This window comes from Brachyistius frenatus, unplaced genomic scaffold (assembly GCF_029030835.1).
Source record: "Brachyistius frenatus isolate BFR_SWC_R1_liver_20210118 unplaced genomic scaffold, ASM2903083v1 Contig_76, whole genome shotgun sequence".
Classification (NCBI taxonomy): Eukaryota; Metazoa; Chordata; class Actinopteri; family Embiotocidae; genus Brachyistius; species Brachyistius frenatus.
Genome location: NW_027210675.1, coordinates 1,289,987 through 1,434,165, shown reverse-complemented (window position 1 = coordinate 1,434,165; position 144,179 = coordinate 1,289,987). Strand labels below are relative to the sequence as shown.

At 42.4% G+C, this 144,179-nt stretch overlaps 5 protein-coding genes across 9 annotated transcripts; 2 read left to right on the top strand and 3 right to left on the bottom strand.

The window, feature by feature from the left end:
* Nucleotides 1–14,007: 14,007 nt before the first annotated feature.
* Nucleotides 14,008–53,840, top strand: tmem121ab (transmembrane protein 121Ab). Of its 2 annotated transcripts, none has more exons than XM_069708594.1 (2): nt 14,008–14,337; nt 51,081–53,840. In XM_069708594.1, the coding sequence occupies exon 2, from the start codon at nt 51,927–51,929 to the stop codon at nt 52,869–52,871; it is 945 nt and encodes a 314-aa protein (XP_069564695.1). In that variant the 5' UTR covers nt 14,008–14,337; nt 51,081–51,926; the 3' UTR covers nt 52,872–53,840. The 2 variants fall into 2 exon arrangements, with proteins under 2 accessions (XP_069564695.1, XP_069564696.1); XM_069708595.1 differs by lacking the exon at nt 14,008–14,337 and adding an exon at nt 25,128–25,202.
* An 11,944-nt stretch (nt 53,841–65,784) lies between these two features.
* slc24a4b (solute carrier family 24 member 4b) lies at nt 65,785–104,343 on the bottom strand. Of its 2 annotated transcripts, none has more exons than XM_069708589.1 (17): nt 103,328–104,343; nt 96,673–96,780; nt 85,352–85,428; nt 82,584–82,658; nt 82,399–82,483; nt 82,108–82,211; nt 81,687–81,761; nt 81,553–81,578; nt 80,557–80,610; nt 78,275–78,366; nt 74,228–74,397; nt 73,829–73,964; nt 72,348–72,514; nt 71,538–71,652; nt 70,740–70,852; nt 70,523–70,588; nt 65,785–69,253 (listed from the first exon to the last, which is right to left on the bottom strand). In XM_069708589.1, exons 1-17 carry the CDS (start codon nt 103,488–103,490, stop codon nt 69,104–69,106), a joined length of 1,776 nt encoding a protein of 591 aa, XP_069564690.1. In that variant the 5' UTR covers nt 103,491–104,343; the 3' UTR covers nt 65,785–69,103. The 2 variants fall into 2 exon arrangements, with proteins under 2 accessions (XP_069564690.1, XP_069564689.1); XM_069708588.1 differs by having other exon boundaries at nt 73,829–73,970; nt 103,328–103,490.
* On the bottom strand, nt 103,735–123,536 carry cpsf2 (cleavage and polyadenylation specific factor 2). Of its 3 annotated transcripts, none has more exons than XM_069708571.1 (17): nt 123,388–123,536; nt 122,960–123,119; nt 122,403–122,562; nt 122,193–122,298; nt 121,962–122,091; nt 121,759–121,874; nt 121,404–121,591; nt 120,861–121,151; nt 120,587–120,687; nt 120,053–120,256; nt 119,794–119,946; nt 119,260–119,482; nt 118,689–119,003; nt 117,635–117,769; nt 110,455–110,548; nt 109,698–109,896; nt 103,735–103,824 (listed from the first exon to the last, which is right to left on the bottom strand). In XM_069708571.1, the coding sequence occupies exons 2-16, from the start codon at nt 123,106–123,108 to the stop codon at nt 109,709–109,711; spliced, it is 2,553 nt and encodes an 850-aa protein (XP_069564672.1). In that variant the 5' UTR covers nt 123,109–123,119; nt 123,388–123,536; the 3' UTR covers nt 103,735–103,824; nt 109,698–109,708. The 3 variants fall into 3 exon arrangements, with proteins under 3 accessions (XP_069564672.1, XP_069564673.1, XP_069564674.1); XM_069708572.1 differs by lacking the exon at nt 103,735–103,824 and adding an exon at nt 107,258–107,707; XM_069708573.1 differs by lacking the exons at nt 103,735–103,824; nt 109,698–109,896; nt 110,455–110,548 and adding an exon at nt 115,989–116,308.
* A 252-nt stretch (nt 123,537–123,788) lies between these two features.
* Nucleotides 123,789–124,948, top strand: LOC138626726 (NADH dehydrogenase [ubiquinone] 1 beta subcomplex subunit 1). The gene is made up of 3 exons (XM_069708598.1): nt 123,789–123,941; nt 124,355–124,499; nt 124,768–124,948. The coding sequence occupies exons 2-3, from the start codon at nt 124,360–124,362 to the stop codon at nt 124,802–124,804; spliced, it is 177 nt and encodes a 58-aa protein (XP_069564699.1). The 5' UTR covers nt 123,789–123,941; nt 124,355–124,359; the 3' UTR covers nt 124,805–124,948.
* Nucleotides 124,949–125,016: 68 nt separating this feature from the next.
* Nucleotides 125,017–131,922, bottom strand: riox1 (ribosomal oxygenase 1). The gene is made up of 14 exons (XM_069708587.1): nt 131,714–131,922; nt 131,135–131,625; nt 130,341–130,440; nt 129,178–129,291; nt 128,707–128,813; nt 128,507–128,614; nt 128,150–128,184; nt 127,816–127,994; nt 126,745–126,849; nt 126,497–126,638; nt 126,286–126,406; nt 126,062–126,161; nt 125,883–125,969; nt 125,017–125,635 (listed from the first exon to the last, which is right to left on the bottom strand). Exons 1-14 carry the CDS (start codon nt 131,798–131,800, stop codon nt 125,576–125,578), a joined length of 1,836 nt encoding a protein of 611 aa, XP_069564688.1. The 5' UTR covers nt 131,801–131,922; the 3' UTR covers nt 125,017–125,575.
* Nucleotides 131,923–144,179: the final 12,257 nt, after the last annotated feature.

Genomic DNA, 144,179 nt, shown 5'->3' with positions numbered 1-144,179 from the left:
GAAACATTACATCAAATGGATGCTAATGGTGCTGTCTGTCTTTTTCTGTAAATGGACTGTTGACATTAGAACAGTTATGATGCTAATATGCAAGTTTGATGTCTACAGGTTGTTGTATTGTGCCCATGTTCAAGGACATTACACCATCTCTGGATTTGCTAATGGAGGAAAAGTAAATATTTGTTTGAGTTAAACTTTTGCTCTTTAACACTAATCTCCAATGTTGACCAAAAAGTGGCAAACTCTGAAAACTTTGGACCAAAAATGGAGGGAGTGCTCCAGTTAGCAGTCTCCCTCGATTCTAACCGTTATTTTCAGAGCAAGAGGAAATGTCAAAAAAGCTTGATGTTCATACTATGCATGAAACAAGCAGATACGGTTACCACCGCAAAAACTGTCAAATTCAACCATGAAGAGAAAGTTTACCTTTAAACATGCTCCAAAGAATTACAATTAGTTTTAACAAAAGTCGAAGGCTGAAACCTGTTTTTACAATACTCGTTATCGATTGAGCTCAACAACGTTCTTGTGAACAAATAAAAGAAAACCTTTTTAAATGCAACTTCACCAAGCAGCAACTCTAATGAACAGCTATTTTCTTCAGCAGCAGCAGCAGAGGGTGATTTCAGCAAATTAATGGTTACACGCTGCCTTCATACCGCCTCAACCTTCATCAGATTCCAATGACAGGATTGTGAAAGACCCAAACAGGATTATACAAACAAACAGTAGAGGTGTGATGAGGTGTCAGAGCTAAAAGAAATAATTGTCAACATGTGTCAGTTGCCTACCAGTAATTATGCTGCAGTGGGCGTGTGTGTCTATAAATGCATATAGATTAGATTCAGGCATGTGTTTGCACACGCACGCATTTGGTGTTTTATTGATGTGTATGTCTGTTTTTGAGAGCAGTTGGGGGCATCCGTGCATGTGGGGGACTGTGTACGCCTCCGAGCATATGTGTGTGTGAGACGGTAATAAATGTGGTAAGAGGGAGGTGGCAGAGGAGAGTGATGGATCGTCTGTGTGCTGCAGGCTGGGTCTCCAGGGAGGGACACTGCTACATCCTACCGGGGAGGGACAACTTAGAGTAATTGGGTCACTGGAACTGGGAGGAGATTTTCCACCCATCCATGCTCTTAAGTGAACGAGTGGCACAAAAGGTAAGGAGAAAGGAGAAGGGAGTGAGGATAAGCAGCGAGGTAGGAAGAGTGATAAATAATGAGAATGTGGTCTGTGTGAAAGAGGCAGGCAGAGGAAAGCAGAAAAAAAAAATTGATGCTGAGAAAAATAAATGGGAGCAATAAAAAAAAAAAAAAAAAAAAAAAAACAGGGAGCAGAAGTACAGTTGGCAAAAAAAAAAATTAAAAAAAAATAAGCTGCTATTTTGTTTTTGATACCTACTAGAAAAGCTCCAGTGATTACAGACAGCAATGGCTTCGAAGTTTGTTTTTTCCAGCTCAGGAGTGTGAGGAGATTTCAAGCCTGCATGGCCTCCCATCAGGATGTATGCAATATGCAAAAACTGGCTCAGCTAACACGCATGTTTATCCTCTACTTCTGTTCTTCTTCCAGTGGAGCCCTGTGGTAAAATCAGATCAAACTCTTCTTTAATGAACACAAAGAGGTGCAAAAGACCCGTCTGGGAATCTTCGGGCCGCTCATGGGTTCTGAAAGGAAGACTGAAGAGCAAGAGAAGAGAGAGGCAGAGATGGCAGGAGGTAGACGGAGAGAGAAATGTGGGCGTCCTCTGCTTCTTTGGCAAGAATGAAAGGTCAGAGATTGAGTATTGTGTAAATCTATCACTACAACGCCGGAAGGCTAACACACAAGTGCTGGCTGCCTCTGCTGTTTCTGGTCTCGTCTCCCACTCTAACCTCACCGGGGCAACGATCTTCTTTTTTAGGTTGTTGAAGATTTACTGCATATGTAAATTCCTCGTTTTGTTGAATTTGCATCTTTTGTGTGTTTTATCTACAGCTGCTTCTGCCTCCTCCCACAGTCCACGAAACACGCAGGTCGGGTGAATCCAAAACCCTAAATTGCCCATAGGTGTGGATATGTTTTCTGCTATTTGGCTGCCTTGGTGCAGGGTTGAACAAGCTACAGTCCTCTATGACGCAGACGAATAATTATAAAAGCAAAAGATTGGATTAGATGTAGGGTCGAACATATAGAGCAGACAGACAGACAAGACTGGATTTTTAAGGCCAATAGAAAAATACCACGAGCACAAACAAACTTTTTTTTTTTTTAAAGAAAATAATGGTGACCGTAAAATGTACTCAGAGGCACATTTTACACCTGAATAAAAAAAAAAAATCAATCTCAAGACTCTCTCAGTTTCTAAATGACCCAAAACAAATTTCAACTTTGGAGCATCAATTTCTTAGTCAACATACAACAACAATACAACTTCATGTCGCCCCAGATTTTTTTTTTTCAATCTTTTTTTTTCAATCTTCTTTTTAAATGCTCTCGTGGGCATTTTTTTTTTTTTAACCACTTGTAGAACAACAAAAATCGGACAGTAAGGTGGTGAAATTTAAGTAATTCATAGCACTCATATTATTTTATATTGGTAACATTGATGACAATATAGATAACGGGTACTTGATTACACACCCAGCAGACACAGAGCAACATTGGTAATCTTATGGAGTCGTGTTTCTAGCCTCGAAGTTAAATATTCACCCTTTTTAGCTCTGTTTTTGGTCGCCAACAGTTTTTGAGGAAAATATCTCACTTTCCTTTGTAATTGCTTCATCAGCGTGCTGCTTACTTTCTCTGCTGAAAGTAGGTAGAATACAGCTGTTTTCGCAGAGCTTTCTTTGTTTCTTTTCTAGTATCCTTTTCTGCTGCACTGGGAGTGAAGCATTTTACGTTTCCAGCTGGCACATCATGTAACAATAGGAGCCGCCTTGGGTAAACAGACAAACAATCCAGCACCGCCTACAGAAACTCCAACCTTATCAACAGAAAAAGAAAAAAGACAAGTGTGGTCACACTGACAAGTGGGATCTGCAAAGAGCAGAAGAAAAAATAACATCACTGCAGCAAAGACAGAACCAAATGGTAAAGAACAATCCAACCTGGTAACGGGCTAAAGCGTGTAATACAACATATAATGTTACGTACGTTACTTAGCTGCGTTTCATTACCTGAAACACGTTTTGCTTTGAAGTTACGTTACTTAAAAGAAATCCACGTTAAGTTTTGCTTTCTTAGTACCGACTGAATTGAGAGACACATTTTACACCTGCATAAAAAAAATAAACTTGTAAAGGCTTTCTGGTGGACAAACAATGAAACTGCGATACCGTTTCTAAATTACTTTAGATATATTGTAACACTCTTGGTGCTGCAGTTTCTCAGTCAACATACACAAAAGTTTTATGTCAATAAGCTCATGCAAAATATTAATTTAGACTAATATATTGGCCCAGAATTTTGCTTGGTGCACGGTGGATATACAGTATAATTTTAGTACACAAAACTCCATTTAAATTTTTTTTTTTAATTTCAGACATTATTCCACTGTTCCCCACAAGACTTACTGTGATAACCAGGGGAAAAAAAAGGAGGGACAGGGGAGACGTGACATAAAGGTCAAAACCCTGATTCAAACCGGTGTTGAAGCAAACATGACAAGTAATCCCCATCCACAGAAACTCACTCAATCTTTTACTGGTACACTGATGTTCTGTATGTCCCTCTTGTTCATTTTTGTATCTTATCTTAGTCTCCTGCCCTTCACCTCTTCTTCCTCCTTCATCAAGTCCTTATATCTTCCCTCCCGTTCTTATTGTCTTCTAATTATCTCATTGCTTCATCCTCCTGCATCACAATCCATCATCTGTTCAACCAACCCTCCAAACTCACCCACTTTTTAAAGAGTGTCACTGCTTTTGCAAGTCGGCAAACAGACTTTCATTACATTTTTTTTTTTTTAATCTTATCCAGTTATTAAATGTGCATAATGAGCTAAAAAAAAAAAATTGAGACGCAAAAACATATTGCTCCGATGATCTGTTGTGGTTTAAACATGAACGTAAATGAATTTTAAACCACAAATTAGATTGAAATACACCATAAAGCAGGTTTCCTACTTTAATTGAGCTGAGAACTGGGATTTCTAAACATTTCATTATTTCAAATGGGCCTTATTACCACGGTGTCTTTAAAATGAGACTTTATTGCAAGAACAAGCTTTTCTATACATGGTGTTAATGTTACTTTAGGTGTCATAGGCGACTAACATATGTGATATTTAGTTGTGTTGCAGCTATGAAACAATAAGATTTATGATCTGCCAAGCAAATCTGAGTTGCAGAGTCAAGAGAATGAATTAACTCATGACTTCTGGTAATTAATTGTCTTTGTCTCTAAAATCAAAACTGGCTAACAAACTTAAAAAGCCCTGAGTTGAAAAAAATGTACAAATGACGGGAGAAATGCAATAAATTATACATTTATTAAGTTGTAATTAAACCAGAAAAGCCAATTAGTCTTTGTTGATTTGCGTCCCTTAATTTATGAGTCTGAAAGATCAGAAAATGAAGTTTTAATTCTCGGAAGCATCAGAAGTGGATGCCATTTTAAATGTAATTTCCCACAGGAAGTATTTATTATTTAAGAAAATACTGTAATGCTTGTCTTAGTTATTCATTTTCAACTTTTAGACAAGAATATAAATAATAAACTTTCACTTCACTTCAACAGAGCTCCAGGGAGGGACGCAGTGATGCAAATGAAAACTGACCTGTCACCTGAGAATCAATAGATTTAAAGGAATAGCTTACTTTAAAATAATTTTCTGTCATTATCCACTCACCTCTCTCTCTCTGTCTCTCTCTCTCTCTCTCTCCCCCAAGTATAATTTGAGTGTCCTGCAACAAAGTGATTGCACTGTGAATTCAAAAGGCCACTATTTACCTCAGTCTCTCCTATATTTGACTTGCTGATAATAACTGAGTCGAAGCCACTTTTCAGCAGCAAGTGTAGCTTTTCTTCAAAATGCTCAGCTTATGCTGCTCAACCTCTTTGGGGAAATTAGATGGCCCTTTTATGCTATTTTGAAATTGAAACTCGCATTCATTTCAGCTGTTGAAGAAAGGCCTGAGATGAAACTAAGACGCTGCGTGTATGCTTTTTGCCCACACTACGAGCATCACTCGGGAACAGCAATGTCAAATATGTGAACCACTTTTTTCCAGACTGAAATAGCTCATCTACTGCTGGATCAACAGATTGATATTCATGCTGCGGCACCACAGAGTTGACATTTTTTGCTTTCAAAAACATGTTTCAACAAGTACTGCATAAATGTTTATATGCTATAAGTTTCACCAAGCAAGCAGCAAGTTATAGTGACATTTCCGTCAGGCTTTAGCTCAAAGCCCCACTGATCCTAAGTACAGCTGCACAGCAGAGGAATTTAAATTTTCAGACGGAGCCATTCAAATGTCTGCAGTCTTGTGGGTCACCTGTTGTGAACTGGAAACCAATTTGGGGGTTCAGCACTGTGCTCAAGAGCCCTTCGGCAGTCACAGCTGAGGCCATATAAATTACATCCAGATCCAAGTTATTAATCAGCCCTTCTACCTGCAGGCGAACCTGCTACCTGAAAGTGTCAGTCTAAAGAAACAGCATCAATCCAAGTGAAATGAAAGGCTGGGGGAAAAGCTAATTAGTATTAGTAATGGTTAGGGCAGCGTGTGATTGAGCCCTCTTTCTTCAGATTTCATCACTGCGCAGGTATCAGGGTCTGCTCAGAAAATGACAGTCATGTGAAGCCTCCGCCCGCCGTCTGCTGGCCTTAGCTGGCTGCACCTCCGATCAAACAGGTTGTCTGGGACTGTGTGTGAAGCTCCAGAGAATATGAAGTGAAGCAGTCCTGCTGGAGAGAGGAACTAAATCCTCCAGACAGTTCTCAGTGTGGTGCCATAACATTAATGTGTGGTTTTGTTTCTGCTGTAACAACATCCCCAGTCTCTGAAAAGCTCTTATTGGTGTCAATATATGTATTTGAAGCCACATCCTGAGTGAATTCAGCGTTCTCTCCAGTAAAGGCTGAGCGGTAAACTAATCTGCTGAAGTTCACTATATAATGCGTATTTATGTCGATTTTACTGGGCTTTACATTAAAAGTTTGCTATTTCAGTGTTTACTGGAGTAGACACTCGCAGAAAAAAGGCAAAATGATGTGAAACTCAATCAAAAAAATCAACTTGGGCTAAATTAGATTGAATGCCAGGTGCAGTCTTTAGTTAGCAAAAAAAAAAAAAAAAAGGTCTTTTTGAAGTATTGAAATCAATCCGCAAGATGTTAAATGATCTGTGCCCAAACTGCAGGTGCATTGCTGAATAGCAAAACGGATTATTTAGTACATCAAAGTAAAAAGTTTCAGCTCCCAGCTATACAAAATATGGATAAAGGGCAATTACAACGAGAATAAATTGTAACAAATTAAAACCAACCGACAGAGATAAGAGAGGATAAAATACTACATTGCATATATTACAGTATGTACTGTAGCTGTGTTTGCAGTAGTGATTGAGTTCATTCAAAATCGTAAAGGATGAGTGTGGCGATATTCTATAACACTTTTTATCAAAATAAAAGTCTATATGTTACCCATATTCCCAGTTTCCCATTACTCATAATATACTTATACCTATATCATTACTCATGATATAGGTTTGGAAGCCAACGGTTTTCCTAGCTGCAAATAACACGTAGTTGACGTGCCTCAAAACATTTCTGGAGCGGTTTTAATGAGTTTAATAGGAACCAATAGACTTCGGGCTGAATATTGAGAGATGGGCAGATGCATTTAGTGTTATCCTTCACGTTGTTATCCTCTTCCTGTGTTTATTACCAGTTTAGAGCTTAAATTTACTTACATGAAATCTTAAGAGGATCTGACACTTCAGTGAAAAACGAAAAAGTGGGCGCTCGTGAGACTTTTGTGCTGGAACGGCGACAAAAAAATGATACTGAGCCAAACGCCCTCCTTTCAATCAGACCCCACAGTCCTGCTCCTCACCCCTCCATCAACATCTATCGACACCCATTCAGTCAGCTGCTGCCCTCTCTCTCTCTCGCTCTCTCTCTCCTCGGCAAGTTGTTTCAGAACATGCTGATCCAAGAGCAGGTAATGAACCACAGACGAACAATTGGTCACTATGGTGATCAAGCTGAGGGAGGTGAAAAGTCTCCCTTTTTCTGACAACGTGTCCCCCTGATTGACCTGTGGCTGGTCTGTTATAATCTCTGAAAGCTTTGGCTCACCTCATGGCTCACCTGGCAGAGCAATATGCTTTCCCTTTCACTCTCTCCTCTACTAATCCCTCTCTCTTTCCACCTGCATTCACTTGTTCTAATCTCTCTCCCGCAAACCCCCCCCCCAAACCCACCCCCACACCACCCCACCCCCCCTTCCTCACTCTCATCCCACACGTCTTTTCAATTCATCCCTGCAATTCAATTTCATTTGCTATATTAGCACTGGACAAGAAATGCTTATCTTGCCAAAACATGTATATAAGAAATAAATGGGAAAAAAAGAAAAAAGAAAAACATAAAACAACAGGCCATAAATATGAATAAGGATTAAAGTTGGTAAGCTGTCAAATATACTCGCAGTCAAAGTTAGTTTTGCAACAAAGGATTCATATTCATGAAGCCATATGTGCCACGAGAGCTAAATATTATTCCCTTGGTTGTAATAAATAATGTTACTTTTTATATTCTGCTTTATCAAATACACAATCAATATGCAAATACATTTTTTTTAGCGAGCTAATTCGGCCAAAACACTCAACATGCTGATCTAAGTCTAGTTTTATCTTGGAACAGACCTCCTGTCTCTCTACACAGAGTGCCAGGCAGGCTTTTAATGCACTTCACCACCTCCGCTCACTTAACAGTGCGCCGACACACACGCACACACACACACAAGCACACAAGAATGCACACAATATGCTTCAAAGCCCTCTAGCTGGCTTCCAAATGCCTGCCTAATAAATACAAACACAAATGCACTCACACACACATAATGACATGCAGCCACTTCCTCGCGTATTTCACTGAAATTCTCCCACGTTTACACATTCATTGACTATAAACAAGCCAAGGATACATGTGTCAGACTGCGCGTTTGCTCCAATCCAGCTCATTGTTAACCCACTGTACTGCATGGAGTACAAAGCTTTATGCTCCGCATGTAATTTCCCTCACTGTTACTGCTTCTGTGCTTCACCCGGGCTCTTTATCGTCCCTCATACTCTCTTTACCCCGTGGCCAAATCGCACCACCTGTGCACTCGGGTCCGGTCCCGCTGTACGCCCAGTGTGTTCCTGCCCTTGTCCCTCCCGGCCCTGCCTGGCCTGACGGCGCTGCGGATGGGAGGCAACAGAGAGAGGAGATATACAAGTGTGAGCTTTGAAATGGTAAGAAGATCTGTTTATAGTGAAGCGCAGATGAAAGTGAGGTGCGAGGAGATGCACAAGGCCGGGGGAGGGGTGGGGGGGGGGGGCAGGATGAGGAATATATATGGAAGGGAGGATAAGAGGGGCTTGTTCCGGCACCTCACCTAACCTCCTGCCACCGGTACCTGGAAGGATTTACTCCTTCCCTGCTTGTCTTCTTGTTCTCATCTCTTGTACTTGATCGCTCCTTTGATACCGCTGAAGGATTAAAAAAAACAACAACAACAACTTGGAAACAGGTTCAGGTATGGGTGAAAATGAGATGTACAAAAAGCAGGGACACCCAAACTCAAATGTCCACGGTCAGCACAAATCCACTCCCCGTGTTGTATACCTACATTAATATGTGAAACAGTGTGTACTCATGTGCATTATGTATCTGTGAGAAGCAAAAAAAAAAAAAATCAGGGCACTGTATAGCCTCCTTCTCTTCACTTACACTGCATTGCTACATTCTGTTACACTGCACTGCCCAATCGCCCCAACGGGATCATTAAAGTTTCATTTTCATGAACCTGATTAGGTACCCTCCATCACATGGGCTGTGTGGAGGGATCATTCCGCAGCTGTGTTTGGATGTACATATTGATTTTGAATGAGCCAAAAGTAAAAAAAATAAATAAAAAAAAATTATTAAAAAAAAAGAAGTTTCGGTCAAAGCCAAAAAGTATCAGTACACTTTAAAAGGTTTAAAGGGGGATTTTAAAGTTTCTTTGCTTTGCGTTTGGGCTTTTTTTTTTTTAATTAATATTTTATTTGACTCAACTCTGAGATGTGTATGTATAAAGCATATTTCATGTGAGAAAGTATTTAAAGCGAACTGAATTTAAACTACTTAAAACTGTTAAGAAACTGAGGGAAAAAAAAAAAAAAAAAAAAAAAAAAAACTCACCTGGGCCAGACAGCTGGGCCGGCACTGTGACATCAAAGCACAGCTCAGAGCAAACACAGGAGGGAGGCTGGGGGGGGGGGGGGAATAATAACTTCACTAGAAAGAAAAAAAAAAGCCTGAAAGCGAGAAAAAGCAAGTTGTGTGTGGAGAACACATGAATAATGGATATCTGGTAGAAGTCATGCAGATGAGAACAAATAGTAGACTCCCATTAGGAGTGGCATTAAAGCAGACAATATGACACGCATTACTGAAGAGGAGTTTTGCAGATACGCTGGCTTGCACACATACACGCGCATTAATGTGCACCATACACAGGAAGCATCTCCTGATGTGTTTGACAGTAATGAGGGAGAGGCAGAGTGCTGGATTTGAGGAGGAGAGCCTGCAAGCAACAGACAGGCAAGCAGAGCATTTCAAATCACCCCTTATGTGGGACAAAATCATTATGTCACCACCGTCTAATCAGGCAGCCACAAACTGAAATTGGTCTTTTGGCAAAACAAGGGTTAGTGGCAGATGGGTAGAGGCTGGAGCTGTGGAACTAGCTGCTGGCCACACAAACACAGGGGCTGAAACTCTAACCTCATTTACACCCGTTTCTGTTCGGCTCCTGGGGGCTCAACCCAAGTTCTGAGCCCGAGTATATTTAGGCCAGGCCGGGGGAGACTGTGGCGCCGACGCCTCTGGTCACCGGAGGGTCGCTTGCAGCTGTCACAGTGTGCACATCAAGCGTTAAAAATGCACATTAGCTGCAGAACTCAAGAATCCTGAAAACAGTGTAAGAAGAAGGGGGTGTGGGGGAGGGGAGCCTACAGCTTCTGTAGAGTATTTTGGTGCAGACAGAATTCCAGGCAAAGAAAACAACCTGAGGGGAAAGGCCTATGCTAGAAGGAGGCTCTTATTTTGTCCTTCTACTGAAGCTGTCATAATTATGTCCCCGCCGTGGCCATGAAGTTAACAATTCTTCAAAAACTAAAATACTTTCCTCCTTTCTTTCTCGATGTGAATTGGGTTGGGGGGGGGGGGGGGGGGGGGTGATGAGTCACAACAAATATTGGCTTTTCAGAAAAAGACATCTGCTCCGTAAATACACGCATTATTAAGAGACTTGTCTTCTCGAGTTCTCTAGAGTGTGATGAAGCGAACTGACCTTGGTTTCAAGAAAACTGCACAGTTAGCAGATTTTACCATCATTTCAAAAGAAGCCCACAGTAAGCAGAATATTTGAATTCAGCTCTGTTTCAATAAGTTAATGGCATATTTGTGTGTTACTTTATTGACAAAAGGTCAAATTTAGTAGCAAAATAAATGGGAAACTGAAATCAATGGAAGATTTGTGAACCAAATTTCTGTCTTAAAAAAGGAAAGAAATGTGGAATTATGGTAAAAACAAAATTGATTTTGAAGTGTAAAAATACATTTCAAGAGCTCTGACGATTCCTAAGAGTTTAGATTATTGAAATTAAGATGTTTAAGACAGGCTACTTTATACCATAGTTAGTTACAAACTGTTATGTACAGGTGGAAAGAGCACTTAGATAAATGACTCAACTCGTGTTTTTTTTTGGGACACATTACGTGTTGTTTTCTGTTGTTTGGCAGATAAACACCAACACTGCAGCCACTAATACGTTCCATGAAGACATAGTCAACCTTCTACTGAAATACAAGACTCTTTATTTTCATTTAGTCCAGTCATGCAACCCTGTTTGATGATTGATGCAAGACACTGCGGCTCAGACACAGACAACGCGCAAACCATTTATAATAAATGATGTAACACAATAGAGGAAAACTCGATGACAAGCACCTGTTTTCTTCTTGAAGCTGTTTACACAGAATATAATTATCCCATACAAATCATTATAAATTATGGATTGTTTTCAACCAAAGCTATTGAGGAAGAAGCACATTGCTGTCACTGCTTTAACTCTATTGAGGCAGTCTGAAATTACCTACAGCTCTGAGCTTCAGCTTCCTGGTCCATTTATATTTTGGTCCTGGCCCTGAGTTTAGGCATCAGCATGCTGGCACAGATGTTGTAATCTTAATCCTGTTGCAGCGAGTGTGAAACTGAGGTGTTACAAAGTCTAAAGCTGATGTCATTTTACCCGTTATTTACCCGTTATTTACCCGTCTTCGGAAAGACCTTCCAGATAATGTTTAAGACAGTTCAAAAGAGATGTATTTGTATTGTATACGGCCATAATAAGTGTGTATCTGTCCATGGCGCCTGCCTTATACTGACGAAGAACCCAGAGAGAAGTTCCCTAATAGGATCTTCCAGTATGGGATGTGATTTTCGGAAGGGATTTACATACCAGAAGGCATTGAAGGTGTGTGAATACGCACATGGATTTTTAAAGTCAAATTTGCACTGCGATACAACTGCAGCTTTCTTTAATTGAATGCTCAATAAAAAAAATTAACAAAAAACAGACATTTGTATCAAATAGTTGTTTCTGAGGTGATTAAGATTCTGGTGGAGTCTCACAGATAGCTACAGTGGACTGTAAGCGCCTCACCCCCGTATGATGAAAGCACACATCATGCAGTCAACTTCCCCTCCTCGGCAGCCAGAGGACAATCTTTCCCACACCCCAAAAACATGAGGAAAAACCGTTACGTAACGTTGGAGCTGGAACCCGACATCTGACAGAGAAGAAGTGGGGAATCCTCAATATTTAACACCTTTCATCCCGCATTCACTTTGACTCAGACCAAGGAATAACCTTCTGATCTCCCCCATCAAAGCTCACTCAGCCAGTCACCTCACATCTCCCCTCTATAGCCGAGTCTAATCGGCGCTGATTGGCTTATGAAAACCCTAATCATTGAAAATTACTTTTAATGCGGTGCCGGTATGTGTGGGTTTCTGAACAACTTTAAAATGACGAGCAAGTGCAGGGGGAGGGAGGGAGGGGGCGAGGGAGGGGGAGGGGCGTTTCTGTGCCTACTTGATTTGAAGGAGCTGTGCGCAGTCACTCTATATGGATGTGGTTTTGAAAGCTAATGAGACAAAGCCGACTCCTCTCCTGTACGGAGAGGGGGACAGCCAAATCCCCGATGGGAAAAAAAAAAAAAAAACACCACAATATCCCTGTGATAAGCCCACGGGGACAGAGCCAGCCTGTAGACCGTGTGCAACACTTCAGCCACGACTTTCTTCGTGTTGGAATCTTTCACATGTGTGCAATACCCGTGCACTGAATTACACTGTATCTGTTAGCTGAGATGGAGCTAGTGACCTTATATGTTTTTTTGTTTTTTTTTACAGTTTTACCATATAATCCTACTCTAACATTTCCATAGGACAGCCGCTTATAATGCATCCAAAGCACTCGGTGAATCAATGACCTTATCGTGCATGATAGAACTTTACTTCATGCAGTATGCATAGTGTTTCTCCTGTCTCGTGCCAGTAGGTCACAATTTTTCCCATCCACTGAAATATGGCAGCATCTATTGGGGGGTTCAGGACTCAACTAGAAATGCATGGTTCCCAGAAAGTGCATCTTAATAACTTTCGTAACCTCCTGACTTTTCCTCTAGCACCATCATGAGGTTGACCATTACGGTCTTGAGTGGAATTCTTCGACAACTACTGGACGGATAAAATGTATTCACTTCCTCTGACTTTTCATCTTGCGTCAGGCCAAACGTTATTCAGCAGAATACGCTGCATTTTGCATGTACTGCTGAATAACTGTGATAGTTTTGCGCAGCTTGCCTTGCACGCCATCATGTAAAATAGATCATATTCTTGTGTCTTACGCGTTGACTCTGATCCTCAGCAGTGGGTTTTAGCATGCATTATACTACATTCAGTAAGATACAGTGATTTCCTGACTATAAACTACCATTGACTATATTTTATTGGTGCTCTCAAATGGACTGAGTGAGTTTATTGTGACCGATTCTACATAGGGATCGGAAATTCCTGTACTAGTGCTGTCCAGGTCCTACTTGAATGGCACCCGACCAAATTAAGTATCAGATTAGTTCTTTTCTTTTTAGAATAATCCCTCCTTCAGCGTTGCTGTCGTATGCCATAGAAATATTCTCGAGGAAAACTGTTGCTCTGTTAAGAGACAGAAAGAAATGACACAAGAAATGATGGGGCAGGAGGGGCCAAAACAGATGGCTGTTCCCTGTACATAAATAAATTGACCATAAATTAAATTCATATCTCCCTGGTGTGTGTATGTTTGTGTGTGTTTGAAGAGAGCTTAAAAGCAGAGGAGGATTTATTTATTTATTTTTTATTTTTGCACAGTTTCGATGAATTAAATCAAATTGAATGTTTCTTTGTCACGTCGCAACCAATGAGGCTAATGCCAAATGATTTCTGTTTAAGTATTGCCAGTCATTTGCTCATGTCTGTTGTAGCATATAGAAGCAGAGAGGCCACTGGTTTTCTTCATGTCACTGCAACATATTTAAATTGAACAGTGATTGATAGAGCGAGAAGAATAGGGGAGAGAGAGGCAGGGAGGGAGGCAGAGAGAGGGAGAGAGAGAGAGAGAGAGAGAGAGAGAGAGAGAGAGAGAGAGAGAGAGTTAAGCCCATCCGGAGGAAGACGCAACTAGCCAAGAAGCCTCAGCACTCACACTTGCCAAAGCGGTTCCATTTAGCCAGCGGGCGACACTTTCAATATACACCGTTTCGACGTGAATTGACGTGTTCTGAATACGTTTTTTTTTTTTTTTTATAGCCACAGTCGCCGCCGACTCTCGCGCTGTCTCCGATGTGTTGGGCACGCGACTGGCAATGGGATTTTCTTTAACGTAACTTAGCGGCGGCGGCGGCAGCAGTTGTTGGAGCGGCGTCTTTCGGCGCCTCCTCGCAGCGGATTTACAAAGCCTCTCCGGAGCCCGCAATGATATTCAGCACCCCGGACAGAGACTAGGCATTTCAGCACCCTGGTCAGCGACTCGCCGTCCACCGGAGGTAAGCCGGCGGAGTTGAACGGAAGCTTTTTGACCGTTTTATCCTAATGGATAGGAAGGAGCAGCCAGAGAAGGAAAAAATAGACCAAATCACTCTTCTTCCTCAAGATGTTGAACGCGCTACGACTTTGCCTCAGCGCTGCTTCACAGAGAGCCAGGGCAGAGGCACACGCTAGACATTACAGATGAGGGGGGGGGGGGGAGATTGTCTAGGTTGGGGTGAATTCACAGTAGTTTCCAAGCGAGTAAGTTTAAAAGGTTAACGGTGGCAATGTCGGTCAGTTCTGCCACTTACAGCTCTTGTTCTTGGTAAACGAGTGGATTTTTGGCGCTCGATCCCTGGTGTTATGTGGCAAAAAAAAAAAAAAAAGACGGCAAAAGTAACACTGGCGTGAACAGTTATTGTGCTCATGATCGTTGTCGCCACGCCGCGAGAAACAGCGAGCTTCCGTTTTGCTCCCGTCAGTTTTATTTAAGGCAGCTGTTTATTTATTTTTTTTGAAGAGTCAGCGCGTGCCCAGGCGGCGGCAGCGGCTCGTGCCTCCGGTATGCATGCGCGGAATAAATAAATAAATAAAAAATCAACCCATCCGTGTGCTGAGGCCCCCACCACCATCAGCAGCCAACAGCACAGACACCGAGGCTCCGTTCACACCACCCCCACGGCACGTGGCCGTATATAATCGGACACGACCCCCCCCCCCCCCCGCGCGCTCTCGCCCCACCGATATTTCAGAATGACCATCTGATAATGGGCACGAGACAGGGCGCTCCTCCCATTCAGTCTGCACATTTACTTTATTTGACATTTTCTCTTTTTGAGTGGGCAGCCAGTGGTTTCGGTTTCTTGGACCGTTTGTGAGTTTTCTTGGCACCTGCCGTGTATTTAGCCAACAGAGTCCAAAGGTGAATCTTTCAGGTTTAATTATTATAAAGCTGGAAACAATTTGGACGCTTTGAGTGGCGTTAGAGATGCATTTAGGGGGATTATATCTTTTCAGTCAGTCAGAGAGGTGAGTTCATTGATGAATCAGGAAAATGACTAGGCAACTATTTCAATTTTTCAGACAAATGAGCAAGATTTCCACCTTATTAGCTGTGATTTGACTGCTTCTTGTGTTTTATTGTACGTGACAGTAAATCAATCAACTAAAGTAGCTTTAGGGACTAAAAATAGGAGCGGGCGGGGGGTTTGTGGCAGTTTTCTGATATTTCATAGACCAAACATTCGAATAATCAAGAAAATAATCAGCATGTTAATCAGAGATGTAAATAATCATTAGTTGGAGCCATATTGTACGTGCCAAGTGTTCGCAAATACTGTCACGTTCTTGGATTTGTTTACTTTGCACTCCCAGCAGCCCTTTTAGCCGTTGCTGGAATTAAACATGTGACCTTTTGGTTTCCAGACTGCTGCTTGAAATTGATGTGGCCACCCAGCTTCTTCTCCCTGAAAGCACTACTTGAGCTGTCTGCTGCAGCTCTTGTGCACACGGAAATTAATTCTCAGAATGTAAAGGAAGAAAAATGACCCGCGTTAGGCCCTGCTTTGAATAAGAGGTGACCCCCGCACTTTTTTGCCTGCGGCACTCTAACAGGCTCTGATAGCCCTACACACACACACACACACACACACACACAATCCTGACTGTGTAAACCCTCAGTGATGTAAGCCCCCGTTTTTAAAGCCTTGATTTTAATGATGTTCATTAGGATTTTGATTACGCCGAATGTGTGATAACTCTCAGCACTGTGTTAAGCGTGTCTGATATGTCGACTCTGGCTGTGAGTGACAAGAATTAAGTGGGAGGAAGCAAGAAAAGTGTGAATCATAGTGGAGATGTTGCCATAAGGCTCCACTCTAGTGTCCTTGGAAGAAAGAAAGCACATATTGATATGTCAGTTTTGCCTCCAGGTAATTCAGGTCTGGGCGCTACGGTATAGAAATTGCTGCGCTATATCATTGTGATGATGAACTAAATGCAAATTAATCTTTCATGCTCAATTTATTATCCAACAAACAGACCGTGAATTTGAATTTGAATAGTGGTCCCACAGAGGGCCAGGCCTCACAATGGCCTGTTGCCTTTTGTAAACTGCCTTTGTCTTGCTAGAAATGAAACCGCCGGGGTTGGAGGGCACACGGCGCTCAGCTCGGAGCATTTATCTCGGGGCGTTTCTTACTACCATGAAAGCATCTTAACAGTGATTTGCCAACCGGAGGGCTCACTGTTGACGGGCGCGCTGTCTCAAACTGTGCCTCATTGAGAAACGCCGCACGGCGCGCAGCGTTGGGATCAGCAGTTACGGGCCCGCATTGGTATCCAGGACACAGCAAAGCTGATGGACTTTGCTTTCGATTTTTTTGCACTGCACACGTTGCAGACCGAGTTGCTTTACATGCTCATTGCACAGTGGAACCATGTTCCTGCATGCCTGCAATTCCATTTACGGGTCTCTTAAAATTCAGGCACCCCGCTAGAAACGCAATTAAATTCAATATCGCTATAAATACATGACGGGCTGGTCTGAAAGCCAGAGAGCAGGCAGAGGCGGTGAATGGCCACTCACCCTCCTCACTCAGCATCCTCCCCCCCACCTCCTCCCAATCATCCAAAACCCCTCAGCCCGCTGCATTGTGAATTGTGGTCAATTTAAATGATCAACAGAAGACAGTCTCGGGAGGAAACGGATGTCCCAGAGAATATTAGGCCACGTTGAGCCGCACCAATAAAAAAATAAAAAAAATCTGTGCGTCTGTGATAGTCAGTGTGATCATTCTCTCCCCTGTGCGTTTCCACAGCGCCCTTTGGCACAGACAGGAAAAATGAGAGTGCTCTGTCTTGGCTGTGCTAGGCTCTACTGGGCAAAGTTGTGGCATGCGACGCTAAGCTGCGTGGTTCTGCGCTGCACTGCGCTGCGCTCTGCTCCATGTCATTAGCTGAAACACAGCCGCAGTTGCATCTGATGCAGTAAGCACTCAGCTCATCTCATCGGTTCTCAGCCACTGGTTTTCCACTCCAGAATCGCTGCGCTTCGGAGGGCTATAATCTCACCGACATAATGGCATCCAGTCCAATCAATAGGCAAATGGCACGTTGAATCAATAGCTACCATACTGTACAATAACGTGGCCTGGGAGTGGCGGAAGGGAAAGCAGCCCGCAGTCATCACGTGTTTAACCCTGGAAACTCTTTGAAAATATACTCCTTAATTATGGATCAAAAATACCAACCTTGTTAACAAGCCATGTATTATGGATTGCTCCATGATCTATGCTAATGTAGGCACAGCAGTTGAAAGAAAAAAAAAAAAAAAAAAAAAAACTGGCACTACTTTCCATGCTTCCTTGCCTCACTCTCTAATCACCACACACACACACACACACACACACACACACACACACACACACACAGAGAGAGAGAGAGAGAGAGAGAGAGAGAGAGAGAGAGAGAGAGAGAGAGAGAGGGGGAAGAGAGAGAGCACCAAAGTAAAGCCAAAACCCAGTTCTCAAAGTTTGTATACTTAACAGAGTAAAACCTCTGAGTAAATCCCCATGAATGGTTTGCTCTTCCTGCACTTTCAGGACAACTTCTGCTTGAGATACTTTTACATCAACCAGTGTTTTTTTTTTTAGGTTTTTCTTTTAAATGAGGCAAGGAAGTAGTGTTCACACATTTAATTAACGGTTTGTTGGCTTTCCCAGAGGAGCCGAAAATTCATTGGGTTTTTAAGCGGTAATCAAGCCTAGCTTCAAGACCTCAAAGATAAAAGAGACATTTCGTACAGTATGTAACAAGGCAGTGGCAAAAACATTCATGCAGTTTTATCTGAGAGGAAAGTGAAAAAAAGTGAAATTAAATTAAGTTAAATTATACAGCTGTTTGAAATATTTGTGTGCAGCGTCCTCAGAGATAATACTATGCACACAGAAAAGAGCCCAATGGTTTGGGCAAGAATACAAATGGCAAAGGTAACTAGGTAAGGTCGCAGCTCGAGCTCAGCAAACCCCCGGTATTCAAAGAGGGAAGCATGCAATTGCCCTGAATGGAAGATTAGAAGTTTATCTTTTTGTCTGTACGACACTTTAACGCGGCACGACCCAATCCATGATTAGATCTAGCGTTAAAAAAAAAAATCACTGCCACCTTAAATGGCACTTTCTCTGTTGGAGGGCAATCTGGCAATCCGCTCAGCATCTCATAAAGCAGCTACGTTGGATGTCTATAAATCAAAGACTTCAAATGTGAGAGTGCAACGGGAGGAGAAAACAAATGATGAGGATTCTGACCAATCCCCACAGGTTTGACTAAAACACGTCCGTCTTATGGTTTCATAAAAATACTGCGCCATCTGCATGGTGGTTAAAGATTTTTTTTTTAATTTTTTTTTCTTATCTTCGTTTTGACCGTGGCTATTTTCTTGCCACTGGCTCAATTCATTTGCTTCAGTGGAGGATTGTTGATAAGAAAGAAAAAAAAAGAAGTGACTTGTAGCAGGAGAAGAATGCAAAGCTCCTTCTCGTCTCGTGTCCGTGCGGGAATGTTTGGCATGCCGTTACGACACGTCACCGTGTATCCAGCTGCTGTTGCTCTTCCACACACGCGAGCACCCCTATGTATTTACAGCCGCCCATTAACCCGGCCCACACTCTTCAACGGCGCACACACACACAGATACACACAAATACACTGAAAAGCCACGCTTTAAACAGAGCGTGGTTGTGCGGGTATATAGCGGTGAAATATTGGAGCCATTGCAACCCTCCAGGCATGCAGTTATCAGGGATACAGAACTGATGGGAAATCAATCAGCTCAAGTGGAGTGGCCTGGCCTGTGGTGAGGAGAGTCTTGTCTTTTCCGGATGCGAGCCTCGATGTCTGCAGCGCGCCGTTCTAACCGCTGGACCAAAACATACACTAACTCTACATTGCATGTACAGCGCACGTACACGCATATTTCTCTCGCTCTTTTTGATAAAAAAAAAAAAAACGTCCTTAGTCGTATCTTTACAGGTTGATTTCATTTTCATCTTGCGGTTTACCAATCCATCCGTCCAGCACTATAGGGAGAGGCAGTAGCACTTGGTCACGGTCCAGGAAAGATTGTGGTTTGGGTTCCTAATGTTTAAAGGCATATGTGGTTGTGTAAATAATTATTGCCCTCGGAAGCTAAGGTGGAAGTAGTAATGTTGTTTACTGCTGCGAAGCCCCAGGAGATCAGGGTGGATGTCGGGGTGTACAAAGTGTCTGATGTTGGGAACAGAAACTGCAGTTTGCATCCCGCTTCCTATTGCCAGTTAATGTTGCTATATTTTACAAGCAGAGGTCAACAGAGCAGGGCCTGTGAAATGTTTTGATGATTTGAATTTTATATATTTGATTTACTCTGTTGATGTTTCAATTTCTGTGTTTGTAAATTCCATTTTTGCAGCCTTAGGATTAAAAGTCTGCTTCACAGGAAAAGAAGTAGTGGGCAGAGCCTTAATTCCGCAGAGACCAATGTGGTATGTCCTGAAAGATGATATTTGTATTGTGTACATTAGTGAAAAAGCATCATCTTTCAGGACCTCAAGGGCTCCAAAAGTTCTAAAAAAAAATTAATTTAAATTTAAAAAAACAGTAGTCAAAATGTATTGGGTCTAATTACCGATATAGTTAACTGTCCTTTAAAACATCCATCATTCTGCAAAACTTTAGATTACATTCAGTGACATCATTTCCCCCCCCCCCCTTTTTTTTTTTTTTTAAAGTGCTTACTTCTATCTATAGTATCTATAGGTCTTTTTTCTAAACTGCCCTACCCTCTTGTTTACTCAGCATATTATAAGGGCAGCGATGCAGTGGGAAAGCACACAGATCCGTTACATCTCGATGTCAACCTCATATCTAATTCATGCTCTTGTTGTTGCTCTGCAGCTGCATGCGTGCTCTCTGAGGTGCGCCGGCCAAAGAAAATCAAAAATCCCGTACAAAAATGAACAGAAGAAGGTAATGTACTGTAGCCGGAGGCTCTGGGGGATTTAAGTGTCCATAAACATGAATATCCCATATTATCCCACGGAGACCGTTTCCTTTATAATGAATTTAAGTCGAAGCGTAAACCCGTTTTCACACTTTTCATGCGGAGTTCTCGCTGCCTTCATCTTGAGAGGTGGTCGGGACAGGAAGTCTGTTGTCTGTGTGCGTGTTCCATTTACCGAAGCTCTTATAGGAAATGGCTCAAAACAAGCGGGCTTAAACGCCTGCATTCCAATAAGGACCCATAATAATCTGTCAACATGCGAGTTCAGCTGTGTACATTTGTGCACATAGATCCTGAACGACCTGCTATTATTACTATTATATTATTATTATTGCTCTTATCTAATACTGTTAAACAGCAAAAAAAAATAAAAGTATACCAATGTTTTCGCACGTGTTCCCTTCTCATTTCCATCCTCTCTTGTCATTAAGAGTGTACATCTGTCCAGATGGTGTGTGTATATTTGTGCACGAGTGTAGGAGTGTGTATTCGCTGCATGAGTGTATTTCTTCTCCTTTGCGAGCATATGTGAACATGTGTGGGGGAATTGACTTGAGCATGTGTTTGGACAGAATGTTGGCTCATATTTGTTTGTGCTTGCGCGTGTGTGCGTCAGTCAGTCTTGCACTGTGACACTGGGTGTTTGTGCATTTGTGTGCGAACAGGGAGCACCCTACCAGTGGCGGCGAGGTGTCAAATGAAAATTTAACAGTTTCTGAGTCTGAGAACCACGACTCACTTTGTGCAGCTTTTAGCATTAATTTAACATTACTGAAGGCGAGGGAACTCATCTGAGCGTCTTTAAAAAAAAAAAAAAAAGGAAGACACGTTCTGGGTTTTTCCACTTCTTTGCCTCCGGAGTTGTGAAGTTGCACGAGTGAAAGCTACAGATGGGGGATAAATTGAAAGAAGAAGCGGAATGAGAAACAACAGATGCTTCCGTACGGGCGACGTGGGGTCACTGAATAGCTTGATGAGGAGTGAATCGGCTGGGATTTTAAGTTTTGTTATGACACTTTCTTAGATTTTGAAAGCAACAAAACTGCAGCCACATGAGGAAGAACCTGCACGTTAGCTCAGGCGGCCAACTTGATTCACACGACTTCTTCCTCTCACGGCAGCGTATATCTAATGCATTTCATTTCGGAAGAATCCTTTCATTTGCCGGTGTATTACACACTAAAAGGCAAATCAGTCTCAGATGTTTGCTGGTCTAAAGGAATGGAAACGGCAACCCTTCGGGCCACAGCCCTGCTCCTCAACTTCCAGGCCACGGCTGCCCCCTCGGCGGTGTACTTAATCTGTCAGTGATCAGCTCACTCTTTGCGGCCGGCCTGCTGCCACGCTGCTCCCCTGAAACCTCTGCTGTCACCGGCTGCCGCCCGTCGCTGTCGTCACGTCTGTTCGTACGGCATTTAAAAAGCCCCTTCACCACCCGGTAGGGTGCTGCAACATTAACTGATAATCTATTCTATGGGACTCGGCTCACCGAAATGGTTTTCATTGGACGGCTACACGGCTGCAGGAGATCTCGACACAACTGATCACTGATGGGAGATTTTACAAGGCCTAGCTATTTCTCTCTTTTTAAAAGAGGGAATATGTTTTTGATCTTCATCCGCCAGTAGATTTCCAATGACTGTTACGAACTATGTTAAAGCGCATTATGCTGGAACAACAGCTCGCTAATGTAGTTTATGTTGGTTTTTTAGTTGAATTCGGCTCTTATTTGTCACCTCAATTAGTAGTTTATGACATTTTCCACTCTCCCTTCTGTTCTGCTGTGCTGCTTAGCATGTGAGTGACAGCTAGGTTCAGATCGAGGTCCCAGGGTGACGAGCACGCTTGGCCTTTTGGTGGCCCCGTCTGTACGCTGCCATGCGGGTTAAGAAGCATGACAAACTGAGATCATCTGGAAGATAAGCTGATCTGAAAATCAGCCAGACTCAGCTTGCAGTGGTCATCAAGCGCATGGATACGATTGTCTATTTTTGTATTATGTAAAATGTCATTGGTTGTGTAGATGTCATCAAGTGGGAATGTGTGCAACTGTGTGTGTGTGTGTGTGTGTGTGTGTGTGTGTGTGTGTGTGTGTGTGTGTGTGTGTGTGTGTGTGTGTGTGTGTGTGTGTGTGTGTGTGTGTGTGTGTGTGTGTGTGTGTGTCAGCAATTATGTGTCACCATGTCCCTGTCTGGGTAACTATAGGCTGCTCACTCATTATGGTGTGGTTCAACGTGAATAATGCGCCATACAAGCACATATGTGACAAATTTCACCCAGCTGGAGGATATAAAAAAAATATCCTCATAATAGCTGCAGCATATTTTGCTGAAAGTGTCCTGTTGTGTTTTTCTATTTGCTACTGGATAAAAACAGCTGGACTGCAGGTCATTGTATAGAGTAGATAATAAAGGGAACACCTCTGCATCGTCCTCTAAGCCTGATTATTGCAGCAAGTTTCAAGCGTTTTCTTTAGAAAACACTGTTTGGACAACCTTTGTCAGAGCCCGGGGGGGGGGGGGGGGGGGGGCTCTGTGCAGGTGTGATTGTGTATAATTACAGTTTGTGTGTTTTCTTGTAATTAAGTCGGGCTCACGGAGTCAGCACCCGGGCCAGTTTAGACTCCATGTTCAGTGCTCCAAAACAGAGGATCTCATGATTTAATTACCACGCAAACATACACACACGTGCACACACACACACACACACACACACACACACACACACACACACACACACACACACACACACACACACACACACACACACACACACAGAGCACTAGACCAACAGTCCATGTCTTATACTCTCTTGTATTCCACTCTCGTTTATCACTCGCCGGACTTTGCCAGCACTCCGCAATTCACTGACTTTGTGAGGTGCAGAAGGCCGGACCACCGTGGCAGGGAATTAACCCTGCTGTATGGGGCCACCTGACCCGTCTGTCGGACATTATTGCCTGCGTGTTGTACGTTTCGGCCCGGTGAGCGCGGTAACTATTGTGTATATCGTCATCGATACAGATCCAGCTTTGACGAGGGGAAAAGACGGCCTCGCTCAGCCGGGCTGAAGCCGGGACCGGTGGACTGATTAGTCCGTGGCGGCTGCTGGTGGTTGTTGCTCGGGGGATAAACTCTGCTTCGTATGACTGTGGCTCTGAAAGGCAGAACCAGCTGCTGCTGCTGCTGCTGTGTCACTGCCCCTGGACTTGGAAAGGGGACTCTGGAGATACAGCACCCCCACCCCCTCCCAATCTTCTCCCCCTTCTGCTGTTAGTCCTTCCCTCTATCTCTCCTCACTTCACCTCACTCTCTCCCTCCTTTCTTTCTCAGCACCAACAGGCAGTAGATAATGCAAGGACACACACACACACACACACACACACACACACACACACACACACACACACACACACACACACACACACACACACACACACACAGCAGTGATGTACTCTGACGTGTACCGTTTCTGTTTCTGTGTGTGGGCTCGAACACAAAAGACGAGTCCTTCTTATCTTTGCCTGTTGTCTTATTGCCCGAGTTTGTGCTTGGAACCACACGTGCATGTGTACGGCTGTGCACTCATAAAAGTAGAAGAGAATTTGTCTACATACAAATGTGCTGAAGAGCTTGTGGGTTTCTCTTGTTCGTGATGAAGGTTTTATTTGTATTTTTTTTTTACCTGCCTGTCTCTCAACTCAGCACGGTACTAATAGGCATTCTGCGAGCCACTCTGCTCCGCAATTAGCCGAAAACTATGGGGAAAAACATCGATAAACAAAGATGAAACAATTCAAGCCTTGCCCGTCGCAAAGCCCTCAATCGAAGTCAAACGCTGTTATCGTACCAGCAATGCGTTTCGGCAGGTGGAAGTCCACTCTGCCAAACAGACACGGCTGTGCCCTTGAAACGCATCACACAAAAGCACATGCAAGAGGCTGTTTGTTCAAACACTTTATTAAAAGCCCATATAGGCCATTTATGTGGGTGTTGTTCCTGGAATTAGAGCTAAAGCTGTGGTGGATGCTTCATCCTTGTCCACACAGTGCTCTGGCAGCGTGTACCAGAGGCTACTGCCCATAGTTTCATGTCAGAGCCAGATGCAGGGACTGCAGCCACCACTGTGGCTGAAAAGCTCCATCAATGAACAAACACGCTAATCTATCCTGAGCTGGCCACAGAGTAAAAGAGGTGGCTTAAGGAAGCAAAAAAAAACCCAACAACAACAAAAAACATGAATTGTTCGCTTTTTCTTTTCTCATCGGCTTTCTATCGCTTCCTCATCTCCTATTGCCTAGATTTCTCTAATTTCAGGCTACTTCTTTCTTGAAAATGTGTACACTTAATGAAACCCGACCAGTCTACTCCCTGAAGCCTGCTGCCTTTGAACATTATTCTTAGCCTCTGCAGATCAATATCAACCACATTCCCTGTTCGCAATCGCTAAAACTTTGTTGTAATTAATTTTTTTTTTTGTCACCTCAAACACTCAGTTGTGTGATGAAATTGGCAGCATTTGGGTTTTCCAATAGGACAAACAATATCTCTTGTATCTCTCACATAGCTCTTAATCTCTCGCCAATAACTGAAGCGTGACTGTAATGAAATGCTCCCATTCCCAATCACAGCAGTCACTCACAGTGATGCAAGTTGTTGGAAATCTAAAGTGCAGGCAAGGAAATGGATGAAGGGGCCCCGAGTTGCATCACAGCGGCAGACAGACAGCGTATTGTATTGGTCAAACAAGCCCTCTGCTGACACTCTGTTTACATCACAGCTGGTCAACAGGAGTCAAGAAGGGGAATCGGAGGCGGACTGGAGCCTTGCGTCACTGCACTCGGTGAGTTTTACAAGGTCTCCGTCAATATCCGTGACAAGCTACAAGTGACATTTCTTCACCCACGACTGCGCTGAGGAACCCGTGGGTCTGTACACTGAAGCTCAATGGTTTGAGCGTAACACTAACAATTCCCACTGGGTCGATACAGGAGTATGTATTTACACAGTGATCAAATATTAAAGTAAAAAAAAAAAAAAAAAAAGTAAGAAAGTGCAGGTAGAGGAGAAAATGCTCCACTCAGGATGGGGTGGTGGGAAGAATATATATATATATATATATATATATAAAAGCTGGAAACACCTTAAAATAAACAAACTAGAAACCTAGAGGAATTCTGCAAATGAATAAACATCCATCATAAAGAACTTTGCTTATACAACATGATGCAAATGGTGCAGACAAACGATTCTAAAAGATCTATATGCACTGTAGAACTAAAATGATTAGTCTCTTAATCCATTAGTCAATCAACAGAATAAAATTCGGCAAGTATTTTAATTATTAGTTAATCTCTTAAGTGATTGTTTGCAAACAGCTGTTTGCAGCTCTTAATTGTGCGGATTAGCTTCTTAGTGTGCGTCTTATTTGACAACTGGTACACTGTAATAGCTGCTTGTTTTATCCTAATGTCAGCAACATGAAGACATCTCAACATCAGATTACACAAAAATTAAAACAACTGTTGCAGCCATATAAAAGCTAAAAACAAATGTGGGTCACTGGTCAAATTGTAAAATACTGTGGGGAATTGTTTGATTGATTTTAAATTATGTTAAATTATTGTTTAGTTGTTCAAAGTAGAATCCAAAATGTATTCTTAATGAATAATATCTCTATTTAGACTGTCATTATTGGATATGTCTGTGGCTTTGCAGGATCATGCAGCTGTTAGTTAACCACAATCTGACTAAATGCTTCTGTTGTTGTTTTGTTTTGTTTTTTATTGTCGGTGCATTAATTGGTAAAAATGTAAGCTATTTGGAGAGGAAAATAATGTACCTTTAAAATCAGATTAGCAGTAATATGGATGCCACATATAGGCAGATGAGGGCAGCTCAGGAACTTTAGAGGTCTTGAGGAAGTGTAAAAGGTTTATGACTTCAACTGTGTCCGAAATCACTATATAGTGCACCACATTTACTCGATACAATTTGGAGAGTGTACAATGCATTCACTATAAAGTTCCCTCAAATATTCCACAACAGAGCAATAGAAATTGTAAGCAGTGAATGAGGTAATGAGAGGGTGATTTTAAATGAGGCTGTAGGTTGTTATCCTGATGTGTCCTCAACGCTTTTCCGAACCCGGTGACATCAAACAGATGCTACATGCATCTAGAGCCTGTTTGATCAACCCAAGCGTGCTACAATCGCAATACATAAAAAAAAAAAAGGTTGTTGAAATGATTGGCAGAGCATCTTTGTTCATTTCATGTGAACATTTCTCCATCCCTGCTCCTTTTCAGGCTCAGAGTTTGTGTGAAAACTGCAGTTTACCGAATATCTTGTGTGTTTAACTGAACGTAAACAGAAACGAACATAAGAATGAAATGAGATTCTGTTATGTTGAAGGCGAGTTTACTCATGTATCCTCGGAGCTCTCTGTGTATTAAAAACTAGTTTGTGCTGAAAGTCATACCATTCTTCATTGCCGAGCAGACTTACATGATTCATGATTATTGCCCAACAACAGGCCTGCGTTCTGGTTCCTGCTCTCCTTCCAGCTACTGTGGAGAGTTGTGCTTTCAGCCTGATCAATGTGTGTTCTTAGCAACTCCATCTCTTTCTAATTAAGATATTTCACTGTGTTCTCCTAAAGGATTTCACAGAAAGGTCAAGCTGACTATTTGCCCATTTAGGTCTCCCAGCCTTCACTAAGGTCTTGTTTACCATGATGGCTGATCCGGGCCCGGTTGTTTTCCACGTGACCAAAATGTCAGCGACTGATGACATTAGGGGTTTTGGGAAGTGCGAGATGTTGGCTCGTACCTCGCTCAACCCGCTCCAACTCCATCAGACTCACTTACTGGCATAATCACCTCATGTTTCATCAGAGCTTTCCGATGGGACAAATGATTGCTATAAAACACAAGGAAACAAATTAACCACCGGTGTCAAGATTTTAATGGTTCCAATTAGTCAACACTTTGGGGAAAGTGTATTATTAAGAATAATTGCATGCCATTTCAAATCTGCAAATTCTACACACTTTGTGGCAGTCAAAACTAATCTCTCCAACAGCTTTTACAAGTGTCTCAGGCCAAACATTACTGTAACTAGTGTTGATTAACATGATCTGAGAGCAGGGTATTCAGTCAGACTTACTTCCCCACCCTAAACCCACGAACACAAATTTCCACATGCCAATAACAACACAGAGGCTTCTCCTGCTCTCTTGCTGAAAAAGATAGAAGCCAAATATTCAGACAAACAGTTTTTTTTTTCAGATTTGTTTGCAATTCTCTTCTTCTTGCCTACTAGTGAACCAACTCATTGGAAAGAAGCCAAGTGAAAAGCAAATATTTCAAGACTTTAACTTTTTATCGCTTTAGGTTTTCTATAACTTTCTATCACAACTGGGATTTATGATTTGAGTGCACATCTGCCAGTCGCCCCTGACTGATTTGTTCACAGATTACATCCTTTGGAACATTATTCTTTTGGCAGCGACTCACTTCTCTGCAATGGTCTGAATCCAGACAGAGACAGTATCCAATCAGTTACCTTTCCTAGGCTTTCCAGAGGTTGTGGAGCCAGCCAGAGCAGCTTCTGTTTTCTATTATTGTACAGATAAAAACAATTCCTTGCTTTGCTTAAAGTATTCTTCACTGCGAGTGAAACAGCACTTTGCATTTCAATGCCAGCAGCTCTGAGAGGCTGCGTTCCTCCTTATAAAGAGACGCACACCAAAAGTACTGGTACGGTAGTACGGTGAAATTCCGAGCTGATGAATGGGCCAGATAAAAAGATCACCAGAAGTTTACAAATCCATGAATGTCTGCGCTAATTTCAATAGTAAACCATGTATTATGGAGACGTTTTAGGCTGAGCCACTTTTGCCCATCAGCTGGTGTCGCGAGAGAAAAACTCGTGGGATTACTAAAACCATTCAAGGGCCCAAGGCATCTTGTAGATGTACATTTTACCCTGCTGTTGGAGTTAAATAAAAAAAAGTCAGGGAGCTACACGAGATGCATTGCCTGGAGACCAAAAATGTGAACAATTTCACTCTAAGTCGTCCATCAGTTACCGAGATGTATCAGTGAGATTCACAAATGTTGGTCTCAAAATGGAGCGAAGGAAAGTCAGGGGATTCACAGGGATTCACTTGGTAGCATCAGTGTCTGTGGCAAAATTTCATGGAAATCCATTCAATCACGTTTCAATATTTCAGTGGAAACACGACGTTGGCCTCCCCACAGCCGCTGGTTGTCCTTGCATTGTATTAAAGTGGTACATCATTAACTGGAATTACCGAGTCAAGCTGTAGTTTACATCCATGTCTGTCCAGACTCATTTATAGTGAAGACTGAGTAATTTTGGCCAATAAATCTGAGTCCGATAGAACGCGTAGTTGTAGCCATGACAACACACAATGCTTCAAATGTGGATATTACGGCACAGAAGCTTCAAATTCTAAAACATGGATTTTTTTCCAAGATTAGTGTCACTAATTCAGTGTCCAACCAAATGTGAAATACGGTCACAATCTTCCCTTCTGTTCCTGAGTGATTTCAAAAAAATGTCATAACATTAAGATGACCTTTAAACTTTTGGATATGAAAGGTCATCACTTCATTATTGTATCCTATAATTAACGTATGAATTCTTGCCTGGTGGTCACAAACGTGTTTTGTGAGGTCACAGTGACCTTCAACCAACCAACATCTAATCAGTTCATCCTCCAGTCGAAGTAAATGTTTGGGACGAATCTGTAGAAATTCCCTCAAGGTCTTCCTGATGATGTTCATGTTGATCATGTTCACATAAATGAGCGTTTGTACGTGCGGACGGGCGAACACCCGAGAACATAATGCCTCCAGTCACTGCTGTCGCCGGCGTGGAGGTACGAGGTGAGAAAAAAGTGGTTGTAACCTTAACAAAACAAAACACAAACCCGTACAAGAACCAATTATAAGAAAAGACAGAGGAAAGACGGAAACAAATTGAAATGATAACCTAAAGACATTAACGAAATAAGCAGCTGGAGTTAAATAACAACAAACACGCAACAGGGAGAAAAAAATAATAGGCTCACAGCTAATGGGAGTAAGGCAAATACAATAAATGTATTCTCTTTGCAGAAATCCTATTAAAACCTGTATGTCTCTCAGGACCTGACTGCGTGTCATTGCTTGAATCTGCCAATTTAGACATGCTGTATTCTTTGGCAAATCACTGCAACACATTCCTAAGACATGCTGGACCTGTGTTAGCAGTATATGAAGAATAATAGCCGCTGTTTACTGCAGATATTACACACCGCAGGCCCATTAGGCAAATGGCATCCGAATAAATGTCTGTGCTTCACAGAGTCAGCTGACCTTGGAGGTCTGGAAATGGCTGGAAATGGCTGGACTGCTGAGACTCCGACTGAGGCTTCCGATTGATTGTCACGGAATACGTTGGCCCACCCCGGGTCTTAAGGCTAAACCCTGGCTAACACCTTCACCTTGTGTGCCCCTAACCGGCAATCGCTCCTGCATTCCCCCCCCCACCCCCAGACTCCCCACCCCCCCTGGCTGATCCAGCTCTACAAAGCAGGCAGCGGAGGGGCAGATGAAGGCTGCGTCTCCTCTGCCTCAGCATGTACTCTGCTCGTACTGATGAACAACTTGCAGTGTCACAGAGGGATCTTAGCGGGGGTGATGTGTTGCTCTTACTCCCTCATCCTGCCCCCCTCTCCCCCTCCCCCCGAAGCCCTCGCACCATCCCAACCCTCTCCGGCCCCACCTGCCTCTGCCTCCTCAGCTAAAATGCTTTGAGGGAACATAGGAAGGGCAAAGCAGACAGAGAGTAAGAGTGTGTGTGTGTGTGTGTGTGTGTGTGTGTGTGTGTGTGTGTGTGTGTGTGTGTGTGTGTGTGTGTGTGTGTGTGTGTGTGTGTGTGTGTGTGTGTGTGTGTGTGTGTGTGTGTGTGTGTGTGCATAAGGTGAATGTGAGCTCTGCGCGAGAACTTTTTTGTCTCAGAGCGCTGCCGTGTTTGCGTGAGACAGTGAGACATGGTATGTTAGATTTAAGTGACACCGTAGAAGAGCAGCTGCAGAGTAAGAGACTTAAAAGCGCGCCGCCGCCGCTGAAGGTGTGCGGCTGTGCGTGAACGATAGAACGCTCGTGTCGCTCATCGTCTTTCTGCTCACGGCTGCGGTTAATTATTCACCGGGGTTGTGCTGCAGAGATGAACTGAGGGGCTCTGGGATAAAGGCAATGGAGGAGGAAGATGAAATTATAAAATCCTAATGACGGAACTCTGGCTGAATGGTAATTTCTTAAATTGATTTTGAAGAGGTGCCCAGACAGAACTGGCATGGAGAGACATTGAGATGGGGAGAGGGAGAGGATCTCTCTCTCTCTCTCTCTGGACATGTTCCAGCCCTCTTCACCTCTCACCTAATCTGCCTTTTTATCCCACACTTAAGCTTCATTGTCACACATCCGCCCTTTTGTCTCAATCTCTTCTACTTAACCTCGACTTCTCACCTCGCCCTACACGCGTTTTCTGTCCACATATCGCTACAATGTGATTATCTTCTTCACTATTATCTCATCTCACTCCACAATCATACATGTGCAAGTCTCAGTCCTTTTCGGGGTGAACTTCGGTCGGGTTATTTGGGCTGAAAATGTAATCTGAACCAGCTATGAAAAATGAGCAGTTTAAAAGGAAATGCAAGTTAATATCTGATGGCCGGTAGATTAAAACCAATAACACATTTTCTAGTTGTACTATAAATAGCAGAAGTCACATTGTGTGCTGTATTTAAAGTATTACACCATATTTTATTAGACTAATCAATACCCATTACAAAAAAAAATATACAGGGAGGTACATGACATCGCACGTTACTGATCAATACCAGCTGGACTGTAAATAGTTATAATTATGTTAGCACCACAAAAATGATTGCACGAGATGAAAGCACCGTATTTACTGACACAAGTACACATATTACAAGCACCATCAACCAGATAAATAGTGAATCATCTCGGGTAGTACAATTATTTTCATTCTTTTGAAAAGTGAGATATACAGGTTGATATGTCTCTGGATCAATAAACTGTTGTTTGCCAAGAAAAAGCTCCAAAATGCAACCCTCCCAAAAATCCCTGGTTGTCACTTCTACATTTCTGTTTGTTCACGGATTTTTCAAACTGGTAAATCAAGCTGGTCGGCTTATTTGAACACTGTTCCCTGCTGCCTCCAGTCTTTGTGGCAAGCTGAGCACATCGCAGCTCCAGATCATATTCACATTGCAGACATGACTTCGATATGAATTTACTCATCTTATTCTCTAAAAGAACTGAAATATGAATATGGACAAATCAGCATGCGATTTCTTTTAAAAGACTTAATTGCTTTTGTATCGGAAAAATCCCACGTTGCACTGCTGCTGCTTCTTTAAAAACTCACAAGCCAGCGTCGTGAATGTTGTCTGTGAAGCGTTGCTACAATACGAGCAAGTTCGCAAACAAAAACATGTCAGGTTGTAAAACATTGTGACTGACAACGTGTTTTCAGTATAAAGTGAACAACAACAAACTCTCTCAAGTTGAAATCTGTGAACAGATCTGGGTGTCCGTCTTTGAGCTGCGCCGATAAGCCTGAAGGGATTTTCTCCTTTTGTCTGTTTGCATTCTGTCTCTTGGCCGTTTAGAACTTTATAATGATCTTCTCATTTAAATGCAAAATGTTATTGTTATTTTTAACTTTCGTCCTGTCAGTGCCTTCAGTACCACAGACAGCAAGTACCGCCACATTTTCAGCATTTTGGTACCAACTTGGTACCAAAGTGTTACTGTTATTGCTATAAACTGTTACATCACTTCTGTATGGCGCAGTGTCATAGCTCACCAAAGCCAACACCTTTAGCACGGTTGAATACACTCCGCATACTTCAATCTGTTGAGAATATTTAATAACCAAATGCCATCAACTAGATTTGAAATCCTTCTGAATGGGCTTCGATACTTATCTGTGAATTAAGTTAGATTTAATAGCCGAGGATACAAACAATATTGGCATTTTCTTTTTAAGTTTAACTATACTGTATATACTCCGCTTTTATCATTTTATCCTTGGACTTGGCAGGAGCCTCAAGAGTAGACTCATGGTCTTATGACAAAAAAACAAAAAAAAATCATTTAAAGAAGCAAGCTGAAAGATGTGAGAGAGGAAGGCAAAATGCACACTATTCTCCTCGCACTCAAAAGCTGCTGTTGAGCTGCCATTGAGCAAAGCACTTAACCTCCAACAGCTCCAGCCGAGTATCTCGGCGGATCTGTCTGGATGGATCAGCGAATGCTACGTTTACTTGAATTAAAAAGACATTTTCACATCCTTCCTCTTTAGTACACACATACACAGTTTTCCCACCACCTGTGCAGCACAGTGTATTCACACTTCAGCACGCGAGCAGTGACATGCGAACACGCACGCCTCTCTGATGCTCCCTCTCCTTCTGCCAGCTCCCTTCAGCATTTCTCCCCTTCTCCTTCCTGTCTCTATTCTCCCTCGTCCTCGGTGACACCCCGCCGTCCTGACCGGGCCCGTTACCCTGTTATCCGTGCGGCGGGCCGCAGAGCAGAGCGAACGGCACGGTGATTGACAGAGATAAGGCCTCTAATTAAGGCAGTGATTGGGAGCTCTGGAGGGGGCTTAGCTTCCTGGCAGGCAGAGACAGAGGAGACAGAGACGTATCCAGGGCACCCAACCCCTCTGCAATTAGACACACATCTGCTATCAGCGATCAGCTCACTGTCCCCGGAACGGGGGAGACGTTCTGCAGCACGTCGCCTGTCAATGTCATTCATTGTCCCTTTTCCTTCCCTCGTACAACCCGCTGCCACCCCGGCCGATGGATTGGGGAGATACTGATAGTGCCATGCAGACACAAACACGCACACACACACACACACACACACACACACACACACACACACACACACGGTGCAAGAGTACGCAATGAATATTCATACAGAGATTGCATGCAGCAGGACGGAGAGAGCCAGAGAGGCAAATACACACCTACGCATATACTGTAATGTTTATAGTGCGCACACACACACACACACTCAGTCACGGATGAATACGCTGCAGTTACGACGTCCAAATGCGTCTTGTGTTAGGAATTGTAAATCGTGCGTACATAAATTTGTACACACTGAAGATGTGTTTAAATGAGGTGAAAGTATACAAAGGAGAGCGGTCGCACACGGCTCTGCTGTGCATACACACTTTAGGCAAACCATTAGCGCGCGCGTGCCCGTCTCGGTACACTTATTGCAAGGCTTTGAATTTACAGGGTGAGAGTGCGATCAGCCCGCGGAGGTTTTTACAGCCCGGGTGAAAATGTCACATCATCTCGGCAGCGAGGTTTATGACTCTAATCTGGGTGGCTGACACTGGCGCAGCCCCCCACTAGCATGTTGCAAATGGAATAATAGTACATGATGACACACGAGGGTATGCATCACAGGAGCTCTCTGCAGCTGGAGTGTGTTGTCGGATCGAGACAATTTATGAGCCGATATGTCTGCAGCCTAATTTCAAATATGAGGGAGCCGTCATTTGAATAATCTACGCCAAGAGAGCGGAAGGCTAAGGGATATTTAACATGATGAATAAGCCCGAGTCGTACAACTTGTGCCATCTGTTAAAGTCTTAAATCTAGACTCCTTGCCAGGCGGAGCGGGGTGAGACTGTGGCTGGAGCGAGCTCATGTCAGTCCAAGGTTTTCAGACAGAGAGAGGCCAGACAGCTGAAGTGAAGAAACTTCAGGGGGCCGGTTACACATCGTCTCCAACTAAAGAGATTTCTCAACAGGGACATCGGATGAAAAGGCAAATTAGTCGAGGACTATGCGTAATCCATGTCTGTGAAACTGGCCACGAGTGTTTTCTCTCCAGGGAGCCTGGTCTTCATTATAGCCCTGCTCTTCAATATCACAGCCCCGTCTCTGCCAGGAGACCAGTGGCTGGTTAACATGCGCTGTTAAGCACGCTGCTTGGCTCCTCCACCTCCTCTCTGCATTACTGCTTTAAGTCATTATAAACGACTGCGTGTTGTGTAGCTTCAATTCCGATTCCTCTTGCTCTCCGTCTCTTGCTACGTAAACATAAGCAGCATTGAAAAGACGACCTTGAGCGAGGCATGTAGGTAGGTAGGTAGGTAGGTATGTATTTACTTTATTAATCCCCGAGGGGAAATTTTTTGTGACCCGAACGCTCAACATAATGGGGAGCAAGAGAAGATTGTTGTGCTCGGTCAGGGGTGAGGAGGTTGAGAGCCGCAGCCCCTCAGCGCAGGTCAAACCGGCTGCGGGAAATAAGAACGAAATCAGGGCAACGGAGACGTGGAGAAAGTGAGCAGAGTGGGAAGGAGGGGAGAAATCTGTGAGCTCGCTCAAGGAGAGAAATGGGAGAATTGGAGCATGTCCCCCTCGTGGATACTCGGCATCTATGACCAGACTACAGACCCAAAAAAAAAAAAAAAAAAAAAAGACAGGGAGAAACAGACACAGGTATAGGTGCATTCGTAATGCCCGTGTTTGTCACTCACATTGATTTTTGTTTCTAAGTGCAGCTTTAGAGGCACCTGTCTTCAGCTTTTTAGGCAAAATTGCTTCTCTGCTGCTAACTCTCCAACTCCCTGCTGTCTTTGTCCCTGCGAGGAGAATAAATAACTTCAACACAGATCTGGAACAACCATCTGGAAACATTCGACTGGCTTACAATTAACTCCTTTTAAACTTGTCTATGCCTGCTTGAGTTATCATAAAGAGCCCAAACATTTTTCCATCTTTTTGAAAAGGCTAAACCATACACAAGGATTTAGTTTTTGCCTACAGTGAAGGTAAATGTGTTTTCAATTGAGCAATTTTGCAGTACATTGGATTAAATGACATGTTCGCTTCATGTCCCATTGCCAACATTATTCTAATTATCACTCTTCTGCAAAATTTGCATAGCCCCTACAGTAAGTTAAGGTTAGGACAGATTGTTCTTATGGCAAATAAACTATGGCTAATATATGGTTATAATAAGATATTTATGGTTCATAAACATTAATTTCAGGTCTCTGATAGGACCAAAATTCCAGTTCTTTTGACCGCCGTGAACTCCACAACTTCAGTTTTCCATCTCGCTCCATTACAGCCGTCATAAGTGCTGCAATGGCAACGAATGCAGTCATAAATGATGACGTGCAGAATCTCCTAATCTACATAATTCATGAGAACCCATCACGAGGGATGCTGGGCTGGTGTATACACTACTGCACTAGCCCGTAAAATATGAGCAGCCATTCATGGGTTTACTAATTTAAAACAATGTTGATTTTGTTAGCAACAACAACAAAGTCATGAGTGTTTGAGCAATGATGACAATTTCTCATGGATACTGGAGATTGAATGTCAACTAAATCTTTGAAAATGACTCCTTTTTAATTTTTATAAAAAATTGGTGATGGTCTCAACACTGTTATCACAATGTTTTATATCAAGCTATATATACAGCTGAATCAGAAAGCTTGTGTACGGGATGTTTGAAGTTGTAATTTTTCAATAGACGAGATAATACGAACCAATAGATCACCAGCTACTCGGTAGATCAAAGGATTTCTCTGAGGAAAAGGGTTGGACCCTTGTTCTAGATAGTGTATGGAAATAAAACTGTCAAAATGCATGTACATATATGCAAAATATTTTGTGTGCGTGTGCTGACCCCATTAACTACATGACAGTGAAATATGTATTGTGTCACATTTGTCCTGCAAAAATCCCCTTTAATAGAAGCTTTAGCACTTACAGTACTCCAGTTTGAATGTGCCTTAAAAAAATGAAGACAGCATCTCTGGGAATGTCTCATTATTACAGCAGGGGAGTTCTTGCATGTTCTGCTGCTACCGAGCTGCTTTGGTGTTGCCCTCTTTTGGCTCCTACTCCTCTTGTTTTGTCAAACTGCATTTTATGTTTCCATCCTTTGGTGTTGTGATAATTTAAAGCGTTGCTTGTGATATGGCGAGGCCCTGGAGTCTCGTGGAATCTGCGACTGCGAGGCAGAGTGAAGGCTGAGTATTTATGAATGGCCTTTAACAGCAGGGGAGAGATGAACTGCTGGATTTTCCTTGCTCTCGTTTCTTCACTCGCTCTGTTCCCCCCCCCTCTTTCTCCCACCCCGAGTCAGTGTGCGCCATCCCATTGTATGTGACATTCAGCCTCAGTGTGAAAATCAGCAGATGGGTCATTTTGTTTGTATGCTTCGTGTGGATGTGTGAGGGTGCGAGTTTCCGTCTGTGTATGAGGAAAAAGAGAGTGGGTGAGAAAGCGCTAAGGAGCAGGGAATAATTTATGACCGCTGTATCCTATAATTAGCAAAACCTAAAATGCGTGTCCATGTAGGAGGCCATTAAATAGGGCTTTGCTCTGTCATAGGACATTACAAACCTCAAAATGAAGTAAAGAAGAAGGCAACAGTGTTTCCACCGAGTCCCTCTCCGAGCTGAAATAAATAGGATCGCTAAAATAGGAGCCCACGGCCTGAATGATTTTGAACCCAGTTTGCCGAGACCAAACCGCCAATAACTTTTTGATGAATTGCTAATTCTCATTACTTTTTGGCTTTTAAGCTGTTAATAAAGGCAACAGCAAAGCCCAAAGGCAGAATCAATTTGGACAAACGGCGCATATTCTGAAGACAAGACAGCAATTTGCTGTTTTTTTTTTTATTCTTCCCTTATACAGTCTGCTGCCTATGAAGGTGCAGGCGAGCCTTGGGGGTGTGTGTGTGTGTGTGTGTGTGTGTGTGTGTGTGTGTGTGTGTGTGTGTGTGTGTGTGTGTGTGTGTGTGTGTGTGTGTGTGTGTGTGTGTGTGTGTGTGTGTGTGTGTGTGTCACATCAGAATAGGACTTCCACAGATGGAGACAGTTCTCATTTGAAAAGGCTGACAGCAGTTTGCTGATTGATCAGATTGACTTTTCAGCTCACAACAACCCCCCAGCTTCATCCGAGACCTTGAGTGAGGATGGGACATTATTTTTTTCCTCACTGTTCTAATCAATTCAAGATGCAGTTTTCCCAATATAAGTCGAGCAGCATTAGATATACCAATTTAGACAAAACCTTTTTCATTTGCGTAGCTCTTTTGTTTTGCTGTACAGTAGATGTGTAAACGTAATTATACATTTTCTTTATCGGGAATGGCAAGAGAAAAAAACAGTAAATGCTGCATGTGAGAAAATATATATTTTTTTTTTTTTAAATAAAGTATTCCAAAAGGTCAAATTAGGTTAGACATTAATCTATGTCATCTATCTTTAATGACATTCAACTGATTAAGTATAAATAGAATACTGACAATTTTTTAATTACCACCTTCCCCAATTTGTTTCACAGCGAGCAGTAATCAGTAAGGGGCAATACTGCCGCCTACTATCAACACAGATAACGTGACAGGGTTATTATTTTGATAAAAAATTTTCACAGATATCACAATAATATTGTTATTGTGAATTATTTTGGCCACAATAAAAGTGCAGTGAAATTCTGATGTTGTGACTGCCCTTTTGTACACCATTATACAATTTTATCTCACTGAATATTGTATAATGACTTATTATCATATTGTTGTTTTTGAGCCAGAGCACAGCCACAATCCCTTTCATATTCATCGTCAGAAGGTGACCGGGCCTTTGCCAGTTGAGCCCTCGCTTCGTGCACTTTCCTTTTTGATATGCTGAAGGCTGCTGAATTCAGCAACGCAACCTTATAAATCACTCATAAACTCGCGCACAATAAAACTTTTAGGCTTCTATTAAACGTGTTTATACAAATTCCGCTCTTTATTCGAGCCGAATTGTTTGCCGTCACATAATTAATACATCAGATGTTAATTGCTCATCTTAATGGCTCCTCCGCATTCCTGATTGTTTATAAATGAATGTGTGGCATTGTTTGAAACACATGACCCAACAGAGGTTTATTAGTGTGCCCCATCTGTTTGGGGGGGCTCCGTAGGGGTGTTTGCATCAGACAACCTGATGTTCATGTCACTCTTTGATGCCTGTCTTTAGATCTCGCTAATTGATAGGAAGATGCCTGCATTATGTACAACAGAATATGCCATTATCTTTAGGTGGATGCTTGTTGTATTTGACAAAGATCATTGTGTAGAAAGGGCTTTGTGGTGCACTAGTTCTTGCACTGTGCAAATTGTTAAATGATAAACTTGCACCAATAATTGATATTAATGGTGCAAGTAATCAATTTTAATGATTCCATAAAGTGACCCCTACTCACAGTAATCGATTCTAGATTGGGCCTTATTATTTTCAGAGCACATAATAAAACACCTGAGCCCTAATTGTTACTGAATGTACAGTAAATTGTATAATGGAGGACTGTATTGACTCACTGGCTTTCAGGCCCCCGATCACAGATCACTATCTAGTAGCACCGCCGCCTTCAGCTGTTATTGTGTTATCTTGCACAAATGGTGCCAGCAGTAATAGTATCACAAATTTAGATCCTGCCAAATTCTGCAGTCACCTTATCACTTGTTGGCTATATTGCCATGGGTCCCCATGTTGCACGAAGTCCTGCTGGCTGATGGCAGTTTGTGCATGTATTGTATGCATTGCATGCGGGCATGTGATAGCTTGTGTACGCACTGGATGTGTCTTAAAAGCCGATGCCGTTTTTGTCCTTGGCAAATTTCCTTCAGGGCCGTAAATCTTAGCTTCTGTTGAAAATCAACCGTACGTGGTAAAAGTGTAATTTGGGCCTCCCGAACAGCTGTAACACAATTATCAGATGTCAATCAGATGTCGATCAAGAGCTGTTTTTTTATGTCCCTACACAGTGAGCCAACATAAGTGAAAACACAGTGTGGGTGGGCGATGGGTTGGACTTCAAGCCTTTTTTTATACAGTATTATACATCATGTTTGCACGTGTGTTTGTGTCCATACATTTACAGCATAGTATGTTATCGCAAATCATAATCCGGGAATCTTTTACTAAAATGCGTGCAGATTGGCTCATGTTCACTCCTCCCAAGAGGTAAATGGGAGCAGTGATATCAATTCCAACCCTGTGGTGTGACTGAGGAGACTGGTAGATACGTTGGCACAGAGGATGGAGGTGTATGGAAGCTTCAACTAAAGAAGAGAAAGTCTACATGTTGTGTTTCTTAGCTGGCTCCTCAGCCACTGGTAGGCCTACATTTAAGAATCACCTGGGTTTTATTCAGAGTTGGTGTGTGAACCCAACTGCTTCACTGTGAAGATGGGATGACTGGTTGTCACGTAGTCAGTAGAATTCCTTTAAACTGTCAGATTGTTGCTTTTAAACCATCTCCATGCACGTTAAATACCAACCCGGTATCACGCCAAAGCGTCTGATGCACCCGGCAGTCCACTACAGGAGGCTCGCCTTGTTATGAAAAGTAACAAATTCACAATTTGGTTCAGTTTAGGCACCAAAACTACGTGGTTCATGTAGATCATAGTTTGGGTTAAAGAAAGTCATTTTACGGATGTTAATTACGTCACGTAAATATAATACGTTATGTAAATAACTTATTTACGTTACTTAAAATAAATCTTTGTTGACTTTTGCTTTCTCACAGATTGGAAAACACATCTCTGAGGTGAAAGTCCAGTGTTGGCTCCATCACACCACCTCTGACCTCCTCCGGAATTTATCGTCACATGACCACCTCCCTCAACGGTCATACAAGCGTGTATTATTCACGCCTAGGCGAGGCAAAACGTGACCCTGGCACGGTACAATCTAGTGCACTTGGCATGATACCATGATGTAAATACAGAAGATGCAACATGTGGTTCTATATAGTTTGGATGCTGTTTATAGGCACCTTTGACAGTTTAGTAGTCTGAGTAATAGAAAGGAACAAATTACTTTTTGTCTAATAGTAATTACAAAGTTGCTATACATGTGTTGTTTTTTTTAGCTGGTCTGTTAGCCACTCTTGAGTTTACATTCGGGCATCACAGTTTTGTTCACAGTTGGAGGAAGTGTAAATCTGGTGTCTCCACTGGGGACAGGGCTTTTGGCGTGTTTTGTGCAATCGCTGGGGAGTAAACAGTCATCACTGTTTGATTGCGTTTTCAAATAATTTGCCCACACTGTTGTAAGAATAAGAAATAAACTGGAGGTATGTTTGAAAGCTGAACAGCTCCTGCTTCACAGTTGCAATACACAGCCAAATTATCCCATCAGCATCGACTGCCCATCAAACATCGAACACTGCTGAGAAGATTCATAACAACATGCCAAAAGCTACAATTGCGTGTTCACAATGACACAGCTAATAATTGCTGGTGAAACGGGGGGTGGGGAGGGCTCATAAGGAGATGAAGGCATGCAGAATATGAAAGACATTCAGCTGACAGCCACAGTGAAATAATCACAGTTGGAAAAGTAATTTGATCGAGTTCCAATGAGAAAATATAAATTGTGTGGCTCCTGTCATTTAGAGATGCATGGGCACCTCCTAATGTTCGAGTCATACCCAAACACATCTCAGCAGAAGCAGCTGTTAAAAAAAACAAAAATCAACGCTTCTCAGTGTGTCGCACGGTGAACAACTGTCTAATCCTGAGTGAAATATTGTTTTCCATTTCATTATCATACAAAGCAGGCGTTGCCTTTCAGCCCGTGAGACACATTTGAAGTTTTGCAACAGTTTGTCAAATACCCAAATTCACTTGCAATACAGAGCTTCATGAGCAGAATCTGACAAAGATCCTCTTTTCGCTGCCAGACAACTTTAATTCAGGTAAATGAGCTTGTATTGAGTTTTAAAAATCCATCATTATCATAATGGGGAACGTTTCACACACCATCAACAGATTTCCTTCACTTGCTCCATGGAAAATAAGTTTTAAAGGCTGAATGCAAGATTAAATGACTTGTTGAAAGGGACATCGTTCTGCTTCTCTCTGCCCATTTTCCACATTCTCATCATAAATCCGTGGCTGCTGATATTTAAATGTTTCCTCTGTAAAACTATCCGATTTAACTGCGAGCTCATTAGCAGCACTTCAAATCCTCCCTGCATCACATTCTGTTTTTGCTTTTTATTCAATCACGTAGGACAGCAATCCTTCCTCTTTTACCTTTTTGCTCCATCTCGTCTTCTTACTCTGCCCCCCCCCCTCCCTCTACCCCACCCCACCCAAGTAACTTTTCCCTCTGGAGGACAGTGTGTGAAGGTGACTGGTCTTGCCCTCTTGCCTGCCAGCGCACATCTGGCTTATGCAAAGTAGTGGCAACAGCACGGTGAGTGGGTGTTTTAATTGAGACAGAAAACAAAGCTTTAAAAGAGCTTTAGTGGTTAAACACTATACCTGATAAAGCTCTCGGGAATCTTCCTTTCTACATTTCAGCTGCTATTTGCCGCATAAAGCCAATACAGAAATGTTAAATATTGAATAGGACCTCTGAGGTTTTGATGTCTTCGGGAAGTCATTTTACCCTCAAGTAGGATGAAAGCAAACAGAGAGGAAGCATGATTGGAATGAGGTATGGGTGCCACCTCCCTTAGGGGGGCCAGATTAGAAATAGCAACAGTGAACAGAGAAGGAATCACAAGCCATGGCAAAAAAGGAAGCTTAGGAGAGGGGGGGCGGGACGCATTATTGACACAAAGATTAAATAGATCTCCCTGTAAAACCGCTGGATGAAAATCCCTTCTTTACCTGGTTGATCACACACCCAAATTATCATTAGAGAAATGAAAGAGAGCTGGTATCACATGGGCCAATCAATATGCTTGTTAAAACTCTTGCATGGGTACATGGGAGAATTAAAAGCTAGAGGAGAGTGTAATGGCGTGTTACCATGGAACAACTTCAGTGCCATGCCAGAGATGTTTGTCTCTGTGTGTGTCGCTGTGTTTGTGTGCGCCGAGATGAGGGGAAATGGTAATCACTGCAGCATTTTATGCAGTTTTGTGGCCCTCGATAAAAAAAATTAAAGGGGAGTCCAACGATCACTTAAAAAGGGACAATCCAATTACCAGTGCGAGGGGTAGTTAAAGTATGTGCTTGAAGGTGGTTTTTTTTTAACATAAGGGATTAAAAAGACGCTAAACTTAATTATTCAGGAATTGCTAATTGTTATTGCTTGGGTTTTGGATCCAAAAACAAAGGCAGGGACAAAGCAGCTGGGATTTATGTATGGCCGTGCTTCACTGACTGCCATTTGGGAGTTTTAAAAAAAGTGAGAAAACGAAGGGTTATTTCTTGGGGATGAGGTAACATTTCTTTGATTGAAACAGACAGCACCATTAGAGGCAAAAGCACATTTGGGTATTAAAGTGTATTTTGCAAGTCACCTGAAATACCCCAAACCACAGGTGTTAACAGCAATTATTCTTAAATTCAGCGGTATTTTCCTTCACGAGGTCAGGTTTGCACCGATGGCAACAAGCCAATGTTTGTTTTCACTGCATGAAATTCATCTTGTTCGCTTAAAACAATGGCGAAAGGGCTCTTCATTGGCAGAACATCGCACATTTTATCTTTGAAGCTGCATTAATCAAAAGTCTTAAAATAACAATGGAAAATGACTTTGTATAATGAGTTTTATGGTTAAGAAACTTTACTTTGTTTAATCAATTTTTAACTTTGACGCAGAAAAATGTACCCAGTGTGCTATAGAGAGACAGAGTAAAACCAGAAATTCTTAAGCTCTGTTCTAGAACAGAAATTCAAATCCAAATCACATTTATATTTTTCGGAAAACAAATTTTTAAAAATGAAGCACCAAAATTTTTAATTTGCTCAACAGGATGTATTGCGGGAAAAAGTATGTAATTAGTTTGACAGACTGAGGCCAGTTGAGTTAAAAAGTTAGAAACAAGTGAGAAGAGAGTGGATGGAACTCAATCAAAATTTAATGGGGAGAAGGATATTGACATTTTGACGACGTGTTGATTAACATTAACGACTAAAAGTCGCTCCACTTTGAACTCTGTGTGTAGATCCGTATGCCTGTCTTGGAACGGTGTTTACTTCTGTATTTCAAAATGCTCTTTGACACTGGCTTTGGGTTTTGGTACAACTTGTCTTTGGTTTAGTGCACACAGTACAGGTCTCGCACTACAGTGCATCACAGTATGCATCGCTATGTCAGTTCGTTAGAAAATGGGGTTTTGATGAGATTGAAGGTGATGCCTCCTAGATTTATAAATAATCATAGTAGTATTGCTCAGGGCTAATCGGATATAGTTTTACGAAATTACGTACATTTATAAAATATAAAGGGTAGACCCCGGGATACACTTTTTCTGAGACACAGATGAAAGAAGCTTCCGAATGAGAAATTGCGGTTGAAACACGAGTTCAAACATCGAATTAAAGAGGCTAATTGAATACTCATGACTTTCTGAAGATGCCTGGCTCCGTCAGCTTCAGTTTTCCACGCTTTGATGATAGTCTGGAAACACTTTTGGCATTAACGTTTGAACTGCTACTCTAAGGGGAGCACCAATTCATTGACTAGTGTTGGTGGCAAAGTGCGATGACATTTAAGTCACGTGTCTTTTTTCTAAATGTAGTTTTAATAATGGTAGAGTTTTTTTTTGACACACGTGTTGCTCAATGCCGACTGGTTAAAGTCCGTTGCAATAGTTCCAATATTAACGACTACTAACGCTGACCCATTATCTAGTGTGGCTGGATCAATGTGTTCATGCAGTGAATTCAGGTCTGTTAACACCAGGCTAGCTGTGAACAGTGCATCAGTCTTTTGCAAGCTGCATGTGATTAAGAAACAGAACAAGTACTTCAACAACTGGTTCAACTTTTCACTTAAACAGCGTCTGTCCTGGGCAGTGCTTTAAGAGAGTGTCTTGTCTCATGTGTATATGTTGGGTAACTACTAATCTTTGCGTCCCATGTCAGCGACTAAATGCCGGGTGGGGTGTCAGAGGGCTGCTCTTCCCTTTGATGATGAGTCACTATGGCATGGTGCCTTTGATCCTCTCCCCAGCTTTGTGAATAAAGAATACACTTTGATTGATGCTGCGCGCATTATGGCCGTTTGAAAGTTGGCAGTGGAGAAAAAGACGCGTCTGTCATGTTGAAAAGCCCCTTGTCTCTGCTGCTGAGGGCCAAGTTAGAGGGAAGCACTTTTTGAGCTGCTTTCAACATTTAACCCTATGCAATGCCTATTGCGGGAGCCGAGCCTGCACAGCAGCTATCCATCCTTTGTCATGTGTCGCGCGTTTGATCAACACCCACGGCTGTTTTAAAAGAACAGACAGCCCAAATACAGATTGGGTTAGTTACAGTTATGGGTTGAAATCAACCCTTAGCGCTCATCACTCACACACACAACGTGACATGGCAAAGTAGTGTGAGGATCAGCCTTAATCAACCATAATGGGTGATAAAATGAGCTTAGCCAAAACACAGCCGCCTTCTTAGTTTGAGATCCTCTTCAGTATTCGAACCCAGTCCAACCGTATAAGCAGTAACAAGCATATTATACAGGGACAAGAAGAAAACAACAGAATGGGAATCTAAGAGAAGCCAGGAACATAAAGTCTGTGTATTGTTTTATGACTAATTGATGTGTGCGCCTTTGAATTGCACAAAGCAAGTAGAAAGGACTAAACCTGCCAAAAATGACAACACAATGCAAAATATACGTGAGAATTTCCGTTCACCCCCACGGCATTAGATACAGTAGAAATACCTTTGAATAATGCGGTGCAGACGAGGCGAAGCCCCGTGAGGACAGCTCAGTCTGGAGCTTCTAATACGTGAAGGAAATGTATCGAGCTCCTCCGAGATGTCACGTACATTCGTCAGTGCAACTGAGGAAATCAAATCAGACCTCTTTCAATGCAGCCAGGTTTGTTATTGGTCCCAGTGGGGGACATGAGACACGTTTTTAGCATGTATTCAGGGATCCGGGGATAGAGGACTACGCCATGTTAAAGTCAGTACGGGACATACGTGATCAGCGTGCGGTTACAGAACGTTATCGGGCCGTGAAAGTTGGGATAGAGACGCGACCCGCCGATTGCGATCCTGTCAGCGACCTTCTGGGCAAGAAAAAGCTGGAAGTCTCCAAGCTTTCGTACACTGTGCATGTGTGTTTAGTTTCTGTGTGTACAAGCATTTGTTCAACTAAGCTGTGCTGAGCTGTACTGTGTGTACTGAGGAAATTCAAAGCAATCTGCCATCTCTCCCAAAACTAGCCAAGCGCCGACTGTAACACAAAGGACGACGCAGAACACCTGCTGAGATGATGGAGGTGGCTGGCAGCCAAGACGACATATGGGTCTCATTCAGGCCCTAATGAAGACAACCTGACATAAATATCGGACAAAACGGCACGCTCTGGAGACCGGCGCCGTCCCACTGCAGTGTTGCTGACATTGACGCAAACATTTGATCATCCTCGGGGTTTTGAGGCGGGAGAAAGGAGAGGGAAAGCGTGGAGAGGAAACAGAGTTGAGGATGTAATACGATGCATTTCATGCATAAAAAAAAAACGGCTTCCCAAAAGCGTACAAATCTCAGTTTTCTTTGAAGCCTACAGGTAACCGGGCATACCATTTACAGTTGCAGGATGAAATGATTTCGCTGCTGTAAACAAGGGCCAACTCGCAACCTTCACAAGGTGTATGAAGTGTCAGAACAGCTCAGTGTTAAAAGAAAAGCTTCTCGGGGCTTGAAAGACTTTACTATCTTTAAGCTCAGAGCCTGCGTCAAAAAAAAAAGACAAAAATCACTCAAACGAGAACACAGGTAATTAAGTTAAGTAAGTGCTTCAGAGACTGTTTTTCATGCTCGCGTTCAAATGCAACACCTGGAAATGGCTCCATTTAAATACGGTTTTGATTTGATGGGGGGGTTTTTTCCACACAGTAGAAAGCGAACGCATCCTGTGCCAAAGCACTGTTCTTCCTGCTGTACTGACTGTCTTGTTCTTTGGCACAAACTGATCTTCTACAGCGTTTTAGTTTTTTTAGATTCAGAAAAACACCAAGAAAAGTAGCACTAATGCCACTTGCTGCCCCAAACTTTGTGCTTGTTGTGATCCATGTGGGAGCCTGCGGCGAGTCAGGGGGCCTAACTGTTAAAATAACTGCCTGACAAGGAAGCTCCGACTGTTTAGAGAGATAATGGCCTGGACCACAGACACAATTATAGCCTCCCTCTGTGAAGAAATGCTGTCCTGCCAGTTCACAGCCCTCCATGTTGCCTATTTATAGTCCACCATAATTAATACGCAGTAATTGAAGCCTGTTCGGAGAGCAGAAACATACACAGTGCTATATACACCACGGCCCCCCTGGCTCTGACAGAGAGAAAGAAAAAAAAAAAAAAGCCAAGCAAAGATGTGAAATCATAGTTGTCACAGCTGTCAAATCTCATATCAATGGACATTTCTTTCTGTTCTTTTTTTTTCTTTTTTTCTTTTTTTTCCGAATTCTGCATTAACACCCTGGGCTTATCTTCTGCCTTGAGTTATGCATTATAAATGCTGAACAGAATATGCAAAACAGAGCAGTGCACTTCTGTCATCATTTCACACAGACAAAGGCACTTTTCTACAGAATGTGACAGAGAGGATTAAAAATGATCTAATATTGTCAGAGTTCATCAGCTTCCTGTTTCGTGGGGGTGCACGGTCTCGCACCGAATCACGCCGATGACATCTCCAGATCTGCGTTTCGCAGCCGAAGTCACAATTCCTCAGGAGGTTCAAACCATCCAATTTAGCGCTCTCATATTATCAGGCCGGCTGTAATCCGCTCATTAGGGAAACAATCTCAAAGTCTTTTTTGATAACTAATGGCATTTAAATGATGATGTGATGTACTGTATATGTGTGAGCAGTCTTCCTTATAGCTCCTTAATGACCCGCAGCATTCTGCTAATCAGTCAATTAATCACCATTTTATGAATTTAATCTCTTACTTAGTCCGTATTCTACATAATGGCTTTTAAACAGTCACATCCATGTTTGGATTACAAGTGATGCTCTTTCTGGTGCCGTGCTCTTCGACTGGGCTTCCACCGACAGCCTTTGATTTGAGATTTTATTAGATAACGTTATTTTTCATCTTCGGCACACAATAGGGCACGTGCCGATGACGGCATAAAATGCATCTATTCAAATTCTTGCGAGGACCTATTAGAGTGGAATTCTTCCGTATATCCTTTATGTACGGTTCATGTTTTTCAAGGATTGCATTTTCTGATGAAAAATAAAATGCTCTGGATCAAAGTCAAAAAGCTCAATAGCGCATTTTTGCCTTAGTGATTCCACACAGCGGGTCTGAAAGCAGAGTCATGTTTATTTATAATGCACTTAAATCTCTCTTAAGCTCCGTTAGTGAAGAAGTGAAATAGAAGTCTCCGAATTTTAAAAGTAAATTTAGTGGGGGAACAATTTGTAATGCATGGCTGAATTGTTTTATTTCTCAGGGAAGCAAATCAATATCACAAAAAGGTTTGCAATTGTTATGCTAAAATGTTCAGAAATCGGTGAGGTCAGAAATTTGACAGTTTTTATTAGAAACACTGTTGATGGCATTTCTTGTTTGGTTAATACCACTTTCTATTTAGGGCACTCTGTAAAGAGGCAAGTTGTAGAGAAGGGTTAGTAACTAATGGATCTATAAACAATTTTATTGTCATTTATACTGTTATCGATCAATTGAAAGCCAACAACGTTTGGGTTGCCAGATTTGGGGAAACTTCCTCTAAATGGTTTGACCACTTATTTCTAGAAAAGAGCTGCAACCAATCCAGACAAAAATGCATTTATCAACAACATACACGCACACATCAACTCTGATACATTTTGCAGAATTATTAACTATTATTAACTACTTGCATATAGATGGCGCTACACAAGAACGTACTCGCGTTTGTAACTGCAGATTTAATAGCTTAACAATTAGTGAGAAACCTAATGAGTTTTTAATCCACGGATTAATAACATCGATGATTTATTAAACATTAATAGTCATTGTTAGTCGAATCTTTGCCAATGGATATAACAAATTTGTGTTGGATGTTTAGATGTGTTAGCAGCAGGAACAGTATAGTTAGTCAGTCTGACCACTACTTTCAACCAGACAGTAACAATCGATGGTTCACAATAACATTTTGTACAGATAAAGAATCCTACTGACTCTAGTGATGCCTTAACTTTGTATGCAGCAAATTTACATCTTTGGAATAAACTCTGTCAGTTCAAATCAACTCTTTTAGCTTGTATGCGAGACCATCGAATTCACTCTCAAGCAGAGTGGAAGGAACTCTTTTCTTGGAGTTAATTTTTAACACTTTTCAGGAGTTGAACCTTGAACTCTTCGGTAGTTAAAACTCGACTCCCATGAAGAGTAAATTCTACTTTAACCTTGAGTTGTTTGAACGTGAACTCTTTCACAATGTTAACGGTCAACACTTAAAAGTGTGAATTGTTTGACCTTCATGGAGTTAAAGTGTCATCACACTATAAAGGTTTCAGGTAAGACTGACTACGAGATAACAACATATTCGTAACTAATATATATGCATTTATATGCAGTGTGCAACAATTAATGCTGGATGAAAACTCACCAATGTATTAGTGCCACTGTGATTGGAAGATATGTAGCGTTCCTATCTTGTACATTTATGGTTTACAATGATAGCCCCATTTTATTTATCATTATGTCTTCATTGAAATATTAATAAACAGCATGTTTTAACAAAACTATATTTTTGCCCATCACTTTGATTTAATTTGGTCGCTTTTTTCTCAAAAGTTAGGAAGAAATAACTAAGGCATGCTGGGAAATGCTAATACAGCAACAAAGCTGTGCCGTAAACACCGGGAGTCGTGTTGAATCGTGCTCCTCAACACTCAGCGAATGAACCCCAAAGTATTACCCCACCAGAGAGTAACACTGAACACAAGCTGGAGAAAATAAACTCCCAAAATCAAACTCTTTGTTGAACTCCAGGATATTTCACTCCAGAAATTTGCCATGTAGTATTTCAACACGCTAAACTAATACGGTGAACATGTGCACGTGTCTGCTACGTATCAGCATGTTTCAGTTGTTACGAGCATTATTTAAGCGCACTGAGGTTAGCTGCGACTCGTGTTAACTTTTCCGATTTTCATCATATTGAGATACGTTGATAAACACTGGAATAGGCTGCAGAAAACCAACTGGTTTGCCATGCATAGAGTTAGAGGGAGAATATTACATATTATATGAAGCTTCTATCTGGGTCAGTACGTTAAAATGATCCTAACTGCATTCATTCTGGAATGGGAGGCTATTTTGGGATGTCTACACCCACAGAAGTTTTCAATGTGACTCGCTTCAGCCAAACAACTCTGTTTGTCGGACCAGTGCCAGCGCTGTCTGACTGATACAGTCATATCTTGATGTGAAACGTACCTCAGCTGACAGAAACACTAATGTAATTTATACGTGTTCTGCCTGAAGGATCCAGTGACATGAGGAGCAGACAGAAATGAGCAGAGTGACAGATAAATTCTCGTTTCTGCTGAATGTGAAGCTCACCAAACCTGAACCGAGGGAGACGTTTCTGCTCAATTAACACATTTCACTTTCTTATACCCGGCCTCTTCATGCTAATATTTAGACATGCTGCGTTATTTATGGATGAGGCCAGTGCACAGCGTGGGCTCCCTCCTGGCGAGTTAAGCGCTTGGCATCTGTACACTATTTTTTTCCCTTTCCAGATGCCCTCGCAGCCTCCCCAAAACCCAACATGTCACACGCTTCGACACACACATCAGCTCGAAGACTAAACGGGTCAAAACAGAAACACCTTGAAATATCATTCAGCCAAAATAGAGTGTAACTGGAAACAGTAAATGGAGCTTGAAACGACGGTGAAATGAAATATGGACGAGGTTATCATTATCAATATCGGTCTGACACCTTTTAGACATCGAGCATGCATGAAGGAGACACATGACAGCTGAAATGTGAGTTGTTGGTTTTTTTTCACCATGACAGTGTAATACCTTGGTAAAAAAAAAAAAAAAAAATCCTACTGCACACAAACCGCAATCATAATTTCCTTGTTTCAGCTTGGAAACTACAGACTGACTTAAAAATATGTGCAGGAAATGAACCCTTTGCCATCGTTTATCCCATTTACTCTCGCCCGAGAAGGAAATGTAAAGCCAAGTAATGTGGAAAAAGAAAAAGAGGCAGAGCAGTTATCTACCGTGCGAGACTTAAAAATGAGTCTGTACAAGTTTTTGTAATAAATCCTCTAATAATTTAACTCTCAAAATTAAACTACTGGGTATTAAATATGCTGAATATATTAACAGTGCCATGGGAGTATATTAAGCCATACATCCAGATGTCATGTGACACATGACAGACAACGGCGAGGTAAAAACATCCCGAAGCGGTCTTACGTGTGCAATATGTTCTGTCCCATCAATAGTGAAACAGGCTATATTTGAGCCAAGCTGACACATTACTTGGCTCCTCATATGTGGAGGGCCATTGGCAATGAAACTGTGTTATATGGCCCAGTAGTGCTGACAGGTTTTTTTTTCTCCTTCTCCCTCTCCCTCTTCCTCTCCTCCGCCCTCCCCCTCTTCTCCTCTTTATTTCTCCCTCCTCTAGGCTGTGGAGAGGCCGCCACGTGGCGAGAGGAGAGGGGGGGGAAAAGATGGATCTTCAGCCCAGCGTAAGAGCCTCCCCCCGGGGAAGCCGGCGTCAGACGCAAGGCCTCACGGGCCGTTGACCTGCTGTCTCTGTGATTTATGGCGGCTGGGGGCCTCTGGCCACTGCAGACTCCTCTCCTCCATTTCCCTTCACACACACTGCAGGACTGCGAGGAGCCACACACACTGCACCACCATCTACAGGGCTATCCAAAGAGGGATTCCTCGCACATGCCGAGCTGCAGCACACGCGGGCATACGTCCACCGCTTGCTACACCGTGTCGTACAAATACAAACACCTCCATAAACATTCCTACGCCGGAGCACCGTGTCCCATCTTGCCATCACATGTCCTTTAGACCAAGTCTGCTCTCTGAGTATTCTGCGTCCGACCGTGTGGATTACGATCCGTCATGGTGTGTCAGCCGTAGAGCCCTCGGTGTAGCTGCTGCTCAGGGGCGGAGCTGGATCAATGGAAGTGCGCTGAGTAACGAGGTGATGCCCCTGTTTTCACATGGTCTGAGCGCAATCAGCAGCCAGGATCTCTCAGCTGACCCCACACAAGGCTCTGCTTCTACACTGCAATAATCCTCCACAGACCACAAAGTGCAGTGACATATTGTATTATTTCAATATTAGACACGCAGCAGGTGCTCTCACGCATACGAAATCTCTCAGAGCACCTTAAATCTCCTTCACTCTCCAACGTTGCAGGTTTAGGGTGTAAACGGCACCTTCTGGACTATTTTATTTTTACTTCTCAAAGCTGTGGCCTGAGAGTGAGAGCCAACAGGTGCCCTCGCCATGGTGTTGCCGCCCCCCGACAAACGCCACGTGTGCCTGACCACCATCGTCATCATGACCAGCATGGCCTTCATGGACGCCTACCTGGTGGAGCAGAACCAGGGTCCCAGGAAGATTGGTGTGTGTATTATAGTGCTGGTAGGGGATGTATGCTTCCTCATAGTGCTGCGGTACGTGGCGGTGTGGGTCGGCGCCGAGGTGCGCACCGCCCGACGGGGATACGCCATGATCCTGTGGTTTCTGTACATCTTTGTCCTGGAGATCAAACTCTACTTTGTCTTTCAGAATTGCAAGGCTGACAGGAAAAGTCTGGAGACAGTGGCACGAAAGGCTTTGACTTTACTGTTGTCTGTGTGTGTGCCAGGTTTATACCTGGTCCTAGTGGCCCTGGATAGTATGGAATATGTGAGAACTTTCCGGAAGAAGGAGGACATGAGGAGTCGTCTGTTCTGGGTGGCTCTGGACCTGCTGGACCTGCTGGATATCCAAGCCAACCTGTGGGAGCCGCAGCGGACAGGCCTGCCCATCTGGGCCGAGGGCCTGATGTTCTTCTACTGCTACATCCTGCTGCTTATCCTGCCCTGCGTGTCACTCAGTGAAATCAGCATGCAGGGGGAGCACATGTCCCCCCAGAAGATGATGCTGTACCCAGTCCTCAGCCTGGTCACCATAAACGTGGTCACCATCCTCATACGGGGTGTAAACATGGTGTTGTTTCAGGACAGCCGTGTTTCCACCATCTTCGTCGGCAAGAACGTGGTGGCCATCGCCACCAAGGCGTCCACCTTCCTGGAGTACCGCCGGCAGGTGAAGGAGTTCCCCCACCCGCAGAACGCGATGGCGCTGGAGCTGCAGCAGAACTCCGTCAGCCACACGCAGCCGCTGCCCAACGCCACCAGTTTGCCGCACGAACCTTCGCCGGCGCAAGACGTCATCGACACATGACCGCCAGCGCTGCACTGAGCTCCATCAGGCGCCGACCGGAAGCTCCAGGAGTGGGAGGATAGAGGATAGAGAAATCGGCTGCATGACAGGATGATATTCTGCTCTTGTCAGGCCCACATGAACTGCTGTGAAACCATAAAAGAGATTTTTAGCATCACCTGCCTGTCAGAATATACTGTAAACCCACACTTGACTTGAGTGCAGCGGGCAGACTTTAGAGTCCAAACAAAGGTTTTTATCGTGCTGTTGTGTTTTTAATTGTTTCATATGTTTTAAAAGTTCAAACTTTATTAAGAGACAATCGCCACACTGCGCAGCCTGGTGACATCATGTGTGAAATGGACAGCTGGATCCCCCTCAGTGAGTATCTTGTATTTTTTAAAAGGTCACTTTTTTGACAGTGCATCTGTGGCATTTCCTTTGAATTCCAGCACCAAAGGACAAAGCACTCAGTGTGAGGCACTGATGGAGAGGAGGAGCGGAGTGTGACGGGGGTCGGTCATGAGGGGCTATCTGTGTTGTGCGACAGCGAGGTTGGCGGCTCCCACGTTCGGTTCTGCTGAGGAAGGAGCTCTGTGGAAGCCGCTGCCTCGGTCAGTGCGACGCTTTATGACCACAGGTCTGATTAAAGCACTGGCGCACAGCACTATACCGTCCACCGCAGGCATCCACGAGTGTGTTTTACTATGTGTGTGTGTGTGTGTGTGTGTGTGTGTGTGTGTGTGTGTGTGTGTGTGTGTGTGTGTGTGTGTGTGTGTGTGTGTGTGTGTCACACAAATCTATAGAGTATGTATTCCTGAATGCGTGGGCGTTCGCCACAGAGGGTTTATGTTATTTCAAGTTGTTTTGGAACAGATGCGAGTGGCTGACGGCTGCAACTGATACAAACTACGTCGGAGTCCGAAATAAAACAAAGTCGAAGGGGGAGAGACACTTTTTTGTTTCCTGTACTGTACATTCCTCTAAAACTAGCTGAAGCCTGAAGTCAGAGAACGCAGCGATCCGAGTCCCGACAACACCTCACTAAAGAATTGACAATATAAAATACAGAAAAATACAATAACATAGAAAAAGAGAAATTCCAGATGTTATTCAGTTTATTATTATTATTATTATCATTATTATTACAATAATTATTATCATTATTATGTACATTCTTTACATGTTGGAGGCCAATGGTGTTTTAATAAAAGTCTAAATGAAAGAATAATAATGAGAGCATGGTTTCTTTCTCCATACGGTTGATTTTTATTAAATTAATATTTTTTTATTTATAGTCCCACACCTGTCATTGATTACACCCCTTCAAAGTAATCTTCAGTCCTCAAAATGAGATATTTAGAAGTTATTTTCCCACAATACTTCCTCTAATGCCCGGCAGGTGAATATGCAAACAGCTCCCACCTCGGCTCTGCCTGCAGCTTCAGAATATGGAAAGCTCTGTAAATTGAAGGAAACAGTTTCTTAGGTTTGTGATGTGTGAAACCATGACTGCCTGCATCCGTTTGTTAGACTTTCACTGGGGTTCCCAGGCAGTAAAGCTCAGCCAAGGTGTTGCCTTCTTGTTATACACATCTTGTGTTATATAAAAACTACAACAAGGACACATTAACGAGGTTAAAAAAGTTGACTTTCACCGGAGGGGACTTTTAAATTCGGGAGTATTTAGTGCTCTTGTTGGACTTGAAAGCAACGGCAACAGAACTGCATAGCCATTTCTGTTCCGTTTTGTTTTGCGCGAAAGAATCCACAGAGCACATAAATATTGAGACTGAGCAGCCTTTTCCTGAAATCCTGGAGCATTCATTTTCTATCCCCGAGGCTACCGCACATTTGGGGAAAGCCAGCGAGGAACTTATCTCTAAAAATGTGATAAAAATGTATCAACCTTCTCTCAGTTTCTCTCCTTTCCTCCCAGTTCTCATTGTCACACTTGCCACTTGCTTTGTTGTTCCATTAACAGTAATCTTTTTCCCGTACTGACCCGGTATCAGTTATCAGACAGAACTTGCTCGCGTCTCCGCAGAGGACTGCATTAACGGACGCGAGAGTAGTGGAGGGAGGTGGGGAGGACGGCCGCAGGACGACAGTCACCTCGCGGTCACCAGGTTAACTGAGGTTAACTGCTGATCTCAGCTCAGAAGAGACACTCAGACCCTGAACGGTCCGACTCGGTAACCGTCAGCGGCACAGTGACACAGACCGAGTGATCACAGGAGGAGCGACATTTTACTTTACGGAAGCAGAATTCAGGACATCTTGTTAAAATCACACCGTTTCATACGTGGTACAAAATAGTGCTTTGTGGGGCTGTTACCGCAAATCACCTTTAAACCTCTGAACCGCGAGGAGTTTCTGGGTGGGTTTTTGGGGGGGAGGTTTTTTGCTCCCGTCACATTTTCACTGTCTATGGGCTAATTTTTCACTGCACCAGCAGGTCCTGCACCTTTATGGAAACAGCACAGTCATTCCTGGAAGTAGGGAGAACTCAACAACTTCTTTTGTGCAGAAAAACACACATGCTATACAAATAAAACTATTTACATTTTTACAACCTTGAGAAACCTCCTGTCTTATCTCCTCTCTGGAGGAAATTTTGCAGAATTTTTGTCACATGAGTGTTGTTGGCCTCACCCGAGTCATTTTTATTTTTTTATTTTTTTTTTAATCCTTACAGAATGCTAATCTTGCAAACATACATTTTTTTGAAAAATTTTGATTTATTTTGATGAAATATCAGTCTTAAGCTTGAATTTGGTTATTTTTCCTGACAGAAGTATTCAGTTAACATCAGTAGTTTAAGGGCAACTGGAAACACAAAAACCCAAAGCAAATTAGCATTTTTATCGTTACTGGCGAGAATAAATGGTGTAATTTTGTTGATTTTTTTTTTTTTTTAAGAAAACATGCCTTTCATGCCTGCAGTCGGGCAGCGGGGATCAGAGGGTTAAACCACTGGAGCTAAACCAAACTGGCCCGACTGCAAAGAACAAAACAAAGAATCACTGTTGGCATTTAAGCCATTAATTAAAGTTGTCGGTGGTTGCCATCAGTGAATAAAACTACAGTTTGAGGAAAGATGCGAGTTGGTTTTCCTTCTGCGTTGCTAAATAGTCTCAGCAAAACAAAGACAGTCATTCCAACAAATTATGCACACCATTTTTTTTACAAGTCAGGGGAAATTGTGCTTGCTTTGCAAATTGCTACATGTTGTGCTATATTTGCTTTCTTACAGTTGAGGACGTGTTGATTTTTGGGTATACAACTACACAGAAAAGCAGTTTCACAACAGCAAAAAAAAACTAAAAAAATACACAGAAGCGCTGAATTCATTTCCTGTGCTCACTATATTGTTGCTGTAAGCTCATCACACAGCCAATCGTTGAACTGAGTGAACAGGATCTGTTTGGGGCTTACGGTATCTGTACAAACTGCCAGTCTCCTCTCCTGGAATCTCCTCTATAGAAACATATTGATTGTTCTTGGTGGTGGAGTATTAAATATTTCTGAGGCAAATCCAGCTCATTCTGGCTGTCGGTTTTCAGTTCAGCTCCTGTCTTACAGCAACACACTACCATTAAGTCTAATAAAAGAAATGTATAAATTATGTTTGACATAGTGTAGCATTGCTGTTATTTGGAGGGCATTTCCTAACGTTGAATTGTTCACCGTGTTCATAATTCTACATCCAAAATAGTTCATATGAGAATTCTGATTCATTACAACTTGCATCTTAATTTCATCATTTTGGCCATGATTTCAGCAGAAATGACATTAAACTCGAGTTAATTGCTGAGATCTGTGAACATGCTATAAACACATCAGAGCGGAAAAAACAAACAAACAACAACAACAAAAACACACCCATGTGGTCAGAGATAAAAACAGCTTTTAAACAAACCCCGGGACAGCCATACGTATGTGGAAGAGAAAACAGACGGTTTTCACTCCAGGACTGTACGTACAACTCAATTATTTCTATTGGAAAGCAGAAGTCACAGCAGAACACACACATTTTCAGCCATGTTTTGCAGCAAAAAGCTTACCTTAACTGAACTTTGATCCTCAACATGTCCACCTCCACAATCAAATCCGGCTGGACTTGGAGCTGACAGGCGGTTGAGGTTTTGACAGCAGTAAATTCTCTGCAGAGTAGAACGGAGGAAAAGTTAATTTTGTGCACGTCAGGGTGGAACAATCCTCCTGGAACCAGAGAACCTCAATCACAGCGAGTTGGAGAGAACCAAATCAGAAAACTGTTAATGTGATTGTTTACATTTTGTTGACGTGACGCCAGCGTCTGCAGTTGCTCTGTGGAAGTGTGTGTTGCATTTTATTCTGTGCGTGCGCGCACTGTGGTAAACATTCCTCACAGTTTACAAACCTTCCTGGTTCAACTTCCTGCCCTCACCGAAGCGTTGGCTACTCACAGTCTCCCTGTGCAACGAGGGATCATCATGGCATCATTGGATGATATGCTGTCGGGCACCAGGGTGTAATTAGTTCCTGTTAATCTGGGGGGGGGGGGGTTTCCACAGCGCCTAAATGCACTGCTTGGCATTACACCGGTTACTGTCAATCACCTGTCACCCACAGGAAGACATACTGTATCCCTCTGCCTCGATGTATAATCCTTCAAAATCTTGTCACTTTACACGTTTTATTGTCACATCCAGGTCTCCATATTTAGAGCCTCCTTGTTAGCAGGGACAGCAGTTAATCTAGCCCTGACACCCGTTCAACATAAACAAGTAGATTAGGGGGGGGGGAAAAAAATCTAATTACACACCTCATGCACTGCAAAATGATTTGTTATATGTAAATGGGCGATAACTCCGAAATGTGGAGTTGTTGGTTTTTTTTTATTCTAACAGATTCCAAGATGGAGGATTGTGAGGTGGCACAACCTCAGAGACTTTTAATGCATGTTGGCCCGGTTGGCTCTCTGCTGCAACCCACATTATTAAATCTCTCTCATGCCATCCAAACAGGAGACTCAGCAAAATATGTTTGCTTTTTCAAAGAATGGAAATTAAGACAAGTCCTATAATAAAGTAAAAATGTCCCTCTGTATGAATACGAGCTACAGAACCAGATCTTATATTATAAATGTGAATATTTCTGTGACCAAATCTTCGCTGTGGTCGGGCTCACAGCTCATTGTCAGGCTTACAGCATAATGCCGGTATTGTCTGAATAAATCTTGTCAGCGCAAGTGGTTGAAGGGGGAAAAAAGTAAATGGCAAACTTGAGAATAGAATAAATTACCTGTGGCTGCTTCTGCAACAGACCACCTTTCCGAGACCCTCCGAGCAGGAGACTCATCCATAAATCACCACGCCTGCACATCAGGGAATGTAATTGTGCCGTCTCCATATGTAATAAGTGGGTAAAAGTGCTTTTTCCTCACTCTGCATGTGATTTACTGTGTAACCATGACTTCCCAAAGCACTTAGTCTGCGTTCATTTAAATCAGAAGTAATATGAGTATCCAGTATTACAGACTCTCTCTCTCTCTGTCTCTCCTGACCACCTTTGTATTTGCTGACTTGCAGAGGTTTGTCCACTCGGTTTCCTCACCGATTACTCTCTCCGTGTTTCGCACTTGTTAGTAAATGTCTCTGCTCTCGGGCAGTAATCACGTCGGTGGCTACACAGCCAAATGTGCACAGTAATCTATATGGAAATCGCTCACTGACTCTATCATACAAGTGCAGAGCTTTTCTTTGACCACTGGAGAGAGTGACCTTCACTCCTGCAGAATAAAACTTTGCGCCACTAAATAGATATTGGATGATGGCATTTCTCCGGCATTTACCAAGTGTTGGCATATTCACATCTCTCTGCAGCAGCTTCTAGAGTTCCACTCATCAAGTCACATTTCCTGCATGTCTTTAGTTTTATTGTAGAATTTACCTTCACCATATATAAATTAATTTACATTTCGGATGAGTAACAAGTACAAGATTTTGGCAATTTGTATAACTTCCCCTGTCCTCCAGCTAAGCACAGGTCTAATTAGCAAAAGTAATTAGAAACACCCTTGTGGCTGTGCAGGTCTGTAACTGTCGAGGAATAGTTACTGAATTTCCCAAGAAACCACGCGAGTTGTCTTGACATACAAATTGAGCAAACAAGGTGCATCATGTTAAGTATTCAGATTTAGAAATGACCATGAAGTTGAACAAACGGCTCTCAAAATGTACTGCAGGACGGTTTTGTGTTTGTTTTAGCCGTGTGTATCTAATAAGCAATGGAGTGCAGATTACAAGAGTCAATTTATTTACTCTGCGATTAAAACAAAAATCTACTGCGGGTATAAATGTAAGAGACAAAACCCCAAAGAGTCCTACATTTATTAACATTTTAATTATTCACTGTTGTCTGTGATCGTTTAATCCGAGTTTAACCTGTCACTGTATTGTGATTTTAAATCTGGGCCAGGTCTCATGTGGTTTTGACATTTAAAAAAAAAAAAAAAAAAGGGAGAAACGTCCCTTTGCTGCAGTTTAACCAGTTCAATAAAGTTTTCACAAAATCAAAATTGCATTACTGACAAGAGTTGAAGCTTTATCTGAAATGTCTGACAGACTTTCACAGCATTAAGAGTTGGCAAAAAAAAAGGAGGAGGAATAAGTCTGTAAATCTGGTTTCCCTTAACTTGCCTTTACTTCAAGCGTCCTCTTTGCCAGCAATGTTGACAGGAAATGCCAGAAAAGACGTCCAGGGGTTCACCTCGGTGGTAACACCGAGTGAGGTTATCTAGCCAGCGTTGCTTTGCATTGAAGGTAAATAAAGACGGTTCACATCGTCAACGTGTAGTTACTGTTTTTACTTACTTTGCTTCCCTCTGTTTTGCGGGGCATATTTTCAGGCACTGCTAATATCAACAAGCGACCGGCAGCTGTTGCTTATCTAACTTTACTGACGTTGAAGTCACTTTAAATAGAGGAATTCCGGAGCTCGTAGTAATTTATACATTTATGAAGCTCTTCCTGTTTTCCTGACGTGAGCTGAGGTCGTTTATTTAAACCGCTGTTCGCGCCGTTATCGAAGCTCGCGCGGGAGATCTATTTATACAACTGCAAAGCAGGAAGGAACCAAACGGCCTCAAAAGGGAGGGGGGGTCTGCGCGTACCAGTCAGTCTTATATGTGAATGTATTCCAGCAGAGAAGCGCCTTTGGTGTCTATATTTAAGTATTTAAGCTATTTAAAACACTACTTGTGAGGATAGGGTTTCGTAATTTCTGTAGCCAACCATTCTTAAAAATAGGAGTAAGCTTTGTACCCCTGTGTTAAATGGGCATGACGCCTGTACTTAATATATAGCCCGTCTAATTTCTGTAAACAGTCATATTTAACTATTACAATTCTCAAGTCACTTTGGAGGAGTATTTCACAGCTAAAGAACCAGATATTTTCCCTACGGGTTCATGGAAACCAAAATAAAATTCAAAGTAGAGTGACTATTGGGCTGCTTGACATCCGTGAAGTGGCCAGAAATGCAACTCTAAAGGAGTGACAATTTAGCTCAAAGACTGCTCAAGATGTTTGCTTTCCCATCTTCACATGAATAATGTGTTGTAAGTGGAATCAGAAGCAAACAATCCAGTCAGATCAAATACTGCTGTAGAAGTGGGGCATTTCGCCAAGAACAGATGGTGTAGCTCTAGATGCACAGATGTGTCACATGTATAGGAAAACAATAACAACACAATGTGAAAGATATGAAAGTGAACCAACACAAAAAAAATGAAAGAAAAAAATTATAAAAACCACACAATTGAAAATATTATAATGTTTGCTACACAAATTTACTCTAATAGCTACCACCAACTTTAATCCAATTATTGGTGCTGAAACCAATTAATTGCAGTCGTACACACACATAAAATACTGAAAATATCAGTGATTTATTGTTTAATTCTTTACAGAGTTTGACAAAATGCAATATGCCAACAAAGAAGGTAGCATCTGACACTGAATTATGGCTGTGGTTTCTACTGAAAACCAAGTGATGTATCTGAGTCAGCTGTACTGGTTTAATTTAAAATTAGATTGCATTATATTTGTGAATGTATATTACAGGCTACAAATGCAAACCTTGGACTCTGTCCAACACTAATGTGTCCCTGGCATGATGGATGTCTGTGGAATACCCACACAAAAGTCCACAACACTCAGTGATCTACAGCATACTACACATGGTGACTCTAAACTTGATTAAAAGGGCCCAACGCATGACTCACCATTGGTTGATTTTTCCAGATGGTCTTATCAGAACTACTAGTCTTTATTGCTCACTGCTAGCTTCACCGGGGCTGACTACTTAATATTCATACACAGATAAGAAGGTATTGTGTTACTGTACAGCATGTGCAGAATGGATTAATCGCTGAGCCACAATGCAAAGGGGAATTGACTGTGGGAGCTGTCATAAACAGATAAACATAAATGAAAACAGAGTGTGCATTGTGGTTCAAAGTCCTGCGGTTTGTTGGGAAAAGAGCTGACGGTCCTCAGAGCTTACGGCTTGATTTCCTTTGCTATCTTAAAAGTGTTTTCATTATCGGCTGGTTTGCAACAACAAAAAAGTCTCAAAACAGCAGTGACCACAGGTTACAGCTCTGATAATGTCACTGTCCTCATCATTATTCAGATTATTTTAATTCCGTCTAGTTATAAAGTTTGCAGACGGTTTAAATACCAGGAAAAGGTCACATGGTGGTAATGGAGTACCACAGCAATGTAAGGGAGTGTTAGCTTAGAGATTTTAAATGGTCTCATCCAATGGATTTTTGGTGTTGCGACTGTTGAACAGGAAGACGGGTGAGTCGATGATTAAAACAGAGTAACTGAATGACTGTGGCAAGAAAACCAATAAGACGGAACAACATGACAAGACCAGTGTCGAAAGTACAGATCAGAAAATTGCCTTTGAATTCAAACCTGAATGTACACAAATTATTCAAAATAAACTGTACAACATACAACTTAATGCCCCATTGAGAACCTTAACATGCTGGCACCACCACTGCTGCATGGACATACAGGGTTACTGGTCGTCACCAGCTTGACAAGCGGAGGGCTGTCAAGTCTGGACTACTGCAACGTGAGTCCATAATGGACGCACATTATGGAAAATCCAAAGTACTTTCTGTCAACAGTTTTTATTAGGACCATTTTTTTTTTGTGTTAAAACTTGTTGACTGTGAAAAATGTTCACGGTAAAGTCTGTGGATTATCTTAACCGGGATGTTGTTGGGAAGAGATGGTACTGTTGAATTTTATAAAAAAAATAAAAAATCATTGCTGCAAGAACCACAAACTCCCTTTCTTCATTATATTCAGGCAGAAATGTCAGAGATGAAACATTAAAACCTGACAAAATTAAGCCAAAACTATCTGCATGGCTATAGATACCTGGGAAAGTGCTTGTTTTGTCATTTGAGTGTGCAAACCCTTTAAGCAAAAAAAAAAATACAAGGTCAAAGTTCATCTGCTAATGTCACTATGCTGCTGAGGAATCCAGTAATTAAAGGAGACCAACAACACCTCGTGCTCAGCAGCACAGGATGCCCTCATGGTTTGCAGCGAGCAGCAGTAACCCAGTTTGTTCGCCATCCATCACTGCAGCACAGCAATTTACCCAAACAGCAAAGTGGTGTCAAAAACACTGGCAAGGCACAAACAAGGAAAGTAAATGTCCCCAAACTATAACTGTGGAGGCGGTGAGTGAAGAGATAAACAACTTTTCAAAGCAGGATTACAGTGCCGTATATGTCAAGGCCAGCACGCGTGGGCCTTGTCTCTAAATGTGGCACAACAAATGGTGGAGGGGAGCTAAGCCGGCGCTCACGAGAGACATGCAGTAGCTGCCCAAACGGGCTTGTTAGGGGGCATAGAGGAAACTCATCAGTGCACAAGATCACGGCTGACAGAGAAGCTTGTTAACTGCGGCACGCTAGCCAAGAGGGTGGCTCATTAGGGAGAAGCACCAGTAGCCTACACGGGCCATGCTGGTCTCACCAGATGGCTGCCTGTCTGGCTGATGAAGGACATGGACATCTATCATTAACAAATTCTGTGCAGTATGTGTCTTTGTGCATTAAATCATATAGAAAGAATTCATTCCAGTCATGGTTTGACTTTGTCACGCTTTGATATTTGAAACTTTATATCACTGAGTGCCAGAGTCTTATTCACAGGGGGAAAGGAGCTCCATTTTCAGTTCATCCTGAGCTGTAACAAAGTTTGGTGATGACACCGAGACATGAATCCTGCTGCAACATTGCCCCCTGCTGGCGCTGCTGGCTGGAACACCAGATTAATGGATGCAAGATGCAATCAAAACAGGAATTTTCCTATCACTCCCCACTCAATGGACTCTTCACATGTCGCCAGCCGTCACTATGAATAACAAATTGTTTGCAATCACCCTGTCTCGATAAGTGCAGTGTTCTTCAGCTTGATTATCCCACAAGACAAGTTTCCAGTAAGGACCAATAAATCATTACTCATCATTCACTCAAGGAGAAATACAGGCTGTTAGAGCCACGTCTAAACGATAAGTGGAACTCATTCATTTAGATATTCTTTGCAGGAATGCTTCAACCAAATAGCAGATGATTTATTTGCTAACTAATCTCACATATATGCCACAATTAAAAGTATTGTTGCATGGTATTACTTTGGGTGTTGACTGAGTGGGAATTTATCTGCTGCTGATGTGATTGGAAGATGCTGGAACTTAATTAAAAATCTGTGAATTCTGTTATGAAAAAGCTTATGAGAGTAAAAAAAAAAAAAAAAAAAAACGGAGGATGCAACCAAGCCAGAAAATATTAAAGAAATTTAAGGGTTGATAAACTACTGTGCCTAAAAAGAGCTGGTGCAACAACGTAGCCATGAGGAGTACATCACATTCATTAACTTTACCTTCAGGGTAATTTCACCCAGAAAGATTCATTACATATCTTAAACTGCTTAAATCAAAACTCTGAAAGTGGCACTGATTCCTCTGGCTTTTGGTTGAAGGAAAAAAACTTGCCTGAGTCAGCAAGTCTAAGCTCATCCTCCAGTCTTGTCACTTACAGTTAATTAAATCTTACATTAAGAAACTATAATTAATTATAGGAAAAATAATGTTTCTCGACAAGAAATAGCTGAAGCTGTACTGCATTTAGATTAAGTTGTTCTATATTCTTTCAGGGAATAAAATGTCAAAAATTAGCACTAATTCAAACATACTGTGTATAGAAATCAGTGAAAAAATACATTTTCCTAACTCTTAACTTTGGAATAAATATCAGTTTAAGAATGTAAAAATATTCCATTTGTGTCCTGCAGTCAAAATCCCATTAAAGTAAAAGCACAGAAGTAAAACTAAAACATAAAAAATACTCGCTCTGCAGAATAGTACCCCTTTCAAGTTGCTATACTATTTGACATATATTATCATGTATGATCATTTCTGAATATAAGGAGCATTTGAATATTGCATATGATCAGGACGGAGCAAGTTTGGACCAGTAGACACTGTTTGCTGTTGAATAGTGTGGCCGACTTCATACAGTATGTTTGAAATGTAAATTCTTAATCTTACACTGAAACATGCAAGCTACTGCCTTTGAGAGAAAGAGGCAGAAGTACAACACCGCATAATTACTCCATTATTAGTAAAAGTACTGTATTTAAAGGTCCAACTTTAAAGTACAGACATATAATTAGCAGAAAGTGTTTCAAAAATATAACTACTCATTTTGCAGAAAAGTGGCCCCTGTGACATGACACCAAATTATTACTATTATCATTGCTGCCATAGGCTGCTAGAGGAGCTCCCATGATGCACTGAGCTCCTCTCCTCTCTCTCACTCTCTATGCATCTATATGCCACCATTGTGTCCCCCATTACTTTCTCTTCACTCTTCTGTAGTTTGTGCTTTTTCTGCAGGTATCTCTGACTCCAGAGCTGCATGTTTCTGCTCTGTGATTACTGGCCCCATAAACTTGCCCAGTGTTTATTGTTTATTTCTCTATGCTGTTCTTTTCTCTCTCTGCTCTCCCCTCTTCCCAACCGGTGGAGGCAGACAGCCGCCCCCCTTCGAGCCTGGTTCCGTCTGAGCTTTCTCCCTGTTAAAAGGGAGCTTTTCATTCCAACTAACTGTTGCTCATGTGGGAGTTGTTGAAATCCTCCGTATAATAATGTAAACATCTGTTGTTAGGACCTCACCATGTTAAATGCCCCGAGATAACTTGTGCTGTGATTTTGCAATATATAAATAAATTTGAATACTGATGCGTCAATCTGTAAACAGCTTGAACTGTCGAGATGTAGCTCGTTTTATGTGCTTTAGATTGTATTTGAGTTCACTGGTTCCCATTCTCATTCAAGGTGAATATGAAAGGTTACAAGATCCTTATTGATGTAGCAAATAAATGTAAAAGTTCTGTTACATAAATTTGTTCCAATGTTGGGGGATAATTATTCCTCTCAGCCTCCATCCATCCATTATCTATACCCCCTTTATCCTGAACAGGGGGAGGGGGGCTGCAGCCTATCCCAGCTCACTTTGGGCGAAGGCAGGGTTCACCCAGGACAGGTCGCCAGTCCATCACAGGACCCTCTTTCAGCCTGATATATGACAAAGGGCTCCAACTGCACTCAGTTTTCCTCTGAGGGTCCTGAGAAAATGGAAACAAATACATCAAAAACGTACTTAGGTACTAGTGTTGCATTACTTTTCACCACATACTGGTGGATAAAAAGGGGCAAAATGTATTTTTTTTTTAACCATTTCAAAACCTCGAGAGTTCATGCTGTGAGAAACAAACAGCACAAGCAAGTTACATGTACAAGTGGCTTTTAATTTATGTATTCCACAAACAATCCAAGAACTTCTGAGACCAATGTACAGGAATTATTTTGCCATTTTATTTTTTTTTCTTCACATTATTGCTTTACAGTAAAATGCATTGGTTGGATATGTCCAGTATAGCAAGACAATACATTCATATAAGTTATACAGATGTCCTCAGTAATGTTTTATAGTAACTAACTTTACATTAAATATATTTTTTTAATCATTTATTAATCTTGACAAACAACTCCCACGTCACATTGAGCTCACAGTGCATCAGGTCGCATTCAATCAAGAAATACATACCAATCCTCTCGTGTTAAATTGCCATTTCTAAATGTCCTAAAGTGTGCGCGCTTTTTTTGTACACAGGATTTCCATACAATCTGGATTTATGCAGAGCTACAACAAGTATGGCATTTTTTTTTCCTCTTCCAAAAAAGTGACTTGGTAACAAAGATGCGAGTCAGACAAACCGGTGAGAACGTACGCTGTGCGTCGAGACTACAGGACAAGAGGAGCGGCGTTTAAACCCCTGCTGTGGTGTTTCCACTTGAACCGGGACATGACCACACAGAGTGAACAACAAAAAAAATGTACACAAAAAAAAAAATCTTAACGCTGCACATTCTGAATCAACTCAAGGACAACACATACGGGCCTTCCTCACAATAAAGCATTAAAAAAAAAAAAAAAAAAAGGGTAAAAAAAAAAAAGACGCAATACAAGTTCCACGTAAAGTATTGATGGGGAGGGAGGGGTGTTGTACAAGGAGGTGTGTGGGGGCGGGGGGGGGATTCAGCAGGGGGTGTGGAGACATCGGTAGGCTCCGTGTGGTCACCTCCACCCAATAAACACAGCCGTTTAAAAACCCCGTTCGAGTAGCAGCTTAAGGGGGGTCCGACTTTTTTGAAATTCCTTGAAGTCTGCTCTCATCCAGGTTTTCTTTTAGGGGAAAATGACAAAGTCCCAGAGGGCAGCGGAGGAAAGCCATCCCTTCATCCATCCTGCGTTTCGGCCTGCTGCCCTCCTGCTCCTTCAGCTAGGGTTGGTTGGAGAGTTAATGCCCTTGTGCAAGAGTAGAGAAAGACCAAAAAATAAATAATTTTTTTTTTTAAAAAAGGAGTGTGTGCAGGAGGAGGAATCAGACTTCCCTCAAAGCCACTGCACCGGACACGCCCATCCTTTGCGCCCAGTTCCTCAGTTGCCAGGAAACACATCTGTGAGCTCACACATCAAAAGTACCACTAGACAAACTGACGTCACTACTCCACGGGATCCCCCGTCTTTATATGGCAACCTTGCAGGGGCCGTCCGTCACAGGAATTCTTTACATTGAGATTGCATATACAAGTGCCTGCTGCCGACAGAGTGGCAGAGGAATATTTTTCCAACACTTCAACATTCCCCCCCACACACTTTGTTTTAGTCTCCGCCCCTCACTTGTGGACTCCTCGCAGGCATTTTTGCATGATGTCAAAACGTCTCGATTGCAGTGTAGCTCCTAGCTGCCGATTTTTTTTTTTTTTTTTTTGTAAAGTGGGCGGGGCTGTAATCCGTGGACACGCCCAGAAGCCCTCAGCCTTTTCCTGTGCTATGGAGGAGCTGCGTTTTAATTGTCCCAGCATGCACTGCAGACAGAGGCGGGGGTGTGCTCGTGAAGTTAACAAGGTTCCAGTCCGTTTGAGAGTCCAGAGCCCGGCGTGAGAAAACATAGCGTGGGCCCGCACTGAGCACACGCACATGCACACAATGTTCTCTTGCACACACGCACGCACACACACAGTCGCACGGACACATATACACTGAAAATACACATTCACAGAAGGAAGCACTAGTTGATTCAGAATGAGAGGACGGCTGTTAAAGTGCAATATCTACATGTAACTAAAAAAACCAAGAGACCATCACCATCTCCACCTCCGGGAGTTGTCCATCTCCGAGTTTCCCTGATAACCGACGGCTGTGGTTGCCACCCCTGCTCTGGGTAGAGGGGCTGCAGCAGCCCCTAGTGGCCAGAGGGTGTAACAGCAGACAGTGTTTCAAACCGTCTGGTTTCTTTGCATTTGTTTGAACAACTACCTTCGTGCAGCTGCTGTCTCAAAATGACAAGTCACCTGATGATAAGACCAGATGCATCCAACAGATGTGGAGCTATTTTTTTTTTTTTTTTTTTCTGAAATTGTGCAGAGGGAAAAGTGGAACGACACCATCGCTGAATGACAATAACGCCGGAGCGGAGTCGCCGCCACCAGCCAGACGCCCCTCCGAATGGTCAAATCTCCTTGCAGCTCAAAACAAGAAAAGCATTCCCATGTGCAATTTGTTTCAGTGAAAAACAGGCAATGTCCGATATTTGCAACAAGCTCTCCTCCATATTTCACACTACACAAAACCTTGTTCTGAAAAAAGAAATACAAAAAAAAGTGTTTACAAATTTACATTGTGCAGTGCTGCATATGCATAACACCCTCACAGTCAACTGATCTGGACTGCGATACATCTTGACACCGAGTGTCCTGACAAAAAGGTCTTTTTTTTTTCTCTTTTTTTTTTAAGAAAGCAAAGCAGATTTGATCAAGCAGATGAGGATTAGGAGGAGCATGGGTGGGGGGGAGGGGGGCGGAGGGGGAGAGGGGGCACTAACAGTATCTGCTCCCTGATGCCAAAGGCCATGCCAGGAGAGTCAGGTCCAAGCTGGAGGAGGGGAGCTGCCAAGGACAAGACTAGACCCTCCTCCAGGCGGGGGGAGGGGGAGGAGCGTATTGTTTCTTTGGGTGCTGGGGGAACTTGGGAAATATTTTTAGGAATGACGTCAAGGAGAGTTATCACCATTGTGAGAGTTTTGATTAGAAGCAGGGTTTGTTGCAGGATTGTTCTTCTTGACAGACTCTGGTTTGGTTTTCGTGGAAAAGGCTTTGGAAAACGGTGTGTGGAAATCTACAATGCCAACAGTGAAAACACACCAACAATCAACAGGGGCACTTATGATTCTGGAGGTCCCCGACATCTAAAGGCATGCTAGATGGGTAGAAAGTTAGCAGGCGCACAGAGGAACTAAAGACTTTACTGCAGTAACAGGCAATGCTCCAGATAATGGGCATTAAGGAGTGGCACTGTGTGACGAGGGGGACAAACCAGAGACAATGGAGTTCACTCTTACAGCGTGCTGCCTAGGAAGGAAATTAAGATTCATTATTTGGGATTACAAAGAAGTGAGTGCAAGGGAGGAGAAAAACAGTCTGCAGGTAGGTCCAGTATTGTAGAAGACAAAAAATAAAATAAAAAAAAATAAAAAAATTAATAAAAATAAAATGAGGGGTTGCCATGGGAGCGTTGAGATTTTGGTATTGGAGCCATGCTGCTGTGCTCTAGTCATCAAAGCACATCGGCAGGTTGACAAAAGTGAAGACGTTGTACTCGATCATGATGGAGAAGCAGAGGAAAATGGCGTACAGGATCAAGACGTAGATGCCCAGCTTCACGTCCAGCCGCCACTTGTTCAGGTGGATCCCCAGCACCTGCACACAGACCCGAACACATTTAAAAGGGTGCGGTGCGTTTATGTCTGAACTCTGCGCTTGAGATTGGAGCTTTCGAGAGAACAACAATGATGCAGAAGCCATTTTTGTTTGTTCTGTAACTACGAGGCGTCTCAATTTAACTTGGATGATGATCATTATGCATCCATTATCATCAGAAACGGGGACAGAGAGGTGCGACGCGAGGACGTTGAGAAGAAACTGCTTCCAATCAAGTAACACGGCAGCAAGATGGTCTTCACTTTAGGTTCATCTTGATATGCTTGTTGAAAAGTTATTGTAAATACTGCTGTTTTGATGCCCGTATCCAACTTCTACTTTTTGTTATCAGTGTAATGCACCCACACTTGCATTCACTGATGTTTTGTGGCTATTACGATCAAATCATGGAATCGCATTAAAAGATGTCCATTAGGCTTAAATCAACTGAAAGCCATGACAAAGTATGTTCTTTTTTTATTTCAATCATTTTTTTTTGTCAAAAATAATATCTCTACAAAATGTAGTTTTAATAAATGTATGTGCTTTTAAATTAAAAAGAAAATCACATTTGCCTTAAAAGGCATACAAACAACTCTAAAGCTACAATTCAAATGAAATGTTAATGTGAAATGTTGAATTGAAACAACTGATAAAACAAACTAAAAAAAAACCACTCAAATTGAAGGCTTATTCACATTTAGAGTTTTATATTATTATATTTAGTGAACACTGTGCAGCCGCGCCTCACCATCTCTGATCAGCGGTTAACAATAGCAGCGTTTCAACTTTACTGTTAAAGAAGTTAGAGCTGTATTTTCTGGCATAAGTATTTTCCTGCAGACGAGCTCAGAGGGACACATTTACCTGACTGAAAAAGCATTTTGTACGGATCACATTCTGTTTGTTTACCCTGCCTGTGTGACACCCACGTTTAGTTGACATCTAATTTATAAAAGATGTTTCCAACTTTTTGACTTAATAATTATTGTTTATTTACTCTATGAAGGGTCTCGCATTGCTGTTTGTTTTTGGAAGCAGCAGGACGCTTTTTCACTGGAAAGATCAACATTGTTTACAATGCCGAATTTTAACATTTTAATGAATTAATTACATAACCCGGTTGAGTCACTATTGCATAACCGGGATGAGCATAGCCGAGCAGTGCTGCTGTATATTACTGTAAAAAACATGTACTGTGCACCACAGCAGGACACCAGCTTCTCTTTCTGGAAGCAGTCAGCATGTGGACATCCATTGCTTGCTCACCGTGAGGGCCACGGAGCCCAGCAGAAGCACCACGGAGTACACCAGCCCCCGACTGTTAATCATCACCTGAAAAACACGTGACCGGGAGATCAGCAACTCTTCAATCCCATTAATCAATACCCCACAGGAGGCGTCGCTGGATTTTGCTCGTTTCATGCAGTCAGATGTTCGATAATACAGAAACAATGGAGGTCTGAGTTGTTAAGTAGTCCCTCACCACTGATCCGTAGCTGACACAGATGGTCTGTATCGCCCAGGGAACCCCGAGTCCCACCAGAATATCAAACACGTTACTGCCGATCGTGTTGGACACGGCCATGTCTCCCAAACCTGCAACGCAACAAATCAACGTATTAAAAAAAAACTTTCAGCAACATTTTTCTTCCAGACTTTCAGGTCATATAAACCACTTCATTTCCAACTATTTTGCTGCTCTGCACCTTCTGATATCCACTATGGCCCGAACCCCATTCAGCTGGGAGGGTGGTGACGCAGGCCTCCACTGCGATATCTATAAACAGCTCGGCACTATTTTCTCTTCTTCCTGTGACCTGGAGCTCTTTGTACTCGCACAATTTGTTTCCAAGAGGGCAACCGAGACATCTTTGAATGTCTTTGTCTTTCTAAGTGCAAAACTTAGCATACCTGAATTCATGCCTGTGAGCATATCATGTTTTCTATCTGTAGGTTTTATTGATTATAGCTAATGTCAACTCATTTTGCATGTAAACAGATTAAAATTCATAACTTAATACCTCAAATAACATTAGATGTTCTTCCATATATCAATTTAAAAAAGAAAAAAAAGAAAACGATTCCAGCAACTTCACCTCAAACTACATGTTTATTCTAATGATTTATGCAACCAACTATCAGGAAGAGCCTAAATTTAGAATAATCTAAAGAATAAAAGGGTTGACTTGTGATATAAAAAGTGTAACATGTCACCACAACATCCCCGTCTGGGTCAACACTGAATCCTAAATCTGAAAATGTTCCAGAAGGAAAATAATACCTTGCCGAGCCACAATGAGACTCGCTATGCAGTCGGGGACGCTGGTTCCTGCCGCCAGGAAAGTGATACCCATAATCACATCAGGGATTCCCAGAGTGTAGCCAACTATAGTCACCTGGAAGTATACAGAGAGTGTCAGCGTTGTACAATAGCACAGACTGTGTGTCATCATTTATTCTCTTTCAATGTTCCTTTAAAAGACTTTTTTATTTTTTTATTTTGCAGAACAGAAGAATCTTTAGGGTCTACTTTTAAATTATTCCTTACACATCTTTCGACACTTATTTCTTGTAAATCATGTTGCCAGTGGCAACCACTACTGGCAGAGCTTTATAACAGTTAAACATTGTTAGCGACGTAACCCATTCAAATATAACCAGAATCTCTCTTCTGCTCCCAAAAAGTCACTGCAGCGTCGTCTGTAGTCTCCATTCATTACAGCGGTTTGATTAATTTTTCTCCTTTTAGTCGCTTTTTCCAACCAAGCTAGCTACAACACAAACTGTCGGAGGCGTCCTTGTTAGTGTACCAGATCAGTTCTATAAAACACCCTGCTGAAACTCTTATTTCTCATTATATTCTGATGCCTTTCACTGAAAGTTTTTTTTTACTTTCAGCTACTTCCAGAAAAAGTCTCTAAAGAGGTCTTCAATCTTATATTTAAGGTGTTTGCATTGCTGGATTTGCATCTACACGCAGTGGAGCGAAGAAGTGGTCACTTCGGTAAGGGTACCAATGCAGCAATGTAAAAAATACTGCATTACAGGTATGACAAAGTAACAAGTACATGCATACGAACATTACACTCACCATCCAGACCATGAAGTAGGAGAAGACGGCGATCCAGACAGTGGACAGGATGAAGGTGCCCATGAAGTATTTCTCCCAGCGCGGCTTGGCACAGTTTGGCACGGTCAGGAACAGCAGGAGGAGCAGCGGCCACGACAGCAGCCACTTCAACTTGCTGCCGATACCTCCTGCAATAAACGCACACAGAAAGAAGAGATTGGCATCTTCAGTCTTTCGTGGAGGAAAAAAAAAAAGTTGAATTACTCGTGTGAATTTCTTTATGGCCTTTTCAAACGTCACGTTAAATCATATTTGACGGGGGGGGGGGGGGGAATCATCATCAAACAACAGTAGTTTGCTTAATTTCCTTGTTTTGGTTTAGACCTCATGTCTCATTGAGTGTCGTCACTTATCCAGTTTCCAGTCATTGATTTTTGTGGAGAATCTACGGTTTCAGCTTCTGGATCGTTACCGCAGACATCTTGACCTACTTTAGTGCACAGATGACATTTTACCTTGTTTTTGCTTGACCAGCATTGTATTTTATCTGTGTTCTGCCCTCATCTGCAAATTTCTTGTGGTACACAAAGGCCCCCGTTGCAATGTAACAGGTTGTTCCGTCAGTGAAATGCATGAAAAATCTTTGTTTTCTCTACACTCTCAACATGAGGAGTCTGCAACTGTGTATTATATCCTTTTTTTTTTCCCTGCCGATTGTCTTTTTCCAGCACAGTTAATACCGTTTTGTTAAAATGAGACAAAATAATAAAGCGTTCACAGAAGATACAGTAACTCTGTCCAAACCACGGCTCCATTTGCATTCATTCCCTCTTTGGCTGTAGTCAGACGGATAAACACGTTGCCCCATCTGTCGTTTATCACAAACTCTGAAAGCTTTTTTATTTATTTTTTAAAAAATATTTTGCTAAAGCTTTTATACTGACAGCGCGCTCTTCCCGTTTTGCTGGGTTTGAGTGGGCAGACTGTACACGCAGCACCTTAAACACCAAAAACGTCACCCTGCCGTGTCATTTTATAACCTAATATAACGCAACAACACTTCCACCCACTCGGATGAATCGGTCGGTTTTCATGATACATCTGAATAATCCGATTCAGAGTCTTTTCACATCAGCAGCCGCTGACTGATAAAAAGGGCAGCCTCGCTCCGAGCTGTCAAAGACGATGATCATTAGTTGGTCTGTGAGAAGCCACTGACTAATTTCAGCGAGGACATCAATAACTACCGAAGCAGAAAGAGATTCTCAAGCAGATCGAGCAGAGCTGTCCAACGAAAGAAAAAAAAAAAAAAAAACCTCCTTTGAGCACTAATAACACCTCCAGCTCTTAAAATCAGTACCTACAGGAGGATGTATGGCAGACTTTGAAATACGACTGACATGGCAGGATGGGATCTTTTTTTTTTTTTTACCTCCTGAAGTATCCGTCCGTGTTTGACAAAATTGCACACATTCATCGAGGAAATACATGAAATCACGTACTCGGAACATGAAACGGCGAGATCGTCTCGTTTTCCTCCACCTCGGTGGGTTTGTCCTCGGGCACGTTTCCATTCTCGATTTCAACCTTCCCGTCGATCACTTGCGTCTCCACGCCGTTGGCAGCTTGCACCAACTTCTGGCGCTTTCAGAAAAAAGAAACTAAGTCAAAGAGCATATGAGCAGACAAGCTGCTGCTTTTTTATTTATTTATTTTTTTACTGGATTTTTTTATTTATTTTCTGCAGTCATAAAAGAACACATATGTAAAGTGTCTGAGTGAGATCCAGAAACCCTGCAGGGCTTAAAAAAACACTTCTTGGAAAGTAAACAGCTGAAAATTGCTAACACGCAGCAGTCGCAGCTGAACTGAATTACTGGAGAAACAACGGGCCGCTGTACCTCTGTAATGATGAGGCGACTGGCCATGCGCAGGCGGGTCTTGGGTCCAAAATGGCTGGTGACCATGACGCGGAGGCCAGCCTCTGGAAACCTGTACTTAGAAGGGCTGGCGTTTATGATCTCGTCCACCATCACCACCGAGCCGCGGCTGTAAGCCTTGGTCGGCTTGACTTAAGGGACGGAGGGACACATCACAGAGATGAATACCACACAAGAAAAAAAACTTGCAAATTCAATTACCCATCAATCGCCCCCCCCTTCCCCCCTCCCAGCAGAGCATCACAAAGTGCAAACTTAAACTTTACAAAGACCAAAGTGTGACTTTTTAAAAGGGGGAAGGCACTAAGAGCTGTGGACTGCACCATAAACATCTGCAGTATCATTTTGTAGTCTGTAGTGCTCCGGTCTCGCTTCATGAATATTAATGAACGCTAAAGAGACATTTTATCATCGTGTCAGAGTGAAAGCTGCACCCGGTAACATTTTTTTTTTTTTTTTTTTTTTTTTACAGCACCATACACCACTACCTAAAAATCACAACATGGGCTGGATGTGGACAGTTAAATGTCCCCACAAATCAAAGTCCGAGCGCTAAAACGTCAGCGAAAACATCGGCGCGAAGGTCTCGACAAGAGACACAGATGTTTTTCCCCCTCGTGCTCTGAAAACCCATTCCTCCTTTCACCCCACTCCATCTCCTCCTATGTGACCTGAATTCATGCCGCTGCCTCAGTGTCGCTCGTCATCTCCGAGACGAGGGAAGTGATTCTTGGTTGCTTTGTTTTGATCGAGGAGACGCAGGCGTCGTCTTTCCAGGAAACAGAACTGTAAAGGCATCGTTATGTGCAGGTTTGGCGCAATTTTAAATCACAGTGTCTCAAAACGGTGTGTTCAGTCACATTTAGTCTGCAGCGGATGGAAAGACCAAGAAAATGATCCTGTTAAAACTATCAAGTTTGGTCATTTTAAAATGTTCCAGATCTTCAAAGTCAATTCAGTTTTCCTTCATCTGACAGGATCGTGCTTGGCTCTGCAAAACTTTCTCCATACACGGCATCAAAGATTAACCTGGGAAGTCATGCTAAGACTCCATCAAACTGCATGTAGCTCAGGTACGTGCACACATAGATTTTCCCTTCAAATTTTTTATTTTATTTTTACAGGTACATCCAAGTCTTCTTTCTTGCCTTTTGCTGGCACATAACTGTGTTTCATGGCTTTGTTAAAAAAATTTAAAAAAAACACCTGTAAACTCCTGGAATAATGTAAAGCCACTGTACGAGTGTGTACTCCGTCACCGCAAACTACAAACAAACCTATCGTATACATTTCTCCGCAGCACTACTAGTAATCACCTTCTTCCGCATGGGTATATTTAGGCCACTTCAACCATCATCTAGTTTTAATGAGGTAAATAAACAGTCCCTCTGCTCCTTCCTCTATTAGACTTCATGCTTTCTTCCAAGTTACTTGCTGGGAGAAGCCGAATAGTCGTGGAGGAAAGGAGGAATGGAAAAAAAAAAAAAAAACCTTTGACTCCCCTCATCACTTTGGTAAAAAAGAACCCCACACACACCAGCTGGGCTGGCTAAAGCGATGTTGAGCACAGTTCACATGATTTCTGGGTACTGAACTTCAAATAGCTTTCCCAAATTGCCTGGTGCAGCTTTGAAGTTTGCCTACCAGTTGTGAATATTTATAGGGGGGGAAAAAAACCACCAAGATTGATATAAAATCTGTGACACGGAGGACGTAACCTCAGGTACCTTTGAGCTCATGATCTAAAAGTGTAACGTGGGCGGCTGACGCCTTAAACAAATGTCCACCTCAGACACATCTTACAATGCTTTATTGGCAACCTCCACATTTGCTCTTTGCCAACAATTAGCTATATGATGTGGCGTATGGGGAATAAAAAAAAAGTTCGACAGTGCACTTATTAGTTTAACTCGGTTGTAATTTGACTCATTATGCATGCAAGAATGCACATAAATTAACTGTGTAAATAGAGTTGGCATCAACATTTCCTCTTGTGAAATTCATTACCACTTCAGGAGTGAGTGGGTCTACGCCCCAGAGACTGGCAGAGGAAAAGGAGTGTGCAAGCAGAAAGAATTGGCACACCGCAGCACAACACTGTTGACAATAAGCAAGAATAGGTTTAGTAAGGCTAAACAGACAGGCATGTTAACACTAATGCAGTCAAAGTGGGAAGAGTTAAATAAAGTCAAAGGTCACCGATTAGAAACTTTTTGGAAGGTCAAAAGGCAAAAGGAGAGGAAGATCTGTGGCTTTGAGGAAACCTCATCCAAACATGACATTAAAGATGTTATTTAAAAGTCCAAGACAACAAAGTCCCTTGACGTTAAACTGAATTTCCGAAAAGATTAAAGAATATCTCCATTATGCCGCTCCCGTTTTAAAAAAACGCAGCATTTCATTTTATGCCCCGTCGGCTCATAAGCTTCAGTGGCTTATCACCCGCAGACAGACTTAGAAAATGAATGGAGGAGCACAGTGTAAGTTGTAAAATTACCATGTTAAAAAAATAAAACTATGAAGGAGAAACCGTACAAACGGTCTCTTCTGGAGGTGCAGTTCAATGTGATCAAAGGACTGATGTTTTCTTGATCTTCGTGCTTCCGTAGAATTACATTAAAATGAATGGTTTGACATTTTGGGACATGTTTTCATCTCCTTTCGATACCACTCTCATGACTCTAAATACAGAGCTGCAGGTAGCAGCCAGTTAGCTTAGCACAGAGGTTCCCAATTTTTTTTTATCCACTAGGTACCAAATCAAATATCCCAAGAACCACTCCCTAATGCAGATACCGTTTTGTCATCAAAATAAAATTGGTCTAAGAAAGGCTAAATAACAACAACAACAGGCTGCAGTTTCAAAATCAAAGAACACATTTATTAGTGTGAGCTCTCACAATACTCACTCAAAAACAGCAGGAGGAGGCGCATGGAGAGATGTGAGCAGCTTTCTGCTCTCTGTCCCTGACCCGTCAGGTCCAGTGTTGTCACAGGGCTCTCGACTGACTTTTTCAAAGGTTACAAGGTCCAAAAAAATATTCTGCTTTTTAAAATCAAAGGCCGACGAGTCAGAATCCAACTGTGTGAAGCTCACATCAGCGTTATGACATGTCGGATGTTGACGTGACATCACGCAGCGTAGCTGAGCACATTCTGTCACGAGTACAAAGTATGTAATAACTCTTCTCTGAAAATAGTAAAACAATGTTGCCATTTGTTTTTTTTCTCACTTCGATAGCTGAAATTATTAATTTGTTCATGTAAATTTAACTGTTTATGGTTGAATATATTTTTTTATTTGGATATGTAAACGAAGCCATCAATTGAGTCAACGTAAAATATTTAATGTAATCAATTACTTAATTATTTCTTCTTTGGCTTGCTCCAACATTGTATTTTTTCCAATATGATAAAATGAAATAATCATTGTGGGGATTTTGGCTCTGGTTAGAGGGCAACTGTAGGCCTTTCAGCGAGGCTCACCAGGCGTACAGTCAGTGTTACAGGCACCATAGTTTGGAACTCGTATACTGCAGCATAAGAAACAATGTTACCTTTGTGGAGCAATTTCCAGTCTGGATGCTAAACTAAACCAAGCAGCTGCTGCCTGAAGACATGTCAGAGTGGCATCGATCTCCTCATCGAATTGTCTACAAGGAAGCAAATATGTTTTAGAAATGTTGAAAGAATTTTTTTTTTATTTTTTTTAGGTAATTCTTGATCAGAATACAGAATCAGCTGAAGCAGTTAGTTAGTTCAGCAGAGGGGAGCAAAGATTAAAGCCACAGACTCGAACAGGAGGAAATAGCCACAGTCTTCCAGAGAATCAAACTCAAATCACCCATTTCCATTTTAGGGCCCGGGTTTTATTTTTAATATCAGATAGATCATTAGTTTCCTGGCAGAGAGTAGTTATGGGTTCCCAGCCTGTCTGATTAACCTTACCTCCTGGTAGTAAAGGCGATGACGGGTCGTCATCCCAAGCATAGTAATGACTTGTATTACCGTCCTCCATCTCACTGCTGGCTGCAGCGTTACCGTTGGCCACGTTTTTTTTGGATTTCCCCATGAAAAAATTCTGCATGCTGGAGTTGAATCTGGTAAACAGATGGAACATAATCCCTAAATTAGAGATACTGAAATAGTTCAGCTTAGAGTCCAAAAAGGGGAAAAACAAACAAGATAGGACATTCAGTGTCAAGATTCATATTTACAAAGATGGTTTACTGGCATTAGATGAAAGGCTCCTAGTTGTTTGATACATAGCATGTATTAACTAGCCAGAATAAACTGTTTATTCTTATTTCTTCTACAGAATTTACAGTTACAGTGGCCCACTTTCTTAAATAATAATAGTAATAAAAAACCAAAACAGCATCAACATTACAGTATACACAAATTGGCTGACATATGCTGTTCTTCATTGGAGTAGAAAGGGAAGAGAAAGTCCCACAAGTTCCCAGAAGAAAATCACATGGCTTTCATCAGCAACACGGACCTTCAGAAAGACCTTTGGAGTGCCATTACATAAAAATGGATCACAAATACACCCGCGCTGCCTTTGAACATAATGTGTGCAGAGAAAACACTGGCAGCATTACAAGATCTACCTTATCCCCTCGACACCTTCAGAAACATTCAAACTAAAACAAAAAAAATTCTCTGATTATAGGATACTGTTTGCAAGACAGGATTCAATTACATTTTTTTGCAAAGTTATTTTTCATCTGAAGGCAGAATCTTTAAACAAAACATGTATTTTGTAGATTGTGGAGCCAAAGAACAACAAAAGGTAGTGGAAAATGACCAGACAAAACAAAAATGTAGCTGGATTACAGTCATAAATAGTACTCTTAGTTAAACACAATATTTATCATTTAAAAAATGTCCCCTAAATGAACCTTCAATGGTTGTCTAAAGAAAGAAAATACTGCTATCTGGAGTCAAAGACGAGGAGCTAAACACACCTAGCTTTAGCAACCGAGCACATTATAATCCTCCAAATAACAGGTGCTGCTATTGTGTGGCGTCATTGTATGAACGTTTTAAGTGACAATTTGGGCTGTCGAGGGTAAGCCAATAAAGCTAGCCATCTAATGCCGCAGAAGTTTTTGGTTTAGTTTGACATTATCACCAAAGAGACATTAAATTGCAGACATTTACTAAATGTCAAACGTGACGGAGTCAGAGTTTGAACTGCGGTGCTGGACACAGACGAGACGGCTTGAAGATGGAGATAATCTTGTGCAGATTGCATTTTGTCTGTTTTGGGACCCCATAGTAAAACCCTCCGTTTTTAATCTATCTAAAAACAAATGCTCATGACTTGAGTATTAAAGTGTGCACTTATTACGATTATTGTTAAATTTCAATTTATTTGGCAGCATGTCTGCTACTTGTTATTTGCCGAGAGAAAACTGTATCGCAGCAGAGTCCAGGAAGGTCACCTCGGAGCACTGATCGCGCTGCTATATAAAACCCACTCTACTCCATTTTGACTGGAACGGCCCAAAATGGTCAGCGGATATTTTGGGCAAAGGGAGACATATGACAGCATATCCTACAGTAAGCACTTCTTTCCTCCAAATGAGAAAGGAGAGGAGTGATCCGGTTAAGCCTGTGCTCTTAGCCACTGCAGAGGGAGAAAGATTAAACTCTTATGGCAGGGAGAGAGCAGGCTGCTGCTGAGTGTAACACAGATTACCAGCTGGACAGAGACAGCAGCACAGGACAGTGTGGTTGTTATTATTCAGTTTGGACTGTAAAGACACAAATATGGCCTAATGGAGTCTGTTTGCGCTGAATGCCGACAGACAGACGATAAACAGTCTGATCTTTTGATAAATAAAATACTAAAATGTACTTTGATGAAGTAAAACGCATCTGAAATAAGGATTAGAAGTTAATTATGTGTAGAAACCGAACCACTGAAATGCCACACATAATACCTAGAAGATGCCAAAGAGACTCACGTGGGGAACAGTGAAACTGCATCAGAGTTGTGTGAAATCATTTTTTTAAAATTGCACTCTGCTTTTAGCTTAATTCAGGACTGGAGCAAGTTTTCTACCAGAAGGCTCCCTGGTTGAATCTGCTGCTAACATCTGGGCAGGGAACATGAAAGGGACACTCCCCTCCAGCTGGAAACCCACTGTTCTCTTGTGTACTCGTCAGCTCGCAGGTGTTAGAGTGAAAGGGTGTAAAAGCAGAGTGCGTTAACATTCAACCTGCCTGATGACACAAGAAGCATTTATAAAAAAATAAAAAAATATATATGCAGAACTCACTTCATGACCAGGATGTAGCCCGCATACATGACGACCAGCACCAAACTCTCCCACCTGACAGGAAGAAACATACAAGATGAGGGATAAAATGGCAACTTCAGGTCCACACACACACTTATAAAGTAAAAATACAACAACATCCAGGATCTATTATTGTTTCTCAAAGTCTCATCAGCCTGCTACAAATATTCAGGAGAATTGATAAAAGAAGTTACATATGCAAGCAGGAATCATCATCACAGCTTTTGAGCATGGATATTTCTTCTTTAAAAAGCGAGACTTGGCCTGCGTCAGCACTCACACACTTCCATTAGTACACTTAATTTCGTAGTGTGTGAATTTTGACAAATTGCACACGGCTGTTGTGTACTTGCTGGAAAAAAAAAAACAACCACAACATCTAAAGCGTCGCCCGCAGAAATATCAGTCGGCTTTGTTTGGTTATTTAACTAAAGAAAAGTGAACATATCTTCATGCCATATTTTGTGCGCAGAAAAAAAAAAAAAAAAAAAACATATCGAAGGGTTCAATACAACAACAGTATGCTTAAAAAAAAGAAAGTGTGGCGACGTGTACAACTTGTATTTGTTCAGTGTGGCCTTCAACGCAAAATCTGCAGCTTCCTCAGCCAGCAGTTGTTTGTACCCCACCAGGCTACTAACAGTGCACTCGATGTCATACTTATCAGTGTGAATGCACTTGTGCACTCAAAGTAGTCCAAGTTTGCAGATTTAGACACAGCCAAAAACTTTTGCTGTAAAGTGACCATTGATAAATAACCACAGGATTCAAGTTATATGGTAAATCATGCAACAATAGCACAGTAGAAGTGCCAGTCAGACAGTCACTTGCAGCACTGTCTTTAATTTGCTAAAACTCAGACAATGATGTGTTTTTGTTATTTACAAATTTAGATTTCCAGTCCTGAGAAAAAAAAATGTGCAGTTTTCTGTAAAATATGAACACATCGACAGTGTAACTGAATGAGTAACTTACCAAACTATCTTTTCATCATAGATGAACTGAAATTTAACAAACAGTTTTTAGATTAGAAATTAAAAAAAAAAAGACATTCAAAGATGACAAAATTCACAGCTGGTGTTCATCAATTAATGCATGTGGTAACTTACTGCAATCAAAGCCAAAACCGACAGGATGTAGTAGAAGGAGTCCCTGAAAACAGCCCACCAGGTCAGGATCACCACCTGAGAATTTACATGTTAAAGAGATGCATTTTGTAATCTGTGTGTATCCGAGTTCGGGTTAATACATAGTCGAAGGTACTCGATATATAAATGGTAGTGACTTTTAACGAGCTTAAGAAACACAGTTGTGTGATCCGTTTACAGATCCACAGTTTAGTTCTCCATGTTCACTAAAACCAGTTCAACTTTTGAGAAAACTAACCGCAGCAGATGGTTTTGTTTCCCCCTCAGCAAAATAAATAAATAAATAAAAACTTCTGCCACACGTGCTGCTCTGCAGTCTATAAATGAACAGAATGATGCAGAAGTCATTCTCTCCCTCCCTCCCTCCCACTCACTCACACACCTGTCCAGCAAAGATCCCACAGACGCCAATGATGCATAGGACGTTGAAGACCGCCGAGCCAACGATGGTCCCCACCCCCACATCACCATGGGTGATGAAGACACCTGCACACGAAGAGGGAGCCAGTCAGAATAAGCTGTGACACTGACCATCTGGGAATGTCTGAGCATATACACGTACACTCTGTGTGTGTGTGTGTGTGTGTGTGTGTGTGTGTGTGTGTGTGTGTGTGTGTGTGTGTGTGTGTGTGTGTGTGTGTGTGTGTGTGTGTGTGTGTGTGTGTGTGTGTACCAATGACAGATGCAAAAAGCTCTGGCGCAGAACTGCCAGCTGCCATGAAGGTGGCTCCTGCAACGTCTTCACTCAGATCAAGTTTCTGCAGACATGAAGCAAAGACGGTTGGTTTACGCAGACAAACCAACAGTGGGTTTTTTTTTTCATCTCGGACAGATGAAAAGACTACAACTCCCCAGTACCTCACAGATCTTCTCCAGCGACGTCACAAAGTATTCGTCACATGTTATGGCGAGGGCCAGAAACATGTAGAGTGTCTACAGAAAGAATCAGAGTTACATTTGATGAGTGTATGTGTGACATGGACAAAAAAACAAAAATATGAGCATACATAGATACATCTGTAATCAGCAGAAATTAGCCGAGTGAATTTATAAGCTTTGCCAGAGCAAAAATATTCTCAGTCTGAAGGACGGGTGAAGGAGAAAGTCAACACACAGCACAGCACCCAATTAAAACTAAACATGCATTAAATTCAAATGGAAATTCAGGGACGAGTCATTTCCCCTCACGATGTGAAAAATCAACGGGGTCTGCATAATCCCGCCGCCGCGGTGAGACGGGAGTGCGGGAGGCAGGCTATTTCAGCAGCTGAGGCCAGATCTATAAATTATAGATCAGGCGTGACATAATCGGGGCCCAGTAGCTCTGGCAGGCATGCTCTGCTCTATGCTATCCACAGGGGGCAGTGTAGGACTGCAGTGGGAACAGACCCTTCACACATTTCATCCTCCTCTCAGCAGTGAAACCAGGACAGTATTAAGTCATATTTCACAGTGGAACATAAAGCTGAGGACAGCTAAAGAGGTGGAGGTGTAGTTAACTGGATTGTATTTGGTCAGATTTGAAGTAAGACTCTTGGCCGTGAACATATGTGCATGCGCCACTATGGAGAACTCTCTCAGCCTTACAACAGGACTCCCACTCCAAGTCAAATGTCAAATTCCCTGACTTTCACTGCTGAAATTTCATGACCTACAATGAACAGGAAAAACAGGCTGCCATTGAGCCGAGCAGAAAAGAAAGAGCCAGCGACATTTCTGTGAATAACGGGCCGGCACATGCTCCTCCAGGTTGCGCAGATATCGGAAGAAATTGAATACACATGTTTAAATACTGGTTGCAGAGGCAAAGAATTTATCTGACAATAAAAGGTAATTACCTCGCAACTTAACGAGCTACATCTTGGATTTCTGTCAGTGACCGCTAATGCTACCAAACATACACATTGACAATAACGTTATAGCCACATACACGCAATACATCACATTTTGATAAATGGCAACTAACATATTCTGACTCGGCATAAAAATGATCAAATTCCCTGACTTTACCCGTCTAAACAAAAAAGAAAAAAAAAAAAGAGTTTTTAAATGCCCTTATCTGTGGGAACCCTGTTACAAGGATAAAGACATGATACGGGTTTTAAATGTGTGTGGTCCAGCTCTCGTTAAAGCTGAGGAAACATTATAATATGATCTGCCACTTTATGCAGCAGGTATCCTCCATCATTGTACTGAGGAGTGCTTCACCAGCTTCTTTACACCTCCGCCCAAACTGGCTCTCGTTCATCATCACCTGTGAACTTGTTGGGACCATCAACGTTGAAAAGACACCGCAGGGGTCAACTAGAACTGGTGACAATGAGGTCACGCCACACGGTAAGCGTTTCATGAGCTTAACCTAGTAATGCGACCAAACACGTTCAACTTTGATTTCTTTTAAAGTCATGAGCTGAGCTGAGAAAAGGGAAATTTTCTAAAGGCAGTTAAATTCAGCATGAAGAGCTCATTCTTTAAAATGAACAATGCTGAATGACTCTTTGAAAGACACGGGTGGCTTGTGACATAAAGACAAAAGCCACCCGTGGATTTCCGAGAGTTATTAAGTATTGTTCATTTTAATGAATGAAAGTCTTCATGCTGGATTTAACTGGCTTTAAAAAGTTCCCTTTTCAGGAGAGCTCAACATGACTGAATGCAGGAAATAATAGTCTCTAATATGAAGAAGCAGCTCAAAGAAATGTATTCTTATGACTCATGCTAACAATTTAAACTGGGACTGGAAATACCGTACCACCATGTTTATGAGGTTTTCTACACCCACTGCTGAGCAGAAGAGCTCCTTTGGGACAGTTTTATGAAACAGAACCACAGAAGGAGACTTGTTTCTTAGTTATATCATGTCAAGCCAGTAAGCCCTTTTTGTTTCCCATGTTACAAGCCCCATTAAATGATTGTTTCCAGTAGATGTTTACATTATAAAGAGATATTTTTGAAGAAGTCGTAACTTTACTGCAAGACAATCAGCTCAAATAATGATCTTTCAGTGCAACTTATCTTGGTCTACTTTGGTATTTTTATTCAGTTTTGATTTACTTGTATTCCTTTCACTTGCAGTTGTACTGTATTATAGTATCTGTCTGCATGTATTGATTTGTGTTCTCACTCCTCTGCACAAGTTGAGAAAAGACATTGGAAATGGGCACAATGTATTGTGAGGGATGGATCATCCTGGTGTCAGTGTGCACTGCAGCAGAGCAAAAATATATGCTATCGACTCAAGTTACATTTTATTACATTACATTGTTTTATAATAGAAAAATAATTGTATTTTGTTGTCCTCGTCGTTATTCTCCCATATACTGTCCTGAATAAATCCATTTTCAACCGTGACTCTACTTTGAATTTATAAATGGTTGCATGTTGACTTTAATCATTTGAGTAATTTCATGTGTCAGAAAAAAAAACTACCAACACCACAGTTCATTTTTCCAGCTGTTAAAGCCTGGAATGTCCTTATAGTATTGTAAAAATATTCCAAATTCACCTGAAACAAACAGGGCATGTCTAAATATTGAATACAGACTGAGATCATTTGTGATGCAGGTGCAGCTTGTTTAAAAAAAAAAAGAAAAGAAAAAAAAAAAAAAAAAAAACAGTCCTCTTACCGCCACAATGTGCAGCGCAACGGCTCCACTCTTTCGTTCAGCGTTGGTGAAAACGTCAGTGGGGAACTCGCGTATTGCTGAGGAGGAGAGGAAATGTCATGGTCACCACACATCAGCAGCATGACTGCGAGGTGCAGCTCCCCGCCCCACCCCGACGGGACCGCGTGACTTCATGATGGGCATCGGTCTCGGAGGCACGGGCTTGCGGTGCCCTGTTGGTTCAGTGGGCTTTCACCGAATTACTTTGCTTGTGTTATTCCTTCACCGCCGTCTCTTTCTACTAGATTATCCAACACAGTGAAAATGTCTTGTATACTTAAACACTGGGGCATCACAGGCAAAGAGGGTCAAATGCAAATTCAATAGCAGCCTGTGATCATCATCCAAATAAAGCCAGAAACACAACAATCAAAAGGTTTATGGATTTTCAGAGGAACCGAAAGAGTTCAAACACTGTTTGAAGTACTCTGCAGTGTGTCACACCACTGAGCAACCAGTGACTTCATACCTATTTAAAGAAAGAAAAAAAAAAAAAAAAAAGACCATCACATCTCCTCAAAACTGATGTAGAAAGCTTGGGCTATATTAAGAGCCTGGAGTCATACAGAATTAAAGCAAGCAGGCAGAAAAGACTCCCATGCTGAGGACTCATCATCCATCATCCAGAGCTCCAGCTGGAGCACAGTGTGATCATGGTACCACCATACGGCCCGCATCTCTGGGAGGACGGCCACTCCGCAGTGCACCTGGCTGGATACAGAAGCAGCCCGTCTCCCTGACAAGATTCAGCATCTGCGGAGAGCGGCCTCTGTCCAACTTGAGCTCCAGGCTCCCATCTCACCCGCCCTTGTAACAAGCCTGCAACATTATAAGCGTATTACTTACACAAGCCACAGCTATCTCCGAGCTACAGTTAGACTCGTACACTATCCAACTGAAATAGCAACAAAAGACTCAGCCACGCCAACAGCTGATACACAGCACCTCTTTGATCTAAATGCAAACGTGCTCACAGCGACGATGCCAACATGCGGACGTTCAGTTATATCTTACCCTGTTTAAGTTTAGCGTCTCAGCACGCTAACATTTGCTAATGAACGCTGATAACATATACAGAGATATGGTGGCGTTGAAAAAAAAAAAAGATTGCATAGCAGAGTCTCCAATAATTTCCCCCAAACCACAAATGTCTGTACAAAACTTTGGAGCAGTTGCTTCTGTTGATGTTATGATATTTCACTGGATAAGTAAAAACTCAGTATAGCTGGTGGCACCAGACCAGAGGTTGCCAAATCTTTCAGACCACGTACTATGTACAACTTCCTACCGCGGAGAGATTTTTTTTTTTTTTCAAAAGTTAAATTCCTTTGTTTAACCATGTAGTAGCCTCAGAAAGACTAAATAATATTAGAAGGCTGTTGGTTGAACATCAAAAAACATTGACATCTCTTTCTAGAAAAGGCTCCATTTGGGCGCTCAACTCCGACTCCCTTCAGCATTTAAAGGTCCGTCTCATCGGTCAGGTCCAACTTGGCTCTCATCTCGTAGTCATTTAAAAATGCCACTCAAGACCCAGTGTCCAACTAATGTTGGCGTCATGTGACCCAACGTGGCTCAGAACAAGCAGATATTATTTTTAAACGATTGAAGCGATTACCAATATCCTTTTAAATAATTACAATGTGATTTGTAAATGTAATAACTCCTGTCTGTAATAAAATGAGGATTTTTTTTTTGGACTTCGGTCAGTTGGAGTGTATTTTCTTTTTAGGTCTTTCAACAAGGCTGTTGCGCTCCACCAGGGGGAGCCTTATGTACCACAGTTTGAGAATCACTACTCTACAGGAAGGACAAGTGATCATACAAGGTCATGAGGATGTATCCCCTGGGGGCCGGAAATGAGTGTACGAAATGCCGAGTGGGCGACTAAATAACTGACCAACCTCACCATCACTGCAGTCATGACACTAGTATAGAAAGTAAAACAGTAAATAGGACTACTGTGCTGCAGTACTTTTTCAAAAATGAATCTGATGTCAGATCAAAATGTTATAGTCGGAGGCTGCAGAACAATTCTGTTTACAACAGAAAACAAAGACAAGATTCGGGCCCTTTGCCACATATGGAGTCGTGAAGTGGAACAGTGTTCACCTGAGACTTCTCACTGCATCCGTCCCAACCTCACCGATGTCTGCTTTTATAATACTTGCTGGCATTCACGCATGACTGAGCTGGCGCAGCGCTCCAGACCCTGTACATGCAAATCAAACACGCCACAGGATGCAGTCCAAGACCACTTCATCAACCGCATGCCTCCTGGCTTACAGCACATGAATGGAAGTGTGATATATATTCATCATCAGGTGTCATCTAGCACATAAATGTTTGTTACAACATGGAGGAGCTACGGCACAAAATAAACTACGACGCTCTCTGGCGATGGGACACAAATTAATCAGACCTTAATTGGTACGATTTTTAATGCCTCGTGTAATATTGCACCTCCCGACACAGCAAATGCACCCGATTGGATTAGGGGACAGAATGGTAACAAGTTGATTATGTGACCTTAATGTGTAATGAGAAAGTGAAGAACACCTGACTGACATTGAGATCGTACAGCAACACCGACTGTGGCAGGCGGCTTTAGTTCATTTCGTTTCAGACGAATGTGCCGACGTTTATGTGCCGAATGAAACGTTTCGGAAAGCCGACGGCCTCAAGCAGAGGCGCAATCAATTACAGGATTTGTGAGCTGTGCCCGCAGAGGTGACTGAAAACAAACTGATGCCAATACAGAAGTCTAAAGTCCCACTGATACCTCATGGCCAAACAGCCCCACAAAACGTATCACTCTCTCTCCAGAAGGTTAAACGTTAAAAAAAAACAAAAAAAACATAAGAAACATGGAAAAAGTATTAGGTGCGAGTTCCCTGCCGTCCGATCCTTTCACCCCCTGCCTCCATGTTCTCTTAACTGCCCTGCAGGTCTTCAATTAATCAATAATTAAATGCCATATCCATCCAAGCTCTTTCGTTACATGGCCCGTCATTTGCCACCATGTGAAAAATCAGCTCTGGCTGAGAGAGAACAGTAAAAATAGGTGATCACAAAAGGTGTTTAAAGGGCGCCAGCAGAGCGATGACGGGTAGGCTGAGGTCACCTCGCCGTCCCTGTAAACATCCAGTCAGACAGCGTCTGCAGGGTTCGTCTGCGTCTCCTCACAGCAGCGGTCAAACCGGACATGAACATGCTTCCACAGCCAATTCCCACACAAGGACGGGACGGGACAGGACGTGCACACGGGAGTGCGACGACAGGCAGATTGCTCAAGTGATGCATCTCAAATGAGGTTCATAAATAGAAAGCTAAATAATATCTACTTCGGCTGAATCGTTTGCACAGAAACGGAAGAAATAAATTAGAAGTGCCAGTGTTATGATGCAGTGCACATGTAAACTGAAGAAATAAATAGCTCATAATATATTTATTTTCAAATCATTGTAATAACTTCAGGTAAAGCATACGATATTAGCAGGTAACAGCTTTATGCATTTAAATTGTTTTCATCAACTAATCTGCCACTTATACGTTTGATTAGTTATTTGGTCTGTAAAAATGTTCAAAAAATACAGAATTGAGCATCTTGAATTGTTTGTTTTGCCCATGTAATACTACAAATAATCAAAGTACACCATTACATAAGTCAAAGAAAGATCACCACAATAGTCGGTGTTTTTTCTAATATAGACTTCATTGTTGTGTGCGTGTCATTTTTAACTTAAACATCCGATTATTTGCAGGCTTTATTTTTCATGCAATACGACACCGAGACCGACGCTCTACAAATATGTGAATATCTGGCATATTGAACCAAAAGATATTTCCCACTTTGTTTTCCAGAATTTCTGAATCTTCCGGTAAATATTTGAAAGACAAATTCTGCCAAGCGAGCCGCTTTCAGAATGAAATCTTTTCTGCTGAATAAAAATATTCTGTGATTGGACATACGGGAGGGAACAGCTAAAACTTGTATCTGTCCTGCTGTTCTCGTGTTTGCATGGGAGTACCATCTTTCTTTTTTGAAGGCAGTGCAGGAGGTTTGAACGAGGGACGTGTGGACTGGCACTGCAGGCAGAAAGCAACAACAACAACAAAAACAAACACAAAAATTTAAAAATCTAAAAAAAAAAAATTAAAAAAGCCCTCTTCAGAATCTAAGCTACAAATCTATAAATAAACCCTGTTGGACACCTGACGGTACTGCTTATGCAAGAAATTACTGGCAACACTTTTGTTCATCTGTCTCCACAGCCCTCTACTCCTCATCTTATCAACCCCAGAAGTCATTTTAAGTCCACAGAGAGTCGTCATGAGAAGTGTTGGGAGGATTTCATGAGGTGCGTTGCTGCCACAGTCTACATTAATACTTTGGAGGCCATTATTGACTAAACTGGGGTTATTAAGGGACAGAAAAAAGAAAAAGAAAACATAAGATAGCTATCTTATACCCATCAATGAAAATTCAGGGGGTCAATATATCACTTGTTTCATAAACTAAGAATACAGCGGATGATGTAGTCATGTAACATTTTCTCTACTAGCAGTCGTTTCCACATTTACAACAAGTATAAAAACTCTCATGAAAGTAGCCAATCGTACAATCAAAGTTCAGCATGATGACCTCTGTTCTCTCGTGCCGCTTCACACATCTATATTTTTTTTTTCAAAACCTAGAATAATTTTTATTTTGTAAAGAAGAAAAAAAAATGCTGAACAATCAGCAGCTTAATAAAATTGATTCCATGAAAAAGTATGGTTAATTGTTTTGCTTTGCTTCCTTTAGTTATTCATTAGCTGAAATAACTCGGCAATGTTATAATTTGCTGATGTGCTAATATTTTGAGACATTTAGAAAAAGGCGTTTTAGTCTTTTTCTGATTAAAGGAGAGGTTTTAAGTAAACTCTGGCGAGGACCTCGCTTTATTGCAAATGTTAAACATTTCAAATTCCTGCTTTTATTCCACACACTGTAAACAAAGGGTACACTGTTAGATTTTAACCTGATAAAATTCTAAAATACTTAGTGTTAATACACAGGGAACTCTACAGTTGTAAATCTCACTTAATATACAAAAATCCTCTCAGATAACCTTAATTTACTGATGGATTTAAGCCACACGAGGCCGGCCATTCTTTACATTTCTGCAATTGTTATTCCACAATCTGGTAATATTCCAGATATCATGGTGCCGTTACACAACGGAGCTCAGCATCGTGTACCTTCTGTTGTCCTAGAGAGAGGATGACTGGCAGGATCGTGCACACAACAGGCCAGTCTTAACCCAACACTCCTGCCGCGGTGGCCTGGGCAAAAACCTTTAATATAGATATTCCGACTGAGATGGAGCCATGGAAATGTCTGCGTTCATCAACCCATCTAGTCTACAACTGATAAACCTGACTAGATCAAGCCGATGGGGGAAAAAAACCACAATGCTATCAAACATTATACAACCGAATAGAAATATGACGCGAGCAAAATGTTTTGGCTGAGTGCCTGGTGCTACCTTCTGTCGCAGCCCGCGCACCGACCCGCAGACCAGCCAGGACATTAACCGAATACAATTGACACTCTACTACAGCAGTCAAGAGACTCTTCAGAGAAGAATGATTCCTCTGGGTCATTATTAGCCCATTAGATAATTAGCTTGCTCCAGCTGACATCAGTGAGCAGCAGCATGATGCGACTGCGACCGGCAGCCGCTCTTGTAAACATGACGACAACATCACGAGTCGACTTGCGGGGAATTTCTCAGTCACACAGATTGATGATCGTCCTCTCGTTAAGCGAGTGCCATCACATGGTCATCTAAACACTTAAAACACATGCAATTTCAACTGCATGAACTCACTTGCATATCTATTACACTTGTGCTTCAAGCATGACTTCCTATCAACCTTTATGTGACTGTGTGTGAGCAGTCAGGCTGTTGGTGGACCAGAAGACTCCCGATTCAATAACCTAAAGGGGACACCGCTGTGAAACGTATGCATTCAGCTGTGTACACGAGAAATACATAAACATCTCCCTCAGGGTAGCTCCGACGTGACAGAGAACAGAGCTACTTTTCTGCCGTGACCATGAGCTATGAAACCTGGCGAAATGTCATTTCCGACCTCAGTTTGAATAAAAAATTAAAAAAAAGCACTACGCTCTGGCCAAAAGCAGGACATTTATTCGCAACAAAAAAGGCAGCAAATCTGAAGCCGAACAGAAGAAAGAGGTCAGGCATGTTTGGAAGTGCGCGGCACAGGAAAAGAGCTCGGTGCAGGTGCTCGTGCCTGCGCGCCTCTCTGTGCTGCATTGTTCCATCGTTGGCATGCAAGCGAGAAGCAAAGCGAGGTCAGTTTCCATTATGCAGAGCAGCATAATCCCTGCTTGTGTAATTCCCTTTTAAAAAGCCTCCTTCTGGTGTTTCCCTCGAGTTGAAGAACCTGTATTCCAACGTGGACGGGCTGCTACCCGCTGGCAGCTTCACCCGCCATCTTGCCGCCAAATTTCCAGCATGAACCCCCCCCCAGCCTCACTTCCCCCAAAATAAACCTCAGATCCTGCCTTTTGTTTTGCCAACAGCAGAACTCACTCTACGAACAAATATTTACGCCAAATCAACACTGGCCCAAAGAGGAAGTGACATCACCCTGCCAGAGCTGCAGAGTCACCCTCGTACTTCCTCCTCATCCACACCACTTCTCATGCCCAACATGAAGCATATGCGCCCCCTTGCCGTGAACACATTCGTGCCATCTCTAAAACAACTATAATCAAATCGCATCTGATTAATTCGGAGTACAATCCAAGCCGTTCGAAACCCTTCGCTTTGTTGTTCACGTCTACCTTTTGTGCTGCCGCCTGGCTTCTACCGGTACAATTAGGCCACTGAAGTGGGAGTTTTCCACACAAGATATGTTTATTAAAGGCAAATGATTCCTCCTACAGGACATTAGCTACAGTGCTCTGCGCCCTCTCCTAATTTCGAATGCTCTACAGCTGGCATCAGATGCACATGGGGAGGGGAGACATGAGAAAGAGTATAATCTAATATTCTGCATGCCTCCCCCCGCTAAACCTTAAACCATTTCTCTGCAAAAGACTCATCTCTGATCATGTTCCTGACACAGCCTGGAAGAGATCATAAAGCATTTGAATCCCTTGCTAATAACAGCTGTTGTGTTTGTTACAGAGTTTCTGTAAGTTTCCCAATTTAAGTGAGAAATAAGAGTGCATTTGTTTCAATCGTCATGGGACTGTTACAGGGAAGTACATCTCAGGGGGCGGTGTGACTCAAGGTCTGCATGTGACGGTTAACTAAAGTGTATCCAGAGCTTGCAACAGCCACTTGGAGTGTAATTTAGTCCCTTGTAGATTGGACGCTTGCAATGCAATCAGGCAAGAAGCACAGAAAGCAGGTTGGACGGCACCTTGTGTTTTCCAGGAGTTATTACTGAATGGCCAATAAAAGAGGCACTTATGATGAATGGCTGCCTTGTAGCAGCACAAGTCGCAGGGCAAGCAAAACAACATTAGCGCCCCATGAACCCGGGAAAGGGCTCCCTCAGTGATCACAGAAATAATGATGAGGAAAAAGGCTGAGCCCGAAGCTGGCCGAGTGTAATCTATGCAGCCTACAAACAGACGCCTAATTAAAAGTGGATCTTCAGAAGTTGCATAAACTCAGCATAAAAGTAGAAACGTCCAATAATAAGGTGCATCCAGTCCAGCCTATGGGTTCCATCCACGGTCAGTGCTTTCTCCCTGGCGGACTGCAGACCAGTACCAACAGCGGCCTGCTGCAGGATCATCAGCACTGGGCAAACAACTACACAGGGAATCCGGACGAAGAAGTGAATCTGTGATCCGAACACGCGTCTCACTTATTGGTGAGAACAGTGCGATCCCTATGGTCAAGTCATCTATAAAAATGAGTCCTCATCATGGGCCATGAAGATGGCTATTCACTTTGGAATTATGGAGATTGTAAACAAATTTGTTTTCAAAGAAAGATTCGACTTTTTCAGTGCAGCGTATTTAACCGCCTGCCTGATTCATCCTGCCTCATCTCACTGATGAGATTTAGCGTCATTAGCAATAATGCCAACCAACAAGTGCAGCATTACACAAATCACCTGGCTCGCACGGATTGGAAGGTCTTTAAGGTTGTTTTTTTTTACCCTCGTTTACAACTGGTTGTAAGTAGACTTTCAAGAGGCAGTAAGTGAACTCCTTTGGATATTATCTGCTTATATCGTGATCAGACTTTGTTCATAATTACACAAAAACAGTCACAGTGAACGTTGGATAAATAGAAGCAAATCTGCAACTAAAAGTAATTGGGATAAGTAGTCAGCAAACCTAGAGTCTAATTTTAGTTTGCCGTTCACAGGAAGCAGCCGTTCACAAGACTGCTCTGATCTCACAAAGCTTACAATGAAGAATCGTCAATTAGCACAAAGCTGAAAAGGATTACAAAAGTAATTGCTGATATCTATCACCTACAGACACATTGCTTATAAATGGAGACTATTTAATACGGTGGCTGCTCTCCACAGAAGTGAACAACCCACCTAAGATGAATCCAAAAAGGGACAACACAGCAACACTCCGGTTAAAAAAAAAAAAAAAAAAGAAAGCCCAGAGTAGCAGCTAAAAGCCCGAAGGAGCTGGTTAACATTTGTGTTTATGAGTCACATGTAGATTGTGGTTCACTGTTGTCTGGTGTTCATGGCAAGACGCCACAGAATTGTTTGGGAGCAACGTGCAGCATGACATAAAAAGCAGCACTGCAAAACAAAAAGATTCCCTCAAGAGTCCTTTCAGATCCCCTAAAAATATATATATATATATATATATATATATATATATATATATATATATATATATATATATTTGCTTTTGTCGATCTGATGTTCAAATATGCTCCAGGACAACAATATTGCACAATAACCCCAATCATAACCACCTAAACTGCCCTCAACAGGCTGACGCAGAGCAACCCGTGATCTTAGGTGGTCGGATGTCTGCAGCCACCACAGGATTATTTATGAAACTAAGAGGAGTCATATGATGATCTCACACTGGCAGGAGGGTGCAGAACAATGGTGGGATAAAGGAGGGAGGACTACAGCTGATAAGAAATGTGCGGAATGTCAAGTCCAGTCAGGTGCGGTAGACAGTTCAGGGGGGGAAAAGGCAATCCTACAGGATTAGAAAAAAAAAAAAATAAACTTCCAGCAGTCTTTCAGCACACTGTGACTTTGAAAGAACGTTCACATCTTTAACGATTACAACACTTAATAGTTCAGTGTCAGTGGGTGTAAAAGTGCGTTTTGCTCGTTTCCATGCTAAAATAGCAGGTTACAACGCTGACGATTTCACTAATCCATGAGGGATTGTGCCTGCTGTGACCAGTAATGAAGTAATGGCCCGTCAGTCCGCGCTGAGTCACTTGTGATGCAGCCGAGTAAAGAGTAAATCTAACACTTGAAATTGCTTCAAAATTGTCTGTGTCCTGGTGTCATATTCTGTGTGCTAGTCAAACAAAGTAACACAAATTCCAATATTGAGATGAATTATTTTAGGAAAATATTCATTCTCAGGGGTTAAAAAAAAAAAAAAAAAAAAAAGAATCTCCTTCAAGAGCTCTCCTTTCCATCTACGATTAAACACTGACTTTAAATTCAGAGGAAGGCAGAAGCATAAGAAGAGTCCAAATGGGACTAAACTTCTAACCCCGGCAGCTTTAATGCCATTCTCTTCCCACCGAGCCATGCAGGATCACAGAAAGCTCATGTGAGTCAGTGTTTGGAAAAACAGAACCAGTCACACTGAGTCAATTCGGACGACATGGAAATAAAGAACAACAACAAATGACTGAAGGAACATTTCGTGCTTTTGTAATCACTGGTTGTTTGCCGTTTAAATCGTTGGCTTCATAAAAAAAAAAAAAAAAAAAGTCCTGAGAGTTTTCGTAGCCTGATGCAGATGTCAGCATACAATCCAGTGCAACTAATTCCAGAATGCTTCTTCCTTTAAGTGTATCAAAGATGCTGTAACAATCAATAGCGGACCCTTTTAATAGCTCTCATGTTCCTTATTACTGAGTCACAACAATATAAACCCAGCGGAGAGTTAAATTAAAGCACCATATCAGCTTAGAAACGCCACAACTCCTATGTTTTTTCTACCAATTTAGTGATGTTTTTGTTTTTTTTCCCCCTGAAACGCTAGACACCATTTGAATAGATTTCAATTATAGATACCTGTCTTTAGACTGTATTAGTTATGCAACGTATAATTTCTCAATTCTGAGCTGCTACACAAAGATCACAGTCTCCTGAGAATGTAACTGTTGTATTTACAAAAGAAAATATAATTGTTTTGCATTATTGTTTGACTGAAGAATTGCTGTGCTCAACACAAAAAGGAGAAATTGGCAGGCCAAAAAAAAAAAAAAAAAACAATCGGCAGAAACTATCAAATATGAATCTGTATTGAAAATATTTTTGTTTTTTTGGGGGCAGCAGAACGAGGTGTTACCAACAGTGACATTATCACCCCATGATATTAAACATGTTATTCAACAGAAGCCTGTTTAGACTTCCAGGAGACCAAGAGATTAATTTGCAGTCGTGCTTGTTTTGGTGTCTAACAATTCCTGAGAAAAATCTCTGGTTCTGTATCTGCTAAATGCTCAACGATGTTGGCCAGCTACTGTTAATCTAGAAATCTTGATCAGGGTTATTAAAGGTCCCATATTTTATACATTTAGGTTTCAGTTTGTTTTTTGGTTATACAGCAGAGCTAGGTGCTATATAAACACAGTAAAAGTGTCAAAACGCTTAGTACACGGAGAAATGCCCACAGCCCGTATTGAGGAACCATTTGGACTTCCATAAATTTGTGATGTCACAAATTCCCACTCATGTCACATGTCCGCCCTCAGCACAACTCGCTGTCCAAGCTTTTATGTGGGAGAAAACACTGAGCCATCATTCTGTCAAGAGTGAAGAAAACTTGGTTGGCATTGGCGTGTGTTCAGCCAATCAGATGAGAGGGTCATTGCTATCAATGCGCCCTGAAGACACAGACAGAAAATGTCCTGTGTATCGCAGAGAGACGGTAAAGAGAGGCAATGTGAAACTATATCGAGATGGTTTTTGGTATTTACAATTATAAATATTTTCATATGGATATCAAGACTGCAAATGAATCACTAGAAAAGGGAAACTATGGGGACTTTAATTCCAGAACAACTCACCTGGCTCTGAACAGTTCTTCTCCACCGTTTCGTTTTCTAGTACTGAAGCCATTAGTCGTCTCCCCCAGCGTTCATAGTCCGGATGTCCCTCCGCCACCATCCCGTGGCCTGAAACAGAATACAAACAGCTTTCATTATCAAACATTAACACAAATACAGCATCTAATCACACAGCCAAATCCTATCGCACAAAACATGTTGGGGGTCAATACACCTGCAACAATTGTGAAAGCCTTTTTTTTTTTAAAGTTTACTGCCCGGAAACCTTGAAACTCCATTTTACATGTTTTAGAAATGCAATCAAAACTTAACATGGCTGCTGTTGCCCACAATATGTTTCATGACCTGAAACAACCATAATCACGCTCATTAATCCAAACAAGGTTGGTTGTCTTTAATCCCTTAAAACTTTTCATTTATGTAGATATGACATTTTCCTCCAGCGGCAGCAGCAATAGCATCAAAATGTAGCTGTGTCATTATGTTTTTGGGGTGGGAGTTTCATTTTTCATTAAACTGCTCTTAAGCCTCTGTAATGAGGACATGAAAAAAAAAGAAAAGAAGAAGGAAAACAGCAGTCCCAAATCTATTATGTAAAACCATACCAACGACCTGAGCAGCGCTTTAACCTTGCAATTTTTTATAAAATGTCGCCATAGGAAGGCAACGTTGAATTGAGGAAGCCGTGACTTGGTACAGGACGATTAACAAGTACTGATGTATAGACAATTGTGATCACGAGATAATACCCAGCGGATTACACAACGATTGGGAGAGACTGTCTAAGAAGCAGCAGACTCACATGATGTCAGGGTTTGTAAAGGTCTCGCTGACCACGTGAATGTCTCATGATCACTCACTCTCAGGCTAATTTCCTTTGACAACGGCGGAGGACGTAACGGCTGAGACAACAACTACTCTGAGGGTAACAAATTAAAGATCACCAGCACCTGCTCAGAACACTCAAATATTATGTTTAATTTAGTAGTGCCAATAAAATTGACAAATATCAATTTATCACTGGCTGATAAGTCGTAAGGAGCCAGAAACTTCCAAATGTCTGAGGTGTTGCTACGGCTAAAGATCATTTTCAATATAGATTAATTTCAAAATTAGTCTGCTGGTTATTTTCTAAAATGTTATCCCCCCCCTCTATTAAATAGTTTACAGAGGCCCAATGTGATGCCAGAAAATGGTCTGTTTAGTCCACAAACAGTCCAAAACCCAAAGATATTTAGTTTAATATCAGAAAAAAGATAACCAGACTTTCCTCACATCATACAAGAATAATTATCAAATGTGAGGCATTTTGCATCAAAAATGACCAATTAATAGGTGAAAACAGTTGCAGATCAAATCAACTGTTCACTTTGGCTCGAGGTTAAAGCTAATAAGAAACTCAAAACATTTCTTGGTTAAATTTAAAAACAGACGCATCAGAACAAGTCGTGAAGACAACAATGAGATATTACCCACTTTAGAGTTGTTTGGTGGATCTGTGGCAGCGGTCTAAATGCACACAGCAGCAACATTAAGATTCGTTTGGAGATTAATTTCTGGCTATTAAGCAAATGTATGTCCTATATTCACTTAGCTGGAGTTTCTGTCTCCATCAAGGGAGACGTTAGAAATTGCGGGTCATAAAAGGAAAACAAGAGCAGAAAGATGCTAAAATGTTTTGAAGAGGTAAACGGAACAGCATCAGTAGTTAATAATAATAACAATAATAATAACTCAGTATCAATAGCACGTGAAGAATTAAAGATTCCGGTTTGTCAATTTTAAGATCAACCCATGTTTTGTTTTTAAATGCACCGTTATTTATTTTTCACTCTACCAGACCCATACAGTATTTTCAGTGCACAGACAGAAATATTTTCCAGACAGCCTGAAAATCATCAGGCACTGGATAAACAGATTGTACACAAGGCGACCGCAGCTGCTTCCCACTGTTCTCCAATCCAAAAGACCAAACCCTGCAGTCATCACTCCAACCTGTTCCTTCTCACTAACCAGCTCGGCTTCACTCCTCTGCTGCCTCTGGTCACGGTTTTTGTTTAATTTTATTCTAGATTTTCTCATTAAATACCGTTTATTTAAATGTCAGGGGAAGGACATGACGACCATTTTTGTAAGTAACCAAAACATGCGGACGTTGTGTGACAAGAGGTGGTTTTCAATTACTTTTGTAATAACTTAGAAGAATATTGTGAAAAGCACTCAGGCTGAACTTTCATGTTGACACAATAAACTTGAAGTGAATGTATTGGATTATTTTCATTTCTAGGGGGAAACTGTGCATAACAGTTACTCCAAATGCAATTTGAACTGGCAGGTATACGTGGAATAACGTGATCACGACTATGAAATCTTCTGTTTTGAGAACAAAGAATCTGTGACATTTCCTGGAAGGAGAGAAGAGGCATGACGACTGCATGGGTCGTTCAGCAAACTGTGCTTTCGCAGCCAAGCATCAGAAAGGGAAACACAATGGAGACGAGATTCTGTCAGGACTAGGAAAGCTGGGGGAAAATGAAGGGCTGCAGTCTGTTGTGGGCATCGCACTGCTGGCTCATGCTACATCCCTCTTTCTTACCCCAGCCCATTTCACTTGTTTTTATTGTCTTACTCTTTATGAGCTGATGTTCATGTAGTTGCAAAGATCTTGAGGATTACTAATAACCTGATTAATCCTTGTTTGTTGGCAGGAAAACTCTCAAATTTCAAAGACTTTCAGTGCATTTTGGTGAAGAAGGATATTTGTCTTCGTGGTCAAGTGGATACGAGGTAAATTATCAACCATTCTATTGCTTTACCAAGTTAAATCACCAAGCATCATCTTTTTACATCTTAAAACAAAAATGTCAAATCCTAACCTTTCATAGATTTACTAATTGAATACTTTGAGCTCAGCTGAAGGTCATACTAAGAAATTTCAACAATTTGGGGTCACTTTCAATTCTGCGAACTCCTGAAACAGTTTTGCCATTCATTTTGATGTTTTGCCATTTAAAATTAGAAGAGACTATCATTAATGAAGGTAGTGATTAGTTTTGGCCCGGATGTAAATTAACATTTTAATCCCATTTCTTCTTTCCGTGTTGGACAGGTCAGAAGTTCAGAGTATCTTGAGTGGCTGAAAGGGTTAAAAGTAGAGCTGCGAGGAGTGAAAGGAAGTCGATCAACAGAAAGACGGTAACTATTTTGATAGTCACTAAAATGTCTAAGCTATCTTAAGTAAACATGCCAAACATTTGTTGGTTCAAGTGTTTCACGTAATTTAAAAGACTCTACATTTGGGTTTCAGACTGGTGGTTGGACAAAAACATTTCAAAACATCGTAAGCCTTCGGATACGGTAGCAATAATTTTTTTTTTTTAAATTTTCTGATGTTTTAGGAAAAAAAAAACATCAGCAACAAAGTTGCTCAGTATTTGTGGGTGTTAACATTTTGTGTAAAAAAAAATTATGTAAAAGCAAGACTGCCATCCTATAAAAATGACCCAATAGTTTGTTTGTGCAAACAATTTATCAAACCTACACATGACATGTTTTTGTAAAGTGAGGTCCAGGTCCGGCCGATATGCGAGATAGCATCAGTCGTTTCAGCAAATGCCCCAAAACGCCATGTTCATGTTGAAACGGAAAAGCCCTCAGTGGCTGTTTGAATGATGAGGGGAGCAAACCACACAATCGGTGTTGGTGAGAGGAGGTTCGGGGAGATGGAAGGGTCGGCAAAACATTGGACTTCAACAGAGGATGCTGCAAATCATTCCCAGCCCACATTGTTGAGCTTAAATCAAAACAGTTCCTTGTTACCTTGAAAACAAAGATCCTCTAAACTTAATTATGCACTTATTTGAGCAAAAACAATTATCTTGATTTAATCCTAACCAAGTCATTTTTGAGCCTAAACCTGACAGAACCGTTACCATAGCATCGTCACATCATAGTAGGGTTATTTGCTTTCAATTTTGAAATTAAGCTTAAAACAGTTTGTGTGCCATATCTTCTGACGCTGGCTCACTCTAATCAAGATAAACAACTCGTACGATGTTTTGTTTTTGTTTTTTTATAGGAGGACTTGCCTGTCATTCTGTGTTACATTTAGTACAAATAGTGCAAAGCTAACCTGAAACTCTAAAAACTGCAGTGTAAAAAAAAATATATATAAACTATTAGAAAAGGAGCAACATAAACTCGCCTACTTCCAAGCAGCAGCAAAACAAATTGCTGAAGTGGCTTCAAAACGCTGTAACTACACCTCTCGCTGACTGTACTGAGCCGCACACGCATGCCATCCTCCAGCTCTGTTCAATCAGCTCAGGGAGGGAGGTGGACCAAAGACAGCCGTCTGTCAATCTCCCAGAGCTGTGAACAAGCTCGTTTTGTCAAAAACATCTCCATCTCCCCCCCCCCCCCCACCCTCCCCATCCCTTCCTCACACATCCTCGGCCATCACCGTCAGCCTGCTGCAGCTCCCCGTCAGAGCTCTGCCCTGCCCTGCTTCTAAAAAAAATAAAAAAAACACCTGTTCTGCTCCCATGTGGAGCTCCATCACTCGTGCATGCACGCGGCCCGATCAGCATGCATGACGGCATGTTGTCCCCCACCGCTCTGCATGGAGATGTAACCCAGGAGTAGTACATCAAATCCCATCCATCTGGACTATTCCGCACAGCATCACTTCCCTCATCCTACTATCCGTCAAATAGGTGGCGAGCACAGGGCACACGTTGTGCTGGTGAGATGACAAACACTTGTCCCTGTTGTGATGGTTGGGAGATGAGAGGGCCACGGCTATTCAATTAGACCGATTTGATTATGCTGAGCTTCGGGTCTCACGGTTGAGAGGCGATTTGTTTTTTTTTGTTTTTTAACTCTCATCAAGCATGTCACCTTGAAAATCCCACCTATAGCCACTGCAGCTGCTGGTCAAAAACAAGCCCACATTCACGAGATACGTCCACTGTCAAATGCTTTCACATGACAATCACTGTGTGGGTCAGGCAAAGTTGATTCAAATGAAAAAGAGGGTGGTGAGGGGCATTAAGTGACCAAGAGCCTGCCTTTGGAGATAGGAGATTTGCAATCGCCTGCATGATATCATTCCAGAATAATCTTTTAAGCCTCTTGTTGTTTTTAATGTAATTAATAAAACTCCTGATATGTCCGTTAGAGATCTACAGTCAGGCACTATTTTGTGGTGAATTTACAGCTGCTTCCAGCCCTGGGGATTAAGTGGTTGCAGATGGACAGATACCACACTAAGGTCTGGGGTGGGGGCTTAGTAGCACTTGGAGGAGAAAAACACAACAAGCCCTCTTCTTTCATGTACAAAAATCCAGATTTAAATGCATCACCAAGTGCTCAAAAATGTTGACAGCTTTCACTGAACACAGTCTTGCTGTTCTCTGCATAGGACCAGTGCTATTCTGGGGGTGCATGTTGGCTAGTTAACCTATGATCCCAGTGGTGTGTCACATATTCTTCACCAGCAAAATGTCAATGTTAGCCGTTTGATTACATAACTGTGTGCGTGAGGCTGTGTGGGATGCTCTGCGTGTCACTGTTTGCACGGGCCTGCGGTAAGAGTTTTGACATGTGTGCATGGGAGGGCATTTTGTTTGGAGTGTGCCTGCATCGGGGCATGGCAAGCATGATCAGCCATCTGAAGCGTTTGCTCAGCGCACACCTCGGACATCAACTATGAATATTGCAACATCTGGACTGCAAGCAAATGCAACGAATCCCCCCTCCCCCCCCCCCCCCCACCACCACCACCACCCTTTCCCCCTCCCATCCCTTTAAATGATCATCTGTGGTCTCTGCGTAAAAACCGGCATCCCTCTTATTCAGAACCTAGGAGCGTGTTAATGCTCGTGATCCAGTGTGTGCAATGGTGTGTGAAGCCCCGGGCCATACGCGATGATGCCAGCATTAACCGCGATCCTGAGCTCAGTGTAGTGTGACCGACAATGCGCCTGGCGCCAAAAAGGCAGATTTTGCATGGGGAAACCAAAAAAAAAACAACAACAAAAAAAAAAGGCAAAGCGCATACAAAACCAAAATGCATTCGCAGTGGGGTCGGTCGGCTACCTGATCGGTGTGTGCATGTGGAGCATCCAATGTGCATGAGCCGTAATTATGAGCCTGGCTCTAATTTTCAAAAACGTGCCGCTGCCGAGGCGCGCACACTGCGGCATTTACGGTCAAACAGACGCATTTAAAGCCTACCCCAACACTGAGATTTTTTTAAAAAAAACGTTCTGACCTGACTATAACATGTGCAGCTGACTTTTTTTTTTTTTTCTAGTGAGTGCGATCGGCCATAAGCACCAAACACACAATTCTATTTTAATGCCCGCTGCACACTTTCGCTACATGGATAGAAAACGACAATCAGAGGCGCCGCATTCGCATTTTGGACAGAAAAACGGACCTCCTCCTATTTGAAAATGCAATGTTTTGATCCCATGTCCTTGACATCAAAGCGCGGTGGATTGCGTCTTTAAAAAGATGAGACACTTCAATAATTACAATTAATTGGTGTGCATGTGGGTGCATGATCACACTGGGTGCATGATTACACTGCAGATTTCCTAGGTGCTCCGCTCCGTCCTCAGCTCTCTCCCCACTGGATCGCCCCACTCACCTGTCTTGGTCAACAGCGCCGACATGCCCCACGCCACGAAGAAGACACTGCAGATAAAGCACACCTGAACGAATAGCATCTCCCTCCTCTTGCGAACTTTAAATATCTTCGCAATTATTGTCTTTTTGGACGGTCTCACGGTGTCGGTGTCGTCCCGCTCCATGCTTCCCAGCTCGGCCGGCGGCCACTTTTTTTGCGTCCTTGAGAGCCGAAGAAACTGCCGCCCCGCTTGTCTCTTCACACGGAACACAGCCGGGATGTGGTCCTCATTTCAAGACGTCCAGAGCGCAGATGGAGAGTTGTTAAGCGGACAGTTTTCTTCCCCTTTCTCGTCTCTGTCGCTGAGAAGATGCCTTTCAGCCGCTGGGACTGGTGGACTGGGCAATGACACGGCGGTCAAATTCCGATGTAGGTCTCCAAATCAATCGAGCGATGCTCCCGGATTTGGGTTCTGCAAGAGGATGACTGTCGGACGGGCTCCCGTTGCAACGTGCATCCTGTCCCGAGAAGAGAGAGGGGAAGAAGAAGAAAAAAAAAAAAAAAAAAAAATCAGCTGCAATATTCTCTATCCGTGTAGTTTCTGTGTTTTAGCATAGAATGCGTCAGCGTCCAGTCATTAACGTGGAGTCGCTCAGCTGCGCCGTTTCCAAAACCCCACGCACCTGCGTCTGTTAAGTGAAACCAATCTGTATTCATCAAGGTTAATTGTTCAATTCGGCCAGGAGTCGTGCGGGCTTGCCTCGCTCGGGCGCCTCCCCCTCCACACGAATTCCTCCTCAGTGCAGAAAAGCCGTGCTGATGATGAGAGAGGACCGTCAGCTCCCTGCGCTTCCAGCTGCCCTCCTACTCTGCGCCCTTCATCCCTTTCAACGAGACCGAGCTCCTTTAACTTTCCCCCCCAGTACTGCATGTGCAAACAGCCTGTGAGAAATCTTCCTTGATCTCTCCCCTGTCCAACCCTGAAACCACTGGACAGCTGCTCATCAATCACTCCGGACCCCTTTCAAGTTCCGCGAGCTTTCACATTATTCGCCCGTCGCCTCGAGCTTAATTTCTTTGCGACAAGTCCAATCAAGCTCCTCAGACAGAAAACACAGAACACCCGTGTATCCCACCGCTGCTGTGTTATGAAACCAACATCTTTCCATGTCCCGAGCGCGCAGCCCCTTTAACAACTGGCCTACAAGTCACCTGCTATCCTCATTTTGGCATCACGCTGAATAATTGAGGTTATAGATCTTCAGGCTCACGGGCATCGCCTACGTGTTCCTCTCAAATTTATACCCATGAAATAATTTCTCATTGCCTTAAGGGTTTTTTTTTGTGCCAACATTATAATGGCTTGTGCGGTTTTGCGCTTCAGAAAATCGCTTCACATAAACAGAGAGGTTGGACCTCCGTACCATGAGAAATGTAATGGGGACCTTTGTGTCAGTAGTAAATTAAATGCGTGTAAAATATGTCCTGCAGTCAGTGATAACTATAAAGCAGACAATTACTATTATAAGAACAAAATCATATATTTAGTAATACGAACGAGGAGCGATTAACATCATTCACTTCCCTTTCTTGTGCCACCTGAATTCTCCACAAATGTATACGTCAGCTCGTGATGCCAGAGTGGAACTGGAGTTGGCCTCAGCTACGCCTCTAATTAGCGCTTGATAGATGGCAGCCCTGCATGTGTAGCACCTACACAGGCCGACTGAGGACCTTGCAGAGTCCTGCAGGCTCCACCTCATGCGACTGTGAAGGTCAGGTGTCACCGAACACCCATTATTTGGTGCTAGCTGTCCTCACCTGGAGCTGGCACTTTGTGCTCCAACTGGAGACATTTTATTCCCTGGACTCCAATGTGTCCGTTGTATGGGGGGAAGATCAAAGTGTCACTTATTGTTGTGGCTACAATAACGCGCCACATTATTCCCAGGATATTATCTCTTTTACGTCCACGGACTGTCGTGTCCCTCAACGCCGACAACGGTGAGGCTTAAAGTGCTTGAAAGTTTGAACTCTAAAACTTTCAGTTTTGCAACAGTGTTAGGGAGAAAAGCTGTTTGCTCTAACGCGGTCACGTCCCCTCTGTTATTAACCAGATGTATTTATAGGCTGCTCCGGGAATAATTGAATTAAATTTGATAGTTTGAATGGCTCCACTTACAAAAAAACAACAACAACCAAGGAAATAGTTCCTCCTTTTAGGAACTCCGCTTATTCGCTTTCTTGCTTTGGGTTAGACGAGAAGATCAGCTGAGATAAACACAAAAAGAGAGAAAACAATCTTATCCGTGCAGCAGAGTTCATGACAGACTATTCCTTTAATACTTGAGCGCATCCTTGTATCGCAATTACAAACAGCACAGCCATGTTTGGAGGACTTGTGAGGCTGCAGCGCTCGGGCTGCTCCTGCTGCCTTCAGGCCTGCTCCAGGTCAACTCAGCTGCCAAGATAGCAGGCAGGACAGCGGCCGCTTTCTCAGAACTATCTACACGTGCAGGTTGACAAGGCTGAAACAGCCGCGTCGACTTTTTACCATCGCCGCTGCTTCCCCACTTAAGCAAAAGGCGAGCGGCACGCCAGAGTCAACGGCCTCGCACTCCGAAACACGATCTCCTGCCGACCGAGGTTATGTAAGATCAGGACCGTCCCCGTCGGCGCAGTCAAGAGACGGCCCTCCAAAAACATTTACCCGTCGTCTCCGAGAAGCGTCCCAGACGTCGCGCGAGGGGAGGTGGTTCAACGCGGGGGCCGTTGCGGGTCATCAGCTGGGGCCCTCTGAATCTGTGGCCAGGTCTTGCCTTCGGCCTGCGGCTCGAGTCTTCTGCATGCGCACTTACGCGCATACGCATCAACATGTGTGACTCGTGCCCATGCCAAGGGATTAGTCCCGTCCAGGCCCCTGCCCACCCAGCAGGCAGGCAGTCGGGGAGCAGTGCCAGGCCCTGCTTACGGAGATTTAGCTGCTGCTTTACACTCCCGGCTTCGGTCAAACACACAGGTTCTGCAGGATCCAGTGAACGGCCGCTGATCCGCAGCAGAGATAATAACACGTGTGAACTGTGGTTTTAGCTGCAGGGAGACGGTGAGAGATCGGCTTTGTAGGAGTGTTCTAATGCGGGCAGATGTCAAAAAGAGCAAGTCAGTGTCATGTAAATGTGTTGTTCGATATAAATGCCAAGCATGTGTCATCCCGTGTCATGCGTCCTTGCACCGCAGATCACTAATGACTTGATGTCGAGCGTGTTAACAATGAACTGCGAGATTGTTGCACAACAATTGCTGTTTGACTCAGCGTTGCTCATTTTAGCTTCCGACTTCATTATTGCTGCGATGATTCATGTGGTTTATTCACTGGTTTGATGAGGTGATTAAGATGCCGTGTCTGAGGGCAGTACAGCCGAGTCAGGGCACAGTTTACGTAACATTTTTGTGATCGTGAAGATGTTTTATCAATGTGAGATTTACTGTGTCGGCTTTTGAATCAAGCACTGACATTATTTGTCAAACCGTGCACGAGATCTATTTTCTAAAGGCTGTTAAATATCAAGTCTGTAGCACTAAACAGCGAATCAACTGCAACTGATAATAATGCATTGTTAAGTTTGAACTAAGAACTGAAGGCCTGAAACTCCCATCAGGTTACTTACGCAAGCGGACATTAAGCAGGAAAATAAAACCCTTTTTTTGGGGGGGTTTTTTTTTTGGTCTTCTCTCCTGCAAGTCTAGATCAAACAAGATATTTGATCTCCGAGTTTAAGCCTCCAAGGAATTCTTCCTGTTTCCTTCTTTATTCGATATAAAGTGAGAAAAGGGAAGCTTTGAAATAGTGTGCAAGTGTGCTTGTGTGTATGTGGTGGACAGAGATGGCCAGGTGACACTGAGCCAAAGAAAGAAGTCGGACACCTTTCATTAAAGTGCCGTTGGCTTTGTAAATAATATTTTTACCAATCATCTGAAGCAAGTAGACAGATGGAGGGAGAAGCAGCCCGAGCTCTGAACCCTTCCAACCTGCCAACTATTGCCGAGCCCACTTTAGCCAACGGCTGGTGCTAACAGGACTGTACAAGCCCGGTGTGCGTGCACACTCGCAGGAAATGTCTCTGGAGGCCTGCGGATTTTACTCCTCGCAAAAAATCTTCTCAGCCAGCTGCAGGAGAATTAAAATATTCATCATGAGGGCTGAGCGTTCTGTGGCAGCACCGCAGGTTTATTTGTATGCCTGCTCAGGTATGAAGACTAAACGGGGCAGAGAAGAGCAACAGAGAGTCTAATCTGTGTATTCTGGAGGCAGCGGTCGTCTCCTGTGCTGCTCGCTTCCTCCTTGAGGACGTGAAAACTCGCCCGTACAGCTGTCGACATCACGAGGCATCTCAGTCAACCCTGGACAGACAACATCGAGCATTATGATTCATACGCTGCTTTTTAAATGAATAATACACCGGGTAATATGCTCCAGAAAACAGCAAATTGATCATTTACGTGTGCTTCATGCCTGCCGAGTCCAATTTATTTCTTTATCTTTTGAAAAATCCGTTGCATAACACATACTAGGTGCCAAAGTGGTGTAAGGTAGGTGGCTTCTGGAATGTTTTTTTTTTACTGCAGGGTGTTCGCATTATTTTGTCCACCCCCTTTACGTGACCAGTGTTACATAACAGTCAACTTGCTTTTACAAGTGTAGAAGAAATGTCTCATGGATACTTAGGATTCTATATTAATATATCACACATTCTTTTTCATTATTCTGGAGACAAAACTTCTTATTTCTCACATTTCTTGCTCACTTCATACGGTCGGCTGTTTACCTTATCGAAACATCAGCCTCATCCCTTCCGCCCGAGAGCTCAATTCAACTTTTTTGAAACGGTATTACTCATTCAAAGCTGAGCATCAGGCCTGCGTGAAATTGGATGAAGGTATCGCAGTTGGACGGACGGTGGCTCAAGGAAAAAGGTTGGCTGTAGCCGAGAGAGACTTAACCTTTTTGCAACGAGCTGCACATAAATAACTTCATTATTCTTTTGTCTGCAGAGGAGAAAACGGATGGGCGGGCAGGCAAGGAGCAACCTTTTCTCCTTGCAAAGAAGAGTGGAGAGTCCCATTCATACCGACCACAGCGGTTATGCCAGCAGAAACATGCAACCCATTCATTCTGAGGAGATAGCATCAGAGTTGCAGAGACAGCCTACAAAGTCTATATTAATGCAGGCAAGGGGTGCTCTGGAACAGAGGACGAGTGAGGGTGAGTTCTTTCACTTCATTCACTTGGAGGGGTGGAGGGGTGGAGGTGGAGGCAGGGGGAGGGAGGGGCGGTGCAATAAAGTCAGTGGGCCAGTAGATTTCCCTGCTGGGTGATTCCGTCACCGTGTACACCTCCATACTGGACAAAAAAAAAGTTATAGGTGTAGGAGGACACAGAGTGGGAGTTGTTAATCTTATTATTCATAAGCAGGCACGAGGAGCGTAATGTGCTTGTTGATCAAAAGCTTTCTTTACATTTTTTTTTTTTTTTTTTTTTTTTTTAAAAGAAGTAAAATTTTTCACATGATCACCACTGTGCTCATTCTCAACTTGAATTTCTTCTCTGGCCCTGAATGGAGCTTTTTAACGTCTGAGCAAAGAACCCCGATTGTTTACTTCATTTCGTGTCATTTTCTTTTCTTTCCGGCGTCGCGCGAGACGTCACCAGACCTTTAACAAAAAGCCCCAGTTATCAACTTCAGCACTGAGTTTGAAAGACGTGGACTCTAACAAAAGATGCTATTGAAGAGTGGGGATTTTACGATTCAGTGTTATTGAACTTTACGCTCCCACGAGAGTCTAAAAGTCAGGATATCTTGGCTTCTGCTGTATCCGTTTTGTCTACTCGTTGTAAAATCTCTTTTGAGCGCTGCAACTTCATTGAGTAAAATGCTAATTTGCTAAAGGGCCATTTAATACTCAAGTCAAATCTCAAGTGGAAAGGCCTTTAAAGTCAAGTCTGAAGCCTTTAAATGTAAAGTACGGATTGTTGGAAGTGGGGTTATCGGGGTACCTCTCTATTGTCAGTCTGTTACCTGTGTCAATATGTCCTCAGTTTGGAGAAACAGGCAGCTGTAGCAGCACAGAAGATAAGCAATATACTAAAACATAGTTTAGCCACCTAAAGAAATTTATATCAGTTTAAGTTTCCGCTATATTTAGTTTTTTTTTTGTTTGTTTGTTTTTTAACATTAGACAATACAGTACACGGCATTAGTGCACTTATACAAAGGAATTTCTTCGGTTGAGAAAATGTAGGGCCAATACCTTATTTTCAACACCAACACTACCTCACATAATCCAAACTACCCCTCTAGTTTAGTTTGAAGTTTTTGTTCCAGTCACCTACGTAGTTTCAGTTCAGTTAGGATCCCCTCCATCTTTCTGTTCGAGAAGTTGGTGCGTCCAAATCCACCGAGCGGCTCCTCTGTCGGGTTCCTCCTCCTCCTCCTCCTCCTCGGCGGCGGCCACCTTTGTGCTCCTCCGTCGTCCTCTCTCTGAACTCCACCATGCGAAGACGCCAATGTAGTTTAAATTCCAATTCATGCCTGTTGTGTTTTTTTTTTTAAACATGCAGATAGTTTGCCGTCATCTCGGAGTCCTTTAATGCTCTTATTGCAGATTTAAATGATCACAAAATTAGAATCACAAAATGTCAATGATTAGTAAAACTTCTACACGTCTCTAATTGCTGTTTGGCTTTTAATTAGTTTAAGCCGCTGAAAATGGGCACAAACTGCATTCAGTTTCAGCTAGCAGAGATGAAAAAATACACTCGCGAGAGAATAAATCATCAAAACATCAAATTCTGGTCCTTTGTAACCTTATGAGCGACAAAATAGCAAAACACTCTAGCAGACCAGGCGCCACTTGTTTTTCTCCCTTTATTTTTTGCACCTTTTTGACTTGAGAGCTGAAGATGGATTCTCTTTCTCTGGCGCATCCTACAGGACACCATGGGAACTGCAACATTAACCCCGCTATTTAATTCGACGTGTTTTCTGTTAGATTAATGAGGCTTCTACGTGTCGTCGTAAACTGATTGCAATACATTTGTTAACTGTGTAATTCAAATTAAAACGATGCATCTTAAACGTGTTACTTACATGTGCATCTCACATCCAAGACTCGTAGTTCTTTCTTGCGATTTGAATCACTTCTCGTGACCTTCACCGGCATGTGGAGCTGCTTCAAGATAACCTGATGGTAGAATCGAGGCTGGATTACATAACAGAAGCCAAGCAGGTTCATCATCCAGGTGGGAATTTGATTGAATTGAATATTTGTTCGGTAATATTGTATACCACTAACAGGCATCACAAACGAACACGTACACAATGCACAGGGAGAGGGAAGAAATGAGGGGGGGGGGGAGTCAAAAGGAGTGCATTGCTAATTTTCCACTAACCAGATTAATTTGAAGGTTTAATCTGGTTGGAGCCTCGGTCACATGACAACATGTATGTGTTTCTCAAGGTCAAACTGAACTTCCAGGTTTCCATACTATCAGTGTTTTTCTTTCAAGTCCTTTCACTGCATAAAATTTGAATTTTTTAATTTTTTAATTTTTTTTTTTATTGTATCAGATTTTACCAGGTGAAAAGATTAAATGTTTTTGCACTTAAGTCAAGTTAGCTCTTCAGGCAGCGAGGCCTCAAGTAATTCAAACACCAGCCAGATGATTTTTGTGACCTAAACTGCCCTCAAATCTCAAGTCCTCTGCTCTGAACTTATCTTCCTCTTTATTTTCCCATGAGATGACACTTTAATAGATGAAAAGAATGTTGGTGACAGAAAGCTTTAGGCTATTTAAAAGCAATTTGGCACTCCTTTCTGTGATAGGACAAAATCTGAATTGGTCTGATGCAGCACAAACCTCAATTATGTTGTGCTGCATATTAAAGCAAGCAGAATCATTTGGAGTCTGTGTTTAACCGAGGTCTGCAGGCCACTACTCACGGTGCTGGCATCCAAACTGAACTGCTCAAAGATAAACGGTTGTACTGCTGAGTCACTTCTATGGATTCACACTCTTCGGGCTGGCCTCAACTTCACTTCCACGGCCCTACGCCATGCCAGAGAGTGGTCCTGAGTTTAAAAGAAACGTCCGCAGGGGTAATTTTCATGTTTTCTGCGCTCGAATTAATCTATGGCGGGGGTATCCTCACAGCTCTCAAGGTGGTGTCAGTCATGTCACATCGGATGAGGCCGGTTGGATCTGACGTGCTCAGTGGAAAGAGCAGGCCAGCCAGGTTGCATTCTGCTGACTGGCTGGAACCACATGTCAGCCTGAATGCAGTACGCTAAGAGGCCGATACTGCTCTCACCCAAGAGCGTGTTTCCCGATTCTATTGCCTGCGTCGCCTCAAGTTACGGACAACCGACCGGTCAGGTTTGTTTTGCTCTGGGAGGAGAAGAATGCGCTGTTTGTACTCAAGCCAAGCAAAACAACCTCATGCGATCTGTCCTAAATATCCAGTCACATACACATGATCGTTAAGTCATCCACATGTCTCTGCCAGAGACTCAGCCAGGATCAGTCGCAGCCATGAGTGCACCCAACAAAACGCATTGTTCTATCAAAAAGGCAGCATGGCAGCTGCAGTATTGTGGACTGTGGATAATCTGGCAGCAAGTGCCTTCGTGGATTTGTGCTCGTGAGCATTTCTGCTTTGTGGACCAGTGTGAAGAGCAGGTTTCATAAGAGGATCACCGCCGTAATGGTGTAATTCAGGATTCCTGCTGAACAGGGTCTTTCTATGTCTATCTTTAAGAGTTGGTGGGCATAAGTGGTTCCTTTCCTGAAGGACAATTACGACAGTAAAACGCCCAAGGATTACCCACGGAGGCAAGAATTAGGAAAGAGATGGAGTAAGAGCAAGCAAGAACCTAGAGGGGAATTAAGAAGTGTGGCGTTTGAGAGAGAGAGCAAAGGGCAGACAATGAACAGAGACTCAAAATAGGAAGGAGAACTTTCCTCCAAGGGTATCCACAAACCTTCAAAAAAATTACTGCTAATACAACTAAAATAGTTTAAAAGCTTACTATACACGTTTTTAAAGTTCAAGAGTACACCTACGGTCACCGCTAAAGCTCAAAAGTAACACATCCTATCGCGTTTGTTTTCTTTGTTCAACCTGTACACAATCCCAAATGATAATGAAAGTGACAGGCTGTGGTTGAGGTTATCTGTCATATTGTAGAAACCTGGATGGTATCCGGTATCCGGTACCTGATACTTTGTTTTTGGTAACACGTGTCGAAGATGGAGGTGAGCCAATGCTGACAAGTTATGTGAAAACCCTGCAGACCTCTGATTGGTCAAAGAGAATCGTCACTTGAGTCGTCGTTGCCAAGCTACTACGCCATTATTTAGATGTAACTGCAAGAGATGTTTCTCTTAGCAAGAAAATGAATGTGTAATTTGTAATTCACCGTTTCAACCAATTTTCTACCAGTTTCCGATTCATAATTTCACTGTTGAAACTGTATTACAAGATGTTGGAAGATTCTGTTTTATAATTGTATTATCTCTTTAGAGGCTGAGGTAACGTAAAAAAAAAAAAAAAAAAAGGTGAAGGGCGGTTTTATTCTAGTTTTTAAAATGTCTAGCAATTGTCAAAGGATTACTATTCGTTTACAACCTGCATTTCATCTCGAAAGTAAAGAAAATCAACGTGATGTCCACTTGGGCCGTGACTACCATTTTTAGAGCAGGATATATCATGGGATTTCGGTGCCTCATGCTATGTTTGAATATTGTGTGGTTTCATCGAAATCCGTACCCATTTCACATTATTACATTGATGTCATTGGCATTAAGTGGTCTGCTTAGTGAGGAGACGAGGAATTCAAAAGGGATTAAATTCATTCATCCTCCAATCCACACAGATGCATGGATATGCACGACCAAGATGCTCCCTCTTTGAGTGCAGCTTTGGGCCAATGAGTACAGTACGAAAGGCAGAGGGGTGGTCACCCTGGAGCCGGTTTATGGATTTATGATCTGAAGTAGTCTGACAGATTGGCAGTGCACTTGTTGAGGGGAAAGCAGATCTCTCGGCGTCCTCCAGGGGGCAGAGTGGCCTCTTGTGTCCCGGGGCGATTCTGCCCTGTGCTCTGGGCTTAGCTTGCTCGTTACATTACAGGGGCTTCTGTGACAGAGTCAGCATTATGAAAGCTAAGAGGATTAGCTGATGGACATTTCTGGCGTTGCCGGTCAATTATCAAAATGAAAAGCAGTGACTGGGCAGGGCTGGCATGCTCTGTGGCACAGAAGAGCTCCTCTCTCTCTCTCTCTCTCCTCATCTCCACTCTCGCTCTCTATCTCTCACTCAGCTTCTGTCCGTCACAGGTTACAGAGGTTCAGTGGAGGGGGGGGGGAAATAAAAAAATAAAGGCATCATTGGTGCGCTGCTGAACATCAAAGTTTAGTGTGTGTGTGCCAGTGTGAGTCACGGATTAAAAAAGAGCATTTAAATTTTAATGTTTCTAAAGTGCAAAACTGTATGTTATGCAACTGTATAAAAACAGGCCTGCGTGTCAGCCAGCCATCCGTGCTCAAGTCTAACTCCTCCAACCATGTGCATGATCACCCATCCACACACACTGCTCGCTTTCACTGTCCTACTTGTGTGTGTGTGTGTATGTATGTATGTATTTTACCCCCCCCCCCCCCTGTGATTTCTTGACAGGCTATCATAGTAGGAGGAGTCTCTGTCGCGGTGATGTCACGGTCTGGGCACGTGTGTGTGTGATGTCTGGGGTGATGAAGATGAGTCGTGGGGAGGCAAGGAGGTTTGTTTTGGTGTATCCGTAAAAGTGGCAATCCACAGCTGCCTGTGTTAAGGATCTACCCCGGGGATTCACACAACGCTGCAAATGTAATCAACCGAGTCAATGTGCCACCACGGCTGCAGCGGACACGTCATCCCGGCAATGCCCCCCCCCCCCACACACACACACACACACCACCTCCTCCTTGCATTCTCCAACTTCCTAATACAGCAAGTCACACCTCAGTGAGGCCCAGCAGAGGTGAGGCTGTATATCCATGTGTGCCAGAAAAAGATAAGAAAACAAACTGCTGAAGCGTTTCATTATTAATTTTTTTTTTTTTTTTTACCTTAACACTAACAGTCAGGGAGGTCAAATAAAAAAATAAAAAAAAGTGCTTTACCTTTTTCTGTTTTGCTGCGAGAGACAAGTTGCTTAAAATATGAAGAGAGCGGTAATCCTGGCTCGCTCCAGCAGGCTGAATTATATTCAATCCCAGTTATCACTTCAGGATTGTCATCTCACCGCTGTATTACAGATGATCCTGCTGCATGGGCAGATTTGATAGGGGGTATTCAGAGGCTGGTTAGATGCAGCTGAAAAATGTCTCCATCTGCTGTTACTGCAGTAACTAGCTGTCCTCGTAGGCAGCGACGCTTGCGTGGTGATAGTGCAAACATCTAATACTGACAGGCCCGGGGAGAATGTCAAATTTTCGGTTGGGGGATATTCTTTTTTTTTTTTTGGTTCAAAAATATTTTAAACTCGGATCATCTAGTTTAAAGGGGACTTCCACCATTTTTTTTTTTTTTTAGAAAGAAAGATAATTTAATTAGTCACAAGAAAAGGAGTTTAGCTGATCAAAAGCCTTTAAATTCAGAGCTTCTTTTCATTTGACTCTTACGTCTCAGTCTGATAGATTTTCCTTTTTAAGCGTCTTTTGTAAGGTTGCAACTCTTCTGTTTTGGTGATCGAGTTGTCTTATTTAGTTAAGCATTGTTCTGATTTTTGTTTGGTCATGCGAGTGTGTTTAGGGACATCCTGGAATAGCAGATGATACACCTCAAGGGGCTTTTATTCTGACACAACCGATTTAAAATGTACTCCATGTAAACAGTTGTCCCCCGTGGCTCTGGTGCTTTGTCAAGCTTGACATGCGTTACCAGCTGGGGGTGCAGACATTGTCAAGGCAGGACATGTCTAATTAAGACATAATCAAAGATGCTATTGAGCTGCATGTTGGAAAGTGTTAAGATTCAGCCCTTTTGGGATTTGATGGGTTTCCCACCACACTAAAACTGAGCAGTTTTTTAATATGCAGTGTTCATAAAGGGGCATAACCAACGTATGCATACTAAATACAGCTTGTTGTAGACAGTGCTGTTAATGTACACTATTTTCCTACAAATTACATTTTGATGTCTGGCGTGATTTTCCAAACTCTCCTCATATTGTAAAATTTGTTGTTCGTGTAAAAATGGTTGATTTTTTTTATTTTTTATAAAAAAAAAACTTTAAATACAGACTAGTGATATTATTTCTAAATTATTAAGTATCTAAATGTGTTAAGGTTCATTACCCATCCTGAACTATGGACATCTGAGACAAACCTTCCTCGGCACCACATATTTGAAAAAACAAAAAGACTGTTTTTTTTTAATGACAGAACAGGAAGCAAAAAGCATCCCTGAGCATGTAACTGTACAGTTGGGGGGAGGGGGAAGGGGAGGGTCTGAGGAAAATGGAGGACCTCAGGGTTGTAGAGTCTGTTCCCGCCGAGAGGTCGGTCCAGGGAAAAGCATCTGCCTTTCACTTTACGGAGGTAAATTAACTATATAAAAAAAAAAAAAAAAAAATATATATATATATATATATATATATATATATATATATATATATAAAAAGGGAGAATGCACAACAAGGTTTGCAGTGAAACAGCTGGAGCAGCCCAAGGGGCAGAGGCACACTCTCCTCCGGGTAAAGTCCTTGTAAAGGATTGTCTCTGTTTTGCCATGGTTTCCTCTGCTGCTGCTCCTCCTGCCGCTGCTGCCGCTGCTCCTCCTCCTCCTCCTCCTCCTGCCGCTGCTGCTGCTATACAACAGCATACTGCTGATACAGCAGCTCCCGGATCTTATAGTAGTCGTCACAGAGGCAGCCTTCCAGGCCGATGCGTCCGGCCTCCGTCTGGGCACAGAGAGCACAAAGAAGCGCAGGTCATCTGGGTCCTCGCACGACAAGGTTTTCACCCTTCAACACAGACACACCAGCCTCGCACAGCACACTGGTGACTCTCCAAAGTCTTCCTACAGACTCGGGATGAAACCGTCTAATGAACCCACATCCAAGATTTCCCAGTGAAATAGCACACGCAGAACCTCGCGCTCCTTTAACAGTCTCAGTGCTCTTTGATTTCATTTTCTGGGTTGCATCTATTTTAGGTTCTTGTCAATTATGCAGTTTGTTGTTAGCATCCTGGCTCACTCCGACTTTTCCTTTTACTTTAGTGGTTAACTTTTGCCTGGGACTCTTTTTTTTTTTTTTTTTTTTCTTTTCTGTGCGTCTTTCATCTGAAGTGAGATGTTTTCATTTGCCACCGGGATTTTTCTGTCCTACTTAGGCCGGCCGCCTTTGTTTCTTTTTGTATTTATTGTTCTGCTTTGTGTGTTAAGTATGGGTATTTTGCATGTAAGTAAACAAACCTCAAAAAAATGGATTTCGTTGCCAAGTCTGCCTTAAAACAATACACCAGTGTCAATATGAACACTGAAGCAGATTTGTAATCATCCCTCCTGTTCATGCAAATACACACACACACACACACACACACACACACACACACACACACACACACACACACACACACACACACACACACACACACACACACACACACACACACACACACACAGCCTAATCCTCCTGCTTGTGTTTCTGTAGACTCCAGATTGAGCTGCTGTGTTTTTACAGCATCGGAAAAACAACTTGCTCACAGCGCTGACAGACACTCGGGATGCAGAATCCGTCATCAAACAAAAGGAGAAGCTCAATGTGTTGTACACCTTTACAATATTAGTACGTCTCGTGGGGCCGGTTTTCAGCTCTGCATCGCTCCTTCTTATGGCTCACAGTCAACAGAATCCAAAGCAATAAATACTCCTCCTGTGCCTGTTTGTTGCAGTGATAAATTATTATCTGCAAGCTGTTCCTAGTGACTTGAATGGTGCAGAAAAAACTAAGAAAAAAAGACAGGCGTATGTGTCTTGTAATTTTCACTAAAACAATATATCAAGCATGTATCTCTTCTTTCACATGATCCCTAATATGAATCGACGTGTAATAAAAGCAGGATCTCGGCATGTTTAGTTGCTATGTTTTGGCAACAGCGAGCTGGTGCCGTATGTCTTCTGTGCTCTGGAGGGTCAGTGGTGAGTGGCAATGCAGGGAGCTGACGGATAATGCGCTCAGAGAGCCCGAGGGGGGCGGGGGAGGGAGGCGGGGGATGACACTCACCCTGCGGACAGCCACCATGTTGTTGCATACCAGCACTCCTCCCACAAACTCGGCCTGGATGCCCTCTCTCAGCAGGACCTGCTTGAAGTCAGACAGACGGGGCTCGTTGATGAACACCGACGGATGCCCTGGAATCTGGAGGGAGAGTGGAAGAGTGGCGACGGTCAGGCTGCTTCTCAAAGGAGTGTCAGGACTGTTTATACGCCCCTTTTAGGACACATACTGTCAGAGTCCCATTACATTACATTACATTTAGCTGACGCTTTTATCCAAAGCGACTTACAACATACTGATGGTACACCATCGGGAGCAAATTTTTTATTTTTTTATTTTTTTTAGGGTTCAGTGTCTTGCTCAAGGACACTTGGGCATGTGGACAGGAGGAGCTGGGGATCAAGTCACCAACCTTCCGATTAGTGTGCAGCCCACTCTACCGACTGAGCCACAGCCTCCCCTTCTCACGAAGAAGAGTCTCAAGAGAGGCACCAGGCTATCTGTCCAGCGATGAACTCTTCTCTGTGCCTCGGTCAAACCTCCTCTAGATATCTCAATAACAGTTTTTGGTCGACTGGCCGCTGCAGCTACTGGGACATAAAACTCATCTGCTCCTCATCCCGTTTCCTTTGCCAAAGTAATTTCCATGATGTCAAAGAGATGACGTTACTTGTCAAAGTGAGTAGCAGCAAAAAAAAATAGGACATCCACTTATAAAATCTCTCAAAGCTGAATCAAATCAAAATCACCTTCCTACGTTCTCTTCTCAATTCCTTATGAGCCACTGGTTCACATCAGTGACCCGTCTCATTGTTTATGTTTCATCTTTAATTCAAAGATATCTAACAACTCAATAAGAGCGAAATAGATGTGACAGTGAATATTTTTAAGCCCCTTTCCACTCAACCATGTGTTCTGCTCGAGTGCATCGAGCAAATCAGATGATTATTCCAAGCACAGTGAACTGAATATTTAAGCTACAGATGTTGACATATTCAGAGATGATCATGCGTCATTGCAACACCTTTCTAGACCGTGAAATTTCTGTTCGCCGTCTCACCTCGCTTGGAGGCAGTGGCTCCAGCGTGGGAATGACATCACTCTCCTCAGACAGCTCCTTCTCGTCCTCTCCAAACAGGTTCTTAATGGCGCGCTGGGCCGCCACCGCCGTGGCATTGTGTTCGATGCCGAGGTCGGGGGTGGTTTCCATGACCAGCTCGCTGTCCTCCACCTCGTCTTTCACACCCTCCTCCAGCATCACGCCGGTGTCCACCTTCACCACGCGCATGTCCAGCACGCCATCGATCCACGCCAGCTCCGTGTCTTTGGCCTTGCAGAACTGCAGCGAGCTCACCAAGGAGTCTTTCAACCGCACCTTTACGGTGAGAAGACGACGGTAGAGTTAGTGACAGTTACGGCGTCTTGGCTCAAATGCAAAAGGAGTTCAAAATATGACCTAATATTTTTTCACACATATTGTTGACAATGTTGTTATTGCAGAAATACCCTGAACTATCAGGGTAATATTTAGCGCCATATCATCGACGCCTACTTTGTTTACCTAATTAATAAGAGACAACTCGACTCGGTCTACTGAAAACTAAACCAAACGGGGCTTTGCTGCGGCTGACCTGGTAGATGTGGGTCTCACTGGTTGCGTCCACCGTTTCCTGCAGTTTGGGCGTGTAGACCTTGATGTCTTTGCTGAAAGCCTTGCAGGACTCTGCCAGGTCCAGACTGGCTTCTGGGGGCCCGTGAACGATCACAAGCTGTCTGGGTTTCATCTGATTGATAATCTTTTTTATGGAGTCGCCATCGGAGCGGCCTTCGTAGTCGATGTACGTTACCCGAGCTCTTTACAGAAAAAAAACAAAACAAAGAGAGGGTCAAGCCTTTGAGTCTTGCTGATGGGTCGGACGTTGTCAAACATGAGTTGGGACAAGATTTCTTGACAGATTTGCTGACTAGAAACCCTTTTCTGCAGCACTTAACTTCATATTCAAACATCTACACTCATTCATGTCTGGAGGCCGTCCAACAACCTACAACAGTGTTTTGCAGTGTTGGCCGGTGACCAGCTGGAAGGGCAGAGGAAATGATACTGTATCATGGGAGTTTAAATCTGCAGAGGTCTATTCATGAGCCCAATCATGACCATCACCGACCTGATTTCTAGATTTTCTATACTCGCGATGCATTTGGTGGGGACGACAGACAGATCCTGGTCCATGGGTTCCTCTCCGTTGGTCAAGCCAGATTCCAGTTTGCTCTTCTCCTCCTCTGTGGCTTGCAGCTCAGGAACCAGAAACTCCTCCAGCCTTCGAAAACACAACATCGGTTTATTGATAATGGCAGACGCGTCCAGATTGTTGGCTTCCCGCATCCTGTAATGTGATGTTCACAGGTACCAGTGCTGTGAAGTACCTGATGATTTCTCCATACTCGTCCCATTTGATCCTCTCCTCGTGTGTCGGAAACATCGGGTACGACTTTTTGGCTTGTTTGAAGAAACTGCCTTTACGGCTCCCCTCGCCCTTCATCATCAGGTCGTGGTGTTTGGTTTTCACTACAGCCGGCTGATCCAGATCGTCGTCCATATCGCTCTCATCACTGGAGTCCACATCCACCCTGCAAATCCACAAAAGTAAACATTAATTCCGCACACAGCAGTTTTAATTTCTCCAAAGAGACGACACCATATTTGAACTCGGTGGGAGTCTATAAATGTTGTTTTAACAGTGTCACGACTCATCTCGCGTTTGCAGGTTTCCATTTAAACAGCCTGCTTGATCCGCAATCTAGACCTCGATTTGCATTTCTGTTGGCTTTTTACATCATTTGCTGTTTTAGCCAAAAACATTTTGTGACACCAACAGGCATGAAACATCACCAAGAAAAGCCGTGTAACCCTTAAACCGCCCGCCCAGTCGTCCCACGTCTGTTTCCACAGCAACTTACTCTTTTGCTTGTTCAAGTTTTTTAGCTGCTTCTTTCTTTACTTTGTCCTTTTCAAGGTATTCTTCCAGCTCCTTGCCTTCGAGCTTCACTCTTTTCCGCACCTGTCATAATGAGAAAGAGTGAAACATGAATATGATGCAGATGACAGAGTGACACATTGCGTTGCTTCCTCAGCCGGGTCTGAATGTGAGAGACAGGAGGTGCCCGTGGGGCAAATTCTGCACGAACAGATAAATCTCAACCCTCTGTTGTAGTAAATCAAACACTGTCTGACCTCCAGATCCAGCATCTTTTCTCCGGGGTTGTCGATGAGGTAACGGGCCAAGGTTCCAGGTGTGGTGCGGTACGTCAGGATGATGGAGTTTTTGGCGTTTTGGCACCACTGGATGAAAAGCTCCCGGGAGAAGCCGGACTCGAGGTCTGGCTGGCTGCAAAGCACCACCTTGGGACTGGGCACCCGGGCCAGGTCCGCCAGACTGTGGCACAGCGTTAAGTGTCGGAACTGGAAGGGGTTGTTTCTCTTGTCCTCAAAACACCTCATGAGCTTGTCACTCATCCACTCCACCTACAGAGAATCAGTGGATTTTGAAACATGTAGTCTAGCATTATATCTTCTGTATTATACATCTCTGCACATACTAAGATCATCAGTTCAAGCTAAGTTTTTCTGGCAAATACAATGACATTATATTTATATAGCCCCAAATCACAACACAAGTCATGTCAGGGCACTTTACATAATCAGTACAATAGTTCTGATTCAAGAATCCGAAAGGTTAAACATTTTTTCTCAAGTGTGAGAATCAGCGCTTGATACCTGGGACTTGGAGAACTCCACCACATTGTAGCTGACGTTGTTGAGCAGAGCTAGCGGGTAAACTCCCAGCCCAGCGTCCTTTGTCCTCCAAATCTGGTCCAGGAGCTGAGCCAGCTCCAGCACACGACCGGCCGTATCCACGGAGATGAGGACGTTACCGTCACCACGTAGGGTCTCCATTACATTGGCTTTGGGAGGGGGGGGCGGGAAAAAAATGAGAAATTCATTATTCACCATTTTCCCTGATCATTTGAACATGTCAAATACAGGGAGAACATTTTACACAATATTATTCAATTTAATACATTGTGCTCCTAAAATATTAGCGCTATAAAACCCTATTAATATCACTTACTAAGCAGCTGCTCATCTCTTTGTTTGCGACGTGGTTGTACATACGCAGCATTGAAGGAGTCTGTAATTAGTAAGGACGGACGACTAATGCTCTCCAACGTGCAGCCGTTGAGGTGGCTGGAAGAGATGGATTAAAACAGGGCGTAAACTAAAAATCCATCTGAAAACAAAATTCTACTTCACGCGTGTTTTACTTCTGCTTACATTTCTCTTTTGTGGTTGAAATCCACAGCGTACACAATCTCCTCCTCCCCATCCTTTACAATCTTCCAAATGGTGCCTCCGATCATGTGTCCAGCTGGGACAGGAGTGATGGAGAGGCCGTGCCCTTTCCCTGTCAGGCAAAAGGAGATTTAAAAAAAACAACAACCACACATTGTTATGTGTAATGCACAAAATGGGACGACTTCTGATCCGAGTCTGCAGCGAACTCACCTTTTAAATTAACGATCTGAGAGTATTTCAGCTGCTGGATTTTATCAAAAGCACAATCCACATCATCAAGGGTGAACAGGGTGAAATCCTCACTGTTGTTTCGAGACTGAGAGGACGGAAGGAAACACGTGTTTAAGACGGCAATCGTGCAAGGAAGCTCCGGTATTGTACGTCTTTACGTGCACAATATTTCCCACATGCCCTTCTGACCTGATATAGATCATACATGAACATCTGCCCCATCTTGTAGACGGGAATCGTGGCATAGATAGTGCAGTTTAGACCCAGTTTGCCCACAGCATATGGCAGGGCTCCCAGGTGGATGGGGTCAGGGTGGGAGAGGAGCACAGCGTCAACCTGATGAACATATCTGGAGGGGAAAAAAAACAACAAACAAACAGCTGAGACTCATCGGTCTGAGACTCAATACTGCAGGAAGAAAGCACCGAGACCCACATCACTCGGGTCACTCTGTTCAAGCGGAGGAACTCGGGACGCAACCTGGCACAACCACAGGCCAGAGGGCGTCAAACAGCACACTTCCACAACAGTTTTCTTTTATCCACTATCACGCTGATCGCAAAGGACAAACGCTGAAATAAAATGCCACGTCCCCCCCCCCCCTCCACGTCAATCACGGTGTGTGAAATGTGAGTGTTTTGATAAGTGTCCACTGTCCCTCTTGTCTCCAGGACTACCTCGATCTCTGTCATACGGAAGTCCAAGTCCAAGATTTTGGTGCAATAATTCATCATGCAATAACTTACCTTTTCATAGATTCAATGATGTCCATTGAGAAGTTCTCGTCCCAGCCACAGTCCAGCAGAAAGCGGAATTCATCCACCTGCAGCAGGTAACAGAGGGCGGACTCCTCCTGGACCCCCGACACGGCTGTCAGCTTGATAATGGACGTCATTGTTGCTTCGGCTACAAAGAAAACGAACACATGGCTGAATCTTTAAGATTAAAAAAAAAAAAAACACTGCACGAAATACCGAGCAAAAAAAAAATAATGCTGCAAAAACCGGCTTAGTCGAACAGGAAGTACAATTTAATGTAAACAGTTTGGTTGCTTAGCCGCAGCTAGCTTCAACACACACACACACACACGTTACCCGGCGGAGGCTATTTAGCACGCTAGCCGCATGTTAGCCTGTGGGTGTACGCGGATCGACAAGAGGAGCGTCGAACATACCATTAAATACGGGGGGTGACGTCAATTATCTTCCGCTGGCGTAGAAACGACGATTTAGTGGGTTTTCTACGATTCCGACGTTAAGACATTTTTGGTTCGCGCTTTTGAATACACACTCGACCGGCAGACATGTTTGCCGCTGCGTCACGTGTGAGTGGCCACAGGGGCGTACCAAGATCAGCGGGGGGGCGGGGGGACAGCACAAACATATTTTATAGCAAAACTCCAAATACAACTTTTTTTATTTGATTTATTTTTTATTTTTTAGACGATATTTGAAAATCACCGCTTAAACATAATATATGCATGTCTTTTTTTAATCCTGTTTAATAACCTGTCACACGTGCCACGGCGGTAAATATTAATGTTTGGGGTTTTTCAAATAACCACGTCGGAGCAGCACAGTTGGTACAGTCCGATGTCCTCTGCTTGGTGAATGAAGCGCTGAAGGCCACGGCTCGGCGTAAACAGCTGTTAACTCGGATATCCCCGCGTTTTCGTCGCTATTATTTGAGCCACTGTACGCGGAGATAGTTCCCTGTGCTAAACACACAGTAAGTATTTCAACCGATAAACCGTTCTCAAGTAAAACCTCGCGCCAGATAGCGAAAAGTAGCAAAGCTAACTTGGTTAGCTTAGCCGGGGGCTGCTGGCTTTGGTGGAATTAGATGTGTAAAAAAAAAATGAACAAACTAAATCTCCTTCCGTTATTTTTCTAAGAGCAATTAGTCCAAACAGTGTCCAGACAGATGAGCTTATCACGAGGCTTAAACAAGGGGGGGAAACAAGCTGTCGTCAATCATGAAGTGTCACATATAATTTTACCTGCGTGTTCATTTTAATTCAAAAGACACCTCAGTTTTAGTTTTAACATTAGTTTTGTGAAGGCTCCAATAAACTGTGTTTAAACTTCTTTTTTTTAGATCAGTGCCACAGAACTTACAATGTCTTTCTGTCTTTTCTGGAGGAACCATGGTCAACTTTGCAGCAGCTGCCCGCGAGTATTGGGTGCACATACTGGTGCCCATGGGCTTTGTGATCGGATGGTACTTCGATAAGCAACAGGACAAGAAGCTGACAGCTTTCAGAAACAAGAGTGTTTTGTACAGCAGGTGAGGGGGGAAAAAAAGTCATTTTCCACCATGTGGAAACCAAACAAGTGAGCCCGGTTTAACCGTGAATTAACGATTGCTGTGCCATTTATGTCAAAGCCATGTGATGATGTTTGTTAAGGTGTACCTTATTTCTGTTCATTCAGAGCACAGGTGTTTTAAAGTCTTTGATCATGATCGTAATCGCAAGCTTCTACTCAGTATGACCGGAAGATTAACTTGCGAATTGATTTAAAGGTCATTTTATCCCAACTTTTCGCCTCTGTAGGGAGCTGAAGCCTGGCGAGGAGGTGACCTGGAGATAGACTACCTTTCGACTTGGAAAGTCCTGTCGCCTGTGGTGTGAATGATTGATGGGTGGTCCCCAAATCACAATATTTAAGAAGACTCCTGTACCTCTGATTTTGAGTTGTATCAACCAATAATAAACATGCCCTTTGTCTTCAAAATTATTTGGTACCAGTCAGTGATTTTGGTTGAATTAACACATAACGATGTTTTTTTTTTATTTTTTAAAAACGTGTTTATTTGAAACTGAACATCGAGAAAATCCACAGATGGATAGTTCAGCTCGAGCAGAACTAATGAAGACTACTTGGGACAGAAGTGTTTTGCATTAAAAGGAGCAGTCTGTAGGATTTAGTGGCATCTAGCAGTGACGTTGCACAATTCAGCCAACTGAACACCCTCACCTCACTTCACCTCACCCTCCCAAATATGAAAGAATCTACCGTGGGTGCAAAACTAATGTGAATGCAAATGCAAAATATCTTCTCCCGAGCCCGTGTTTGGTTTGACCACTCGGCTACTGTAGAAACATGGAGGTGCAACACAGCGGGCTCTGTGGAAGAGGACTTGCTCCCGATGTAGATATAAAGGGCTCATTTTAAAGTAATTCAAACTCAATGATTCCTAGTTACAGGTGATAATACACTGATGTAAACATAACCATGAATATTATATTTCTGCCAATAGATCACACAATCCTACACACCGGTCCTTCAATCCATTAAAGATCATATTTGGTACAAAGGTAACTTGAATCTATTCATGCATGACTGAAGAATCTGTGGCCTCTACAGAGATTCAGCAGTGTGGATAATCCCCCTCTCAAATAACAGTTCAGCCAAGGTGATCTGGGGGAAAAAAAGAAAACCACATGAGATCGAACTATAATAACTTCACTAACACACAGAATCAAATGAGTAATTTAGTTTAAGTTGGTATGTAAAAACCTATTTGCAGAGAGACTTGGGTGTTAGAGAAAAGAAGAATATTTGCCAAGCACATTTCTAAAATACTGAATGTAGATTATCACGTGTAAAACCGCTTCCTCTCTTCCTAAAAACACAGAACCGACAGTTTCTGAATGGGAAAACGTACTCTGTCCGGCGAAGAATCGCACGGGAAGCTTCCTACGGTTACATAGTTGGGATATGAATGGATCAGAAACTCAATGGCATCTGTGTGCTGAAAAACAAAACAAAAACAACAACATGTTAATGCCATCATCACAACACTGTGTGCAAAACCAGATTTAACACAGATGTACCCATCTCTACCTCGGATTTTATTTCAAAACTCTTGAGCTCCTCTTTGTGGTAAACTCTGGAGTTGTCTATGGTGTAGTAGAGATGAACAGCGTCTCCGTTGCTGCATAACCTGGCAGGAGAGAACGTATATGAGCCTCTTAATACCTTTTAAAATTTGTGCTTCAATGGTTTATTGAAGCAGGTGTTCCTAAAAACATACACCCAAAGAAACAGTGTCACTGTCTCTGTGTTACCTGGCACATCCAGCACGAAGAAGTCGGACTCGGGTCTGGGTGGTAATGTTTACATTCATATTCTTCAATTGTCCACACTCCCACCTCACTGGCGCTCCTTGCACACTGCTCACCAGTTCGTCTGTGGGCGATGGTACCAGTTTATTATAATCAAAAGCAGTACGTCTCTTCGTTAATGCAATAGTACAGTTTTCTGCTTCCCCTCGCATACCTGGAGTGAGCATGGGAGGCAGGCAGTCATGGAGGAAGTCTCTGGCTTTCTGATCCACAGCGGCGTCCACAGGGGCGTAATTTGTTAGTTTCATCATCAGACTCTCGATTTGGGAGAAGAATTTCGGTCGACGTGGGTCATCCTGCACCAGAACAACTTTCGTTATTATTTAATGATCGGAAAGACGACAAGGACGTGCGTTGGGGGCAGAAGTGAGCAGTGAATTATAAAACCACTTCCATGATTACCTTGTCAGAGTTCTGGACTCCCATGTATGTCAGGTAGTCCAGAGGTAAGCCCTTTCTGAACTCCACATCCTCCTCCATTGCAATTTCTAGTGCGGCTGGAACCACCTGGAAAAACAGGAAGTCAAACTGTGAAGACCTTTCTGTAAATATAACCTGTTGACTGTTAAAAAGGTGTGTAATCAAAAGAAGAGGTAGCGTACTGAACTGTTTATTTATTGGACTGGTTTTTATCCAGGATTCTCTCTTCTTTCCATTAGTAGAAGTACTTTTTGTGATTGTATTTTGCATCAGTGTGTCTTAGCTTCATAATTATCCAACATATTCATCAGTCAGTAGATTAATTTCTGCAGAGCCCTGTCAATTTATTTTTTGTTTACTTTATTTGGCAGATATTAGCCTATCACAGATATAGCAGTGATGTTAGCTGAAATTAACTTTAAAAAAAAAATATATATATATATATATATATATATATATATATTTTTTTTTTTTTTTTTTTTTACAGAACACAATGCAGAAAAAACAGCTTTCAGCCACAGACATTAAACACATAATTTCCTGTGCAAATGTATTTTTATAATATGTAGATTAATAATATACACTGTAGCACTATAAAAATGAATATGCCATTGTGTATTACGCTAATCTACTGCATATAAAGTTTATTATTATTTAACCCATTTTTAACTAGATTTACATGATTATGATATGATTACCAAACAGTAACAAAGTCACAGTTGTGCTAAAACATTGTTTCCTCCAACAATCTTACATTTTGGTTTCATTTTCCTTAATTGTTCAATTATGTGGGTTATTACGGCTGAAATAGAAGAACTGACTTCTTCTTTTTTTTATTTCTTAAAACCTCTTGTTGCTGCAAACATCATATGTTAACTGAGAATAAATATTTTTCTCAGAGAGAGCTGAATGTGTTTGGATGAGTCAGTGTACATACAGTGGCTCTATGTTAAATCACAAAATAACCATTGAATGAAATTACCGAGTTCTGCTAATCTGCAGGTTTCAGAATGAAGCCTTTGTCTTCCATCTGCAGGTATCAGAGTGTCTTACCCTCTGCAGCAGATCCCCCCAGCTGTTATTCTGGTAGGAGGAGATAGTGATGTGCATAGAGTGTGCGTCTGGCAGGCAGTTGCCCTGATGGATGAATCCTCGAGGAAAGTAGAGGAGATCCCCGGCCTCTAGCACCACGTCCAGGATCGGCTTACCGATGTCCGTCTGGTTGAAGTTTTCTAAAGAGGAAACACAAAGCTGTCGCCTCAGAAAAATGTTGGCCGATATCATGAATAATTATTTAAAAATCTTGTTTTCAGGCAAACTAAGACAAACTGCACTCACTTACAATAAATACAACTGTAGCTACTGCAATAGTATTGTTTTTACTCACGACTTGAAAGCACAGGTAAGACCTCGTCTTCTGTCCTGATGTCAAAAAACAACATCCTGCTGTTAATGGCTGTGTGATGAAGGTGGAAATTCAAAGATCCAAAACACGCATTTTACTGTATGTAAAACTGTTATCGTGGATTTGATATGCATGTTTAGAAATCTGACATTTGTGCTCCTTTGTTTAAAAACAATTATAACTCTCTGTCCACAAAGAAATGCACACTGCCCATATTTAATCACTGTTTGTGATGTCACAAACTTAGTGAAAACTGTTTAGTCAACCTTTATTTTCATTATTGTTATTGGAGCAAAAGTATGAAAACGACTGTTGGGAAAGTTCCCCGCTTTACTTCACCTTGGGTTGTACACTCGCCAGTGTTTCTTCCCCTCCAGCTGAACCACAAACGCTTCGATGTCATCATAATGAGGAGCGAAGCCTTGTGTTCCAGGTGGCGTCAGGTATCTGGTTAAAGAAAACACACACGTTTAACACCCCAAAAAATATCTTAAAAAGAGGTTTCGAGAGACAGATTTTATTTTATCCCACATGCTTACACGTTGGCTCCGGCCATGCTGCCAAACTGCTCTTGGAGGATGGACAGCACGTTCCACACGGTGGAGGAGAAGGCCTGAGGATTCAGCAAGCGGATGGAGCAGCCATTCTGGGAAATGGAGATACGATGATGACTGCTAATCTGCAATGGGGACGGCTGTGCAGGTGGTGCACTGGTACGGTTTAATGCACCAAACAGAAAATGACTTCTAACTTGTGGCACTTAAAATATTCAAATGAACACATTCCTTAATACATAAATATACATCTGACTTCTTAATGAGGGCAGCTGTGGAAAATGGGAAAATGAAAATAAACTTTAATGACCCCAAAAGAAAAAGTGACTGCAGCTAATTTGCTGCTAAGGGCCCAATTATAAGGAATGTAATCAGGACCTTAAAAACACATAACCACTGTAATTTTGCATTAAAAATAATATATAAATCCAACTGCCTGCATCTCTGTGTCTTTACCTCGTAGAAGTCCCACACAGTGAACGGCAGAGCTCTCCCTGGAGGATTGTATGTCTCTCTCTTGCCCTTCGTGTAGCTCGTGACATCCAGGTTCACTCCATACTGAACTTCCTCCTTAAATTGAACAACACATACATGTAGTTAAGGATATAAATCTTTGTAATTCATGGTTTTTATTGACTTTTATTCTTTATATATATATGTATACATTTTAAAGAAAATAAGACCATACATAGAACTAATTAGTCAGTGCAGTTGGAAGTTTAAAAGAGGCAAATGTCTGTAATCATGCAACATGATGGAAAAAAAAGATTTGTCTCTTCCTCTTATTTGCATTGTGGCTCCAGAAAGTCTCTTGTTAAGTGGCTCCGAAAAGTCTCTTTTGTTTTCTCTCTTATTTGCAAGTGATTCCTTTTGTTTCACTTTCTGCATCTAATTGACGACCCCCTTGAGGCCTGATCTTGTGACCTACAACCAACTCAGCATTACCATACGAAAGCAGATACAAAGGGAATGGGGGTGACTGTCAACTGTTTGTCACACTGTATAAAAGCTGCCCTACGGAGGAGATCTGGGAGCACTGCTGGACACCTCTCTTTGAGGGTGCATGTAGTTGCTCCTTCTTGCAAGAATAAAATGTCCGATGTGTTTGATTTTGAACCAAGCCTCCGAGTAATTTTTCCAACACAACAAAATCAAGCTTTGTCTGGCAGACGACAATCTAGTAAAGTCCCCCGGTAGTAGGAGCGTCAGAAAATTCAGATATTCGTTTATTCAAAGAGCTCTTGAGAAATCAAGCTAAGTGATATCCAAAGGCAATTGGACTTTTTTCTTGTTTCTCTTAAGACGCTTCACCTCTAATCCAAAAGGCTTCTTCAGTTCCAGGATTTATTAAAAAAAATAGTCTGTTAGAACTGATGAAGCCTTTCAGGATTGAGAGTTAAAACATCTTCAAGAAACTGTCAAAAAGTCCTTCCAAGACTTAAATTAATAATGACCTGAACAACTGAGGATCTTCACAGACTTTTGAGAAGTTGTTTCCAAAACGAAAAAAAAACATTCCCACTTAAAGGGAAGAAATGTAGCTGCTTCACTATTTAAACATCCAACAGAAATGATCATCTTACGTTCTGACATTTTCTAAATCGAATTCACACTCTTACCTCTCTCAATATGCGATCAAACTCTGCTGTAGAGAACAGTCCCTTGTAATAATCTGGATTCTGGCGCTGAACAAAAATGGGCTTCTTTTCCCACGTGTCCCTTGATAAAAGGGGGAAAAACAAAATGTTATCAGTTGACTAAAAGCTCCAACAAAAATATTACATTTTATTGCAAGGCTGGAGGCGCCGGCAACTGCACGATGATTGTTCATTTCACAGGTTGGTTGTGTTGTATCTCCCACAAACACTTCTCATTGGTTTTTTCTGATGGCCTGCGCAGGATTTTGTGGTAATTTGGACCTAAAAGTCTGCCGAGTCGATCCCTTGCATTTATTTATTTATTTTTTTAATGTTCGAGGGGAAATTAAACAGCTGTGACACCGTGCCTCACAAATTTGATGTGTGCTCTCTGCTCAAGTTTCAGTTGCCTGCATGTAGAAATTGCAAATGCACAAAAACGCATGTAACTCAGGTGCTGATGTTGATCAAGCGACGTAACCTGGAATACTAACTCGTAAAGTACGCTGCATTTGCATTTCAAACGGCAACCACCGAAATGTCCATCAACACTATTTCAAAACACAATAAACGCAATAGCCTCCATGCATGTCAGAGGACCATTGCAACTGGCTGCTTTCGTTTTAACCATCTGATAAACAGACGACGACACAACAAGCAGCTCTGCTTCCTGAGGATTTAAAGCTGCAGAGGCATAAAAGGTGACTTTATTTTCAAATATATTCACTGCTGAATGACCCCGCAGACAGAAACACTTCTATAACACTTGTCAGTACTTCAAAAAGGCCTTGGCAGGAATGGGGTTGATGATCCACTGGAACAGCTTGCTCGCCCGCTCCCTGCTGTTGTTGACTCTGGCCAAGTCGGTCAGCAGAGCCGCGAGAAACTCCCCATCTCCATTTACACACTCCTCCTGATCCTCCTGCTTCAGAAACATACAGACTCCAGTAAGATTGAGCACACACACACACACACACACATGTTGACATTGTTTATGTCCGCAGGTACACACACACACACACACACACACACACACACACACACACACACACACACACACACACACACACACACACACACACACACACACACACACACACACACACACACGTGCATCTGCACTGGCCTTGAAGCGATCCTCTCTATGCGCACACTTCAGAAGCTTCTTTCGTATCTTCTTCTTTTCAGCTTTCATTTGAGCTTTATTTGGAATAATCTTTGCAGCTGCAGCCACATGGTCATTTTTCTTTTTCTTCTTAGGTGCCACCTAGAAACACACAGAAGTCAGCATAATGTCCAACGCAGACAAGTTTGTCACAGTCAGTATCTACCGCCTGGTTTTAAAAAAGCTCTACCTGCACTGTGGGCTTCTTAGCAGGAGGAGGAAGGTCTGTTGGTAACGTTTGATACAAAGCAAAAGCTGACATGTGTTTCCTCTCCATTTTCCAGTTGGTACGTCACCACCCTGCGACGGCTAGAGCTTCTTCTTCGTGTTCTTCTTCCCTTCTTCCACGGCATTTCTTCTCTAGTTAGACTCACTACCGCCCCCCACAGAGTCGCACTACAAGGTGCAGCTGCAAGGATTTTTTTTTTTTCTATGATTTAAACAAGTATTTACTGAATTTTTCAGAATAGTTCAACTCACACAAAACCCATTGCGACCCTAGGATAAAAAAAAAAAAGAAGAGATACGATTAAAAAAAAAAAAAAAAAGCATAAATGCAAACAAGAAAAATGACCAAGCAATAACCAAACAAATAACAACAACCAAACTACTAATAATGATAATGTCAAATGAATAACAACAACAATAATAATGATAATAATAATAATAAAACTAGTAAATTCTTGTTGGAAGATTTACAGCTGTTATTAACAATAGCAATTTTGTTAATCGTGAATTACAGCTGCAACTCGTGGTTATTTTCACTTTAAATTCATCTGATTATCATTTTCTCAATAAATGTCAGAAAATGGTGAAAGATGCCTAGTGTTGCATCTTATAATGTAGAATTGGACCCAGATATATATATATACATATATATATATTATTATTATTTTTAAATTAAATGAACCAAAACAATTAAAACAATTGTTGGCTGACTAATCAACTAATCATTGCAGCGCTGCTAGGATTGGTAAAAACAACAACAACAACAGTTGATTAAAACTATCTAAAAAAAAAAATATATATATATATATGTACACATATAGGCCAAATCAATCATTTGAGTTCGCTACCGATCACACGTGTAATGTCCATTACCGTCCACCAGGTGGCGCTTCGCTCCTCCCCCCCACCGTATTTCACGCGTTCGCACGCCACAGTTATCAACACCGTTTCCCACAATGCTTTGCTGCGTGCAAAGTCGGTGCTGTTTGTCCAGCCGTCGCTCCAACAATGCAGCTTTTAATGGTGCCGTTGAGCCGCCGCGGGATGGAAACGCCGCAACACCGCGGGCTCGTCCGGACACTGTAGTCGCCGAGACACTTCTGCAGTCTTGGTCAAACCTTCCTCCGCGGGCTTTCTTTGACTCAGTTGTTTTTTTTTGTTGTTGTTGTTGTTTTGAGGACGACCTGGACTCTCCTGCTCGGGGGTGAGTAGCCGCCGAAGCTAACGTCGCTCCGCCGCTGAACTACACGGCGAAATGCGTTTTGTTGTGACCACCGCTGGCTAGCAGGCGAGCTAATTGGCCAGATGAGACATATTGACCGCTTCTGTGTTTTATTTATTTATTTATTTATTTTTCTCCTCTAAATCCTCCTCCTCTCATCTTTCCGTCTTAAATGCAAATAGTCTCGTGTCCCCTCGTCCTGTTTGTGACTAAAGCAGCGGGATTTGTAACCGGTCTGAATTTTTATTTTATTTGTTTTAAAAACCAGACTTTGAGCCAGTTGAGTCGTTTTCTTGCTGCAAGTCGCGAGTCTGTTTTGCTTTGATCTCGGGGTTTTAAGCACACGTCGTCAACCCCAGCCGGTGTTAGTCTCTCGTGATGTAATCTGGATATGATTACCAGGATTGTTCCCCCACCACCACCACCACCACCCAAAAAAAAAAAAGGGGGGGAGGAAGGGATTGTGAAACTCGCAACCCCCCCCCCCCCCCCTAAAACCTCATTGAGTCAGAGGAGGAATGTCACGCCGAAGTCCGTTCAAAAAATGGGCAATTTAATGGCTTGGCCGGCACACTGCAGTCAGGCGAGATTATGTGTGCTGGTTATTAAAGCCGTTATGTTTTACTCGGTAATACACCGCCGATAGTTTCAGCATTATACTGGTTATCATATACATGTTATAGACAATTAAAATGTTACTGCTGTTATAATTGGGAATCCAATTGAAAAACTAAAGATTTAGCAAGAGGGGGGTGGGGGTGGAGGGGAGGTGTGTGTGTGTGTGGGGGGGTGGGGTGGGGGGGGGGGTCCCTGTTTGCCGTGTAACACAAGGATTAGGGTTTGTGCTGCTCCAAAACAACACATTTAATATATTGCTGTCAGTCACATATTTGTGAAAAGTGGCATAATTCTTCATATTTTTTTATTTTTTTTTGACACACCATTCAGTGTGGTTTTCATATCCTTACTGTGAATGGGTGTTTTACGTAACTATACAATATTGATTCCCTATAATACTGTTTAAAATGTAACACAAGTAAGTTTGTACTTTGTGGTTTTTCACATTCATTAACTCAGTTGCCATCCCATTTCTATAAATATGGTTAGGCATCCATAACGTCCACAATGAGGAGTTGACACCTCTCTTCCATCCGTTAACACAAGGTCTAAACATTACCTTGAACTGAATGCGTACTGTACCTTGCGCAATTTGCATGATGGTATAATCAACCAATGGTGACGCAATCCTCCGCAAACAGTCGCCCTGACACCTGGGACCAAAAGTTGAATAGTCAGGTGAGCAAGCTGCAATTTCGGAAACCTACCCTCAGTAGCGGCAAATTGGACGAGGTTTAGCATGTTTGAGTGAAGCCTGAGGTATCTGCCAGGGGCGATGCTTTTAAAACTTGTTTCGGTAACCTGCAAGCCAGTTTTCACTCGCATTTCTGAGCGTTTGCCACCATTTTTTGGGGGGCAAATCGGTTAACAAATACCGTATTTCACAAGTTGAAGATTTGAGTGAAATGTAAGTTTGAAGACAAATGGTACCGTGTGCCTCTCATAGTCTGAAACTTGGTGGGAAAACGAAGTTGCCGAGCACGGCGTTATGTATTCAGTTTTCTGAATGTGATGAGGCAGAGAAAACCCAAATGGGGGTTGCAGTGAGTTGGTTGTCTGAAACGCAAACTATATAATATGCAAAAAATCAGAGAGTTCAGATTTCACATCGACGTCTGGGTCATATTCTCTTTCCTCCTTTCTAAACAAATAATCATCACTTTATTTCATCTCTTTATTCGTCTTGTATTATTATATTTCACAAGAACTGTGTGAGGCTGGGCAGCAGGTACTTTACTTTACCTACTGCCGGGACAGCGGAGCACTTTCTCCAACAGACTCATCCAGCTCAGCTGTCACAAGGACAGATACGGGAGATCCTTCCTGCCCACTGAGATCAGACTTTACAATAACTCACATCTGGCCAAATCCATCGCGCGTCAAGAACACCGTTGCACTGTTGTTTGTTTAATTCTTTACACTGTTGTTTAGTTAAATTTAATATTATTCAATTTTTATCGTATATGTTGTGCATTTTTCTTTTATATTTACAATTTTTTACTACCTCTATTTTTTTTTTTTTATTCTGTTATTTTTATTGCTTTGCCCTGTATCTATATATGCTGCTGTAGCAAAACAAATCCCCCCTTGCGGGATTAATAATGGAGCTATCGATCTATCTTTACATTGCCGCCTCACTAGAGGTTAATGCAGAAGACCTTTAGGTCTGAGGGGTTATGATTTTTGAATGCCCGTCCCTTGCCCACACAAGTGCAACCAGCTGACTCCATGTATTGTTTTTTTTTCTTGAAAGTTACATTTGATTACACGAGTTTCTTCCTGAAATCCCTCTAACTTCAAGTTAGTGGTCCTGCTTCTTTCCTGACTGCTCGGGTGTGTGTGTGTGTCTTCTTACGATTTTAAGATATTAACAATTAGTTAAATCTGTTATGTCTGTGGTCTCCCATGTTTATGAGATCGGTTGAGGTTTGAAAATCCTGTAGCTCGCACCCGGCATTCGACGGGGGTGTAGACAATAGTCTTTGTAGGTCAACTGGTTAGTTCTTTTGTCTGTGGATGCATCACAGTGTATATAGTTGGGCGCGTTCTTTCATCTCTATTTAATTTTTTGGCATTGAGCCATAAAACACAGCAGTGTCCTGGAAGTGTATTGCAGTGGTTTTTTTCGGGTTTTTTTCCGGTTTTTGTGATGATCAACCAAAAACTGTCATAACAAATGCCATTATAAGTCTGTCCAAAACTGAGACGGTCCTATAGATTTTTTTTTTTTTTTTTTTTTATCTTCGACCGTCTAGTTAAACTAAGAAGAAATAACCAAGCAGCTGCTCATACGATTTGAACTCTCCCCCTGTTATGGTCAGGTTGGACCACAGTGTGAATTAATATGGACGGTACGGGGCAGCATGTATTCCACTGTGGACAAGGATATTGATCTTTTCCTCCGGGCTGTCACTGCCACACTTTCTTTGAATGATGTCTTTTCCTTTGTGGTCACACAGAGTAGCAATCACCATCTCCCGCCACACAGTGCAATAATAAAATCTGTATTTCTTTATGGGATCAGATGCTTATTGATGTGCTGCTGTTCTTAAACACTTGCCTCATGTGGCAAGATTGGCAGAGTGATTTCTTTTTAAATGTCCTCATGTTTTGAGACTAGTGATATGATTAGTAGTGTTTTATCAGTGTGTAATATTTTGCCTTAATACTCATGTTAATTATCGGATGTGATTAAAAAGAAATTGCACATGAACAGTATTTTGGGGTTTTGAAAGGTATGTGCTCGGTAATTAAACCTCAAATCTGGGTGCTGATGATTAAATATAGAGTGCTAGTTTGAAAATTGACATTTTATTAACCTTCCTGTCAAAACTATAACGCATGTTTTTTTTTTCAGACCAAACTGAAATTATAACAGCGGAGTGGGTTTATGAATAATCACAAAAGTTCCTGTTGTAAATAATTGAGCCCGACCAGGATTTTTTTGGGCTGATGCCGATATTAGCAAGTTAAAAAATGATGATATCAACTGTAATGTGGTTATTAACCACTTGTGACAAAGCGTAATGAAGGCAGGACATTTTACAGACCATTTAATTGCTGACAACGGCAAGAGTTATCTTTTTCACACGTTTTTTTTTTCTCGTCATGTGGTTGCAGGACAAGCACAGCTGATGTGTAAATATAAATAATGTTTAAACTCTCTTCAGGTTTCCCAGCTCAGGACTTGGGATGTACGCACATGCTGTTTCCACCGGCTCGGCTCGCTCAGACTCTTCGTTAATGTTGTTAGTTACACCGGCGCTTTTCCTGCTATCACAAGCCAAAACGTCTGCTGTGAAAAGATCCAGAAGACGAAATATCATTAGAGTCGGTGCAAGACTGTAGTATTACTGTAAGAGACCCTTCATACATGTTATCAGTCCCACTTGTGCTCGTTCTGTCATGACATGTCAAAATGTCTGCTCGGGAAAAAGGTTCACTGGAACATGAGCTAAATATGATGAGAGTCCACACGTCTTCCATCTGGGGACATCTTCACTCTAGCTATGGCCCAGATCTGACTAATTGTTAAAATTCTGGCTAAATTTATCTGTTGGTTAAAGTTGTTTACCTCTTGACTAACATGGGTAGGCCTATGAATTCTGGGTACATTCACGTTGTTTTCTATAGCTAGAAAACATGCAGCTTGCTTTCTTACAACAGAAAACAACCCTGATTTGAAAAGAAAAAAAAAGTGCGCCCACAGTCAATTTCTAACAGGGTACTGTGGCCTCAAAAACTCTTTAAATTTTCATCTCCCACTGCACAATATTATCAGCAAACCACAAATTAAAAAACACATTTTCCTCCCTTTTGTCAATTGGTGACACGGAGTGTTACTATGGAAACAGGTCTTGGATCGAAGTTTCCGTAAGGACATTGATAACATTTAGGCTTAAAATAAGTTAGTCTTCATTTTTATAAACCTGTATAACTTGCATTAGATTAATCTCAAAATAAATTTTAGACTGGTCTAGCAGCCCACTCACCTAAACATGAAACCTCCCAGAAGGACCATCAGAGCACTGATCAGCAAGAGGGAATTTAGCTAATGACACCATAATGACTTGTGAAAAAAAAAATATTGACTGTATGGTTTGTCAGAGAAATTTAATGGGAGTGTATTGGAGCAGAAGTTTTTTTTGGAGCCAGCCCCTAGTGGACCTCATTTTATTGCACTTTCGGGCGCTTTTGCAAAACCTTCACCTGGAAGACCCGGAGACTGCATCCGCTTTATGCATTTGACCCGAAGATCAGAAATCCTTTCGCGATAATGTGGTTTTGTGCCAAAATATGCCACAAATAGGTCTGATTTACAAAGGCTTTTTACATAATTACATCCTGTCTAGCGGGATCAGGTAGCCATCACATCACATCAAGCTGGTTGTCCAACCTTATGGTCAGATTGTGGATTAATGGTGCCTCAAGACCACTACACTGACAGGGGATCAGGGATGGAGCACGCTTTTTTTTTTTTTTTTTTTTAAATTTTATCCCTGATTTGTGGTTCTGGTATGACAGAAAGACGGTTTGGCTGCAGTGTTGAACACTGAAGCTTGGACATTAACTACTGTGTCCTTGTGACGAGAGTCTGGATGAATCACCAAATGGAGCCACCACTCAAATGGTCCTCTCGTCTGAGAAAATGCAGAGGTTTACATCCACTCAAATAGCTGAGTATTCCCACAAAAGGAGCAAGCGCTTCTTCTCCTCTAATAAACATCTGCTTCAAGAGGCAGGATAAGTTAAGCTACATTAACCTAGGACAGCTTGTTCTGTATGTTCTTTTTTTAGTTTTTTTGCACTAGGCAAGAGAGGAATAAATTGCATAAAAAAAATTAAAAAAAAATTCTGACAAGAACAGATGCAGCAGCTTGTCGCTTTGTGAGAGAAGAAAAATGCTGGGAAGAGAGGGTTAGCAGGACTAGTTTTACTTTTGGCACGGTGAGCAAACAGCAGCTCTCCGTGCCAGTCGGGCAGCAGGATTTCTCAACTAATTCATTTCCGAGGTGCAGTAATTCCTTAAATAGAAACACCATTTTCCCACCTCCAGGCGACTTTAGTTACTGTTTGACAAGGTAAAAGCCATTTATTTTAAACAAATGACACAAAAGAACAAGTTTTTCATCACTCGTAACGAGGCCATCACTTTTTATGCTTTTCCTCCTGCATCAACCACTTGTTCCCGTAGACGTGCTGAGTTTAAACCCCAGTGCTTATTTAAAAAAAAAAAATAAATAAATTTTTTTAGAGCGAGTGGGCACCAACAACATGTCTTAAGGTAATGAAAATGCCCCCGCGTTAACACTCAGGTGCAGACTCTTTTGGGGTGGTACGCTGCAATAATTCTCCCATGTCAGGGGCTAATCACCCTGGCTCCCCTCCCACAATCCATCAGTGTCTGGAGGACGTGGCTTGCGGGGTTCTGGCAGCTGTTGTCAGGCTGAGTCAATCTGTTATGGTCTGTACGCCAGCCTGTGCAGGATGGGGGGGGGGCTCTCGGGAGGACAGGGCGAGCGGGGCTGCTGCCACTGCTGTGGCAAGATAACAAGAGGATTTATTTGTTCGGAGGGCAGCGTTTCAGGGCTCGTTTGTTAATTTTGCCGTTAACGCTTCACTCTGTAAAGTATGTGCAGGGAGGAGCCAGCTCGCACCACGTATGGCTCGAGGAAGGATTTCATGAATCCAAGTTACTGATATCAGTTGATTGACAAAAAGTTTAATTGCCTATAATTGTTTTACTGATCGTTTGAGATTCTCCAGAATGAGGATTAGCTGCTTTTTCTGTTTTCTGCTTAAATTGTTTTCCGTGTTGACCTAAAACTCCGAGACATTTCATATACTAATTGATTAATGAAGTATTTGGGGGAATAACTGAAGGATTAGTAAGCTAGTGAAAACAGTTGCTGCCACGTGTGATGGCAACAATGTTCTTAAGTGCGATTGCCTGCAGCTCTTGATATTCACGCTGTTAAAATGTGACTAAGTGCTTTTACAGTCTGAGAGCCAGTCCTTTCTTGTTTTTAACTCAAAGCCGCAGTCTTTCAAAATCAGCAGCGTTATATCTTAAAAGGAAACGTCAATAACTTTTAAGATGTTTATGCTAACACCATCAAAGAGATCTAGTTGAAATCGCTCTCATTCACGGAACGAGGACAGTACTCGCTGGATTTAAATCACTTTTGAGTCTCAGCCAGACGTAGTCTATTTTTCTGTGATTATGGTGGCTTACAAACTAGTCCTATTTATGGATCTAGCCCAATTGTTGATATTGCAGGGCTGGCACGGAGTGGTGTTGATGCTGGGGAGAGGGAATTGGCACAGACCTCACAATTAGACTCAGTCGTCAAAGCAAACATTCAGAGTCATACTTCCATTTGCAGACTGCTCAGAGTGCACGGCTGCTCACAACTTTTTTTTGAGGGCAGACGAAAGACGGGGAAAGGCATAATAACTTTTTTTATCAGGATTTTTTTTTTTTTTTTAAATCTCCTTCGTGTGACATTTGCAGATGTAATACTGAACCGAGGAAATGTTTGACTTGAAAATAAAAAGGTGCTGCAGTTCAGGCCTGCAAGCCAGCTTTGAAAGTCTTTGAAGACTAAATGAGGGTCTCGAAATAGGCCTTTTTTTTTTCTTCTTCTTCTTGTCAGACATTTTGATTAATTGAAGCAGGAGAATCGCAGGTGTAGCTCGTCCCATTAATAATGCCTTTGTTCCCTTTCGCCTCGCCACAACAACAGGGCAATTACACGTAAACAAAACCTCATTAAATTCATAATGTCGGCTGTAAAAAAGATTTGGAAACACTTGTTCAGTATGACATGATTTAAAATGTATGTAGTGTGTGTGCTAACAAGGGACCGCAGCTGTCGTCAGCAAAGGATTTAGTGTCGTCATCATCATCATCACTTCTGATGTGTTCACAGTTGCTCACCAGGATGAAGTTGGTTGGTTTTGGTCCCCCAGTGGCCCAATTAGGGCTGTGCAGCGCAGCCACACGTAATACTACAATATCCCCGTTCATATCGATTAAAATCATCATTTATTACAATTTTAAATTATAAATAAGGCAAGAAACGCATTCAATCTTTACGATAACATCGATAATGCTGAATGTCAATACGGCTTGTTTTTACAAGAAAGCTCCACGGTGAACTGTTTTGTCTTCAGTTTAGTATTTAACTCTTAATAAGTGAAATGCAGGTTTTAGTGATTCTGAACTCGCTCTGATCAAAGAAGTGCAATCGTCTGTATTTTCATACTGTCGTGTTGTCATTACCAGAGACTGCTGTGGATGGGGGTGGCTAACTTTATATCTTTCATCACTCGTTTTAAATGTCCACACAGCTAATGTCACGACTCAGCTGCTGGAATTAACTTGTGTTTTGGTTCATTTTTATCAGAAGAATTATGACAAAGCAGAGAATCAGGCAGGGAACTGAACAAAGTTTCAAACAACACTGTCTCCTACTTTCAGCATCTCTCTCTGTAATTATGCACAGGAGATACGGGTTCTGCTGTATATGCATTTAGACAAAACGACAGCAAATTCAAACCAACCGTCAATAATTTCAGGTATTTATCTAAGTTACGTTCACGGGTGAATTGCCGGCCACTCCAGGAACAATAGTGCGTAAAGATTGTGAAGCGAAGGCAAAGAGCCAAGGTCACGCGTAGCCAAAGAAGCGCGAAGACTCGCACCATTTAAAATGGATCAGTAGTAAGAGAGAGAGAGAACCAGAGAGAGACTGAACCAGAGAGAGAGAGAACCAGAGAGAGACTGAACCAGAGAGAGAGAGAACCAGAGAGAGAGAGAACCAGAGAGAGAGACTGAACCAGAGAGAGAGAGAACCAGAGAGAGACTGAACCAGAGAGAGAGACTGAACCAGAGAGAGAGACTGAACCAGAGAGAGAGAGAACCAGAGAGAGACTGAGAGAGAGAGAGACTGAACCAGAGAGAGAGAGAACCAGAGAGAGACTGAACCAGAGAGAGAGAGAACCAGAGAGAGACTGAACCAGAGAGAGAGACTGAACCAGAGAGAGAGACTGAACCAGAGAGAGAGAGAACCAGAGAGAGAGAGAGAGAGAGAGAGAGACTGAGAGAGAGAGAGAGAGACTGAACCAGAGAGAGAGACTGAACCAGAGAGAGAGAGAACCAGAGAGAGAGAGAGAGAGAGAGACTGAACCAGAGAGAGACTGAACCAGAGAGCAAAGAGCCGAGGGGACTCGAGGAGAATAGAAATACCAAACACGGGTTTGTCAGATTGCACAGAACACTTGCGAGGACTGGAAGATATAAAAGGCACAGAATATGAGTTGCTTTAAATCAAGCAGCAATGTCACTTGTGCTAATTAAAAGTGGCCTTAATCAATCCGTTTGTGACTTTAATCATCGACTGATCTGATCACCAATCGGTGGCAACCGAGTGAACAGAATCTGCCCTCTTGAATGAATCCGCTTGTTTTATCTTTAGCCTTTTTTTTTTTTTTTTTTTTTTTTACAGAAATGAGAATAGTATCCGGCTTCTAATTCATAGTCCTTAAAATGTTTTTTTTTTTTAAATAATCCTACCTAATAGACGACCCACCGAGAGACAGTCGGGATTGCTTCGTTGAACATTATTTAACTTGACCTCATGTTGCTGCTGTGAGAAGGAAAGCACACGACACACGAGAGCCTCTGTGGCAGTGAACTTGACATGAATGAAGTCCGTTTCCACTGATTGAATACACGTCAAGGGATACAAAAAGACCGTTCATTTTTATTTTTTTTCTGCCCTCGTTGTTTTCCCCCTCCAGGACGAGCTGTTGTAACGCCGAGCTGTGGAAGTTCTCGTCGTTGTGACGGATGCATTCACTTTACTCCCGTTCAAGTACGACTGCAGCCCAGGTTACTAATTAAGGTCCTCTGTGAAACCTTGGCTTGTGAAATGTCCCAAGGTTTTGATGAATGAGGGGATTTTTATTTTTTATTTAAATCTGTATAGCTACAGCAAGACATATTTGATAATGTATCTGGTTGGAAAATTGGAGTCTACCTTTCTTATTTCGCTCGAGATCACGGTATGAATATGAAGAAATACACGAATAATAATAAAGGAATAGGAAGACTGTTGTATCATAAGAAAGATTAGGCTATCTACAGCAAATCTTTGTACATTTTTCACACACGCTGATGGTAAATACGTTCATGTTTATCTTGGAACTGGTTTTCGTTATGCGTGAAGCTTTGCTGGATTCTACCAGAGGTCTGTTTGCGGCCTCAGTTTTCTTGTGTCTCATTTCATCTGTAACTAAAGCAATTATGCTGAGGCAAATGGTTGAATGAGTACCATGTGGCAGCCTGTAATTCGATTTTTGATAATGAATGGGTCAAATACCAGTTGCAGGCATTCCAGCGCAGAAATTCCCTCTGAAGACGTGGCTCAACAATGTAGTTGGTGCGTCACACGGGACGGGGGCATGTCGTTTAGAGGGGGGCTGGAAGTGGATGAAAAGCTTCTTTGAACTTTGGTTTCCCAAAAATCTGTTCTTGGCACTTGCTGTTCGACGCTAACGAGACTGACACGATTTGTCGGTACATCGGGTCTATGATTAAGAATTTGCAAGTCACTGCGGCTCACTAGTGATATTATGAAAGTGAAAAGCTGATGTCAGATTTAAATGTCAGTCAGGGTACATTTATACTTGTAGTTTGGTTCTTTTGATCTGAACCGACGCGGAAAATTATGTATTGTTGTATTTTAATCCCGTCTCACTTGGATTCACACTTACTATTTTAACATCGAATCAAAAGATGTCAACAAAAGGCTTTTGAATAAGGTCACAACCTGGTAGGAAAGCTTCTCCGATAGATATTTGGTGGATTTATGTATATTTGGTGGTCTTTTTTTTTTTTTTTTTTAACCAGATGAACGCTCGAGAAGAGTTTATAAAATGTGTGAAGGACTGTAAACGGCGACATGAATTCCACTCTTGCACACACTAACGAAGATCTGCTGCAAGGAGACGGTGGTCCCCGACGCCTCTGCCGAACTGTAACGGGCAACACGGCTCCCATGCTTGGTTGGTTTTTGACGTCTTCGCGCTGAGCTGCGTTTAAATCAAATCAGATTCAGTTTGTTTGAGGCGCACGATCGTCGATGTCTCACAACGGCATCCTGGCATTCCGGTGGGTCGGGCTTTGCTCCGCGGTGTTTAAAGAAGCTATGCGGGCGGGTGGGCGGGCATGGGGCTCTTCCACATCTCTGAGTCCGATGTGTGTCAGATATAACAAACAAAAAAAAGAACAGTGAAATAAACTGAACTTAGATGGCAACGGTCAAATGAACCAGACCAACAGAGCTGTCACACCAGGGTTCATTTTAACTGAATCAAACCTTTCAAGTCTGAACACACCCCGAGTCTTCACCCTGTGCAAAGCAGCAGTTAATCCAAAATACTGTTTCAAAGGTTTTTACAGACAAGTGAAGTTGAGCCAGGTCACAGTTTGAACCTTTGACTTTACACTGTATGTCCTTTTTGTTTTGTTTTTTTTCCCTCCCCTTCCGAACGTTAAATGTTGCTTAATATTCTCTAAACA

Bases quoted from the DNA above. Each gene is read 5' to 3' on its own strand.
- riox1 (XM_069708587.1), bottom strand. From the start codon at position 131,800: ATGGAGAGGAAACACATGTCAGCTTTTGCTTTGTATCAAACGTTACCA. The intron at 131,626-131,713 runs GTAGAGCTTTTT...GTGTGTTTCTAG, and splicing joins CTAAGAAGCCCACAGTGCAG to GTGGCACCTAAGAAGAAAAA. The intron at 125,970-126,061 runs GTAGAGATGGGT...TTTGTTTTTCAG, and splicing joins GTTTTGAAATAAAATCCGAG to CACACAGATGCCATTGAGTT.
- cpsf2 (XM_069708571.1), bottom strand. From the start codon at position 123,108: ATGACGTCCATTATCAAGCTGACAGCCGTGTCGGGGGTCCAGGAGGAG. The intron at 121,592-121,758 runs GTAAGTGATATT...CCCCTCCCAAAG, and splicing joins AAGAGATGAGCAGCTGCTTA to CCAATGTAATGGAGACCCTA. The intron at 119,947-120,052 runs GTACTTCACAGC...GTGTTTTCGAAG, and splicing joins GAGTATGGAGAAATCATCAG to GCTGGAGGAGTTTCTGGTTC.
- tmem121ab (XM_069708594.1), top strand. From the start codon at position 51,927: ATGGTGTTGCCGCCCCCCGACAAACGCCACGTGTGCCTGACCACCATC.
- slc24a4b (XM_069708588.1), bottom strand. From the start codon at position 103,490: ATGGAGCGGGACGACACCGACACCGTGAGACCGTCCAAAAAGACAATA. The intron at 80,611-81,552 runs GTAAGTTACTCA...TCTTCCTGTCAG, and splicing joins TATGATGAAAAGATAGTTTG to GTGGGAGAGTTTGGTGCTGG. The intron at 71,653-72,347 runs GTGAGTGTAATG...GTATACTTCCAG, and splicing joins CCTACTTCATGGTCTGGATG to GTGACTATAGTTGGCTACAC.
- LOC138626726 (XM_069708598.1), top strand. From the start codon at position 124,360: ATGGTCAACTTTGCAGCAGCTGCCCGCGAGTATTGGGTGCACATACTG. The intron at 124,500-124,767 runs GTGAGGGGGGAA...TCGCCTCTGTAG, and splicing joins AAGAGTGTTTTGTACAGCAG to GGAGCTGAAGCCTGGCGAGG.